At 43.4% G+C, this 144,179-nt stretch overlaps 1 protein-coding gene across 1 annotated transcript; it reads right to left on the bottom strand.

The window, feature by feature from the left end:
- Positions 1-31,432: 31,432 nt before the first annotated feature.
- On the bottom strand, positions 31,433-132,013 carry LOC126163194 (cytochrome P450 9e2-like). Its single transcript, XM_049920147.1, has 8 exons — positions 131,955-132,013; positions 106,704-107,091; positions 104,179-104,316; positions 74,357-74,565; positions 73,628-73,820; positions 64,921-65,142; positions 43,122-43,385; positions 31,433-32,035 (listed from the first exon to the last, which is right to left on the bottom strand). Exons 2-8 carry the CDS (start codon positions 107,086-107,088, stop codon positions 31,869-31,871), a joined length of 1,578 nt encoding a protein of 525 aa, XP_049776104.1. The 5' UTR covers positions 107,089-107,091; positions 131,955-132,013; the 3' UTR covers positions 31,433-31,868.
- Positions 132,014-144,179: the final 12,166 nt, after the last annotated feature.

The raw sequence follows: 144,179 nt of genomic DNA, 5'->3' as shown, positions 1-144,179 counted from the left end.
TATATGAAGCTTTCTGGATCTAGATCGTTCTTATTGTAGGACAACCAATCCTGAAACTAAGATTCTCAACAATAAATCACAAACAGGCCATACCCTCGCCAGAAATTTGAATCATAAGTATCACGCCACGTGGGAAATATCATTTGCAATTCCATCACTGTCGAAAAACCATCAAATGAACGCAACAGAAGGGGAAATGCACGACCTGATTAGTTGGCTTGACTCATGAAATCTTAATGATTGGTCATGCATATTACTGTAGAGCCCATACATCTAACTGAGAACTAAATGTAGAAAACTCTTTTGAAAAGTGATCAGTTGTGAATAATAAATTAATATGTGAAATGACTGATTAACTCCGATAGGACTGATAACGTTGAGTATTATACACTCCTAGAAATGGAAAAAAGAACACATTGACACCGGTGTGTCAGACCCACCATACTTGCTCCGGACACTGCGAGAGGGCTGTACAAGCAATGATCACACGCACGGCACAGCGGACACACCAGGAACCGCGGTGTTGGCCGTCGAATGGCGCTAGCTGCGCAGCATTTGTGCACCGCCGCCGTCAGTGTCAGCCAGTTTGCCGTGGCATACGGAGCTCCATCGCAGTCTTTAACACTGGTAGTATGCCGCGACAGCGTGGACGTGAACCGTATGTGCAGTTGACGGACTTTGAGCGAGGGCGTATAGTGGGCATGCGGGAGGCCGGGTGGACGTACCGCCGAATTGCGCAACACGTGGGGCGTGAGGTCTCCACAGTACATCGATGTTGTCGCCAGCGGTCGGCGGAAGGTGCACGTGCCCGTCGACCTGGGACCGGAGCGCAGCGATGCACGGATGCACGCCAAGACTGTAGGATCCTACGCAGTGCCGTAGGGGACCGCACCGCCACTTCCCAGCAAATTAGGGACACTGTTGCTCCTGGGGTATCGGCGAGGACCATTCGCAACCGTCTCCATGAAGCTGGGCTACGGTCCCGCACACCGTTAGGCCGTCTTCCGCTCACGCCCCAACATCGTGCAGCCCGCCTCCAGTGGTGTCGCGACAGGCGTGAATGGAGGGACGAATGGAGACGTGTCGTCTTCAGCGATGAGAGTCGCTTCTGCCTTGGTGCCAATGATGGTCGTATGCGTGTTTGGCGCCGTGCAGGTGAGCGCCACAATCAGGACTGCATACGACCGAGGCACACAGGGCCAACACCCGGCATCATGGTGTGGGGAGCGATCTCCTACACTGGCCGTACACCACTGGTGATCGTCGAGGGGACACTGAATAGTGCACGGTACATCCAAACCGTCATCGAACCCATCGTTCTACCATTCCTAGACCGGCAAGGGAACTTGCTGTTCCAACTGGACAATGCACGTCCGCATGTATCCCGTGCCACCCAACGTGCTCTAGAAGGTGTAAGTCAACTACCCTGGCCAGCAAGATCTCCGTATCTGTCCCCCATTGAGCATGTTTGGGACTGGATGAAGCGTCGTCTCACGCGGTCTGCACGTCCAGCACGAACGCTGGTCCAACTGAGGCGCCAGGTGGAAATGGCATGGCAAGCCGTTTCACAGGACTACATCCAGCATCTCTACGATCGTCTCCATGGGAGAATAGCAGCCTGCATTGCTGCGAAAGGTGGATATACACTGTACTAGTGCCGACATTGTGCATGCTCTGTTGCCTGTGTCTATGTGCCTGTGGTTCTGTCAGTGTGATCATGTGATGTATCAGACCCCAGGAATGTGTCAATAAAGTTTCCCCTTCCTGGGACAATGAATTCACGGTGTTCTTATTTCAATTTCCAGGAGTGTAGTTTAAACCAAATAAGTACTTGCAGAATATTATTCACTTGTGTGAATGATGCACATTCAAATAAAAACAGTTCAGCACTAATTACTATATACAATGCGAGCAGATCATCGAATACAAAAAAGGGTGCAAGTGTTCGATAGCCCTCCTTACGCTAACTTTGACGTCGTTTAGCTTTTCTTTGTCTGAGAGGTTTTGGCTGCGTATACATTTGCAGCGAAGCTCTCTTAGCTTTCGCAGTAATTTCCTAACTTTGTTCTTGAACAACGGTGGGTTTTTCCCGAACCTCACAGTTTTACTCGGCACGTACCTGTCTAAAACGCATTTTACGATTGCCTTGAAACTTTTCCATAAACGCTCAACATTGTCAGTATAGGAACAGAAATTTTCGTTGTGATCTGTTAGGTAGTCTGAAATCTGCCTCCTATTACCCTTGCTAAACAGATAAACCTTCCTCCCTTTTTTTATATTCCTATTTACTTCCACATTCAGGGATGCTGTAACGGCCTTATGATCACTGATTCCCTGTTCTGCGCTTACAGAGTCGAAAAGTTCGGGTCTGTTTGTTATCAGTAGGTCCAAGATGTTATCTCCACGACTCGGTTCTCTGTTTAATTGCTCGAGGTAATTTTCGGATAGTGCACTCAGTATAATGTCACTCGATGCCCTGTCCCTACCACCCGTCCTAAACGTCTGTGTCCCAGTCTATATCTGGTAAATTGAAATCTCCACCTAAGACTATAACATGCTGAGGAAATTTATCTGAAATGTATTCCGAATGTTCTCTCAGTTGTTCTGCCACTAATGCTGCTAGCTCGGTTGCTGAATATACCTCCACCCATATTAATATACAGGAACTATCCACTTGTATTTCACTACAGGATAAACTACTACTAACAGCGACAAACACGCCAGCACCAGTTGTATGCAATCTATTCTTTCTAAACACCGTCTGTGCTTTTCAAAAAATGTCGGCAGAATATATCTCTGGCTTCAGCCAGCTTTCCACACCTATAACGATTTCAGCTTCAGTGCTTTCTATCAGCGCTTGAAGTTCCGGTACTTTACCAACGCAGCTTCGACAGTTTACAATTACAATACCGATTGCTGCTTGGTCCCCGCATGTCCTGACTTTGCCCCGCACCCATTGAGGCTGCTGCGCTTTCTGTACTAGCCCGAGGCCATCTAACCTAAAAAAAACGCCCAGTCCACGACACACAACCCCTGCTACCCGTGTAGCCGCCTGCTGTGTGTAGTGGACTCCTGACCTATCCAGCGGAACCTGAAACCCCACCACTCTATGGCGCAAGTCGAGGAATCTGCAGCCCACACGGTCGCAGAACCATCTCAGCCTCTGATTCAGACCTTCCACTCGGCTCTGTATCAAAGGTCCGTAGTCAGTCCTGTCGACGATGCTGTAGATGGTGAGCTCTGCTTTCATCCCGCTAGCGAGACTGGCAGTCTTCACCAAATGAGATAGCCGCCGGAAGCCAGAGAGGATTTCCTCCGGTCCATAGCGACACACGTCATTGGTGCCGACATGAGCGACCACCTGCAGATGGGTGCACCCTGTACCCTTCATGGCATCCGGAAGGACCCTTTCCACATCTGGAATGACTCCCCCAGTATGCACACGGAGTGCACATTGGTCTTCTTCCCCTCCCTTGCAGCCATATTCCTAAGGGGCCCCATTACGCGCCTGACGCTGGAGCTCCAAACTACCAGTAAGCCCACCCTCTGTGACCGCCCAAATCTTGCAGACTGACGGGCAGCCTCTGGAACAGGACAAGCAGCCACGTCCAGCCGAAGATCAGTACCAGCTGGAGGCAGAGCCTGAAACCGGTTCGTGAGGCAAACTGCAGAGGCCTTCCGTTCAGCCCTCTGGAATGTCTTTCGCCCCTTGCCACACCTCGAGACGATCTCCCACTCACCACAGGTGAGGGGTCAGCCTCAATGTGGGCAGTTTCCCGGGCAGCCACAGCCGTAGTCCGATCGGCGCATGCGTGGGACGAGCTGGCCGTCCCCGACAAACCCCCATCCAGACAACCACAGTGATGCCCATTGGCAACAGCTTCAAGCTTTGTGACCGAAGCCAACACTGCCTGAAGCTGGGAGCGAAGGGATGCCAACTCAGCCCGCATCCGAACACAGCAGTCGCAGTCCCTATCCATGCTAAATACTGTTGTGCAAAGAATGTCTGATCTAATCTACAGAGAGCACAAACAATTCGACACCGTTATTAAAATTCAAGACTGCCTAGTAAATGCAGTAATGCTGCTACACGCGCACTGCTGACACACTGCTCGGCGACAGAAGGCTAACTGCACTGTCAGTAACGTACAAAGACTATTTGAAAGAAATAAACAAATGATAGACGACTACGCGACTTTACACGTCACAGATATTAAAATGCAAATCTGCCCCTGCTAATTGCGAAACTACACAATGATTTGACGGATTTAACTAAACAAGTGCGCCAAGGACACTCAAACAAATTTTCAACTCGACTACTACACTTATATGAACGCTAAATAAGCCACTTGCTGCTACTTGCGCGCTGCTGACACACTGCTCGGTGGTAGTAATAGTAATAGTAAACCACGTGGCTGCTGGGCAACAAAGCCCGCTCCACAAAAGGACAGTCAGTGACCTTTCACTCACCACCAAAAGACGACCAAAAGGTACAAATGCGCGGACTACAGCACACCATTTAAACTTTTCAGTGACCGCACATACTATTCAACCTATGTTAAGCACATGCATAATGAACACTATTGTGACTGTACAGCTGCTATGGGAACATATGAGTACATGTGGCGTAAATGACAAAATAAAATAAATCTCTCTTATCAACTCGCCGAAAATCAAAGTTATAAGCTGTTCACAAGTTCTACATCAGCTCGGACTGCACGGAAAGATTTACCCACACATTGCACAGTACAAACAGTTCAGTGGGCCGTATAAATGCCGTTTGGCTACGTTTCGTCTATAGAACGCAAGCTCACATTCGCCGCAATGTACCTAATGTTCCACAAAAGTATTTAATTAAATGTAGGCAGGATTTGCTATGCAAAAAATCACATACACACTCAGGTATTTTTTAAAGTTTCACAAATTAGTTTTATTTCCAATAAGAACACAGAAAAATCAAAAGTCGCAGTTCAAAATAAATTAGTCTCGCAGCCCGGGCGAGTTTCTTAAGATCTTGGAGGCGGCTGAACAAACCATGATTAAGTGCGTGAGTTATCTTTAGAAAATCGATAAAGTTCCACAGTATCCCAGACCATAAATTCCACATTGTCTAGAACAGAAACCTTCTATGTGTAGCTTGCATCACATGCGACCCGAAAAGTAACAAGTCCATCAGATGCCAAAATATTTCTATGTCTGAAAGTAGGAACTCTGAATAATTCACAAACCCAAACTAGCGGCTGTTTCGCCGCTCATCAGATAAAACTTTCTCGAAACACACACTAACAGAGCCTTACCGCTTCCAACGGCGTCCGAATACAAGCTCCCTTATAAAATGTCGCTGTTCACCATGGAACCTCGGTCAAGCACGACTGAAGTCAGTTAACTATTGAACATCAAAATTGCTGAAATCCTTAATTTTAACCTTTTATACACATATGATACATCAAATCATAGGGTAATTTTCCGCGAAATACTATGCTGTTACCAGTTTTCTTTTATCTTCCATAGTTTATTTACAAATAATAGTTTCTATGGTTTTCCTCCACTTTCGGATTTATAATTGTTAATATTAACAAACGATTTAAATTACACATTAAATAATTTCCTGTACACCTCAAGTTTACAGTACTGCCACTAGTTTTAATGTTTATCTATTTATTTAGTGAGAAAAGCTGGTTTTAATGCGCGAAATCTCCATTTCGACTTCTCATTTAAATATGTGAATAATTTCAGTAACTATACTATCAGAGTCCGATAAAGTTCTACGAGATGTATCCGTAGACACCTCATTCCTAGCAATCTCGTAATTCGTTGCCGAGATATACACTTTTCCAGTTCAGGAATTATTTATAGCATTTAACTTACAATAACTTATAAACTAATGTGGATATCGAACGCCTGTCTTCACGGTCGTAGTCATTTATCTGTTCCGCTTCAAATGAACCTACTGGCTCTTCAGTGACACGTATGTTTCAATATTTTGTTAATTTTGGGGTGATCTTTAATTTTGCACTGGACGCGAAAAGCGGCCACGAGAGAGGAGCAGCCATTCTGCTGCCTAACGGACGGGTTTCCCCGGTCACGCGGTCGCCTTAGCGGCCTGTGGAGCACGGTGTGAAGACGGCCCCCCACGTGATCCTCCTCTCAAGCTGACGTCAGCTGTCAACACGAATGTGAAACTATCGCAGTCGCTGCCTGTGCGTCCGCAGCAGCGTGTTTGTGATTGAATAAAATGCGTCTTCCCTTTACAATAGGCTCTCACATTACACCATTCATATCTAAAACTAATTACACATACACATAAATTACTACAATACAGTTACCATCATTGTGGTCAGTTTTCGACCTCTTGTTAAAGAAAGACTACAGCATCAGACAGATTATCAACAAAACCCAAGAAGCATGCCTGCATGGGATTTTAGAAAATGACTATAAATTACGACTGTAAATTATAGGACTTCTTTGAAGAACAAGTGTCCGGCTCTTTAGCTGGAATCTCTATTATTTTCATAACAGTTCACGCCTCCATAGTGGTTCTAATTTGTTTTGTTAATTGTTAGCTACATATCTAAACGATGAAAGCCTATCAAACAGTAAACTGTGCATTCGCATCCACTAGAAAGATTAGGTAGGTAACCTGAAAACTCACGAGGAACTCTGTGCCGCCTTCATACTATGTGTAACTGTTGTAATATTATAACTTTAGTTTGCTATGATGAAAGCGGTACTGATGGACAATAAAAACGGGTTAAAAGCTGTGAGCTGTCTGGGGAAGTTAACCTTGCATTACTGCGCAACTGTTTCACCAGGTATCCAGTCTAGCTTACCAAACTCCCAACCAGACTAACATTAATTATAATCTTTTAATAGTCGTACGACAACTGGTGATACATATATATAAAAGTGAATTTAAATAAAAAGAAATAAATCAGTTTATATTTGGAAATTTATTTTAACATTGATCATTGAAATTTCAGCATATTAAACGTGAGTTATAACTGAGCTGGTGCCTTATTTAGGACTGTGAAAATGTGAGTTTGCAATCTTACGGAACACATCAAATATGGAGGCAAGATCGGGAGACTGCATACAACACTGCATTCATAAAACAACACACAAAGAACGTTGAAACGTATGCAAGAGAAAGTTAACCACTACCAACAGATTCAAATTTTCACCCAAAGAAGATACGTTCGTAGCACAATCCTGTCCGTCATGTAATTACCACACACTGGTATACTAAATTCATATTAACTCTGTGAAATCTTCGCGAAAAGAATAGCTGAGGGCTACTGTGATGATTACACCACTTGCTTCACGTGGTCAACTTGGTTTACACAAAGAGTGTAACTTCACAATAATTTTGATAATTAAAATAAATTAGATCGAAAAGCAATTTACAAAAGAAAAACCTCGAACTGGTTACTAACGTCTTACTGTTAACCTGACGGGTCAAACAGTTATATAAGCACCTGGTACTGGTCTCGCAAAGTACACCCCACGTGGGTTGAACATAAAGAAAAGTTGCTATATTGAAAAATATTCTCAAGGCGAGACGTTATAATCACACAAGCATTCGCATTTAAGATTGATCTTAGTTAGAGTTACTGATCAACACGTGGTTCCACTTTACTCACAAAGTAGTGACAAAGCAACTACCGGAAAATAATCTGAACTTCACACGAGAATTACACTGCGTTGCAATTTAAGATAACATTAGATATTTTAGAGCAAAACCTGAAATAAAGGTGATTAAATTTTCAGTTAGGCTCAACTTAAGAAATCCATTGTCCTACGGACTTAGCAGACACGCGCTTAGCTGGAGATCTTACCACTTCAGACGCTCGCCACGGACCGACTGACCTGCGCTCCTACCGAGCGTGCTTCCCAAATACAAACGGAAGTGACCAGAGGGGCAGCTTCCTATACCAACATGACAACGGACGGACAGGACCATACTAAGAATAGAAACCTCCCTGTTTCTAGAAAGCGTAGCTACCTGTTCCGACGTTGGGCCTACTGTTCTCTAGCAGACAAGCTTGTCTGCTACCCTCAAGCATGCAACTACAAATACATTTGCTCATTCATCCTCTCACTCAGAAGGGAAGGGGGATGACAGTATCTTATCATACACAGTGTATAAAAGAAAGCGGATGTATGTTCCGTATGAGACTGTGTGACATGAATTACATATAAACTGTGTTTTAAAGTGTAGTAGTGTGACAGATCGTTCTTGTTTATGTGTAAAAGTAACACGTTCCACTACTCAGTCTCCTCCCAGATAGTCAGAAACGCCACAGTAAATTTAGAAGAGGAATTTATGCCGTAAATTACAACAGATTTAAGAAATTAAACATGAAAGGAATCCAACAGAGACCTTTCATAACCCCAACGCTCCGGGAAAAGACTGTGCAGGGAATTTTCTGGCCATGCTAGGACATTCCCAAGCAGGCTTCTCACACCCTACTTAAACCAAAAGTGTAAAGAAAAGGCAAAAGATCACCAGCTACTTGCTAAAACACAATAATTTCAACAAATCTTTAAAATCTACTTATTTCAAACAGAAAAAAACAACACAATCTGTGACACCTATTTAAAAGATAGTGTAGACCTAATTCGGTCAGCAATTAAAAACAATGGTTCCTGTGTCATTAATATGAAAACAATTTCTGGTTGTTCACCAGTATTTGCTCATTGCAAGAGCCAACTGATCACAGGAAAATTTATGACTGTTTATTAACAAGCAAAATTTATGAAAATAGCAAAGATGCCACAGCAATTAAAAAAGAACATGAAATAACATCAGTATTATAAAGCAGAACATTACAATGCACAATCCGCAAAAGCAAAAAATTGATAAGAAAAGTGGTTATCGCAAAAAAAATTCTATATCTTATAAAACTAATAATTTATAGAATTAAAATAACATTGTGGCACTAATTTAATCACTCTACTATATTTCAGTTAATTAGCAAACAATGATCACTGTGTCGTTATACTGAGACCACAATTAATTATGTGACTGTTACCCTTAAGGGGTTCCTCACAATAAATATGCCCCATGCAAAGGCTAATCGATCACAGTCCAATGAGAATGAATAGCAATCTGACTGATAAACGAAGCAATGCCACTTGAATGAATTTACGAAACAAAATAACACAAATCTAATATATCACACAAGAACAAACATTGATCAATAAAACAGTACAATAGTCAACATCTAAAAAAAACACCAATAAATAAAACACCTGCAAAATACAAGAGTCAAAGTCTAAAAAAAACAATTAATAGAACACCTGCAAAATACAAGAGTCAGTCTAATAAACACCAATAAATCGAACCCCTGAAAAACACACGAGTCAAAGTTTTTGTGACAGCAACACACGTATATGCATTGAACTAAGAACCGTATAATCACTGTTCACTGACACACTCAGTAGTTACACTGTTCCGAGGCACAATATAAGGGGAAGGGGGGGGGGTTCGTCGCCGCAGCTGTCAGTAGGGATTTTTGTCCATCTGTTGCGTGCGATCCCGCCGTCTCTGCCCTCTCATGAAGTTTCTCTTGGTGGCCCGTGTCACGTGCATCTCGATTTGGTTCCATGTTTGTGTCGTCAAATTCGTGCGGTATCCTCGTTTGACACGCCAGGTTGATATTCCTGGGCAAGGATGACACTTAATGGCTCTTCTTTTATGCCACCTTTAGCGACCAGAGAACATCGAACCATGATTTACTGTCGCTTGACAGTGGGCATCCGTCAGGAGATGTTGATAGGCGTCGTTGAAGTCTGCCAGTTTCTCTGGACAGTATGTGTCAAAAGGCTCCACGCCCTTTGTGTTGTTACATTCTTGAGTTATCCTCAATTGGCTCGCCGGTTTGATATTCCTGGGCAAGGATGACACTTAATGGCTCTTCTTTTGTGCCACCCTTAGCGACCAGAGAACATCGAACCATGATTTACTGTCGCTTGACAGTAGGCATCCGTCAGGAAATGTCGATAGGCGTCGTTGACGGCTGCAAGTTTCTCTGGACAGTACCTGTCAAAATGCTCCACGCCCCTTGTGTTGATTCACCGCGGCCGTCTCGTCACGGTCGCGTGCCGCGTGTGGTGCGTTGCCAGCAGATGGATTTCCGCGCGGTGGACCGCTCGCCCGCCTCAGGTCATCGCCTCCAGGAAGGGTCGCACGGGGCGGCCGCCCATTAGCTCCAGGTGCAAGGGAAAGTGTTTGCCGCATACCCTTCTTTTGTTGTTGGCCGCGCTCCCGAAGTGGCCCGGTTGACAGCGTGTCCTGCTGGGAAACCCGCTAGTTTACAACTAGCCCTCCTCCTCGCTGCTCCCGCTGTCTCGTAAGAGTTTAGCCGGTTCGCTTTCACGTTTTCAACTGCATTTAAAGACATTCTTCATCATAGTTACGTGATTACAAAATGTCATACATAATACCACTTAGTATTATCTTTCACAATTTTTAAGAACAAAAGTGAGACTTAATTTTTTTTTAAATAAAAGAAGTTAGATGAATCGACAATATAAAATTAAAAGTTAAATGACTTGACAATATAAAAATTAAAATTAAATGAACTGAGAATATAATATTTAAATCCACATCACTAATGTGGTTCACTTACGTTTTAATAAATCAAATGCCACTTATTAATTCACTAAAATGAATAGGGTTATGCCTTGCGCAAGTATAGGTCAGGAGAGCATAGGGTTCACATGTTATTTACACACACACATGTACACCTGTTGTCTATTCTACAAACTAACTACCCATAAACATGCATTACTCAAAATTTTACTTCAATCCACTACTAGTTAATCCAACAAGATACTTCAATGCTACTTCAACAAAGTGTTTACACCACTACAACATTGTTCTAATTCGTCCTCTTCTTGATGCTCGTGGCATATGTCTTGTCACATAATAAATATGGAGAACTTTCCTTAAACATACACAGTAAAAAGAACAATGGTTATTTACACACAAAAACATTTATACCAGTTGACACACCTGATAAGAGATTCGCAATTATACATCTATCATACTCATATGTTTATACATAAAACAGTAAGACAATTTCATCTAAAATTACGTTATCACAAGAATTAATCACGCAGATGACTCTGAGAAGGGTAAAAATATTTTAATTATACAGGTTATACTACATTTTCTTACCCATTTTGCTGCGATTTCGTTCCTTCTTTAAGTTACCCTTCGCTTCCAAATCAGTTTTTCGCCTGTGGTGGTTATTCTGGATTCATATCTCATGAATGGCAAAATTGTGGTCTCCTCTATTCTTCAACTAAGCTTTCCTTCGGTCCCATAATCAAAATTATTTAATCTTCCTCTACCTTCAAGAGGGAAAATTTCCTCAGTACACATCATATAGGCTCCAGTGCATCCCGCACCAGCAAAAACAGTAAGCTGTAATGCTCACAGCATCAGCAAAACACATAAACGTCGCTTTTCTGGGACAAGTATTAACGCAGAATAATTTTTCAGGCTTTGGCTCAACATCAATCAAGACTACCGAAAGGATCCATATTTCTGTTCCATTCTCCATTTGCTGAAAAAAAACTACTCGTATTTGACTACCACAATAATATTTCAGGGCCACATAAATTGCATAAACTACAATTCTTCTTTCACCTTGAAGGGAATCAATATACTGACGGAATCCACAGACAGCACTTTACACACTCATCTATAAAGAACAAAAAATACATATATCATCAATATTAACATATCATCGCATATTGGGAAGAAAATGGTTAAACAATCGTATTATCGCATCCTGTTTTCAAGATTCTGAACTTACTCATTCCTTTCTCAGAGTTCTCTTATTTTAAAATATTAATACAGCACGCATACTATAGTAAGAGATCCTCATTTATACTGACAGATATAGAATAGTAACAGTGTAACAACTACTACGGCTTCTGACATCAAATGTAACAGTTGTGTTACTAAATGTGACACTTCTGTCACTCAATGTAACTGGGTTTTCTCTTTTGATGCTGTCAATTGTCAGGATGAGCATTCTAAGGCATTCTGTCAGGGTGAAAATATTTAATAAATTAACTTTTCTCTCTTACAAAATGTGGGCAGGGTGGGTTCTTCCTTGGCTCGGGTATGAGGTCGAATGAAACATCATTTTTACATAAGATAACTTTTATTGGAAGTTTCGTACAATTGTATCTTACTGGGACGTTCTGGTTCGGAGAGCGGCAGCCGTGTCGTTTGCGTAGCCTTCTGCTGCGGCAGCGGCGGCGGCGGCGGCGGCGTCTGATTACGCGTAGCGGTGTGTATCTCGTGTCGCCGTCTCGCCCAGCTGACCGGAGACGCGCAGCGCGAGGTGGCCCGTATAATTATTGCGAGCGACGTCGTGCATCGGATGGTGATACCTTGAATGTGGCGTCCCAGTGTTTCTCTTCTCTAAGCGGCCGCGTGTGTTGTGCGTCGACCAGCGGAGCGGCGCGGCGGGGGAAGGCCAGTGTCCCGGACTCGAACCACGGACTCCCGCTTGCCAGTCTTCGGCTGTCAGGTCTTTATCCCAGCTCACAGGTGACTGCTGAAGTGAGGCCGTCTCCTTCCCGTCCTCACGAGTCACCCGGGTACGTAAAATCAGACTTCAAAATACCTTTTAACTTCTTCTTCTGGCACTGAGGCTGCTGCTTGCTATTCTATTACAGCGGCGGACTCGGTGCGTCTGTGCATGATGTAGTCTCTTCTTGCCTGACGATCTTCAGCACCGAAACTAACTTAAAACAACTGCTACGCTTCTTCTTCGTCTTCTTCGTCGCTCGTCTCCGTCTTCGTCTCCGTCTTCGCCTTCGTCTTCCTCTCGTCTTCATCTGTCGGGCCCACTGCGTCTCGCGTATTTATTCACTTCAGTTTACTGGAGGTGAACGACTTCACGGCCATTGCCTCTTCTGTCACGTTGAAAAGATTCTCGAAGATTCTTCTTAACGTCGGTCATTGGCTCTTGGAATGTAGGCGAGGGCCTTTGCTCACATACGACAACTGAGAAACACGTGAGCCGGTCATTGCCTCTTCTGTCACGTTGAAAAGCTCCTCGAAGAATCTTCTTAACGTCGGTCATTGGCTCTTGGGATGTAGGTGAGGGCCTTTGCTCACATGCGACAACTGAGAAACACGTGAGCCGGTCAGGCGATGCCCTGACGGCTGAATCGACAGCGCCCGCTTATGTGGAACTTGCTGACTTCACGGTCATTGTCTCTGCTGTTCGGCCCGCTGTGTGCCAGTATGTAACTCTCCAAACTAAACCAAGTTTTCCATTTATATTCTAATTTCTAGTTCACTTTGATTTCACTAATTTATTTACTTAAGTACCACTCAACATTCCTCCACCCTTCGGAGAAATTCGCCCTCGAATTTACCACTCAACATTCCTCCACTCTTCACGCGGCAAAAGCACTAACTCAAGCAATGAAAACTCTCGACTTAGAAGATCACACACGCTTCACATTAAGTATGTTGAAAATACTTCATCACTTTACAAAAGCACTGTACGCTCATGAATCACGTAGTTCACACATAAATCGTTGTAATAAGTGTAACAAATCTTGATGAGAATGAATAAACAGAAATAGATTTTTCACTTAGAAAATTACATAGCAACAGCTGTTTAATCTACCCTATACTAATGCAAGAATATCTATTCTACAGTATTGTTTATTTTAACAAGAGACTGTTTAATGAAGAATGAAGTACAATAAACAAAATTAATACACTAATGCTCAAAAGTAACTACTGAAGTACACCAGTTAAGAGTGTGGTATCCAGTTAACAGGGATTTGATGAAGTGGTATATTATTATTTGGCTTATTTTTTCGTCTTAAATAAAAGAGAACTGTACAAAGCAGAAACACCAACACAAAGGTTCCAGATATACCCGTTCCTAGCATTATAATTTTAGTTTTGTGTTCACCTTTTAATTTTAAGACATGTTGCATTATAACATTGGCATCAATTTTGCCTTGCTGCGAGTTTATGAACATATCTAATGACTTCAGAAGGGAACTGTCAAGGGAGCCATTGAGGTAGGATAGGTTTTGTGTAGGAAATGCTTTGCATGGCGTTTTCTGAAAAAAGCAAACAACACGGTTATGGACCTACGAACCTAGTAAAAACAAAAATAAAGAAAAGAAGGAATACATTGTTAACTACAAGATCTACCTGTTCAACTTTTTTTTTTCTTAAAAAAAATAAACCATTATCATTTATTAATTATTTACATATGTATACTATCGACAGTCTACTGAGATTCCACTAGGACATTCGCACTCTTGGTCGCAGATTGTACTCGTATGGTGCCATGTCTGTATGTTGTGCTGGCGTGGCCACTCTTTTTCCTCTTCGTGAACTTCCTCCACCCTTCGGCAAAGCAGACACTATTATTGAAGGAATTACATCTGGAGCGCCCTTAAAAGGTTTTAAACGACTGACATGCACAACAGTAGTTCTGGTGGGCAGTTGCAATTTAATGTTGACTGGTGACGTGATCTCAATAATTTGATAAGGACCTCTGTAGTTTGTTACAAATTTCTTTGTTTTTCCTTTCGCAACGTATGGAGTTAAAAGCATAACCCACTGACCGATTTTGTAATTTGGATATTTAGCTTGGGTATTACCTAATCTTTCCTGTCGTTCCAAAGCCTTTGTATTAGATTTTTGAACCTTTTTCCATACATCTTTCATCATTCGACTGAAATCTCTTACTGTTTCTCCGACTTTTCCGTTTTTCTGCCTGATTACATCAAAAGGGGACGGCATTTTTCTCCCACAAACCACTTCATAAGGTGACATGCCAGTTGCTTCATGCGTTTTGGCGTTGTATACCGACACGATTATTGGTAAATACGTATCCCAATTAGAATGTTGTTCGTTAATATAATAACTAAGCATCTTGCCAATTGACCGATGAACTCTTTCTGTGCGTCCGTTGCACTGAGGGTGTAACGGAGTTGTGTGTAATTTGCGTATTTTTAGTAAGTGGCATAGCTGTTTCATTAGTTCAGACATAAAATTAGATCCCTGATCTGTGATAATAGCTTCAGGTACGCCAAATTTAAGTATCCAATTGTTAACTAAAGCTTGGGCAACTGTATTTGCTTGCTGATCTGGGAGACTCACCATAGCTAGATAGCGTGAAAAGTGATCTATAATTGTAAGAACATACTTATTACCAGCAGGTGTTTTATGAAAGGGCCCGTAGAGATCCAGTCCACAGATTTGAAATGGACATGAAGCCTCGGGGAGCCTCTGTAAGGGTATTTTTGAACGAGAAAGTTCAGCTCGTTGTGCGCATGCAATGCAATTACGAACGTACTGCGCAACATCCTGCTTTCTCGTTTGCCACCAAAATCGCTCTGCTACACGTCTTTCGGTTGTCCGCTGTCCACCGTGTCCTGCAAGGATATGATCGTGGGCCTCTGCCATTATTTCTTGTCTAAGGTGTTGGGGAACAACAATTCGCGGTCCAAGTTTTGTTTTACGGCATAATACACCATCTTCAAAGCAAAATTGTTTTTGAGTTGCGTATTTTTTGCATTCTGTATCCTCATTTTGTGCCTTTCTCCAGTCCTCAGTATCTCGGCCTGTTGCTTCCAAAAGTGCTATTTTCCGACTTAGACAATCTGCATTCGTGTGTTTTTTGCCTGGTTTATGGATAACTTCGAAATCCATTTCGGAAAGACATAGGGACCAACGCGTGAGACGACTAGATGGATCCTTTAATCCAAGCAACCATTTTAAAGCTGCGTGGTCTGTAATAACCTTGAATTTCCTACCATACAAGTAGCATTTAAAGTATTTGATGCCATAAATAACACTTAACAATTCTTTCTCTGTTGTGGAATAATTTCTTTCTGCTGTTGTTAGTTGTCTCGAAGCGTAGGCTATGGGGTGTTCCGCGCCATTAATATTCTGACTCAAAACAACTCCTACTGAATGACCACTTGCGTCACAGGATAAAATAAATTCTTTATTATAATCTGGGTAGGCTAATACTGGACTGTGTGTTAATTTATCTTTAAGGGTTTGAAATGCTGATTCACAATCTTCAGACCAATGAAATTTTGCACCCTTTTTCAATAATTGGGTTAAGGGTCGGGCAATTTCAGCAAAATTTTGAACATATTTTCGGTAATACGATGCGAGACCAATGAAACTTTGTACCTCCTTAACGCGTTGTGGTGTTGGGAAGTCCTTAACTGCCGAAATTAATCGAGGATCTGTTCTAATTCCTTTTTCACTAATGACATGCCCTAGGTATGTAACCTCTGTCAATGCAAAACTACATTTTTCCATATTTAATGTTAATTTAGCTTTTCTAAGTCTCTGAAAAACATTACGCAGACGCACAGCATGTTCATTAATGTCTTTGGAGAATACAATAATATCGTCTAGATATACACAACATTGCTGAGTTTTTAGTCCTCGCAATACTCCATCGAGTAGTCTTTGAAAAGTTGCTGGTGCATTTTTCAAACCGAAAGGCATTCTTTTAAATTGCCAGTGGCCTCCAGGGGTAGAAAATGCTGTTTTATGCCTATCTTCAGGTGCAACTTCCAATTGATGATATCCGCTACGTAAATCGATTGTTGAAAAGTATTTACTGTTACCTAAACTGTCAATGATATCTGTAATGTTTGGAAGAGGATAAACATCTGAGATAGTTTGTTCGTTAAGGTGTCTGTAGTTACAACAAAATCTATATCGTTTCGTACCGTCGGGAGACTTCTTTGGAATAATTACAATATTTGAATTATAAGGCGAATCAGAATATTCTATGATTCCATCTTTTAGATGCTGTTCTAAAAATTCATCCAGTACTGGCTGTAAGTGATGCGCAACTCTATAAGGCTTTCTATAAACTGGGGGGCTATTTCCTGTTGGGATCCTATGCTGTGTGATATCTGTTGCTGGCAGTGGACCTTCTGCATTAAATAAATCTTGGAACTCAACTAAAACTGCTTCTATCGTGTCTCTATCCTTTCCTTTCAAATGCTCAATCTTCTGGCGCAATGCGGTTTTATAGGCGTCTGGTTTCTGACCATCATTAATATCTAACCAAATAAAATCTTCTTCTTCAAAAGTACTGACTGTAGCTACTAATATTCCCTTATGCAACTCTTTGTCCTCCACTCCGAAATTGTCAATATGTACCGGTACTTTTCTTTCTCCCTCAACGTCTTGAACCCGTACAACACTTCTACGTACAAAACAATGTGATACATCTAATTCCTCATTTTCCTCTAGTGGCTCTATTAGACATATTGTGTCTATAGGTACCTCGGGGTCAACGGTCATCCAGAGAAGTTTTCCTGAGCCAGATGGTATCTGATCCCGCGAATCAACCTTCAAGGACGTTGCACGCAGTGTAGTTGATTTCGCCTTCCGGTTAGGGAAATCTTGCGGCAGAGGGCCCTTTGCAGCGGTGTCACCTAGCTGAAACACTATTCCGCTAAGTTCTACAGTTTGCTGTCTGAGGTCGATTTTAGCGTGATGTTTATTCAGGAAATCCAACCCTAGGATCGCGTCGTACCCGTCAGTTATCTTTGTTACCACTTCTACATCTTCTTGAAATTGTACACCGTGAATATAGAAAATCAATGATGTACATCCTAATGACTTCACTGTACCTCCTCCTACTCCACTCAATCTACACCTTGGAGGGTTATATTTCTTTTCTCCAAAACATTCATTACTCACTATTGATACGTTTGCGCCTGTATCCACCAGTATCCTTGCCTCTTTATCCTGTATGGTAGCAGATAACCAGCATTCCGCCTTCACATTCGCCTTAATGGCATGAAATTTTATTGGGAATGCCTGGCGGCGGCTCCGACATTCCCGTTTGAGTTTAACTGATTGCTATTTCCAAAAACTTTCTTAGACCTGCATTCCTTGAATGTGTGACCCATTCTTTGACAATTAGTGCATTGAGGTTGTCTGCAGTTTTTTGCTATATGGCCCTGTCGATCGCACCTAAAACATCGTACTCCTGCTGAAAATACATTTCGCTTCTCCTTGTATCTGGTGGCAATGTCAATTTCTTCAAAAGCCGTCGCCACAGATACAGCTTCCGCTAAACTTTTAGGAAACTCTGCCCTGACACGACGGGACGTTTCAGGAGGTAACCCACGTAAAAATGTATCTAGAGCTCTATCTTCTGCCTCTTGTAAAATAACTTTATTTGCTTCATCACTAGTTGTCAACTGATAGGTGTTAATATTAACTTTTCTAATCCTATCTACAAAGCTTTCTAATGACTCGTTCTGCCTCTGAGTGATAGTGTGTAACTGTTCCCTACAAAATCTACAACTGTTCTGTTTTTGAAAACGTTTAAGCAATCCTTTCTTCAATTCCTCAAATGTTGGAGCATTCCGTAATTCTTCATGGTATAATACGTGTGCTTTAGCCTCTCCTAGCAATCTTAACTTTGTCATTTGTAAGAGCTGTTCATCTGACCATGATCCTAACTTTGCAGCTGCTACTAAATCATCAAAAAAAGGCTGTTATGTCTTCGCCAGGTTTACCTGAAAAAGGAGTTACCAAGGCTGCTGCTGAGGAATCTAGGGTGGGAGGGACTGAACTGGTTTGCCTAACCTCACACAACTGTTTAAATAATGCATTGTTATCATTTTTAAGCTGTGCTATCTGATTAACTAAGCTCTGAATAGCTTCCTCAGTAGAAACCGCTTGTGGTGCTGACTCTGACTTTGTACGATTTCGTGTCATCATTTTACAAACTGTTAGTTACACAATCTTACCACACTGAATGAAAAAGAAGTTTAAATATTTTCGCCAAACTCTTAAAATTATGAGAGAGAATACACTTCTAAATAAAGAAAATATTACGACTGCTATGCAAACCTCTATCCTTTCACACATTAAACAATACTAACTGTGGACCGTTAGTGACTGTCATTCACACCTCATATTGAGCCAAGGGTTTTTCTCTGACACCAAATGTAACAACTACTACGGCTTCTGACATCAAATGTAACAGTTGTGTTACTAAATGTGACACTTCTGTCACTCAATGTAACTGGGTTTTCTCTTTTGATGCTGTCAATTGTCAGGATGAGCATTCTAAGGCATTCTGTCAGGGTGAAAATATTTAATAAATTAACTTTTCTCTCTTACAAAATGTGGGCAGGGTGGGTTCTTCCTTGGCTCGGGTATGAGGTCGAATGAAACATCATTTTTACATAAGATAACTTTTATTGGAAGTTTCGTACAATTGTATCTTACTGGGACGTTCTGGTTCGGAGAGCGGCAGCCGTGTCGTTTGCGTAGCCTTCTGCTGCGGCAGCGGCGGCGGCGGCGGCGGCGTCTGATTACGCGTAGCGGTGTGTATCTCGTGTCGCCGTCTCGCCCAGCTGACCGGAGACGCGCAGCGCGAGGTGGCCCGTATAATTATTGCGAGCGACGTCGTGCATCGGATGGTGATACCTTGAATGTGGCGTCCCAGTGTTTCTCTTCTCTAAGCGGCCGCGTGTGTTGTGCGTCGACCAGCGGAGCGGCGCGGCGGGGGAAGGCCAGTGTCCCGGACTCGAACCACGGACTCCCGCTTGCCAGTCTTCGGCTGTCAGGTCTTTATCCCAGCTCACAGGTGACTGCTGAAGTGAGGCCGTCTCCTTCCCGTCCTCACGAGTCACCCGGGTACGTAAAATCAGACTTCAAAATACCTTTTAACTTCTTCTTCTGGCACTGAGGCTGCTGCTTGCTATTCTATTACAGCGGCGGACTCGGTGCGTCTGTGCATGATGTAGTCTCTTCTTGCCTGACGATCTTCAGCACCGAAACTAACTTAAAACAACTGCTACGCTTCTTCTTCGTCTTCTTCGTCGCTCGTCTCCGTCTTCGTCTCCGTCTTCGCCTTCGTCTTCCTCTCGTCTTCATCTGTCGGGCCCACTGCGTCTCGCGTATTTATTCACTTCAGTTTACTGGAGGTGAACGACTTCACGGCCATTGCCTCTTCTGTCACGTTGAAAAGATTCTCGAAGATTCTTCTTAACGTCGGTCATTGGCTCTTGGAATGTAGGCGAGGGCCTTTGCTCACATACGACAACTGAGAAACACGTGAGCCGGTCATTGCCTCTTCTGTCACGTTGAAAAGCTCCTCGAAGAATCTTCTTAACGTCGGTCATTGGCTCTTGGGATGTAGGTGAGGGCCTTTGCTCACATGCGACAACTGAGAAACACGTGAGCCGGTCAGGCGATGCCCTGACGGCTGAATCGACAGCGCCCGCTTATGTGGAACTTGCTGACTTCACGGTCATTGTCTCTGCTGTTCGGCCCGCTGTGTGCCAGTATGTAACTCTCCAAACTAAACCAAGTTTTCCATTTATATTCTAATTTCTAGTTCACTTTGATTTCACTAATTTATTTACTTAAGTACCACTCAACAATAGATAGATAGTAGCACTGAAAGCAGAAAATCGGAAACAAGGCTACTAACAGCTGAGGACCTGGGTTTGCCAGACCCATAATACCCACAGATCGGATATTCCCCTGAGTTTTGCAGTAATTCAACACAGATCTTGCTTCTCTCAGGAGCGACTCTTTTCAATTTACACAAAAAAAACAAAACATAAACAGCATTTCACTCGTTCACAAAGAAACCTTTTATCTTCACATTCGAACCAACCTAAATCCTAATTGCACAAGGAAAGAAGAAAAATTAAAAACATCATTTCAATCAATCACATAGAAACATCTTTATCATTATTTTTACCAACATATTATTCAAAATGCATTTATCACAAATGTAAACTAATCAATTGTTTCTCTTCACCATCCTCTCTACACCTCACTGTCCTTTCTACTCATTTGCCATGTCGCTCATTTGTTCCGATTGGGCGCCTTCTGCGCTGATCGTTTGTCATTGCCGGTTTTGTTCATTTCCATTTGCTGGATTATGTCTAGGGTTAGCCGGCCGAATTTCAACATCATGAGGTGCTCCGCCTACAGTCCTATTCCCACCGTATTCATCGTAGTATCGATTCTGGTTGCCATACCTGTAGCGTTCACGATCTTGTCCACGTCCTCGATCATTTCCATTGTTCCACCTGTGTTCGCGACTGTTACCCCAGTTTCTATACGGCCGGTCCCGATTATTGTTCCCTTCGCGTCGCGACGACCAGTCACGCCGTTGATTAGTACTACGGCCACGACTGCGATCGCGCTGCTGTGCCCCGTAATAACTTTGTGCCTGATGAGGCGGGCATTCTGCTGTATTATATTCCAACTCTTGGAGAAGTGTTTTAAACGTTTCCACGTCCTCTTTGCATCGTCCCGCCAGAATGACGTGCCGCAAGTGCATCGGCAATTTGGTGATGCATATCCTAATTAGTTCCGCAGGCCCGTATGGGTCGTATAGAAATTGATTTGCCTGCAGCATGTGGTCGAATAGGCGTGCTGGACTGCCGAAACCAGACTGGTTCAAATTTGGCAGCATAATTATGTCATGTTTGACCCTATCTTGTGCCGCTTCCGACCAATAGGCGGACAGAAAGGCTTGTCGAAACTGCCGAGTGGAGTTGCAGTGACGTGCTACCGACCTCATGCGAATCGCCGGTTCGCCTTCCAAATAGCCACACATATATTCTATCTTATGTGAACTTGCTCAGTCGGAGGGAAGACAAAACTCAAATTGCTTGAGCCATGCACGTGGATGTATTCCTTTTTGCGAATTTCGAAATATCTCAAACATTGTCACCGTAAGGAAATGTTTGAAATCAAATCCCCGCATTTGCTCCTGGCAAGGCCCTTGAATGTTTCTATTTTTCTCATGTCTGCCCCTCAAATTACATTCTTCCCTGTCGTCAAAATCTCCCTCGTGGCCGGAGTCCCTCTCTGCACTGTTCGTACAGCTATTTTTAGTGCTATTGACGAGTTCAGAATCACGCGCCATGCGGTTTTCCAGATGCGCCACACGTTCTTGTAATTCGCCTGTTACAGCTTTGTGCTGCCTGTTCACTTCGAACTGTCCCTTCTGAAATCTAAGAAGCGAACGCATTTCTTCGGTCTCTGCGGCCGCTACCGGTGTAGTATTGTTCTCGCTTTCCATCAGCTTCATCGTGCCTACAATGTCCGCTAATGCAGCAATCTTATCATGTATTTGTCTCTTGTCCTCCGCCCCAGTCTGCTTCAATTGTTCTACTTGCTGTTCCAGCGCGTGAATCGCTAGACTGTTGTCCGCTATTGTGTTGCTAACGGACGTGGGACAATGCGTTTCCGCCCCTTGGACCCTCGAGAGTACCTGCTGGTGTTCTCTTTGGCATTCTTCTCTCAGTGCTTGTAAATTCCTAAGTAGCTGTTCTTCGCTCTCTTTAGATTCGGCATCGCCACTCCGCTTGCCCTGTTCTAAGGCTTGCAGACGATCATCGATTTGTTCAAATGTACGGCCTAATTCTTTCATAATATCACTTTTTATTTCACTTGCCAGATTGTTTATTCTTTGTGAGATATCATCGGACACTCTCTGCATCGACTTGTCGACTTTATTTGTCTGCTGGATTAGTTTTTCGTCTATTTGTTCGCCTATCTCGCGGATCGATTTTTCGGATGATTCTTTTTGTTCTCGGAACGATTTTTCTGATTTCTGCGTCATTTGATCGCCTAGCTCTCGGATCGATTTTTCAGATTTCTGCGTCATTTCTTCGCCTAGCTCGCGGACCGATTTTTCAGATTTCTGCGTCATTTGTTCACCTAGCTCGTGGATCGATTTTTCACATGATTCTTTTTGTTCTCGGAACGATTTTTCTGATTTCTCTGCGTTTTCTTTATTTTGTTGCAATAAGGCATTCATGAGTTCTGCCAAATCAATTTTGTTAATAGGAGGCAAATTAATTTCTGGCTCTGCTGTGAGCCCGTTCGTCCTGTTTTGCATTTCGTCTGAAGTATTTCCCATTGTATTTTCGGAACTGTCCGACGCATTAATATTCGAAATCAAATTATCCCCTTGGTCCATGTTGCTTAAGTCGTCGGACCGCTTACATTTAGCTTGGTTACGTGTCTGCATTAGTGCAATTTATACCCGGTACACGACACATTAATCAGAATAAATGTATCCCGCAAAAATTACGACAGTCACACGAAAGATACCCAACCTAGTACGCACTTTTTCACACGCAAAACAAATTTTTATCTTTGATCGAAACAGTGGAATTTACAAGCGAGAAAAAAAAACACACACACATATAAAACACACAAATATAGAAAACAAAACAAGACAAACAACACAACGCCGATCAAAAACGCCGTGAATCTTTTGAAAGTCTGCTCGGAAACAACGCAAAAGTTGTTTGAGCGCTGTAGGGAAAAAAATTAAGATTATAACACGCTCGCAATCTAACGTTTCAGAGATTCCAGAGTCTAGCGGAATCACAGAACAGGGTTGCCATGTGTAATATTGTAACTTTAATTTGCTATGATGAAGGCGGTACTGATGGACAATAAAAGTGGGTTAAAAGCTGTGAGCTGTCTGGGGAAGTTAACCTTGCATTACTGCGCAACTGTTTCACCAGGTATCCAGTCTAGCTTACCAAACTCCCAACCAGACTAACATTAATTATAATCTTTTAATAGTCATACGACAACTGGTGATACATATATATAAAAGTGAATTTAAATAAAAAGAAATAAATCAGTTTATATTTGGAAATTTATTTTAACATTGATCATTGAAATTTCAGCATATTAAACGTGAGTTATAACTGAGCTGGTGCCTTATTTAGGACTGTGAAAATGTGAGTTTGCAATCTTACGGAACACATCAAATATGGAGGCAAGATCGGGAGACTGCATACAACACTGCATTCATAAAACAACACACAAAGAACGTTGAAACGTATGCAAGAGAAAGTTAACCACTACCAACAGATTCAAATTTTCACCCAAAGAAGATACGTTCGTAGCACAATCCTGTCCGTCATGTAATTACCACACACTGGTATACTAAATTCATATTAACTCTGTGAAATCTTCGCGAAAAGAATAGCTGAGGGCTACTGTGATGATTACACCACTTGCTTCACGTGGTCAACTTGGTTTACACAAAGAGTGTAACTTCACAATAATTTTGATAATTAAAATAAATTAGATCGAAAAGCAATTTACAAAAGAAAAACCTCGAACTGGTTACTAACGTCTTACTGTTAACGTGACGGGTCGAACAGTTATATAAGCACATGGTACTGGTCTCGCAAAGTACACCCCACGTGGGTTGAACATAAAGAAAAGTTGCTATATTGAAAAATATTCTCATGGCGAGACGTTATAATCACACAAGCATTCGCATTTAAGATTGATCTTAGTTAGAGTTGCTAATCAACACGTGGTTCCACTTTACTCACAAAGTAGTGACAAAGCAACTACCGGAAAATAATCTGAACTTCACACGAGAATTACACTGCGTTGCAATTTAAGATAACATTAGATATTTTAGAGCAAAACCTGAAATAAAGGTGATTAAATTTTCAGTTAGGCTCAACTTAAGAAATCCATTGTCCTACGGACTTAGCAGACACGCGCTTAGCCGGAGATCTTGCCACTTCAGATGCTCGCCACGGACCGACTGACCTGCGCTCCTACCGAGCGTGCTTCCCAAATACAAACGGAAGTGACCAGAGGGGCAGCTTCCTATACCAACATGACAACGGACGGACAGGACCATACTAAGGATAGAAACCTCTTTGCTTTTAGAAAGCGTAGCTACCTGTTCCGACGTTGGTCCTACTGTTCTCTAGCAGACAGGCTTGTCTGCTACCCTCAAGCATGCAACTACAAATACATTTGCTCATTCATCCTCCCAGACAGAAGGGAAGGGGGTTGACAGTATCTTATCATACACAGTGTATAAAAGAAAGCGGATGTATGTTCCGTATGAGACTGTGTGACATGAATTACATATAAACTGTGTTTTAAAGTGTAGTAGTGTGACAGATCGTTCTTGTTTATGTGTAAAAGTAACACGTTCCACTACTCAGTCTCCTCCCAGATAGTCAGAAACGCCGCAGTAAATTTAGAAGAGGAATTTATGCCGTAAATGACAACAGATTTAAGAAATTAAACATGAAAGGAATCCAACAGAGACCTTTCACTGTGTAGGATTTATAGTAGTGACACATTTGGTTGTATACTTTTAATAAACCCATCTTTAATTATGAACACGTATGTATGATTTCAAAAGCAATTTGTTGTAGCGTTGATCGACATTGTCAGTTTTCATTTGAAACTTCATTTAAACAGATCGCTCTAGTGGTCCAGTTGGATTATTTTTATAATCAATCATAGTTAAAACAGTTGTAATTTTCTTAATATTTGTCGTAGAATCATGCTTGAAGATGCCACCAACTCGTCCCATTGACGCGATTTTTATGGTGTACCTGGTGTTCGTGTGTCATATCTGTAGGTTCTGCAACGTAGTTTTTTAAAATATAATATTAATCTTTCATCTTAGCGGCCACTGAGCCCTCTCCATCCTTTAGTCAAACATGCACGCTTCCACCTCACTAAAAACACCGCACTCAGTCCCTAGGCACCAGCTCACCTGTGTTCCTCGCCTCGTCAACTAGCGGCCGCGAACTTTCAGAGCTCTCACCAGAGCATCTCTTTCTGCAGGCCAGATTCTGCTAGCGTAGCGTTTCACGTTGACGATAAGCTCTTCATATATTGAGATAAACTTGGAAATTTGCAATTGACTGCGTGGTCAGAGAAGATGTAGCACCTATCACCATTGATACCTATTCGATTGACTGTCGGTCTGAAGGAGGAGACAACAATCTTTGTCACTACAATAATGTGTGGGCACACTTACGCGTACTTTAATGACGTTTGCGCGTAGGTCTCTCAACTTCCTCTTGTGGCTCCTTCAGCTCAGCAACGAATGGCGTAGTAGCCAGCAGGCCGTTGTGCTACTTGGTGGAGGAATGGATTTTCCTTTCCGCCAGTATTCTGCACAATGTCAGTTTAATTTCCCATAACTTGGTAGGCAAATAACACTAGATAAACTGTACATTTCATGTACATAAGTCACTTTCTTAGAATTTCTGCATGTTGTCAGAGCTTTACATGCCGAAGCGATGTTTCCGAAGTGCTTTTAAAGATATTCAAGTATCTGGAATGTAAGACCGTAAGCACACACATAGTAACTCGGTTTTAATAAATTGTGGAAACTAATACGTGCTAAATATCGGAGTAAATGCTGCCACCAATTGCAATCTACTGTTGGTCACCAGTAAAACACTTTTGCTATGACCGGTATCTTTACTTCTGATTCTGCCTTAACGTCACATATTTTCGTAAGCCTGACATCTTTCTAACTAAAATTCATAAACTCCAAGGCGTTTGTTATTTGAAAACACTGCCGTCTGACGCTATATGGATGACTCTGCTTCTAGAGTCCGATTGCTGACGTAGGAAGTTTCAGTCTTGCAGCAGTTCACTATAAAGTTTATCGAAGAGCGAAAAACTTCAAAAACTTCTATCTTCACACTCGAGAACACATTCTGACACTTCGTGTTCCGTTGTCAATTCCCGGTGTCATTTCAGCTGGCATGTCTTCAGGAGAAATGAACGGAGAAGTTATCTTGTTTAATTGGATGTGATTCCAATCTGCCGAGCCAACAAAATTTCCGTGAGTGTGTTTTAGAGATCCTAGGATTCATTTTCTCCCAGTGAGAACCTGCTATGGACGTAATCAACATTCTAAACCAACTAGGTTTTCTGTAGAGATTTCAGGCTTCATTTTCATCTCTTGAGTACCTAGGAGGAAAATGGTCCACTATTTACTGAACTCGATATATCCTTATCCTGTCAGTCCAAAATGTTTTGTGACAGGATTAATAGAAAAAGAGAAAAGTTAAGATAGCGGTTTTAACGCCCCAGGTGTACTCCATATGTCCTGCATCCTCATAGTCCAAAAAGTTTCGTGGCTCGATTAACAAAAAAAAAAAAAAAAAAGAGAGAGAAAAGTTAAGTAGCGGTTTTAAAGCCTCAGGTGTTCTACATAGCGGAACGTACAGAACATTCATGCAATCGTATAAAACTGTTGTTTATGTCGCGTGAAACATTTGCTTGAATGTCGGTTATGTTGTCAACGCGTTGAGCCTTCATTGGATTTCTGCACTGTCGTTTTGTGGTAGTTTCGTACTGATAACACCAAATCTTGTCAGCTGTGATAACTTTTTCCAGAAAATAATTATCCTTGTTTTGCATTTCAGTCAAGTAGTGGCAACTGTCCACATGTCGTAGGTGTATGGGACGAACTTTGTGCATACTTTTCTCGTCTTTAAAACATTGCGAAAAATGGCTTCTTGCTTCATTACTATTTCTGACGACAACGTTCACATTACAAGCGCACGTCTACTGCTTAACACAGAACTAACTGGTCGAATGCACGTATGTTGTTTACAGTTACTACTTCAAGCTGCCACTGCTGTTTCTGCACTGACGTCGTTTGTACGCCAGGAATAAAATCACTCTCAATTCTTTGGACAGACGGTGTACGACTGGGCTGAGCAAGTGCCCTAGACGTTGATTGCTTGCGATGCAGATTGTTAAGGTTTACAATTCTCCAAAACACGCCACTTTTCGATGTCGCACTCAGTGATGGCTGCTGGTTACAGTACTGGACGACTGTGGTGCTGAACAGGCACAGCTTGGAAACCTCTGACTGGGCAGATCGCCATTTGGCACAACCGTCGGAGTACGTGGTAACTTATGAAACATTAAAAACGTGGAAAGCATTAGCCGACGTGTTACGCAGAAGTTTCCTATGATTTATATATCGATATCTTACGTGGGCTCTATTAATAAAGGTAAACAGTAATGAAGAATAGTGGTGTTAAATATAGCAAACTGCAATCTCTCCTCCTCATGTACTAAGCAACAGTATTGTCTTACACAGGAAATACATGGAATGGAACGAAGTCAAACGAAAAAGTAAGGAAAAAGTAATAGAGATGTAATTCAAGATTAAACACACTCTGTCGCCAAAATAAAATCTATTGCGACGCATCATTTGATTAGTTTGTGACGCGGTAGCTTGCAGAAATACGTGCAATGAAATACGGTTGCACTAAATTCATGCGGTGTTTTCAGAGACAATTAGTACTTTACCGAAGGTGTCATGTTTTTGTTCTTCCGAAGTGCCAACAAGTAGCACCGCATTTGGGAAACAAATATGCAGGTTTCAACGTTTTCAGTCCACTTAGCTCGGGGGAAGAATAGGCTGTGTCCTTCTTGAAGGAATCATCCACAGAAAATCTAAACCAGGGTAACGAGGATCTGAAACCTGCCCCTCACGAGCCGGCCGCGGTGGCCGAGCGGTTCTCGGCGCTACAGTCTGGAACCGCGTGACCGCTACGGTCGCAAGTTCGAATCCTGCCTCGGGCATGTATGTGTGTGATGTCCTTAGGTTAGTTAGGTTTAAGTAGTTCTAAGGTTTAGGGGACTGATGACCTCAGAAGCTAAGTCCCATAGTGCTCAGAGCCATTTGAACCATTTGAACCTGTTCCTCACGATTACAAACTTCACTGCTAATCCCACATCACACTTCTTTGATCTACGTGTGATTGAAATATGTAGGTTATTACAGGATGTCTTAAGCCGAAAGCCATTGACAAAATAAATATCCGAACTTCAACCGCACCACCTGAGATGCGACCTGTTTTCAAATACAGAATAATACTATATGGAACACAGTAAATAACAGCCTGTGAGCAGCTATCAACCACTCGCACAGTTTCTGAAGTCCGGAAGAAACTTCCTCAACAGTACAACTCCTGTAGACACCGTACTTGATCTAGACTCGAGATATGGCGAGCTAGGCTGAGCAACCTGCCTCAGTTGGTATTTCCTAGAGAAACTCTACCACCTAATGAAAAGCGGAGCTAAGTCCCTAAACAGATTAAGCAGCGCAGTGAGAAGAACAGAACTATTTCGGGCAACACGTAATCTTTCCAGGGTCCGAACCACTCTCTGTAACCGCAGAGAGCTACGAACTATACAGCACCAGTACTGCTGTCCATAGGTGTTCACTGAAAGCCCTTCTTCCTCCCAGAGAAGGGAGGAATTTCCGAGCTCAACCAATTTAGTAATTTTCAAAGGCTGAGGTGTTAGGTGTTCATTTTTTCTTTAACTTTTTTCTTGATACTGTTTACTTACTCTGGTGCATTTATAGATCGTATCAGTCTTCGTTCTCTTGTTTTATCATAAAAATATAATTTGTGTGGCTACTATATGCACATGTTTTGACACCAACTAAAAGGACACTTCTAGAATTTGACAGATAAGGGTTTCCATTCTTTGCTAACTGCGGTCTTTGTTTAAATATATTGTGGACGATGAACTAAGTTTTACGTTTCGTCGTCCACTCTAAAATCTTGGAGAATAGGCAGCAAATGTAGCTTAAGAATTTTCTTTTAGATTTCTGTGTTTGTAATCTTCGTTTATAAAAATTTTTTCTTATGCAGTATTAACCGCTAGAGATAAAACATATGATAATGGAGATGGGAAAATTAATAGACACATATATTTCTATAGAAACAAGCGATAATTTATTAACGAGATAACGATGCGAGAACACTTGAACAACTTTGGACAACAACTCGTAAGCACCTACAAGTTTTTTTATATGGAAAAATAATTTTTAAAATGCCTTTTATGCGATAATAGCTGAAAGGGGATTGTTGCTTACTTATCATAATATAGTACTAGAAGTAAGATAGTTTCTAAACAATATATATATATATATATATATATATATATATATATATATATATATATATATATATATCCACGTTTACTCATGTGTGATTGTATTATTTACTGCATGAAACGACTTCAGTGATCAATACCATTTACAAAAATCCTAAGACAATTTAATATGACTGAAGTTTTTATGGAGAAACCATATCCACGAAAAAAGCGTCGTGCATGTAGTGTATCATAATAGGCTGAAGACAAGCACTAAAAATGAGTAATCGTTTATCAAAGGTATGTTATATGTTACTAACATATCTGCCAACGTCATATCGAATTTACCAAATCGCGTTCGAAATATTCTATAATTCCCGTTGACTTCCATCGTCGCATTGCCTCCGTTGTATGTTCATCGCCGGCCGCTGTGGTCTAGCGGTTCTGGCGCTGCAGTCCGGAACCGCGGGACTGCTACGGTCGCAGTTTCGAATCCTGCCTCGGGCGTGGGTGTGTGTGATGTCCTTAGGTTGGTTAGGTTTAAGTAGTTCTAAGTTCTAGGGGACTGATGACCTAAGATTTTGAGTGCCATAGTGCTCAGAGCCATTTGAGCCATTTTTTGTATGTTCATCGACAACTAACCGTCTTCAACAATAGTTACTACGACATTCTGCACGACAATGCATGTGGGTGGATGAATATTAGCATCCATCCTCTGACAGACAACAGATAACTATTCGTGTCTGGAGTGGGTGATAACAGAATGCCAGATCAAACACCTTTCAGCCTTCTATTTCCCAAACTGTTGTTTTTTGTGGCTATCAGTTTAGAGGATTTACGACGCCAGCTTCTGACCCCTTGATAGACGTGTAGGAAGATTCCAACCTCGGTTCCGGTCAAAATAGGGGACAGACTAGTATCTGTAGATTTCTGCTTGACACAGTGTTCACGTCAACCATCATCACATTGGATGACGGTTAGAGTGATCGCTGTATCGAGCAGAATCTACAGGTATCAATGTGGCCCTATTTTGACAGGAACCGACGCTGTAATCTTCCCACACGTCGATAAAGGGGGCAGAAGCTGGCGTGGTAAATCCTCGAAACTGGTAGCCAAATAAAGTAACAGTTTGGGAATTAGGTGTTGGATTTGACATTCTGTGCTGCATAGCCGAGTCCTGCACCCATGGACATACACAGAGACTTGGTGATAATAGTCGCTCCTTCTTATCTCACTGACATTTATCCCAAAACTAGTGTGGCCGGCCGCGGTGGCCGAGCGGTCCTAGGCGGTTCAGTCCGGAAGCGCGCGGCCGCTACGGTCGCACGTTCGAATCCTGCCTCGGGCATGTATGTGTGTGATGTCCTTAGATTAGTTAGGTTTAAGTAGTTCTAAGTTCTAGGGGACTGATGAGCTCAGATGATAAGTCCCATAGTGCTGAGAGCAATTTTTGAACCAAAACTAGTGTGAAATTCACGTCACGGTACTTTTTCTTTGGAAACTCTGGAATATTCGCGCAACTCCATCATAATTCCGTTATTACAAAAAAAAAGATTGAAATGGCTCTGAGCACCATGGGACTTAACTGCTGAGGTCATAAGTCCCCTCGAACCTGTGACCGTAGCGGTCGCTCGGTTCCAGACTGTAGCGCCGAGAACCGCTCGGCAACTCCTCCATTATTACATACGGTGGTTTACGCCCTGAAGTAATATAAAAAAAGCGTATAGGTTCACTTTCTGGAGGGACGTCGAAGTGTCACGCATTACACTAGAAGCATGCTTAATCACTCGTACATCAATTTCTATCCGCTAAGAAAAACACTAAATACATTCGTTAAATCCTATAAAGTCTAGCTGAGATCTTGAATCACATCATATAATCTACTTAAATTGGTGGTATGGTATACAAGATAAACAGAGCAAGTGAACAAAAGTAACAGAATAATATTGTGGAGGCTACAGAGAAAAGCACAGTTAAAACGACACACTTACACTTAAAACAGTAGCATAGTTCTTTGTGACGTAGTAACCGTTTTGCTCTGACATGTATGATTTCACAGGCACAGCACGTTTTACAGGTGCGTGTAACGTCGTGTGGTGAGGAGCGGCTGGGGCGCTGGCTCAGACCCTCAGACCCTGCTTCGGATCCCGAGCCAGGCGCCGCCCCTGACGGAGAGCGTGGCGCTGTCCGGCTGGAGTCTGAGCGGCACCGGCGTCTCGGCGACCGCCTGGAGGCTGAACCTGGACAGCAGGTGGACCAGCACCGCCTTGGACTCCATCAGCGCGAACCTCTGGGCTGCAAAGGCGTAAGTCAGCAGTGAAATACACGGAGACTCTATAGGCGAGCAAAAAGAGGGCAGTGGTAGGAAACCAGTTTCGATGGAAAAGGTGAAACAGAAACACCATGAAGGAAGTAACGCAATGTGACAACAGCAAGGCCGCGAAAGATAGTACAACGTCTTTCACAGTCCTGGTTCGCTACTCGAGTACAGCGGTGCTGGGGCAATGTCAACAGATCGACGACGTCTGCTGGGAAAAAAATGTTCAAATGTGTGTGAATTCCTAATGGACGAAACTGCTTAGATCATCGGTCTCTAGACTTACACATTAGTTACACTAACTTACACTAAGGACAACACACACACCCGTGCCCGAGGGAGGACTCGAACCTCCGGCGGGAGGGGTCCCGCAGTCCGTGCCGTGACACGGCGCCTCAAACAACGCGGCTACTCCGCGCGGGCCCGTCTGCTGGACTGTTGCCACTGTGTTGCACTGTGTTTCTCAGAAACCACGTGGACGTTGTCGTTGGCTCGTGGAGTGGGGAAAAGGCAGTGTAATGGCGACTCCTCCAAGCGGTCGGGGAGGGACCTCAGCCTGTGATCCACCGACTTCGATGAGCTTTTAAGTGCTAGTCAGACGTCACTCGAATAAAGTAACTGTGAAAACTTCTAGGTCACTACGTTTCCGTTTGTGAAACAATAGAACTCAGAGGCCATGACGCAGAATTTGATCTTAACCAGGTGGAACCGTTACAATACACGAAAATAAGGAAATTATATTTATACGTTTCAGCCCTGCAACAAAGGTATTCGTGACAAATCGTGGAATTAGTGGTTAGCTCTGTTGCAGAGGTGTTCGAGGAAGAAAACCCCTACTAACACAGGTGGTGGCTACGTGAAATTAAAAAGAAAATGAAAAGTAATAGAAGGCTTGCATTCAGATCAGAGTCAAGGGTTTCGAGTCGCACTTCTCGCAAAGTTACACACTGCCTACCATCTGCGATGACAAGTGTTTGATACACGGTGCAGGCTTTATTTTTTGTACTTATTTTTTCTCACTACATACAATGACCAAAAGTATTACGCACTTAGTGCTGGAATCTTTCAGATTTTCTATTATATCCTTCCGTAATCCGATGGAACCGAAGACTGCCTGTTTGGCCCCCTCCCCCGCGAAATCAACCAACCAACTAATCTTTCTGTTTCTTGTAGGCTCACTTACTTTCACCTTATCGCGGTAAGATAAGTATCGTGTAATTACGAGAAGCACAGAAATCCTTTGCAAATGCACATTGCGTACTCTTGCTTCCAGCCGAGTACGCTTCGGGGGTATGCTTTGTTATCGTGTTATAAAGGCGTTTCTCTTGGATATTAATTTCACCACGTTCAAGACCAATACAGATAAAACTTCCTTAGTTTCGAGCTATCGAACGATACCATCTTGTCTGAAATGCATTCTTCATCGTAGAATTTGATATCGGTCAATTCGGCAACGAACATCGTAGTGACGTAAACCTTCCATAGGCGGTCCTTTCGAGGAGTCCCCGACCATTACCAGTAAGCCAAAGGTCGTCGAAATTGGCAGACCACACGATCCAGCCTCCCCTTTGGAACTGCAGAGACGGTCCTGTTCATACTGCACGCTGACTACAGTTGTGTGCAAGTAGGACGGCATCATTCGCAGAGAGGGACGGTCAATACTCAGCCGAGTCACCTCTGGCCTTCCTGACCCACGCCTCATACTCCAGCTGTTGCTTGCCCTGAGAACTGGTCATACAGCGGGTAAGCAATATCAAGTCCACCGTTTCTGTTTGTGACCACTCTACAAAAAGTTATATATTAAGAAGCCGTCACTCGATAACGTAACAAAAGAGAAAGGATTTGAGCAATTCAGGAAGGATCTGCGAAATTTCAGGGGAACATGTACAAAACACACCTGATGGAAATGAAAAATATCGTGTATTCTGTAGCATAGTTATAGGGCACTATGAAAACTGTTTTCCTTAGAAATTAACTGGTGGAACAAGATTATACGCAACGAAAGCCTCGATTACAAAAGGCGCGTGAATATTATGCCTAAAGAAAAGAAGACTCTACTTGCAATCAAGGAACACGTATGACATCAAGATAAAATCTCTTTACAAAGCGTACTTCAAAATTCTAAGCAAAGTCATCAAAGCATCAAAATGTGTGTGCTCTTCGCACTTTCAAGAAAAAAAATACTACTCCTGCCACAAAAAAAAAAAAAAACTATCTGGAACAAAGTAAAAGATGAGACAATAGACACAAATCAATAAAACGAAGACATTTCTTTAAAGGTATGTAATGAACTGATCACAAATAACCCTAACGTCATAGAAACATTCAATAACTCTTTCTGTCAGTAGCAGATAATTTAGGTTTGAACCTTCTTTAGGAGACAGCCTATAGTTCCTAAGAAAAACCTTCCAAAACAAACTTGAAAAAATTCAGCTTCATTCAGTATCTCTGAAATAAGATTTCAGTGTTATTAGCTGCATTAAAAATAAATGTTCAGTCGGGAATGAAGACATCACTAGCAAAACAATGAAATGTAGTTAAGCTGTGGTTCAGCAGTTACTTGCGTAATCAATCTTTCCACAACCATATTTCATAGAGACATATAAAAATGCTGTTTTCAAGCTATTTCACAGAAAAGGAGACAAAACGTTGGTACAGAATTACCGACTCATCTCATTACTACCAGTATTTTCAAAAACTTTCGAGAATATAATGTACAATAAACGTAACAGACACCTAGTACAAGAAAACATGCTCAGTACCGAACAGTTTGGACTTCAAAAAGTACTGCCAACTTAACACGATATATTTACATTGACAGCTGAATGAGCCGTGGCGGCTATCGATAACTTCTAGCTAGCCTCTCACCAGGCGGCGCGTATTACTATTGTGCGGTTATCTCTGCCCCAGATAGGCTTCAGAAGCGGCCGCTAGAGGCGTGTCGAGAAAGTCCTTGCAACAGCTCAGTGTAGGCAGTTTACGTGTAGACTTCGCGCAGTGTGGAGCTGGGACGAGCGGCAGTGTTTGGAGCAACGGACACGCGGCGCGGATCGGCAAGACGTCTTTTCCAGATCGTCGCTCACTCTTTTTTTCCAGGACTGGGTCGAAGGCAAAAGATTTGTTTCTCCTATATCGTGCGTATCTGGTTCTTGGGCTCTGGGCACCGATTTACCGCTCTGCAAGCTGTTTCGCAGACGTTCTTGTTCATATTCACTGAGTCGTTACGCATGCCTTTTTTTTTATTTTACTCTATGGGATTCTAGGATAAACTGACTAGATTTTGCCTACTCTGTGTGTGTTTGAAGTGACTTATGTTAGTCTGATGGGCAGGGTTCCTTCTAAAATTGTTAATGTTGTTATGGCGATTTTTATGTGCTCAGTTATCACGCACAATTATGTCAGGGACCTATGAATTATGTAGATTTTTAAAATTTCACGTTAGTTTTCAAATTGTTTTATCTGAGAGAACAAATTGTTTCTGAATTTTAATATTTGTTTTCACTATGTTTTAGGAGCTGGTGTGCTCTCTGGGATTACTACTGTCCAGCCCTTTAAGTTTTGTGTGTTATGACACCAAACTAATAGTAAGACCTTAGAGAGTCCTTCTTTATACTCTTTCCTGGAAGAATTTACGGCTCCATTTGAGTAGTTCTCTTTTACGTCTTACACGTTTAGCGAGGCTTATTTACTAGGGCGTATGACATTATTGGAGAGGTTCTATAAGTGGAATCGTGGTCAAACAGTAACTTTCATTTATAGTAAGATTCTGGGAGACATTTGTGTTCTTTGTTTGTTGACAGTACTAACTAAGTTGCCAGGAGAGTATTCCGTGTCTGTGGCTTCTTGGTGGCTTGCTATTTATTCGCGGTCGCGTTGCCTGCCAGTCTGTGCTCGAGTTGAGTACCTTATGTTTATCTGGCTTGCACCGTAAATGAAATTTTGCTGTCTGCCAAAGAAGGCCCTTTATCTGATTAACTGGCTTCGCACATGGAATTTTCCCTTTATATTTTAACACATATTTAGCCTCACTTTAAATTTTGTTTTAAATTATTTGCAGTAAACACTTTGGATAATGCGTAAAGGCGATCTGTTACGTCTTGTTGACTAGTTAATATCTGTCTTTTGGAGGCCTGCCTATCGTCATCGTTTTGAGATCGCTTGCAGAAATTTATCTAGAGCTCGGTTTCAATTGTTTGCTGGTTTATTTAATTTTCTTTTAATGTAAACGTTTCAAAGGACAATATTGTTAGCCTTATTTTTCTTGCATTTTGTTTAAAGACATCAAAAGGGCAATTGTATTATTCACCATTTTTAACGGTTTCAAGTGTATAAATTTAACAAGGCAAATTAACTTTTGATTTCCTTACCCGTTTTTCTTAAAGAAGACCTGTTGTTAATTTGAAAAATACACTGGTATCCAAACTTAAAGTAACAAACCGATTTTTGCCCGTCCTGTCGTCAACAGAAGAACGTACGACGGTGTTCTGCACGGCAGACGGCATTCCGGCCACCGAACAACCACGCCATCGATGACGACAGGGCGTCTGTCAGAGGGGACACAGTCTGCCGTGTAGCCCCACGTCCACAGTCGGTGTGTGCACAGTCACAGACGGTGCAGTACGGCACAGAGAAGACGCCCACCACACTCCCTGCGGTGGAGGGCCATAGGTAGAACGGAAGCAGTGCAGATTGGTGTGGCCCGATGGTTTAATGCGAGTCGTTTTGTTTCTTCTCCTATTGGCGACAGTTTGTAGAGGCTGAACTGTATCCCGAAGACCAGGGTGGGGCCGACCATATGTGACACACGAAAGAGAGGACCGTTATTTGGTTGTAAGGGCACGGCCGTACCGCCTCGGCACTACACAGCACCTGGCATCTGACCCCGAGGCATCCACAGGACGTGTTCTGTCGAGACAGGCGGTGTGCAGAAGGCTTCTAGTGAGTGGTCTGTATTGTCGGAGACCTGCTGTGTGTGTACCTCTGACGCTTCTTCAGAGAAGGGAACGTATAGAGTGGAGTCGTCGACATGCTACCTGGACGGTCAAATAATGAGCCAATGTTCTTTTCACAGATGAGTCCCGATTTGGTCTGGAGAGTGATTCTCGACGGATTCACATCTGGAGGGAACGTGCAACAGGATTTCCGAACCCAAACATTCTGGAAAGAGCCTGATATCGAGGAGTATCCCTAATGGTGTGGGCAGGGACCACCCGACCACTCAAATGCCTATTCATGAAATTGTCTGGGTGAATCGGGAAGGTTTAACTGCTGACAGGTATCGCGAAGACATCTTGGGATGTCATGTGCGGTCGTTGCGAAGTTCAGTGCGCCAGACTTCGCAACGATGGACAATAATGGTCCCCTCGTAGAACATGGGTGGTTGACGTTTCCCTGGAAAGGGAAGACATTGCACGAATGGCGTGTTCTGCTCGCTCACCCAATTTCAATCCCATACAACCTGCCTGGGATGCACTAGGGAGACGGGCTGCATCGCGTCAGCATTCACCAACCACCGTCCAAGATTTGCGAGCAGCTCTGCAGGAAGAATGGGAGTTATTGCCTCAACATGGGACTGGTGGTATTGTTCACAACATGTCCCATTGTTGTCAGGCCTGTATTGCTGCTGCCATTAACTAGTTGTCAGAATGTGTGCGCAAAGTTGGAAACATGAAGAACATTTTAGTCTACCGTTATGCACGTTGCAGTTGTACACGTTTTGTACTCTTTACATTTTTTCTACTTCACTATCATCTGTTTGTAAAACCAACCTTGCAAAATTTTCGTTTGTTGCTTTTATTTCGGACAACAGTGTAAATGTCTGTTGTCAAAAGGATTAATGACGATAGTTAACGGTGCCTAGTCCTTCCATGTCATTTCCATGATGCTGGGATTTCCTGATCAGTGATACACTATAATCAATAAATCAGAAATAATTACCATTGGGAGTACTTTATGACTTGGCTAAGGCTTTTGATTGTGATGATGATGATGTTTGGTTTGTGGGGCGCTCAACTGCGTGGTTATCAGCGCCCGTACAATTTCCCAACCATTGCTCAGTCAAATTTCGCCACTTTCCTGGATGATGATGAAATGATGAGGACAACACAAACACCCAGTCATCTCGAGGCAGGTGAAAATCCCTGACCCCGCTGGGAATCGAACCCGGGACCCCGTGCTCGGGAAGCGAGAACGCTACCGCGAGACCACGAGCGGCGGACAGGCTTTTGATTGTGTCATCCATGATACGCTTAGGTAAAAGTTAAGATATTCGGTTTAAAGAATATTAGGCATAGCAGATTCATGGTTTTTATCTTATCAAAATGACATAATGCAAAGTGTTTCGGCTCCGTGTCAATCACATAGCAATACTCACTCAGAATTTGAAAGAATGGTGTAAAACAAGATTCGTTTGTGGATCCTCTTATTTCTGATAAACCGAAATAATCTTACACATTTTTGACATCTTTTTCCACATCAAAGAAATGAAAATGCAATATTCAGCATGTTTGTTTTATGCCATCCATAAAGAGCACTCATCATAAGAAAACTAACACGAAAACCTATGTCAAATGTACCATGCTCACCCCAAAGTACACTCGACTGACAGACACATTTGAATGACGCTACTGGCTGGAGAATCATATGATATATTTCTACTGCACATTGACCCACCACCCGCCTTCTTACGTGCACAATATATGTGACTGCAAACTATCTCTTCCTTCAAGCAACTCTACACTCTTCAGCAGTGCGATAGCCACTTGAGGAGAACGACCAGCAAGATTTCTTTCGAAGAACGAGTTGTACCACTTCCTCAATGCCCTCCACATTCGTCTGACACGCCGCCTTTTGAACATGTTTGGATCAAGACTGTATGGTAAATCAAGATTGAAGGGCCACTTGCTTTCCATGGTCCTCCAGTCAACACTGCTGATTCTTCACTGACGTACTTAACAACCACGTGGAGAAGGATATCCAGATGGAAGAATACAGCAATCAGTGGTGAATGATCTGAATTTATTGCAGATCGATTACGACTATAGAAAAGCCATAATTAGTGCTAGAGGTAACAGAAACAAATAAGATACAAGATTTTACAAGATAGTGTAATGCAGTAAAAATACTAAGGGGAAAAATGTGTGCCACTCATCACCCAGTATGGTCACATCAAACTTGTGCTCAAGCACGTATATCTTTCAGATTCGAATGCATAGTCACATGTATAAGCATACTGAGAAAAAGAAGCAGCACATTTTACAGAATATGAATTTATAATTGAAGTTGTTCTTTACAGACTATTGTAGCACCAATGGTTTTGCCAATTTGACCAAGCGCACCATTTATGTGGGTAAATAGTCAAGTTCAATAATATTTTTCTAAAAACATCAAGATAGGTGACTGGCATACATATAGACATAACATAACTGTTAATAATAGAAGCTACAAAATAATTTATAAAAATTAAATGAACAATCTAAATACAGATATAGACATAACTATGTCAATACATTCTAAAACCAGTTAAAAAAGTGTAGGAAGTGTCATCTGTGGATGGCGAGAGCATACATTTTCATATATAAACATAAAATTTAGAAAACCATGGACGCAATGTTGTACAAATACAATGAAATTTAATAAAACGACAGTTTTGTGTAAAGCATAAAACGTGGTCATCTACAGAGGACTCAAGAAAACGTTTATAAGTTAGCCTGAACTTACAAAAACTAAGGGATGACACTGACAAACAAGCAGCATCAAAAATGACAAACTCTCAAATAACATTTTTACAAAGCTAAATGTAAAACTTTACAATAAGCACTTAAAAGCGTAAATGTTTCCTACCCCATCTTGACATAAAGTTAAAAAGGAATACATGATAATCTAGAGCCTATAAGAAATGCATTCAAACTAACATGTAAAGACCTGTATTATAAAGTAGGTGCAAATCTGCTCAAATATCGCACACATTATAGGCTGTGACACCTGACCCTATCTAACGGACGGTTTTTAGACAAGAGGACATTTTTAACTACCACGAGGTTAATGCCAGATATATCACATATAGTCGTCTTCTTAACTCCTCTATAGATGGTCGTGTTTCTCGCATCCCTTTCCTTTTCTGTGTCACGGTTTTATGTTTTAAATAAAGTTGTTATCCCATTAAATTTCTTATGACCTACCTTTTAAAAAAAAATTATGCCGTTGTATGCATTGTATCCTCTCGCCATTCATAATGGCACTATCTACATGTTTGTAACCGGTTTTTCGATGTACTGTATTCGTGTTGTTGTTGTTGTGGTCTTCAGTCCTGAGACTGGTTTGATGCTGCTCTCCATGGTACTCTATCCTGTGCAAGCTTCTTCATCTCCCAGTACCTACTGCAATCTTCATCCCTTTGGTCTCCCTCTATGATTTTTACCCCCCCCCCCCCCCGCTGCCCTCCAATACTAAATTGGTGATCCCTTTATGCCTCAGAACAAGTCCTACCGACCGATCCCTTCTTCTAGTCAAGTTGAGCCACAAAGTTCTCTTCTCCCCAATCCTATTCAATACTTCCTCATTAGTTATGTGATCTACCCATCTAATCTTCAGCATTCTTTTGTAGCACCACATTTCGAAAGCTTTTATTCTCTTCTTGTCCGAACTATTTATCATCCATGTTTCACTTCCGTACATGTCTACATTCCATACAAATACTTTCAGAAACGACTTCCTGACACTTAAATCTATACTCGATGCTAACAAATTTCTCTTATTCAGAAACGCTTTCCTTGCCATTGCCAGTCTACATTATATATCCTCTCTACTTCGAACACATCAGTTATTTTGCTCCCGAAATAGAAAAACTCCTTTACTACTTTAAGTGCCTCATTTCCTAATCTAATTCCCTCAGCATCACCCGAGTCAACTCGACTACATTCCATGATCCTCGTTTTGCTTTTGTTGATGTTCATCATATATCCTCCTTTCAAGACACTATCCATTCCGTTCAGCTGGTCTTCCAAGTCCTTTTCTGTCTCTGACAGAATTACAATGTCAGCGGCGAACCTCAACGTTTTTATTTCTTCTCCATGGATTTTAATACCTACTCCGAATTTTTCTTTTGTTTCCTACACTGCTTGCTCGATATACAGATTGAATAACATCGGGGAGAGGCTAGAACCCTGTCTCACTCCCTTCCCAACCACTGCTTCCCTTTCACGTCCCTCGATTCTTATAACTGCCATCTGGTTTCTGTACAAATTGTAAATAGCCTTTCGCTCCCTGTATTTCACCCCTGCCACGTTCAGAATTTGAAAGAGAGTATTCCAGTCAACATTGTCAAAAGCTTTCTCTAAGTCTACAAATGCTAGAAACGTAGGTTTGCCTTTTCTTAATCTAGCTTCTAAGATAAGTCGTAGGGTCAGTATTGCTTCACGTGCTCCGATATTTCTACGGAATCCTAACTGATCTTCCCCGAGGTCGGCTTCTACTAGTTTTTCCATTCGTCTGTAAAGAATTCGCGTTAGTATTTTGCAGCCGTGACTTATTAAACACCGACCACTGTGGCCGAGCGGTTCTAGGCGCTTCAGTCTGGAACCGCGCGACCGCTACGGTTGCAGGTTCGAATCCTGCCTCGGGCATGGATGTGTGTGATGTCCTTAGGTTAGTTAAGTTTAAGTAGTTCTAAGTTCTAGGGGACTGATGACCTCAAATGTTAAGTGCCATAGTGCTCAGAGCCATTTGAACCATTTGAACCATCTTCAGTAGTCCCCGCCCGGAGATCCGAATGGGGGACTCTTTTACCTCCGGAATATTTTACCCAAGAGAACGCCATTATCATTTAGGCATACATTAAAGCTGCGTGCCCTCGGGAAAAATTAGGGCTGTTATTTCCCCTTGCTTTCAGCCGTTCGCAGTACCAGCACAGCAAGGCCGTTTCGGCTAGTGTTACAGGGCCAGATGAGGTAATCGTCCAGACTGTTGCCCCTGCAACTACTGTAAAGGCTGCTGCCCCTCTTCAGGAACCACACGTTTGTCTGGCCTCTCAACAGATACCCCTCCGTTGTGGTTGCACCTACGGTACGGCTATCTGTATCGCTGAGGCACGCAAGCCTCCCCACCAACGGCAAGGTCATGGGGGAATTGGGGGGGGGGGGATTCGTGTTAACACTGTTAATTTACTTTTCATAAATTATTTGGTAGCTTCTAATATTAGCAATATGTGCTACATCTATGTGTACCAATTTGGAACTAATGAGATGTACCTGTCTTGATACCTTTACAAAAATAAACTTTAGCTTGACTATGTGCCCTCATAGAGAGGCGTCTTCATCGAGGTGACGAAACCTGTGGTTTTTCAGTAGCCTGTAAACAATAACTTCAATTCATGCTGGTATTCTGTAAGATACTCTGCTTCTTTTTGTCAGTATGCTTATGTGTGTGACTATGTGTTAAATATGTGAGTTGTTGTGTTGAAGCACAAGTTTGATGTGACCACGTTTAGTGACGTACGGACATATTTTCCTCGCTGGTATTTTTACTGCGTTACAGTGCCCTGTGTATGCTTGTATCTTACTTCTTGTTGTTCCTCTAGCATTGAAGATGGCTATTCTACAGTCGAGATCGATCTGCAATAAATTCAGGTTATTCACGACTGACCACTGCATTCTTCCATTTGTGTATCCAATGGCCGCTGCGCATGGGAGTCCTATGGATTTCAACATAAATAGAGTTCGCAAGACTTACCTCCAGGCCGATTCCTCGCCACAGCTCTTAGAGGTTCTGACTGTAGTAAGCAGAGGCCTTACACCATACTGATCTTTGAGAGAACAAATACACTTCGAGAATTCTAATCATGTCTGAATTTTCCTCTGACTAATGTGTGGTGGACCGTTCATTTCAGTCACATGTATTCTGCTGATGTTGCGTTTTCACAAACAGTACGTTTAGTAAATCTGTGAAAGAATTTCTTAAATACATCGTATTAACACGAAACAATATAGTATTAGAAATACGTTCTTCAGTTTGGGTAGCTAAACTTTCGAAGTTTTAAAAGATGTGAGACGTTACGGCGATGCTTACCAATGCAAATACGGGGTCCAGACCCGAACGGGAAGTAGGTGAACGGCTTGATGAGATGCTTCCTCTCCGGGCTGAAGCGCTCCGGGTCGAAACGTTCCGGGTCTGGGAAGTACTCGGGGTCGTAGTGGATGCCGAGCACCGGCATCCAGACGCCGTCGCCGGGTCGCAGCTCGAGGCCCGGGCAGCCCCCTGTGGGCGGCAGCCTGTAGGGGCGCACGCACGTGCGGTCCAGGGAGGCCAGCGGCGTGTACATGCGGAGCGTCTCTGAGGGCACAGGCAGCGGCGGCACCAGTGAAAGTACGCGCCCGTGAGCAGCCGAACTGAAGACGGCTGGTGGGTTGGATGGAGGGCGGTTCTGGCGCCACGGCGAATCGAATGCATCTAATCTACATCAATTTTTTATAAACCACTGTGAGGCGTATGGCACGGGATACTTTCCATGGTACCATGCACTGGGTTTTCTTCCAGTTACATTAACTAATGAGGAGATATTGAATAGGATTGGTGAGAAGAGAAGTTTGTGGCACAACTTGACCAGAAGAAGGGATCGGTTGGTAGGACATGTTCTGAGGCATCAAGGGATCACAAATTTAGCATTGGAGGGCAGCGTGGAGGGTAAAAATCGCAGAGGGAGACCAAGATATGAATACACTAAGGAGATGCAGAAGGATGTAGGTTGCAGTAAGTACTGGGAGATGAAGAAACTTGCACAGGATAGGGTAGCATGGAGAGCTGCATCAAACCAGTCTCAGGACTGAAGACCACAACAACAACACATTCGGAAATGGAGCACAAGGAGAATGAAAGGGTCACTGCTCCAGTGCATGTCGTAATTAGTTTAATCTTGTACCCGAGATCCCTTGAGAACTGTATGTAGGAGTCTGTAGCACTTTATAGTCCTCAGAGTCTTTCGTACCGGCATGACTCAATGAAATTTTGTCGACTTTCAAGCCGCACCAGTTTGAATAAAAGCTCGAGTTTTTGATGGAAATTTCCGGCATCGTCTTCAGGAGTAAAACCGCTGAGTTCCGGGGCTGGCACTGTTCCTCCACTTCTACAGCCACGACAGCGTCCTCTGGCACTAGTGGGAGAGGGCTGGAGCGACGCCTGCCTGGAAGCTGGTCGGGCAGGCCGCTCACCCCAGCTCCGGCACGCCACAGGGCAGGGTGACGTCAGGTGGAGCGGGAGCCCGGCGCCACATCTGAAACTGCAGCGCCCACCTCCCTACAAGCGTCAAGCAGTCTTCGTCGTGCGCGCCTCGTTTCGGCCTTCTCTGACTGGTTACAGACGCTGCAATCGTGGCTACATAAACAGAAAACTATGCCAGCCCCGGAATGTGGGGATCAGTGATAGTGGCCCAACCCCTGCGGCCAATGGTTTTATTCATGGCGATGGCGGCGTGGTTGACCATCGAAAGCTCGAGAATCTTATTCGAATCGGAAACCGAGAAGATTTTATTCACTTTACTGTATTACAGTACTAGAGTAAAGGTGTTTCTGTGCCACTTTTTATCTCATTTAAATTATGTAAATTAACAAATGGATCAGTTAGTCCTCTGATGACGTTATGGATTTTCCCCAGCCGGCACGAGTTACCTTCCCCACCATCACTCCTCTGGGAAATGACCTCCCCTCCTCCCACACAGCAAAAATGGCGGGAAATTCAAATTATCGCGGTAAATTGAATTTTGGCAGTAAATTAAAATGCTAATTACATTGTATTGCAGAGGACATTATAATAATACATTCATTATTTATATAAATTCAATTTGCGTATCATCTATGGAATACTGATGCAGCCTAATTATGACATCACAATCCAAGATCTCCAACATAGAACACGGGCGCACAGAATAGGAGTGCAGTCTACCTCCCTCTTCCTACTGGTGCAAAGTTCAAAAACCAGTGGGAAAATCCAGACTCTTTCCTCTGGCTGTGAAGCACGGGAGAGGTAGTTGCCACTGATCAACCACAAGACAGTAGCTTTACCCACTTCCGTCAAAAACTGTCGGATGGAGAGATGATATTTTCGCTATTACAGCAGCACTAGAGAATTGCTCCAATCACTCTAGCAAATACCCCTACAGAATATTGATTAGGAGTAAATCGAAGAACGACAAAACTAATGAGAAGTAGCAGAAATAAGAATAGCTAAAAGCTTAACATCAGGGTAGATGGTCTCGAAGTAGATAAAATTACGGAATTCTACTACCTATGCAGCAAAATAACCAATGACGGACGGAGCAAGGAGGATATCCAAAGCAGACTAGCACTCGCAAAAAGGGCATTCCTGGAAAAGAAAAGTCTACTGGTATCAGAAATAGGCCTTAATTTGAGGAAGAAATTTCTGGGAATCTACGTTTGGAGGACAGCATTGTATGGTAGAGAAACATGGACTGTGGGAAAACCGCAACAGAACAGAATCGAAGCATCTGAGATTGGGTGCTACAGACGAATGTTGAAAATTAGGTCGACTTATAATGTAAAGAATGAGGAGGTTCGCTGCAGAGTCGAAGAAGAAAGGAATATGTGGGAAACACTGATAAGGAGAAGGGACAGGGTGATAGGACATCAGTTAAGACATCATGGAATGACTTCCATGGTACTAGAGGGAGCTGTAGAGGGCAACAACTGTACAGGAATACAGAGATTGGAATACATCCAGCAAATACTTGAGGACGTAGGTTCCAAGTGCTACTCTGTGATGTAGAGGTTGGCACAGGAAAGGATATCGTGGCGGGCCGCATCAAAGCATATTTATGACTCAAAAAAAGAAAAAAAGAAAAAAAAAGGGATACGTAATGAAGAACCAATGTATGTCAGCCAGTTTGGTGGTATTTGTACTAAAATGGCACATTCTAGACGCCTTGCCTCTCAGTTTCAGCACATTTGGCAGTTTTCTCTTTTTGCGAATAGTTTCAATACCAACATTAATAAGCGTTGTGTCAAAGCACTCGCTCACTTAAGAGCTCTCAAATGCCGTTACAATGGTGTACTGATCCATTTAAAAAGTGTACATACTTATTGTTTCAGGTGATAGAAAAGAATATTATCATTATAGCAAAATTAAAAGATTAATTGGGGGATGGCATAAATTCCACAGAAAGACAGGTGAATTTGAACGAATAATGACAAAATTCCCTCTCGTTCAGTTTATCGTCTATCCATCGCAGGCTGTCAGTTTTATTCCCTTAAAATACCAACCATATAAATTACATTACTGATCAGTTTCGGGGTTAGGCCACTTCCAGATGTCTGCAGTACGACACCAAATGTACAACAAATAGTTAATACAAGTACAATAAACAGGTAAGACACGTTAGTGAACAACATACGTAGTCTTTCACATATGAATGTGCTTACAAGCACAAATTTTACAATACATCGTGCAGGCAAAAATCCTAACAGGTAATTTACCAGTTCTTGTACATTCATGCAACAGCACACCGTGCACTTTTCAGTAGTCATACATATGCTTAACTGTCACATATTGTGGGAAGCACGCTTCAACCAAAGAGCATGGGTAAGAGCTGGCACTTTGCTGAGATAAAGGTATCGCCAGAGGGAGATGCTGCCATGTGATCACAGCGTTACGCGCAAGTCAATTCTTTTTAAACTTTCTCCGTAATGGACTTTCACAAATTATTTATATTCGTTGTTACTGTATGAAAATCAGTGTCATTCTGGTAATATTTTTCTCTAAAGTGATCTCACCAGTTCGCTTTAAAAAAATAGTGCATAGAAGTGCTTTTGAAATTTTACTACTGACGAAAATGATTAATTTTAATATAACATTTTAGAAAAACGAAAGCGTGTTACTACTTCAGAAAAAAATATTACCAGAATGACACTTATTTTTCTGCAGTAACAACGAATGTAGATTACTTTAGTATTTAACGTAATTGTAAACAATTTTAATGGTACTGTAAACAATTCTAAAAGTTCCCAGATACGTATGACGTATGACTATAACCCTGTGGTGCATGAATTTGACTGCAATGGGCAACTTGTAATGGTCAATTGTCTGGCGGTTTCAACGAGCCATGAGGCTGCAAATGCATGCAGGACACAACACCAGCAGGGAGTGCCCACTCTAGTGAACTGTGTGCGTTTTCAGCCTCAGATCTGATTGAAAATGCAAAGAAGCGACCATTAACAGTTGTCCACTGTAGTGGACAGTATGCGCCACAGGGATAATCATATGTAGGGATGTTTTACTGTAGTGGCAAGGTTAATTTATGTTGTCACAGTATGAAGGCTTTCACGACCGGATGACATATCTTCTGGGAAACCTTCCGGGATGTAAGGTCGTGGTCCATGAAACTCTTCAGGAGTTATGTACTGTGCAGTGACAACAGGCACAGAGACTTTTTTCAGCAATGACTAATAAAACTGAGACCATTTTTCTTTTAAAGCTGGGATGAGACAATGTAGCATCATTACAGCCATAACGAAAGTTTCATTGTGTCTACAGTGGTTGTTGTTGTGGATTGGCGAGACAGCCAACCCACTATGGGGAAGCCGAAAGGCACGCGTTTAAGCTCACGCACGCTGGCGTGAGGTCTGCAACAGGACACGGAAATGAGACTAGTAAAAAACGTACGTATCTTCTGGAATACTTAACTTTAATCCATAATTGGTGAACATCGCTCTTGACGGTACATGTTTTACAGCATCAATAGTAACTGGTAATGGCGCCTTGCTTGGTCGTAGCAAATGACGTAGCTGAAGGCTATGCTAACTATCGTCTCGGCAAATGAGAGCGTAATTTGTCAGTGAACCATCGCTAGCAAAGTCGGCTGTGCAACTGGGGCGAGTGCTAGGAAGTCTCTCTAGACTAGACCTGCCGTGTGGCGGCGCTCGGTCTGCAATCACTGATAGTGGCGACACGCGGGTCCGACGTATACTAACGGACCGCGGCCGATTTAAAGGCTACCACCTAGCAAGTGTGGTGTCTGGCGGTGACACCACAGTTGTAAGTACTGTCAAAGTCCATTGTACACTGGAGATAGTACGTTCATATTCACAGCACATGTACGTTAGTATGTTCTGCCAAAATGATTAGCATTTGAACCATGTCGGCCTGCGGATTCAAGATCAACATCGATATCGCGGCGCAACGCCATCTGCGGTAAAATGTGCCTGCGGCTCTGGTTGTCACTATAAACCGAAGGTAGTTGATCAGTGTGACTGAGCAGACGCGCAGGATGCCTCGCAGAAGTATGCGCGAGCCGTACCGTCAAATCAGTGAGTTTGAAAGAGGGCACACTATTGGCAGGAGAGAAAGTGATGCCTCTCTCCAGGAAATTGCTACTCGTGCTGGACGAAGAGTTTGGGCAGTGCAACGGGTGTGTACAAAGTAGTTCACGGAAGACCGTAGAAGCCTACTAGATGGGTCAGATCGCACCATCCAGACCAACCCCCGAGTGGACCGACACCTCATCCGAATAGCACTGCAGGACAGATCTGCGCCGTCCTCGGCTGTTGCGCAACTGTGGAACAGTGTAACACGTCTCACAGTATCAGGACTGACAGTCCGTCGCCCACTTCTGCGCCTCCCTTTGACGAATGCTGGATGGCAATGGTGCATGGAGCGACGTCACTGGGAAAAGGAGTGGTATCGGGTAGCGTTTCCGTACATTTCCATATTCTGTTTGTATGACAATGGTGGCCGCATTTTGTTTCGCCGCAGACAGGGGGAGCATTTGCGCGAGACATACAGCGCCACACCAAGCGCTATGGTGAGGGGTGCTGTTGAGTACAGCCGCAAGTCACCGCTGGTGCGGGTCCAGGGCACTGTGACCAGTGTGGCTTACGTGAAGGACATCCTGCGACACGTAGCCACACCCTTTCTGCACAACGCCCCAGACGCCATTTTTCAGCAAGACAATGCACGACGACATGTTGCTGCACGAACAAGTGCCTTCTTGGTGTCACAGGTTGTCAGCCTTTTGCCCTGATCTGCCAGATGACCAGACCAGTCCCAAATCGAATATGTGTGGGGTATGGAGAGACGATGGGTGCACTGCTGTGGCCTAGTCCCAATCACCACAGATGAACTTTAGAACTAGGAGAATGCACCAAGAATGGCTAAACCACAGGACGCCCTCGCGTCTTATACGCGTCCGTGCCATCACGCGTGGAACAAGTTACCAGGGCCAATGACGGGCGCTGTGCCTACTAGGCAACAGGACACTTGCTGAACCAAGATGGCTGACATGATAATCATTTCTGCAGAACATACTAATGTACATGTCCTGTGAACATGAACGTTCCATCTCTAGTCGTTCAGGGTGTTCTGTTTTTTTTTTCTCAACATGAGTGCATAATAAGTTTAATCAGAATTAACGACGTACGCACAACGCTGTGATCACATGACAGCAGCCTCCTTTGGTGATAACTTCGTCTCTCTAACATGATACGTCATAGCGTACTCTTTAGTTTATGCATGTTTCCCATTTCTAACAGTTACGTGTGTGTATGAGTGCAGAATAGAATGCAGTACGTTATTAATCAAATGTGCAAGAACTATTAAGGTAGCCGTTAGTAAGGTTTTTGCCTACACAGCGTGCTGTGGAAATTGTACTTGTGCACCCATTCGTATGGGCAAGACTATATTTGCAACATTCTAACATGTGTATGCTTCCTCAACGTTTTCGATTGTTTATCGAAGTGTTCTTACCGAAGCGTACGTCGTAAGTCAGTTATCGTGTTTTCGTGTGCACGCGGACGTGTTCGCGGAAGTACCTACGCAATGGTCCTGTTTTTCACGAACAAATTCGCGGATATGTGAGGACGAAGATGTTTGGTTTGTGTGGCGCTCAACTGCGCGGCCACCGACACTCGTACCAAGTCCCAATTTTTACACAGCTCAATTTTTACACAATCCAATCTAGCCACTGTCACGAATGATGATGATGAAATGATACGGACAACACAAACATCCAGCTCCCTGGCAGAGAAAATCACCAACCCGTTCAGGAATCGAACCCGGGACCCCGGGATCCAGAGGCAGCAACACTACCCAGTAGACAACGAGCTGCGGACATGTGTGCGGGCGACTGCAGGTTTATAGGTTCCTGATCTGATAACGACATGGCCCCCGCCCCGGACGCAGAGATGGACGCAACACTGAGTCACAATATACAACAAGCACTGAACGACAATAACAAACAAAGCTTAAAGGCGAGGTCCACTCCAGACACCAAAATGAAACACCAGGAGGAGAAAGATGCAGAACAGAGACGTCAACAAGTACTGGAGGAAGTACAGTCTATTCAACGACAAATATTTGAAGACCCCGATGCATTTCTGAAGTTTCAACGTCGTCAGATATCTCTGCCGTCATTGTAGTCACAACTGGCAAAGGCACCAGGAAGACAACAGATCACCTTACGGAATCCCATGATGATGAGGGTTTCCAACCTGTACAAAAGTAGAAGGCTATCCGACGGAAGACAACGCAAACCTCGAAGCAAACCACCCAGCAACAATTGCAAATTGCCAATAGATATGATACTTAGACTGAAGATCCACCGCAGGAGTCTGCAACTGCCGAGGCACCGCGTCTACTGACGGCTGCGAAATTGCAAAAATTCCCGCCCATTGTAATTTTTAATTGCTAAAATAAAGTAAAAGTATGCAGAGAACTCAAGGCACTATTTAGTGGAAGCTTAAGAGCAACTTATACAGGATATGGAATGAAATTTTACGTCGATACATTTGAGAACTATCAGAAGGTGTCTTCTCTTTTCCGGGAACAAAAATTACCGTTCCATACGTATCAAGATATGAAGATCAGGGACCTAAAGGTGGTAGTCAAGGGTCTACCAGCGTCAGTCACAGAAAAGAAACTTCCACAATACTTGCAACAGCCCCGTGGTTTCACTATTAATGACGTGCACCAGTTCAAACGCTAGAAGCCCGGTAAACTCCGCCCACCACCCGTAGATGCTGTGACACTACCGCATGGAGAAAGGTCTTATACCATTTACTTGGTACGCTATGTAATTTCGACAAAAGTGCCAGTGAAAGATTATCGATCACGAAATGAACCTTCGCAGTGTAAGCGCTGCCAACCCTGGACTGAAAGAGCCAGTTACTGCTGGTTAGCTGCAAGGTGTGTTAAATGTGGAGATATGCGCCCAAGCGCCGAATGCAACCAAGCGCCTGACACACCCCTAAATTTGCTGGCTGCTAGGGCCAACATAAAGCTTCTTGGAAAGGATGTAACGAGTTCTATAAAGCTCTGAAAAAGTTCCGAGTAACTACATCTAATACCGCAAAACTATGCATTGAGTTTCAACCCACAGCTAACATCGTCAAACCGGTGATACCCGACAAGACAAGGTCGGGAGCTCAACTACCGCCACCACCAACCCACCGAAACACGCACTGAAACCCGATTCCAACAACGAGAGAAGCAAGTGGAGAACGTACGTTTACTTCAACACTTCAAGGAGAACAACAAACCAACACGGATGCTTCGAGATAAAGACTCAGATACAGCACTTAACGAAATTACTACGGTCTTAAAACTTCTAAGCAGTCAGAATTTTCTACTCAAACTGATCCTCCATGGGAAACGAATGCTGGCAGCAAAAGACAAGCTGTCAAAAATAGCTATCTTGGTAGAAACCCTAGAGCAAATCGAAGAGTCAGGATAACATGATGGACACACAAACACAGGACCTTCGAATCTGTATATGGAAGGCAACAGGTGTTCACCACAAAAAGAATCAATTACAGGATTTCATTACATTACAGGATTTCATTACACTATATAAAACTGGTATTGTTCTTCTGTTCGATACCTACCTCCGACTGACTGAAAGCTTTAAGCTTCAAGCCGGCCGGAGTGGCGGAGCGGTTCTAGGCGCTACAGTCTGCAACCGCACGACCGCTAGGGTCGCAGATTCGAATCCTGCCTCGGAATGGCTGTGTGTGATGTCATCAGGTTAGTTAGGTTTAAGTAGTTCTAAGTTCTAGGGGACTGATGACTTCAGATGTTAAGTCCTATAGTGTTCAGAGCCATTGAACCATTTTTTTAAGCTTCAAAATATGGTAGGATATCGTAGAGATGGACAACTACGATGAGGTGGCGGTACTGCTATCTGCCTCCACGGCGCCATAGCCCATCGAGAAGTGGACCCACCACAACTGAGAAAACTGGAGAAGTACCATTTGGACTGACCTAGGAGACATCGATCTAGTTGTGATATACCTCCGACCAGCACCCCAATTAATCAAACAGAACATAAGAAACTTCTTGGCCCCACATGGAATGACGTACATTGGAGGTGACTGGAACGCCAAGCACTTGGCTCTCAAGAGTAAACAACCCGAGAGGCCCTCGAACTTCTTCGCCTAGAACAGAATTAGACTTGATGATTTGAGGCCCACTCGAACCAACTCATACTCCACGTCATACCCACCATCATCCAGATATATTACATATTGTTATCACTGAAGAACTCGGAATCGACCCTCAGTTGGTAACTACAAACGATTTATCGTGGAACCACGACCCTGTTCTGGCAACAACAAAAAAATGGTTCAAATGGCTCTGAGCACTATGGGACTTAACTTCGGAGGTCATCAGTCCCCTAGAACTTAGAACTACTTAAACCTAACTAACCTGAGGACATCACACGCATCCATGCCCGAGGCAGGATTCGAACCTGCGACCGTAGCGGTTGCGCGGTTCCAGACTGTAGCGCCTACAACCTCTCGGCCACGTCGGCCGGCTTCTGGCAACACTTCCGAGGATAAACCACCCACAGTCCCGAAGAATACACCAAGAAAATAACTGGGCACAATTTAAAAGACACCTCAGAAACAACACTGGAGGTCCAGGCAACGGACCAGATCGAGTATGCGGTGGACTGTATAACACGAAAAATACGGAAGGCGCGTAAATTGTCCTCTGATGGAAGACAAGATGTTCACCTTCCTACTCCAGAAGAAAGATGAATGGAAACGAGTTAAAATTATACTAACCGACTCAGCTGCTGTGAAATCTATCCAAACCCCCGCAGGTACTAACTGCAGGCCCACTGACCAAAGCGGAAACATTTGCTACATCCTTCGAACAGCAGACAACATTACTGAGGGAACCATTAAACGTAACCGAGAACGAGTACGAATATACCACCAAGCAACTTGTGAAGCGGACTATGACAAAAGACGACACATCGCAACCAAGCCTCCCTGCACCAACAGAGGTAGGAAGAAACTCCAGGCGAGTAAGGCACCAGGCACTGATGGAATAAGCAACCTCCACTTCAGGAACTTGCTAAGATAACTTCTAGTTCTGTTAAACGGAATTTACAGCGGTTGCCTAACCCAAAGCCAGGGCTGGATGTAACAATAGCTACAAATTACAGACCTGTTAGCATCTATTCAGCGGGATGAGTAAAACCTTGTAAAGCGTTATCTACACCCGTTTCCTTGAATGTCTAGTGCCTGATGCTACAGTTTGGGTAGAACAATACAGTTTCCAAGGGAAAATGGAGCTGCAATTATTACGACTAGCAGAACATGTTACAAAGAACCTTAACACAACCAGTGCCTCCGCTACAATTTTCTAGACATAGGAGAATCATAGGACACGGTTTGGAGAGAACACCTGAACCGGAAACTGGAACAACAAACGCCAGTACCAGCTTGTTACAGCAAACTCATTGCTAATTACCCGAAAGTCAGAAAAATGATCGTAACAATCCGAGGACAACTATCTGACTGCCGCCCGGCAAGAGCGGGACTAACCCAAGAATCGGTTCTTTCACTCCTGTTATTCATTAATTACGTGAACGAGATACCAACAGCCGCTGGAGTGCAAGTAGCACAGTTTGCTCATAGTACGGCCTGCTTTACCAGCGGAAGACACATCCGGGTCGATATCAGACGACTGCCAGAATAACTCGAGCCGCGCGGGGTAGCGGCGCGGTATGAATGTGTGTGTCGTCCATAGCGTAAGTTAGATTAAGTAGTGTGTAAGCTCAGGGACCGATGACCTGAGCAGTTTGGTCCCATAAGACCTTACCACAAATTTACAAATTTACAACAACTCGACGCTACAGCGTCAGGGTGCAAGATTAACAAAGTACAGTTAAACCCGACCAAGACGACTGCCGTTTACTTCAGTAAAAAACACTCGCAGATGCCTATTGCACTGAGACTGAATGGACAAGACATTTCACGGAGTACTAAGGCGACATACTTAGGGACTACCCTACACAAACAATTCTTCTTCCTTACGCATATAGAATATCTTAGAAAGCAAAGCCATTAGAATGGATAGAAAACTCATCTACTTTTTTAAAAGCTCAGACCTAAGCACCACAGACAAATTACGACTGTATAAAGCAACAGTCCTTTCAAAAATGCTGTACGGCAGCTGTGTTTGGGGTATGGCTAGAGACAAAGCCATTGGAAGGGATAAGAAACTTTCTCCTTTTTTAAAAGCTCAGACCTAATCACCACAGTCAAATTACGAATGTATAAGCTACAGCCTTTTTAAAAATTCTGTACGGTAGCACTGTTTAGGGTATGGCTAGCTAAACACAGATCAATCGCCTTAAACTAGATCTAAATGTGATACTTCGATGGATACTTTGTAAGCGTATCGTCATATCGTTGGCTTAGTTGTGGAGTATCTTTGTGGGCAGCCACGTTTGTCGAGTCGAGAACGCGACGCGGAACTGTTATGTTGTGCAGTGTGTAGCCCTGCATGTGAGATGCATTGTTAGTATTGAAGTTGAAGTGTTGCTGCAAGTGTTATTACAGTAAATGATAAAATAAGTAAATGATTCAGAGGAATGTGGGTCAAGAAATAATTTAAAATGAGCAGTGCTGCTGATAACGTATTTGTGTATCCTCTCGTTGCGTGTCGTACCGTAAAGTATCAATCATCCGCGCCGTGTTCGGTCTCTCAGAATGAACTAAAGTGAATCAGCAAAAATTAGTTACCACAAAAGAGTACAGACAAGTGCGAGTGTCCTGTAGCGAGCGTGAGGACCGTGCGTTCAATCATCGCGTTTCCGCATCATCAAGAATCAGCCGCGCCGCGACGGTTACGCGCACGCTCGTACAAGTGAGAACTGAGAAGTGAAAAATTAACTTTACGAACAGTGTTACATCATTACTAGTGACAAGGAGGACTATTATCTCAGATATCTGTATGTTTGACGAGCGTAAGAACTGTCGTTCGATCATTCGGCTTCCGCATCGTCAACTATCACCCGCGTCGTGTCGGTTACGCGTACGCTCGTCCGAATGGTATTTTGGACTGTTAATCATCAAGATTGTTAATTGGGATAAACATTTACGATTTAGAGTGTAATCAGTGCAACCTGTGGTTTCCATATCGTCTGACAATATAGATGTTCATACCAGACATAGGACAGTGTTGTGTTTTAAAGTTCTGTGGCTCCCCTAAACCCGCTTGCATACTTCGACAGATAATTTCAGGCAAGCCAGCAGCAGTGTGGAGCAGAACAGTACGACCGCCGCGGGATATCAGGCACGTGGGTGGACAGGGCGCACGGTCAGGACACGAGAAGTCAGTATAAGGTACCCCACCCATTCGTACTCTCGGGCGTGTTACATGGCGACGTGTATTCACGACTCGCAATGGGTCAACAGAAGCGTCCGATCTTACCCGTCGGCTTTGACCCGTGACGTAAGCGTGTTGTGGTGTGTGACGTCATTACGGCGCGGAGTTTGATTTGCGATTGTGGCGTGTTTGTAGATGTCTTGTTTTTGTTTGTCGTGCTCTCTGGTGGTGTGTTCATGGTTTTCGTTTGTTTCGTTTGTTTCGTGTGGTGGGGTCAGTTTTCTGTTGCTCAGGTGTTGGATTTGAAGCGGAATTTCTATTAGTGAGTTAATGGTTAATTTAATGCTCATTGCTGTACGTCGGGTGAGTTTGTTATTGAGTGTATTTGGTTGTGGTTTTTTGTTCAGGAATGGATATGAAAGACCGCCTTAACAGTGTTCGGTTGAGGGCGATGATGGGGGAGACAGCTTTAGAGCTGATTAAATTTCTTCAGCTATTTGGCTTAATTGCCGAGGTCGTGAAGTGCGGTGTGTGCCGTGAACCTATGAAATTGGTTAAAGTTCCGGACTCTCGGACCAGGGACGGATACATGTGGTGTTGCCGGAAAGATGGCGTATGGCGTTCTGTAAGGCGTGGTACCTGGTTCGAGAAGTCTAGATTGGCCATGCGTGAGATTGTGCTTATTACGTATTATTTTTGTTATAGTTGCGGGCAGAGTTTTTGCGCGTTTGAGACTGGTGTGAGTGAGAGGACTGTTTTAGACTGGTATTCCTTTTGTCGTGAGGTGTGTTCCGAATTTATTAAGTACAGGGGTAAGTTGGGTGGGCATGGGGTGGTTGTGGAGGTGGATGAGTCGCAGTTTGGTAAAAGGAAGTATGGGAGGGGGAAGTCTGTGGCTGGTCTTTGGGTGTGGGGGGCTGTTGTTCAGGGGGGTGGGGGTACTGAATGTGTTTTTAGGGTTGTGGAGGGGAGGTCGAAGCCTGAATTAGTGGGGTTCATTGAGGAGTATGTAGAGCCGGGGTCCACAGTAGTTTCAGATGCGTTTTCTTCATATAGGGGGTTGGGTGAGAGGGGATTTAATCATTTAGTAGTGAACCACAGTCTAGAGTTTAAGAATTATGATACTGGGGCTTGCACTAACACAATTGAGGGGATGTGGGGAGCGGTTAAGTCAGTTCTTGGGAGGGGGAAGAGGCGCTCTTGCAACCTTCAGTCTCATTTAGATGAGTACTGTTGGCGGAAGAGTGTCCCAGAGGGCTATTGCATTCTTCGGGTTTTTTTAAGGGCTGTGGGTAAAATGTATAGACCGAAAGTGGTTAGTTAGGGTGGGCTGGGTAGGTGGGTGGGTGGTTTATTTTGTTGTATAGTGTTTGTGTGTTGTATTTTGGAGTTGTGGGGGAGGGGGTTGACGTTTGGGTGGGTTGGGTTTTTATTTTAGTTCAGTATTTTTTCGTTGGTGTGTGTGTGTGTGTGTTTTTGTGTGTGTGTGTGTGTGTGTGCGTGCGTGCGTGTGTGCATTTGTGTGTGATTGTGGTGGCCAATCTAGTTTGTGGAGCTGGAACTTTTTTGAGGTAAGTTCCGTTTTTTTTTTGGTTATTTATGTATGTTTTGTGTATTGGGTATAGGTTGGAAACATCCGATCTCACGCGTCGGCTTTGACCCGTGACGTAAGGGACCTACACATTGATCTGTAGCGTAGCCCTGAATACGAGGTTAGGTTGGGAGTTTTTTTTTGGAATGCGGCCGCGGCAGCGGCCGCCTATGATTCGAAAATATTGATTTGACACTAATGAACATGTATACGTAATATGAAGCAATTTGATGAACATATTGATCTGTAGCGTAGCCCACTTGAGGTTAGGTTGGGAGTTTTTTTTTTGGAATGCGGCCGCGGCAGCGGCCGCCTATGATTCGAAAATATTGATTTGACACTAATGAACATGTATACGTAATATGAAGCAATTTGATGAACATATTGATCTGTAGCGTAGCCCACTTGAGGTTAGGTTGGGAGTTTTTTTTTGGAATGCGGCCGCGGCAGCGGCCGCCTATGATTCGAAAATATTGATTTGACACTAATGAAGCCTGTGGGGGGATGGGGGGGCACTGCAGACTCCCCCCACCGCATAACGACACATGATGATCAAATTTTGAAAAAAAATGAAAAACTTTTTCCGTACCTGCTAAACTGCATAAGTGCCGATGTATGTAGGTGTAAGGGAAGCTTTCGTTTCTTAGTTTTCTATTGGGGGATGTGATCGGTAGGTTCTGTTGAGCTATATAGGTTAAGGGAAGTGTCCGATTATGGATAGGAATGTGTTTTTTGGTATTTGGTCAGTTTTGTGATGTTGATTTATTTCGTTGTTTTGCGTGGTTTTGAATGGCTACATTTCTGTATATTTAGTTTCTCCGCACCCAAAAACCCCTAATTTCCCACGCTTGTCCCGTTACAGTCATTAGGCTTTTTGTGAAACTTGTGTATTTCAGTGTTTACAATACGTATGCGATGTTTTTATATCCGCCATATTGGAATTGTTTATAGTCGTTTCCGCGGTATTTGTGACGTCATGGGTCAAAGCCGACGGGTAAGATCGGACGCTTCTGTATTTCCCTTGCAATTTCCGGATAAGAAGTGCCGTATAATTTATTAGGAGAGTCAACCATTTATGTACAAACATTGATTGTTAGTTTATATTATTGAGTGACGTTACGCGAGCTCTAGGATTTGTTCGTCAAAAAACTTGTGACACAGTGTATATACTCGTCCGATCCATGACGGAGCAAAGAACTAGTGCTACGAAGTAAACATACTCCACGGTGGTGCACTTTTGACGGCGCTAGCGGCATCTATGTGCGAAAGGGAACAGTTATTTGGCAGCCATTGCGGAAGACGACGATAGTGTCACCTATGGGCAAAAGTGAAAACTTTTTGGCAGCCATCACCGTATACGACGTGAGCGGCGCCTAGGAGCGACGCAGCAAATATTAGCACGCTTCGCAGAGAGGCTGCAGTGATGACAGCCGACGGCGTCAACTGAGCCGGCGCTACGCTACAGCCGCGACTACGGAGCCAGAAGACGACGCAAAGTAAGTCGCGCATCGCAACGTTACCTCACGCAACTGAAGCAACGAGAGTAATTAACTGGCAGTGCAGATTGCATTCTATAATTACGTAATTACAAACAGTGACAGTTTTAAATTCTATTTTTATAACCAAAATTACGAGACATTGCTTACTTGCCGACCGTATTGTAAAGTAAATGTCACTGTCAGACCCTGCTTGCTTAGTGGTCTAATTTTTAATAACAGTTAATACAATTGCAGAACTACATTTACACTAGCTTATATTTAATTCTTTTTTTTTTTTCTTTTACGTGATCTTGTTTGTTATGTGTGCTTCTGAGCACGAATTACAGCGTTGAATGTGTACGGCGTTGTAGTTTGCTTGTGGATATTGATATCGATTCTATGCTACGAGTGTTACCGTGATCTGTTTATTTTTTGCTTGGGTGACTTTACAGTGGTTCAGTATGGCAAGTAATGAGCTTGGTGCAACTGCAGTAGACAGGCATGTGAAGGCAATCTCTTTAGGTGAAAGTAATCAGGTGGAGACGAAAACAGAAGCAAGTAGTAGTGAAAAGTCGAAGGATTCCGGTATAGGTGACAGTAGTTTATTAGCGGAGATGGGAAGTCCTAATGCAGTGTCGTCACCAACCATGGAGACAACCAAACGAGATGATTGTATACTTTGGCCTGACTTGTCTATCGTTGACATGCTCAAAATATTATTGAATTGTAACAAACAAATAGAGGAAGACATTAAGCGCCAGAGGGAAGATATTATCCATCAGAGGGAAGATATTGTGTGCCAAAAGGAAGATATTAGGCGATCAGTAGACAACCAGAAGTTATAATTTCAAGAAAACAAACAATTAAGGGAAGATAATAAGCGATTGGTAGAGCACATAAACGAACGACTCAGTAAAAAGATAGACGAGACTAATGAGGCTCTAAGGAAACAGGATGAGTCAAGTCATCAGAGGATAGGTGAACTTACTGTTCCGGTAGAGGAGAATGTTGCAAGCAATACTAAACGTTTTGAAAAGGTAGAGTCAGATGTCAAAGAAGTGAAGGAAGAAATTACTAAAATTCGGTCTAGACTTCCGTTGAGCATTTTGAACAACTAGATGAGGAAGTGAAACACTGTAAACACAGGATATCAGCTGTTGCGCTAAACCAGGATGCTTACACATGGTGAGTAGAAGAGGTGTACAGTGAGATAGGAAAGACTAAAGAACAGGTCGGTCAGCAGGTGAAGAGTTAAGTGAAATCACTATTATTTGATGCAAGCATTGCTGGTGGTAGCTTAATTGGTATACAAAATGATAAGGTCTTCCTTGGCATAGGGAATTTTAAGAACTTTGAACCACATAGGAGATGGCATCCTAAAGATTTCTTAGATCAATTTAAGGGCATGTTACCTAAATTATGGGTCGAGCAAAGAAAGGTACGCTTCGTTGCAGCAAGAATGGATGGTGAAGCTCTTACCTGGGGTATGAGAATAGGCCATAAGTGTACAACCTTTGCTGAATTTGAAAAGAAGTTTTTGAAACAATATTGGTGGAGACGGAAGAAAAATGAAGTACATAACAGTCTATACCAGGGTAGAAGGTTTGAGAGAGGGCGTGACCAGAAATTCTTTCAAGATAATTATGAGAGGAACTTGTATTTAGATGAACCAGTGACGACAGAAGCAATAGTGTCTCTGACCATAAGTAAGCTACCAGCTGGAGTTCAGGATAAGTTGCTAGCTATCCCTAAAGATGACGTAGAGACAATGAAATTAGTCTCAGGGCAATTAAACCCATTGTATGAATCACAAGGAACAGGAAGAGGAAAAGATGATAGAAGAGTATCAGGGAACAATGAAACCAATATAAATACCCATTCAAACCATGACAATAGACATAGTGGACGACATTGGAATAATTATAATGACAGGAGACATTACGGTGGTTTCTGTGGCCATGGTGGTCACAGAGGCTTCCATGGCGGCTACGGATATCAGAACGCAAGGCACGATGCATCGGATGACCAGGTGCGAAATTGGAAACATAGCAAGTGGAAAGCGTATATAACATATTTTGAGGGTGTAATCAACAGCATACGTAATGCCACAAGGGCAAACACCAAGTGGAAAACATTAAACTATAGTGAGCAAGATTAATGACAGTGATACATTGTGATGTGTCTGAATCTGTACACATGTCAGCTGCTGTTATCCTTAAGTACAGACATTAATTTCTGATTATTATGAGGTTTCATGAGGACACTCGAATCGAGTGAGATTTAACTAGGATGTGTTACAGCCATATGCAAATTTTTTCTTTCTTTTCACCTTCTATCTGTGTAATCTAGATTATATGTATTACATTTCTTCTTGCCCACAAAGTGAGATGGTTTGAGTGATTACTAGTGTCTAGTGTACATAGGTTGTGCTATCCTAAAGTTTTTCATTTAAAAGTTTCTTACTACTCCTGCTTAATGATTGCTACTATTTTTTGCACCATTCACTTAGTAACTAAATTTAACTTAAAGGACATCCATATATTTTTTTTCTTCTTAATAGCCTATGTGTTTATTATGTCATATAGAACATCGTAATGTCTACCGTAGTAGTAACAGACTAAGGCTAAGTCGAATAGGCATTGCTAGGGCAACACTCAGAGCGCCATTAAACTGTTTCATGTATGACAATGGACGGATTACCACGAGGCGAGGGTGACGAGCTGACGACTATACTCCACTTCTGCCGGCTGGCACAGCATCGACGCTACAGTCACTCCCCACCCCTTTCATTGCAAAGAACGCTCCCTTGTGATGCAGTGTTGTGAGTAGTGAAATAATATTTTTTTCTTTTCCCTGGATTTTGACAGCCTAGTGCTGATGGAGGTTCTTCAGTGTTTGCCTAATAGTGTCACCAGTGATATTGTCTACCAAGAGTAGCAGTGAATGCATGTGTTTTTCTACTAAATTTTTTATCTTTCTTTCAGTCACCTATCTGTCATATCTAACCTATTGTATTTGTAAAAGTTTCTATTTCAGGGACTTAATATTTTGTGTCTTATTGTATTAGCTCCTTGTTTGTAAAATTTTGCATATTTGACAACTGTTCTTTATGTTTCCATGATTATGTGTAACTCATGTCTGGTCTATAATGTGGCAATGGTGTATAACTGTGGGATGGGGCAGTAAACATCCCCCCCCCCCCCACAAACACACACCATCTCTTTAACCGCCTGCAGTAGAGAATTATCTATATTTCGATAGTCTCTTCGACAATTCGAAAACTCTGAATGCATTGTTATTATGGAAGTTGAAGTGTTGCTACAAGTGTTACTACAGTAGAGTGATAAAATAAGTAAATGATTCAGAGGAATGTGCGTCAAGAAGTAATTTAAAATGAGCAGTGCTGCTGATAACGTATTTGTGTGTCCTCTCGTTGCGTGTCGTACCGTACAGTATCAATCACCTGTGCCATGTTCGGTCTCTCAGAATGAACTAAACTGAATCAGCAAAAATTAGTTACCACAAAAGAGTACAAACAAGTGCGAGTGTCTTGTAGCGAGCGTGAGAACATGCGTTCGATTATCGCGTTTCCGCATTATCAACAATCAGCCGCGCCACGATGGTTATGCGCACGTTCGTACAAGTGAGAACTGAGAAGTGAAAAATTAACTTTACGAACAGTGTTATATCATTACTAGTGACAAGGAGGACTATAACCAGGTATCTGTAGGTGTGACGAGCGTAAACACTGTCGTTCAATCATTGGGCTTCCACGTCATCAACAATCTCCCATGTCATGTCGGTTACGTGTACGTTTGTCCGAATGGTATTTTGGACTGTTAATCATCAAGATTGTTGATTGGGATAAACATTTACGATTTAGAGTGTAAACAGTGCAACCTGTGGTTTCCATATGGTCTCAGAATATAGATGTTCATACCAGACATAGGACAGTGTTGTGTTTTAACATTGAGTGGTTCCCCTAAACCCGCTTGCATATTTTGATAGATAATTTCAGGCAATCCAACAGCAGTGTGGAGCAGAACAATACGACCAACGCGGGATATCAGGTACGTGGTGTGGACAGGACGCATGGTCACGAAATGAGAAGTCAGTATAAAGTACCCCACCCATTTGTACTCCCAGGTGGGTTACAACGTGGTGCCAGCCATTACACCAGAAGAGTTGATCTACGTAACGAGCTCATCTACATCTACAGCTACATCTACATGGATACTCTGGAAATCACATTTAAGTGCTTGGCAGAGGGTTCATCGAACCACATTCACAATTCTCTATTATTCCAATCTCGTTTAGCGTGTGGAAAGAATGAACACCTATATCTTTCCATGCGAACTCTGATTTTCCTTATTTTAACTTGGTGATCGTTCCTCCCTATGTATGTCGGTGTCAATAAACTATTTTCGCATTCGGAGGAGAAAGTTGGTGATTGGAGATTCGTGAGAAGATTTCGTCGCAACGAAAAACGCCTTTCTTTTAATGATGTCCATCCCAAATCCTGTATCATTTCTGTGACAGTCTCTCCCATATTTCGCAATAATACAAAAGGTGCTGCATTTCTTTGAACTTTTTCTATGTACTCCGTCAGTCCTATCTGGTAAGGATCCCATACCGCACAGCAGTATTCTAAAAGAGGATGGACAAGCGTAGTGTAGGCAGTCTCCTTAGTAGGTCTGTTACATTTTCTAAGTGTCCTGCCAATAAAACACAGTCTTTGGTTAGCCTCCCCCACAACATTTTCTATGTGTTCCTTCCAATTTAAGTTGTTTGCACTTGTAATACCTACGTATTTAGTTGAATTTACGGCTTTTAGATTAGACTGATTTATCGTGTAACCGAAGTTTAACGAGTTCCTTTTAGCACTCTTATGGATGACCTCACACTTTTCGTTATTTAACGACAACTGCCACTTTTCGCACCATTCCGACATTTCTTCTAAATCGTTTTGCAGTTTGTTTTGATCTTCTGATGACTTTATTAGTCGATAAACGACAGCGTCATCTGCAATCAACCAAAGATGGCTGCTCAGATTGTCTCCCAAATCGCTTATACAGATAAGGAACAGCGAAGGGCCTATACCACTACCTTGGGGAACGCCAGAAATCACTTCTGTTTTACTCGATGACTTTCTGTCAATTATTACGAACTGTGACCTCCCTGACAGGAAATCGCAGATCCAGTCACATAACTGAGATGATATTCCATAAGCACGCAATTTCACTACGAGCCTCTTGTATTGTACAGTGTCAAATGCCTTCTGGAAATCCAGAAATACGGAATCGATCTGAAATCCCCTGTCAATAGCACTCAGCACTTCATGTGAATAAAGAACTATGTATGGACACAATAAATGAAGCGATCAGGAAGCGGTTGACGAAATTACATGATAAAGTAGGCCAGTTGAGAGTCTCAATGTTTCATAGACGAATATGAGGTCAGACACTGCTCATTCCCATAGCACCATTATAAAGTACCCCGATCATTAGTGCAGTGAAAATATGAGCTACTTCATTAGTGTCTTACGCACCAACACAAAGTTCCTGACAAGTTAACCCCAAATGTTCAAGAAATAAATAAAATAAACACTCATCCCCACTTGACGCCAAGAAACATGGATTAAAAAACAATAAAGGGTATGTATGGGTGCATGCCTGTCCCCACATGACAAGAAAAAAAATTGTTAAATGTGAGACACACACACACACACACACACACACACAAATATCATTTAAATAATATAAATAACAATTGTAATATGTATGCTTAATGTTGTTCACTAATGTGTCTTTGGTATTACTTTGCAGACTTTTGAAACTGGCCTTAGGGGGAAAGCTGGCAAATAAAATACTTTATATCCACGGTGCATTAAAGGAATGAAACTGACAGCCTACGGTGGTGAAAATGGTTCCATCACTTTGACAAATGACAATAAAACACACTGTATAGGACCGTTCTTCAGGATCTTTCTTTGCCCGAGCTTAAACTGTTCACGCCAGAGAATTATGTGAAACATAGCTACTCAGGAAACAGCCACTTCCTGACAATTGTTGGTATCGCACGTAACGGAAGTTTCTACTCGGTCTTTTACAATTAACAGCAGTAAGATGCGACCTTGTGCTGTAATCTGTATTAACTCCACTGATGTAGGACTCACCAGAGAGCACCATGTCGAGGTACTGGCAGCCCAGGACCTGCTCGTAGCTGGGCTGCCCCCCGCTCTTCTCCATCAGCTCGTCCACCTCCCTCTGCAGCCGCTGCTGTACGTCCTGGTGCGTGGCCAGCAGGTAGCTGCAGAACGTCAGCAGTGTCGACACGGTGTCGAAGCCGGCGATGAAAAATATGAGCGCCTGCGCCGTGATATCGTCATCAGTGAGGTCTGCAATAAGATGAAATGCAGAGTGCAGGATACTGTGTGCTGAAGAAAAAACGAAGTACATAAAATGACTCTGCTGCCTGTCTTGACATGTTATTGGTTTATACACATTGTCCGTCCAAGAGGGACTGTGTTCACGGTAGTTAATAAAACGCAATATGTCGGCGAGCCATATTTACCTTCCGAGTGACACTCTAGCGCAGTTTGGGTGATGTATGTTAGTTCCGTTGTAAAGTGCAGATCTTAAGAACCAATGGAATACCATGAAAGATAAGCCAAACACATAAACACGAGTTAGTAAATTACTCAGAACTTTCTAAATGTTTGGACTTATAAGCTGATTAGGATTTGAAACGGGATGTTTGTGTTCCTCTTCAGTACAGAACTGGAAACAGATAAATTAGTATGAACTCTGTTGTGTGTCTTTCTACGCATCAATGTTTGATGACATAATAATGCTAGGTAGCTTGTACTTTATGAACGAATAAATATTCTGATAAAGTGTCCAAATAATTAACCATTTTATTTGCATCTTAATTACAAATGTAGTCACCAAATGCATCCGAATTTGAAAATGTTAACAATGAGTCTAAGTACAACAACTGTTTCCCCAAATGTCTGTGTGACTTGTCTCACTCCAGCTGTGAGCCATTAATTCCTTAAACCATGAATATTCCATTTATGCGATACGTTTCTAGAACTGCACAACTTTATATACGTCAGTGTTAAGGAGATGTTGGGTGAAGTTTAGAATTCGTTTTTTATACAAGCTTTATTTTTATCGAAATTATCATACATGCATCCTTTTATAATTTTTTTATCTTATAACAAATTAGAAATGATAGCTGAACAGCCTGGTTCACGAGAAGCATTGTATAGACTCGAGGCTATTTTTGAAACCTATAAAATAGAAACTTCTTACATTAGAATGAATCTGCGGGGCCATCGCGATGGGATTGTAGCTATTTGAGAAACACATAAGTTTCTTGGCATGTTTTTTTTTTTTTTTTTTAATTGAAATGTATAAAAAATATTTAAAATTCGAATAGAAAATGCTCACGCCATAACTCCTAAATTTAATTATCTTTAGTTAAAGAAGTGAAATGAATCGATTAATGTGTTGGGGCTCTAGAATGCTTCGCATCAAGAAGTGTTGTTTCGAGAAAAATGCGTTTAAATTTGAGAGTAACAAAAAAAAGTTGTTTCAAAAATCATGGTGAATCTGCAATACCAAGGCCATAGAGTCATCTTCTTCGTCAAACATGCTCTGATGCTGAATTTGGTGCTGTATTCGTTTCAGTCCGAGCTATTTGAACAAAGTGAGGCATTCCTTGCTCCGCGACTGCCGCGCGTTTCCTCAGAGAACTCCGCGAAGTTTTTACACTCCGTCCCTATGAGATTCCTAAAACGTTCGTGGTCTTAAGCATAGGTGAATAACCATCGCTGAATATAGCTCCAGTTATATATGCTGCTATGTGAACAGCTTCTGCCCCATGGTAGAATGTTTCGGTACAAGTTTCCAAATGCACGCACTGAAGCTCTTGTTGACATATGGCGTACTGATACCGGTGCATCTTTTAAGGAAATATTCATTGGACAAAAATTGAACTAATTCATCGAACACTTGCAGCTGCCAATATTTTGCTCGGTGCGCGGTTTCGTTCAACTTCCTGTAACTTGTAGAATACTTTCACGACAAAAAATTTCTTTTGCAGGCATAATGTATACACTTCGACGCAAATTATGTAAAAACAGTTCCATGTTTTCATCGGTCTCGACCGGAATCTCCCCATGTCTCTCTTTGCACCAGGCAGATTTTCTTAGAGAACTACCTGGGTATTACTGGTTATGGTACAGCATGCAATTTCCTCATAGATAACTGCATCACATGTGAAAAGCCTGATTGCAACTGATACTGCCCGCAGAACCATCAGTGTGCAACATGAATATAAAATTTGGATACTACGTCAATGTCGAAGGATATCATGCTGCGTCCATCCAGTCACAAACCCGGTCAGATGTCCCACAGGAACTCTATTTATTTAGAAGTTGTTAATGTACTGGACCATGAAATTTTATGAAGGCAAGAAATATCGTTCAGTCATGTTTCCTTTGGTCATAGCACTGAGCTTACGATGTACGAACAGCACGACTAGAGTCTGGCATGATCAGTGTCTCCAGAACCCATGGCTGTCTTCATGAAAGCCTGATGCATCAGAATATTTGAACTCAGAACATATCCTACAATGATGCTAGGTTTACGTACGCTCTGTTACGAGTACCCATTACTAGTGTGTGAAGCATCTACGAGAACGTGCTATGAGAACTGTTACAGTTTCTAAATAAAACAAACGTTGTGTGATCTTAGGATTACCCGGCGAATTAACTGTTTGCACTGTTCTCGGGTCTCCAGCCGGGTGCAGTCGTTTTCAAACCACGATATTTCGACAGCGTACCTTGCCGTCATCTTCAGGTGATACCTGCAGACTGAGCGTCTCTGCTGAATCTCCTCCCCTTTATACTCTGATCGCTCCACACCCCATCCCCCGCGTCATGCCGCACGCGGCGCTGCGTGGAGTGGTGGTGGGTAGGGGCGGGCTGCTGGCTGCTGGATGCGAACTGTGGACCTTCAGATGTCCTGCGGCCTTCGTCGGGCGCGGAAGTCGCTTTGGGTCGGCGCTGTGCTTTTAGTTGGCCGAGTGCTGGGTCCCAGGCTTTGATGAGGTTGAACCCGGCGTCTCTGTTGATCAGCCCATCAGCTACAAGTATTTCAATCGCCTCCTTCAGAACACAGTCCCAAAAAAGACAAGGCCTGCCGTAAAACTTCCGTCTTCGCGTACTCCATAGTTCTCCAGTACCCATGTAATGCTCCGCAACCGCAGATTTTGTAGGCTGCTTCAGTTCAGTGTGCCTTCTGTGTTCCTGGCATCTTTCTTCGATTGTCGGTACAGTTTGCCCGATGTATGCCTTACCACATTTACACGGAATACGTTAAACACCCGGTTTGCGGAGCCCCATGTCATCCTTTACTGTACCTAGCAGGGCACGCGTTTTCGTAGGTGGGCGGAAGACACATTTGATGTTACACCGAGCCAGAATTCTGCCGATTTTGTTGGATACTTTGCAGGCATAAGGCAGGTACGCCATTATCTTCTCGTCCTCTTCGTTCTCTCTTTGCTGGGATTCTGCATTCTGCCTGGAAGCACATACAATTTGACTCTCGTTATATCCGTTCTTCTTGAAAACGTCCTTAAGGTGGTTAAATTCTCCTTGTAGGCTTTCCTCATCCGATATTTTCGCGGGCCCTGTGAACCAGTGTTCGCAGTACACCCTCAGGCTGTGAAGGATGATGGCAGCTGGTAGCGTGGAGATACAGACCAGTGTGGGTTTCTTTCCTGTATACACTGTGTCCCCAAGTGCTATCCGCCTTGCGCTTGACTAGGACGTCCAGAAAAGGGAGTTCACCATTCTCTTCCATCTCCATGGTGAATTTGATGTTAGGATGCAGAGAATTCAGATGTTGAAGAAACTCTTGAAGTTTTTCTCTTCCATGCAGCCATATCACAAATCTGTCATCAACATATCTGTAAAAGCTGAAGTTTCCAGTCCTTTCTCTTCGAAGTCCTGCATAAACAAGTTTGCTACCACTGGTGACAGGGGACACCACAGGGCAACAACGTCAACCCAAAGCGACTTCCAGGTCCGTCGAAGGCCACAGGACATCTGATGGTCCACAGTTCGCATCCATCAGCCAGCAGCCCGCCCCTCCCCACCGCCACTCCACGCAGCGCCGCGTGCGGCATGACGCGGGGAAAGGGGTGGGGAGAGATCAGAGTATAAAGGGGAGGAATTCAGCAGAGACGCTTAGTCTGCAGGTCTGAAGATGACGGCAAGGTACGCTGTCGAAGTATCGTGCTTTGAAAACGACTGCACCCAGCCGGAGACCCGAGAACAGTACAAACAAAACAAACGTTATTAACATTCCACATCTTCATTGTTAATGTCTACATATTTATGGCTCCAAATTGTAATGTATAACACGGCGGTGTATAAAGTAACTACACTCCTGGAAATTGAAATAAGAACACCGTGAATTCATTGTCCCAGGAAGGGGAAACTTTATTGACACATTCCTGGGGTCAGATACATCACATGATCACACTGACAGAACCACAGACACATAGACACAGGCAACAGAGCATGCACAATGTCGGCACTAGTACAGTGTATATCCACCTTTCGCAGCAATGCAGGCTGCTATTCTCCCATGGAGACGATCGTAGAGATGCTGGATGTAGTCCTGTGGAACGGCTTGCCATGCCATTTCCACCTGGCGCCTCAGTTGGACCAGCGTTCGTGCTGGACGTGCAGACCGCGTGAGACGACGCTTCATCCAGTCCCAAACATGCTCAATGGGGGACAGATCCGGAGATGTTGCTGGCCAGGGTAGTTGACTTACACCTTCTAGAGCACGTTGGGTGGCACGGGATACATGCGGACGTGCATTGTCCTGTTGGAACAGCAAGTTCCCTTGCCGGTCTAGGAATGGTAGAACGATGGGTTCGATGACGGTTTGGATGTACCGTGCACTATTCAGTGTCCCCTCGACGATGACCAGTGGTGTACGGCCAGTGTAGGAGATCGCTCCCCACACCATGAAGCCGGGTGTTGGCCCTGTGTGCCTCGGTCGTATGCAGTCCTGATTGTGGCGCTCACCTGCACGGCGCCAAACACGCATACGACCATCATTGGCACCAAGGCAGAAGCGACTCTCATCGCTGAAGACGACACGTCTCCATTCGTCCCTCCATTCACGCCTGTCGCGACACCACTGGAGGCGGGCTGCACGATGTTGGGGCGTGAGCGGAAGACGGCCTAACGGTGTGCGGGACCGTAGCCCAGCTTCATGGAGACGGTTGCGAATGGTCCTCGCCGATACCCCAGGAGCAACAGTGTCACTAATTTGCTGGGAAGTGGCGGTGCGGTCCCCTACGGCACTGCTTAGGATCCTACGGTCTTGGCGTGCATCCGTGCGTCGCTGCGGTCCGGTCCCAGGTCGACGGGCACGTGCACCTTCCGCCGACCACTGGCGACAACATCGATGTACTGTGGAGACCTCACGCCCCACGTGTTGAGCAATTCGGCGGTACGTCCACCCGGCCTCCCGCATGCCCACTATACGCCCTCGCTCAAAGTCCGTCAACTGCACATACGGTTCACGTCCACGCTGTCGCGGCATGCAACGAGTGTTAAAGACTGCGATGGAGCTCCGTATGCCACGGCAAACTGGCTGACACTGACGGCGGCGGTGCACAAATGCTGCGCAGCTAGCGCCATTCGACGGCCAACACCGCGGTTCCTGGTGTGTCCGCTGTGCCGTGCGTGTGATCATTGCTTGTACAGCCCTCTGGCAGTGTCTGGAGCAAGTATGGTGGGTCTGACACACTGGTGTCAATGTGTTCTTTTTTCCATTTCCAGGAGTGTATGTCAGTAAGTAGGAAACAGCATGTTGTAATCGAGTTTTGAATCTGAAGAGCTCGTCAACACAAGTAGCACGCCTCCTTCAGCATGACAATGCTGGACCACACACGAGCGCTGCGACATTTGCTACAATCCAGTGCGTTGAGGTCACGTGGGTTCACTTGTCATCGACCATCCCTCCTACAGCCCCGGCTTGGCCGCATCCGATTTTTATCTGTTTCCAAAACTTAAAGAACGCCTTCGAGAACTTCCTTCACTTCGATAGTAATCAAGTGGTACAAGCAGAAGACAGGTTGCGGCTCCGTCAACAAAGTCAGACATCCCACGGTGACGGTATCAACATACTGGTCCCGCTGGAAGAAATGTGTTCGTGGCCAAGGTGAGTGTGTTGAGAAATAAATATGTAGACATGAAGAATAAAGATATACGATGTTAATAACCATTGTTTTATTTAAAAAACCTTTCAAAGTTTCCACATTAAGAAATGCGGAGGGATTATTTTCCAGCCCGCCATCGTATATTACTAACCGATTAAATCGGTTCATGGTTCATGGTTCGCAGTTTATGGAGCTTGTTTCATGTTTCGCAGTCCCCCAGTTGCAGTTTGCATACGTGTAGATTCCAAGGACAAAATTTCGTACAATTATTGACCGAATTTAAAAATTTAAAATGTAGTCGTCATCTACTCATTAAGAAGTATAACATTATGTTGTAGGTTAGACAAAGTATACAAATATTACAGTTGGAAACTGTACGTCTGTCTCTAGGCAACGTAGCTCATAGGTGCAAATTACCCAAACTGTATTTATCAAGTATTTGAGGATGGGAAGACTTAGCGATTTTCAACAAACGCTAATCATAATTTCAAATCTTTTCTGAACCTATCCTCGCTTACATGCTTAATGTCAATTATTGAACACATCAACTTATTTGTAAAGCAATTAGAATTTTGAAGCTGTTTTATACGTAGAAGTTCACGTCTTTAAAGAATCGGAGGTTCTACTGGTAGGATATTGACATATTTAGTTCTTAGGTCAGCTTACAATTCTTCCTCTGATGGTACGATGGGCGATCATTTTTGTGATCGATTTTAGGCCATTATTATTATTATTATTATGTGTGATTAGATCCTGTTGGATAACGCAAAGCTTCTTGATTCTTTTTCCTTTTCTTCTACACTACTTTCATTTTTTCTGCATGGGCTCTCTTCCTTTCCTCTGTCCATTATGTTGCTGCTTTCTTTGGAGCTTCGTTCTCTGACTTAACTTCCCATCTGTCAGCTTTCTGCTTAAATACCTTTCTGTCCAAAATATCTGAATAATTTATCTGAGCTTTTTGTAGGTCCTTTTTGACCTCTTGTATCCAGGGTATAATTTTATATCCTTCTATGTATTTAAGAATTTTGTGCATAAGTCTTGTTTTCGGAAGCCTGGGGACGTGCCCATAAAATTTTAATCGCCTTTTTCTAATGTCTGCTGCAAGGTTGGACAATTTCTCAGTAGTTTGTCGAGATTGTAATCTATAGGTCTCTTCTGTTTGCTTTTTCCCTAGTATCTTAGTGTTTTTTCTTTTGTTACTTTGTTTTTTTGGGTAACCTTTTATGTGGACTATCTGTGTTTCTCTGGCATACAGGACTTCAGGTTTTAATACTGTATTATGGTGCCTAATTTTAGTGTTTTTGGACAAGCATTTTTCTATAGTACACCTTGAAGATTTTTCCATAGGCTCTCTTTAGTTATTGGAGGCGAATGTTTTGTGCTAAATTCTCTCGCCCCATAAGTTCAAGGACTTCACCTAAGCATTTAAAATATGAGACTCTATTGATATGACCATATTTTGTAGTCAAGTTTTGGGTGTCAGTTTTTGAGCTGATGGACTCAGATGTTAGGAAAAATATTTGCAGAGCAACTTTCTCTGCCCATTCCTGAAGGGTTTCAACCTGTTCAATTGCTATTAGCTCATAATCCACTAGTAAGCTAAGTTGTCAGCAAAAGCTAAACATGATATTCTTAAAAATGGTTTTTTTTTCAGTCTTTGATCACAGTATAAAGTCCTTTTGACGATGACCGGTTTCAGTCAGTAATGACCATCTTCAGATCTGTTCTTCACCATGTGCTAATGTGATAAAGCCGTAATGGCATCGTCAAAACTTATAAATACTCTCAGCAAAGCATCGTCACGTAGAACTGGCCAGCTGCAAAATTAAATTCTGATGTCATCCTTGACTCGCCCCATTTGTATAGGTTTCCAGCAGTTTTTATTCTTCAATTCCTTTTCCCATTCGCGGATGACCTTGTTCAAGGCAAGGCTGAATAAGAGAGGAGACACACCGTCACCTTGTCGGACGGCAGTTTCGATCAAGATGGGCTCGGATATTTCAACCGTGAATTTCACCTTGGAGGTAGTATCTGTCAGTGTTTCTTTGACGAGGTTAAGGGTGTTTGGATCTAACCCTTGTTCTTCTAGAATACCAAAAAGTGCATGTCTGTCAATTGGGTTGTATGCCTTTCTAAAGACAACAAACGTGCAAAGAATTGGGCTGTTTCTGACTGCTTTGTATTTCAGCACGGTCTTTAGGCCATTATGGATTTAGTAATCCTTATATGTCCAGAACGTAAAGAAACACCCAAACAAATCATTAAACATAATGCTTAAACGGACTTGTTTGATAGTTACGTGAGGCAACATGGAAGTGTTCCCTGAAACATGAAATTAAGATCTGTATGTATCACCTACACAAACGCCAACGAATGTCTGTCACAACATTCAGGTTCAAACTAATGTCTATGCACTTAGTACTAATCACTTACACAAAGACCACAGAATCTTAGTCGCAACGTTCAGGTTCAAACTAATGTCTATGCACTTAGTACTAATTTCTAACTAGCGCAAAATGGCTTTGTGTGCTTCGAACAAGCTTAAATTTCTTTCGAAGAGGTAACATCAATTCGTCGAGATCAGGCAGGTGTGTAAGGAAGTGACAAGGACGCTGGAACTCTCTACTCACGCCGTCTTTTGCCGTCGGTGGCGCCACTCGCCTCCCCTTCCTCTGGCGCCAGTTCTCCGCGGCGCGCCTGCATCATGAGGTGGACCATGTCGTGGCGCACGATCCCCTGCTGCTCTCGCGTTTTAATAGTCTCGGTCAACATGGTCCTGAAGAACTCCACTGCTTTCATGTTGACGAACTGTGCACCTATTAACTGTCCCACGCAAAAATAAGTAAATAGATCATATGAAACAATACCGTTCTAGAGACCTTTTCAAGTCTCAAACATTACATGCAGACTGAAACGAAGAATGAAAAACTTGTATCAAGGCTGGGATCTGATCTCCTGCTGGCTAGGCAGATGCGCTAACCACTACACCGCCCTGGCACAGTGGCTTCACAACACTGCACGGACAACTGCAGCACGTCTGTCTCCTCAGTCCAACTTCCCAGTCACGTCTCAGCCCACTTGGTATTCTCCACTAAGCTAGAAAACCATTGCAGAGACTCTCTAACAGTACAGGAATAACACCTTAACATCGGACAAGACCCAAGAACAGATGTAAGAGTGATGTAAAGGTTAGCGCATCTGTCTAGCCAACAGGGGCCCCGGGTATGAATACTGGCCTCGGTACAGATTCTTATTCGTCGCTTCAGTCTGCATATACAGAAAATAAATAAATACAACCACAAGGAATACAAGTAGTCACATACAATTAAATTAGTAACAACTTAATGTGCATAACATACCTGCATAAGCCTTGGCACTAGCATGTATCCAATTACCGTTCCCGATTTGATTGTTGTCAGCTCACGGCCCGTTGTGTAGAATGTGTTGTTTGGTTCTGCCAAGGAGTCCACCTTTACTCCAAATGCAGTCGTCGCAATGACATCATTGGTCACGCGTGTGAACAGGTCCTTCATCTCCAGTGTCAATACCCGATTTTCTCCAGAAGGAACTGCAACATAATTACATACCGAATCACTACCTTTCTTTCTTAATTTATGTAGTTAGCTGGATGCCGTAATTTGCGACTGAGTCCCAGGTCTGATTTGACAGTGTCGAATGAAATTATAGGTTAAGATAATACGAAAACTTATTATAGATAATTGAAGAAAAGGGGTAAGAATCGTTAAGTGTGAATTTTCCCGTCAAATGTTCCTGGTATTTCACAAGCGTCGAGACGTAGTGGAGGAGATCACGCGACCATGGCTGCCCTTTTATTGTCGAGGGAACAAAACACAGTAGGAAAAAGGTTAATCCCCTTTATATAATAAACAGATTATACCTCCAAGTGTGACAAAAATGTGTCGACTATTATGTCCTATTGCAAATAACATTTATACGTTGACGACCCTCCGTTATACCTAAGTGCAAAATCAACAAATCTGAGCACAGCTGTCCAGAACGTAAATGCTTACTTACTTGCTTCATAAGAAGGGGTGCAGAACATGAGTGTAACCATCTAAAACGCAAGCAGTCTTAGTCACTCAGAAAGACTCCAAGAATCTGTTCCACACTTAATCCGAAACAGCACAGAAATACGAGTTTCTTTTTCTGAAAAGAATTTGGGGATAATTCTGAACCATCACTTAGACAGGGCTGAACACACAACTGCAGTTGGAAAGAAGGTGTCAGCATCACTTCATTCCCTTCATAAATATAACAAAGTATTTGCTTTTCAGCTTAAAACAGAAACTTGTAAAGTCTCTAATACTCGGCATCCTTGATCATGATGATCCTATTCTCCAAGGACTTCCGTATGAGAGCTCATGTCGCTGCAATTGGCGATGAACGCTTGTGTGCGATATTTTTGTGATCTACACTATCTCGACCATATCACTCCTGCCTATGAACCGTTATTATTACTACTTACCGGTAAACGTAGATATTCTCACACGCTGCGTTTGCTATGTCGTCCACTCAATTATTGGGCTCCTTCCTATTTATCTTTACCCCTTACGTTACTGTCTGAACGACTTATTTGAAACACTCGCTGTCAACAAAATAATATCCTGTCTGTAACACTACACAACACTGCTATGTCCTCTAAAAATTTTCTGTCCCAGGAACCCGAATTTCGAACAATCGTCCTCATAATATGAGAGAAGTGGAAATCTTTCAAGACAGCTAATGACCCACCATGTATCACAATAGCTATCTCTTCTTGCAGCTCAATCAATGCTCCCATCCCCACCACTTTTCTCTCTGCTAGTCTACTGAGTTCTCTACTGAGATTATCTTACTTCCCAATAGTCATTGTCACTATCATTACAGTCATCCCTTTCACTTCTTCTAATACTAAACAAGGTTTCAAAAGTGCTAAAAAAAGCAGCATCGCTCTTAATGCCTACATTTTATCATAATAATAATAATATTACTACTGCTAATTATTATTATTTTTTCAGATTAGATTATATCAGATTTACTTTCACTCCAATTGATCCATAGTCAGGAGATCCTCCAGCATGTAGAACATGTCAGAAAAACAACGATACATGACAAATATTTACAACTCAAATAAATAAGCTGATGTACCATTCCACAGGTCCCAAGCGGAGTGATCGTCATTTTTAATGAACACTATATGAAAGAATCATTTTATAAATACTAAAGCACTGAATTTAAAATAAAAAAGTTTTATTTATTTATTTATAAGGTAATAAATGTGTAATACAACTACTATAATACTTATTTACAATGAACATATTACTGCACTGAAATGGTGCTGAAATTAGATTTTACTTACACACACACACACACACACACACACACACACACACACACACACACACACTTATTTGCAATGAACACAGTACTGCACTGAAATTGTGCAGAAGTTATGTTGTACTTATATACATACACACACAAATCAGTTGGTTCTACTGAGAAATTCATCAATGGAGTAGAAGGAGTTGGCCACCAATAAATCCTTTAGGCTTCTCTTAAACTTAATTTCGTTTCTTGTTAAGCTTTTCATGGCTGCTGGCAAGTTACTGAAAATGTGTGTTCCTGAATAATGCACACCTTTTTGTACAAAACTAAGTGACTTAATTCCTTGTAAATACTATTCTTATGTCTAGTATTGATTCCATGAATCGAGCTGTTGGGTTGAAAAAGTGATATATTTTTAATGACAAATTTCATTAAAGAATAAATATATTGGGAAGCAGTAGTTAGTATCCCTAGTCCCCTAAACAGGCTTCTGCAGGATGTTCTTGAGTTCACACCACATATAACTCTTGCTGCACGTTTTTGTGTCTGGAAAACTTTAGCTTGGCTTGATGAATTACCCCAAAAAATAGTCCCATATGACATTATGGAATGAAAGCAAGCATAGTATGCCAGCTTTTTCTTTTTTATATTCCCCATGTCTACAATTCGCATTTCAAATAGAGAATTGTTAAGACGCTGCAGCAGTTCTGGGGTGTGCTCCTCCCAGATGATTTTATTATCAAGCTGTAATCCCAAGAATTTAACACTGTGCTCTTCTTCTATCTGCTTGTCATCATATGTTAGGCATAAACTGGTGGGACACCCCTTACAAGTTCTGAACTGCATGTAGTGTGTTTTTTTCAAAGTTTAGTGACAAGGAATTGGCTAGGAACCAGTGATTAATGTCCATAAATATTTTATTACCTGATCTTTCTAAGACTACACTTGATTTGCTACTTATTGCAATGTTTTTATCACCAGCAAACAAAACGAACTTGGCATCTGGTAATGTTACTGGTAAAAGGTCATTGATATAAACAATAAAAAATAAGGGCCCTAAAATGGAACCTTGTGGGACCCCACACGTAATTAGTACCCAGTTGGATGATGCCAGATAGCTTGATACATGTCTCTTTCCTAATAACACCCTTTGTTTCCTGTCAGAGATATAAGATTTGAACCATTTTGCAGCATTTCCTGTTACACTATAACATTCTAATTTACTTAAAAGGATATTGTGATCTGCACAAGCAAATGCCTTTAACAGATCACAAAATATACCAGTTGCCTGCAATTTTTTATCTAATGAATTAATCACATTTTCACTGTAAGTGTAGATAGCCTTCTCAATATCAGAACCCTTTAGAAATCCGAATTGTGACTTTGACAATATGTTATTTGAGATAAGATGGTTATAAAGCGGATTGTACATTACTTTTTCTAAAATTTTTGAGAATGCTGGCAAAAGTGAAATTGGACGGAAATTTGATGCTATTTCTTTATCTCCCTTCTTAAGCAGTGGCTTAACATCAGCATATTTTAACCATTCAGGAAATATTCCACTGATTAACGACTGGTTACACAGATAGCTTAATATGTTACTTAACTCAGAATTACATTCTTTAATTAACTTTGTTGATATTTCATCATACCCACTAGATGTTTTTGATTTTAAAGATTTTATGATGGACATTATTTCTGCCGGGGTAGTGAGGGTCAAATTCATATTATGAAAGTTACTTGAAATGTCTAGCCTGAGGTATTCCATAGCAGCATCTACAGAATCTGACAACTCCATCTTTTCAGTAACAGTTATGAAATGTTTGTTAAAAAGTTCTGGAACACTATACACATCTGTCTCCAATGTATCATTTACTCTTAATGCTATTTGTCCCTCTTCACATCTGGTTTTCCTCCTTCACTATATCCCATATTGTCTTTATTTTATTATCTGATATGTCTATCTTTTCCTTGTAATATATTTGCTTTGATGTCCGTATTACAGTCTTTAATATTTTCGAGTATTTCTTGTAATGTGCTATAGCATCAACTTCGGAACTGTTTCGGATTGACAGATAAAGTTTTCTTTTTGTTTTAAAAGATACCTGTATTCCTTCAGAAATTCATGGCTTCTTTGTAGTCTTTCTTCTAACCTTGGTTAGTTTTTGGGGAAAACAGTGTTCGAATAAGGTAAGTACTTTATTAGCAAATGTGTTATATTTTTCATTCATGCCATGAGCACTGTAAACATCAGTCCAGTCAATGTCTCTGAGGAGTGTCCTAAAATAATCAATTTTTGGTTTATTGATTACCCTCGTAAGCTCAGATTTAACAGATTTTATATCCTGTTCAGTGTTAACATTTAACAGAAGGAACTGCATGTCATGATCTGAGAGGCCATTGACTATTAGTTCTGTAATATAATTTTGTTCATTGGATTTTTCTATAAAGATATTATCAGTGGCTGTTTGTGAGCAATTGGCTACCCTAATGGGGAACTTTATTTAGGGAATTAAGTTGAATGATAGTGTTACTAATTCAAATAAGTTCTTATTGGGAGAGTCTTTAAGGAAATCTACACTGAAATCACCAGCAACCACTATTTCTTCGTTTTTGGTTGTTAAATGGGCCAGTACAGCTTCAAGGTGGTTTACAAACAGATTAAAGTTACCTGCAGGTGCTCGATATACACTTAATATTATGAAGGATTTTTTGTGAAATTCTACTTCTGTTGCTCATGCTTCCATATGCTGTTCTAGGCAAAATTTATGAATGTCTATGTTCTTAAATTTATTACACTTCCTGATGAACGTGGCAACTCCTCCTTTCTCCATTTCTGATGTACAAAAGTAAGATGCTAACCTAAACACTGTAACACTTAAAAGTTGTATACTAGTGGTCACATGATGTTCAGAGAGGCAGATTATGTCAACTGGGTTTGAACACTCTAATTCATCTATGCAGACAATTCATTAATTAATTTTATTTCTCAGTCCTCGAATATTTTGATGCAATAAAGGTAGCTGACATTTCACATTGACTGGGTTAAATTTGGGTAGAGTTAAAAATCTGATGACTGTTGAAAATTCTTAACCAATGGCTGTTTATGCTGATGTAATAAGCTATAATTGTTTTTTTCGTTTCTTTCTCGAACTGAAGGTTTGTCTCAGTCCTAACCTCTCTTAAAATTTGGTTTCTTTCTGTCCTCACTACCCTAAAAAAGGGTCTTTTCTGAACCCTATAACCTCTGGTATTTTATCACTCGTGACAGTCATAATGCAAATTATTATTGTTGTGACTGTTGTGTAACGTTTCCTGATGTGTTGTCCCTGGTCAGCGGTAAGAGGCGACCTTAAGGTCTCAGTCTGGTCAGGCTAAGCAAACAGTGACTAAATAAATAAATAAATAAAACAACATACACATCATTCCAGCAAAAGCAATGTTTATTTATCTATATAATCTCTGCGGAATATGTTTGAACCAGTATCGTTTTGCTAATGGTGTTGTACTGATTGCATCTAACGCAGATAAATTTCGACAACGAATGGAAGAGAGAAAAGGAAAGTAAGCTTTGAAGGCGGTCTGAAAGTCAGTTTAAGTAAATTAATGTGTAAGCAACGCATCGAAAAGAAAATCGTATAGGAAACGAAGTCATAATACTAGTTGATGACAACGACAGATAGGTAAGAAACAGAAAGAAACAGAATAGTAAAAACCAAATAGAGTTTTAAGATTCCTGTGTGTATTACCATGGAATTGTAGCATTGAGATTTGGACGTTTAATGTGAAAAGCATACGAAAATCGAAGACTGACAAATTGAACATGGAGATATTATTGTTAAGATTTACCAGGAGATACATGAAAACAAATATGTGATCCAGGGAAAAGACAGGAGCTTGTGTTCCATCTCTAATAACCTTGCTTTCGATGATTCGTCAAACTCTTATCTTCGTTTACTTCTTCAAATACGAGGAACTTGACAGTCTTTCTGAAGCATATAATTCTCGCGTAGTTCAGTCAGCAGGAAACGAGCGTTCTTAGCGAAATAGAAATACGGAGGATTAATGTTAGAAAGGCGCTTTCGTTCCTCGTATTTGAAGATGTAAACGAAGATAAGAGTTCGACGAATCATCGACAGCAAGGTTATTAGAGATGGAACACAAGCTCAGATTACGAATACATCTCGAGGAATTCGTCTGTGCCGCTTTTTCAAAAGAACCATCCCACCAATTACTTCGAACGATTTACGGCGATCATGGGAAACCAAAATCTGGATTACCGGACGCGTATGTGAACCTTCGTCCTCCCGAGTCCAGGTCCAGTGTCGTAACCATTGCACCGCCTTGCTCGATCCCTTTTTTTTTTTTTTAAACAAAAACACTAGTTACAAGTTCTGTTTGTGGCAAAACTTTAGCTTTTGGCTGGAAGCGGTTATGCAGTACCGTGATATACTGCAATGCCTTGAATAAAGAGCTAAGTCCGTTGTAGCCCAGCAAAAGGCAAAAACCAGACATTGTCCAAGTCCGCAGCGTAGGTCGCAACAAATGGGTAACCAGCGCGTATGTTGTAAGCGTGTAGACTGAATACGACAGCCACTTGTTGTCGCAGACAGGGAAGTAGGTATGCTTGTTTGAGTCGGGACAGTAAATCCAAAACGAGCTTATCGTAATATAAACTCTGGGGCTTAGCCAACTGTAGTCTTTATATGTGATACACGGTATCGTCATGCGTGCATGTCTTATCTGAGGTTAACTGAGCTCGGTGGGCGCTGCTTACCGACGGAGTAGCGCCAATGGCAGCATGCAGTGCTCGTGGTTGTCGTTAAGCCGCTCGTGTTGACGAATAAGTGGATTCTGGGGAAGTCGGGTCTCGGAGTAGACTCTTCTCGCCGCGTGTTGGCATCCAACAAGGGCCCGGGGTTCGCCAGCCAACTCTAGCAGGTAGTGTGCCGGAGAGTCGTAGGGAATATGGAATATGTGCCGTCCGTCCAAACCTTCTGCAAGGTTTGGTTTTTACCTCTGTGGCGGAATCGCTAGTTGTGCAGAATCTCTTTGCGAGACAGGCTTGTGGTGCATGTGTGGTCGGCGAGGCGGCGTGTGGTGAGCAGCGAAAAGTCCTAAGTCAGCAGCGGCACCAGCAAGGTGGCGGGCTGTGTCCTGTACTGAGAGCAGCCAGAAGACGGCCTGGCCGCACCTGCAGTGATGGCGAGTCCCAGTTATAGCTGGGAACCGTTGTTTACGAAGCTGTAATTTGCAAAGGGGCTCCCCTTTTGCATGCAAGAACGTTTCAGTTGCACAATCCCCCTGTTGCCCGAAAGAGATCGGCGGGTAAAGCAACGGTTGGAGGTCTGTACAGCCCTCACTATACTGTCACTGCGCCCTGATTGCATCGACACACGAGTACTGGATAACTCCACATGAAGCTGAGTAACCTTATTATCGAGTACTTGTCCATCTGTGTGTTTTAGTTGTTCATCTTGCAAAATTGTAACTGAGTCTGCTCTTGTGGGGCGCTATTAGCTCTACTATTTCGTGACTTGTCATTTGTTTGGTTTTACTACTCATGTTACAAAGCTGCCATTGAGTCTGCCCTGGTGGGGCCAATTATTTGTATCCACATGTGGGCCAGTAGTAACTGATTTCTAATTCAGGTCTTACCACGCCAATTGAGTTATGTGTGTAATCTATAGCCAGGAAGTGCGCGAAAGACTGACGTGTTAAATGAAACAAGATAGCAAGATTACGGCTCTCTGAACCCACTGAGGTAGCAGCGGATGAATTCTAATGCTGCAGATTTGTTCTTGAGTTAAGTAATTACCTTCTGTAATTGAACTATCCACGCGTCTTAATTTGGTGTTCATCTGAAGAAGTTTGCACCTAAACTAGTTTGAAATGCTTTGGTAGTCATGTACAGTAAATGAGCAAATTTTAAACTGAAGCACGAGAAAAACTGGCGTGATAAAACTTGTGATAACGTGGTCGCACTGTAATTTATTACGTATTTCAAGTGCTTTATTAGCTCTATTTACCTGAAAACTGTTTTTAGGTTTGAATTGATGATAGTTTCTTATTATAAATTTGTTTAACGGTTACTACATGCATTTTGGAAATAGCGTCAGGCATTATAAACTTTTTATCACAAATAGTTACTGAGCTTGAGTTGAAACATTTAACTGATGTTATAATTGCTTTGGGCTCAAATTTGGCACTACTGTATCACCAGTATTTTAGCCGTGATGTTGGATCAGTGTAAATATTATTAATTAAGAGTAAGCCTTGTAATAGGTATCCTTTAAAAATAAAGGCTCAGGCAATGTTTTTTAATAACTGTTGAGTAAGAATCGTTCGTTAATAAATTTGTTTAAAAGGATGTCTGAATTCATGTTAGCTCGACACCTTACCACTCCTTAATAGCTCCTCCCCTACCAGAACACTTGGCGCAGGATTTTGTTCCGGATGTGAGGTAACGGGCGAGTTGTGGCGCCCTGAAAGTATTCCGAGTTCGGAGTTGGCGTGGCCGCACAGGCCGCTCGGCAAGCCGGGGCCCGGCAGCAACCACGTGGTGGTGAACGTTAGCCGGAGCAAGAGGGGTAGGCAGCCCCAGCGCGTGGTCCAGGCCGAGCACGTGGCTGCGAGTTCCACGGTGACGCTGTGTCGATGAAGGAGACGTACCGGGAGTGCCAAGGATGGGGGACTTTGTGGAACTTTAATGGCAGACATTTCACAGTTCGTGAAGAAATTAATAGTAGCCAGATGAATCATGATACCTCAAAAAGAAACATGTACATTACCATTATCTGCACGATTATTCTGATGGTGTAATCAGATTTTCGATATCTTTATTAGTTTAAAGTTTAGTATCTGACGATAAATTATACAAGTAACACTGAGCAACGAATTTCCAAAATCTAAACAGTTCATCCGATTTCATCGATCGACATGCCTTTAGAAAGCTATTAGTGTAAACATAAATTAGTATAAATTACAGGCATGTAACTTGAACAGTACTTGAGTTATTGGAGGTCAAAGTGGCCGATTACTATCAATTGTGTCAGGCCATAAGTACTCCACAGTTACACGAAAAAACGGTGCTTATAAATATATTTATTCATCTATGTCTTTGTTTATATCCGATATATACTATTCATGAAGAAATTGGTTAAATATTTACTGTGTTTTAGAAAGCAGAGAGACATTAAGCTAGTGGCCTACCTTTTCTTTCTATTCCTTTGATATATGTTTATTTGATTTTTTCTTTATTTAATAATGTGTAGTAGAGCATGTTTATGATCCCGCCATAGGAATATTTATTTAATTTCAAGTTATTTAAAAGCAAGTCCGGTATTTCGAATGTGTTTCATTGTGTTTGTGAGCGTGCGTTGGCTTGGAGACAGGGCGGGAGCGCTCTAGCCAATCACAGCGATCGTTCCAGAAAGGACACGTGGAGAGACTGTATGGAAGTGGGGGAGTAGGATGGTTTCTGCAGAGGACACGAGGCAGTTCTGAACTGAGTGGCGTGGAAGAGACTTGCACAGGATATAGAGAGTGCTGGACTGGAAGGCGCAACGGAGGTGCGGGTAAGACTTGGAGAGTGGAGCAGTTTTGCACCGTGGTAGCGGGAGACAGCAATATTTCGTAGTGCCGACTTGGGCACTTGTGAGATTTCCGTGGCTTCTGCAGTGAAGACGTAGTATGTGTTTAGAAGTGAATATCTCACGAGCTATGTTGTTGTTCATAACTAATTACGTAAACTCAGAATCTATTGTTTCCCTGTAATTCAACTTATATTTTATTTAAGTGCTGGACCATCGACGCCAATAAGTGTTTTGCAGTAATAAACGGCATTCTAAAAGGTACTTCTGCTATAGTACTCATCATGTAAAGTCGTTAAGATAGTACATGCAGATTTTATTCAATTGCAGTCTTTCATTTATAAATTACTATGTTTCATTAGAAATTCGCAATTGTCGAGTGATGGGAACCTTCGACCGTTCGATTCATGTGTATATTCATATTGTATACTGCAGACTCAGCAGTATTTGCCTCATAATGCGGCAACTACATATCCCATCCACTAGACAACGAAACCAGCCAAAACTTTTAATATTTCAGCTCTGAGTCACAGGGTACGTAGTTGGAGGACCATCACTTCATTTCGTTTTTATTTTAGAAAGCCTGCACGGATAATTTGTAGCGGCTTGATGTGGCTAGGAGCTGCATTCCCTCACACTTCACTGGCGTGGTTCATTACTGGCCGAATGCTTTTTCTGTAGATGTAGACCCCACAACTAACTGACGGTGAAAACCTCTCATTGAGCAGTGGATGAGGCGCGCCGACCCGCTGCGTCCTTTGCTTGTCCATGTGACTGATTTACTCCTGCCTTGTGATCTCCTGCTCTAAGAAGATCACTAGGTACTTCAAGAATTTGGTCCGTTCATTCGGATGACCGCTGGCAGACAACACTTGGTGAGGAGCATGGCTCGGTTTTTGGCGACACTGAAACTGACCCTCCGGTTCCCAGCTCATTCTTCAACATGGTGGAAAGTATCTTGCAGTTGGCGACACACAACAATCGGCCACCTGCTGTGCGTGGGAGTGTGTCGTCAGTGTACATGGCGTTCATGACTCTCAGTGAATCTGGGAAGTCTGTTGTGTAAGCTACTCACGTCACCGCACCTAAAAACGGAGCTATGTGGTACCCCAGTCTTAACGTCCCATTCGGTAGACATCATTTCTCCATTAAGAACGATGAAGGTACAGTGCTCAAGATAACTGTGGACGAGTTGGACAAACACTGGTGAGAGGCTTATACAGCAGGTCACGGTGCCAGACGCTGTCAGACAACTTTGGCACATCCAAAAACACTTTATTTTTAAAAGCTAGAGTAGCCTCCTCAATTACGGATAACATCTACTGAGTAGTTGAGTGCTGCTGGCGGCAGCCAAATTGCTCATCAGGTAATACGCCGCCTTGCTCCATATGCAGGGTGTCTTGCAAGGGAGATATGCTGCCCCGCCATAAGCGCGTGTTTCCAGGCTTGAGGGTAATTCTTCTGGGTGAAGATGACATAGAACAACTTCATGACGTAGGTAATCGCCGCCGCTGAATGTAAATTGAGAGCTCGGTCCGCGATGTTATCATACCCAAGAGGTTTGATAGTAGGAAGACGTCGCAGATGACCTCCTTCTCAGTTGCTGGCCCAATAGCGTCTTCGGAAAAGTCATCGACAAAGAAGATTTGAAACCTGTCTTCAACAAGCTGCACGTGCGAAAGGCCGATTGATCGCTCAAGAGGCTGAAAATGACTTTAGAGAACATCAGCCAGTGCTATGGCTTTGGCACACGGCATATTTGCCCTGCGGTGTACCTAAAGGAGGAAATCGAGGACGTTCGTTGGTGAAGCGACGATCCATTTCCCTAGGCTGGGCATGGGGTTTCATCATGCCCTATTTACCCTCCCAACGCTCGCTGCGAAGCTTTATTGGGGCGGCTTTCACTTGTCGATGCAGCAGATTGAACCGACTCTTCGCGGCCAGGTATCTGGTTATGTGACTCTTCCGACTGAGCCTGTTACGTTCACGTGTGACTTGTGGTATCTCCGAAAGCAGCAGTCGCGGAGCGCGCCCAGTACAACGTCGAGTCGGTGTTGCTGTCTGCACCGCGACAGAGACCACTTGTTAGAAGAGCGGTGCAGCATCATCGACACTGACTTGGGCGTATAGCTGGGTATCCTCGAGGCGACGTGCAACACTCTGTTGATATAGGTGCCAATCTGTATTTCTCATACTGAAGTCCGCTCATGTTGAAATTGACGCAATTACTAGGCGGAAGGAAACTAGCCGGTGATCGGAGAGTATATATGACGTGCAGAGCAACGAACCACTTTCATCTTTCAGCTATCCCAATCTTGATGACGTCAGGAACATCTCTCGAGTTCGGATATACTATCAGCTCTGCTGGTCCACAGACTTCTCTCCGAATTCTTCCCACGGCTCGGAGGACGCATCGGCCTCTGATATTCGCGATGCGCGAGTTCCACGTTCGACTCTTCGCACTAACACCGCCAGTTACAATCAGCTTTATTTGTGACTGCAGCATCGCCGTCGCACCTTCAACGCAGTTACGTCCCTTGGTGGCCGATGGACTGCTGTAAAGGTGACAACTCCTTGGAAAATTGCCACCGCCATAGCAGTAGTCTCTATGTTGGTGAGTCCTGGAGTGGGGATTTCGTAACTGTCAGCAGAGGTGTTGATATACAGGGTGGGGCGGTTAAAACCGTTTTGGAACATATATGGGAAACCACTCATCGGACTACAAAAAGGGTTGTAACAACTGTACTTCATCTAGAGGGGGGATGTGCAATGACACTACACTCTACGCCTCCCCCTTCCTTCCCACCGTACCGCTAGGGGGATGGAAGGGTAATCAACTCTGAACTCTACATTAGGAAGCCCCAATTTTTATTGCGGATTCTAACTATCCGAAAAAATACATAACTTTTGTATTCAACAATTTCATCATTGCGAGATGTTGGCACTGCATCTCACAAATTTTCATGTTTTACTGAAGCAAATGTTCGAAATGGTGCCCTTTTGCTGCAATACACACTGCAACCCTATTTCTGAAAAACAATTCCTTCGTCTTTAACTGTCTCTTCGCTAACGTTTGCACATTCAGTCATAATTCGCTGCCGCATATTTGTAAGGGTTGTTGGTACGTTCACGTAACATTTCTCTTTTAGCTTTCTGCGCAGGTAAAAATCGGGAGGTGTCAAACCGGGTGAATGTGCAGGCCCCTCATGACGACATCCTTGTCCAGTCCATCCACCGGGATACTGTAGATTCAGTACTTTACGTGGTATCCATGAATACTGTGCAGGTCAGCCATTGTGTGAAACCACATATCCGTTCTTGTTTAAAGTGAGACATCTTCCATGTACCATTCACATTAGCATCTACGAAGTACGGGCCAATTATTCGGCTACCTAACACACCGCAACAAACACTGACACTCCAGGGCCCTTGAAGCTTGACTTGTCTTCACCGGTGGGAATTCTGCACGGTCCAATTATGCATATTATGTTGATTCAGGTGACCACTATTCGTGAACGTTATTTGGTAAGAGAAAATTACCCGTGAATGAAGGTCATAATTGGCTGCTAGTTTCTGTTGTATCCAATTGCAAAAGGCGCTCCGTGTTCGGCTTGATGCAACGACACGTGATAAGGAGAGGCATTTGTGTTCGTGCAGTACGCGCAGAACACTTCGCGAAATTCGCACGATCCGTGCGATTTGCCGCGAACTAACGTCAGGATATCCAGCAGTTACACCTAAAACATCCACTGCGGCATTTTCGTTTTGCAGGCCGTGGTTGGATTCTTCGTGTGGGCTGAACACTTCCAGTTGCAGTAAACAGTTGGATAATTCTGTGAAATGTCGTTGCAGAAGAAACTTCCTTCTCAGAGAACACGTTCGCATACCATCGACGAGCTTCTCCAGCACGCCCATTTGAAGCAAATGATATCTACCCGCTCACTCCAGACATCAACATCGCTGCATACGTAGCAAGAGATGTTTGCAGTACGAATGTCTGGAGTGAAGTGAATGGCACCCCGCTTCCCGAAGCCGTTCGCGGTACGGTGGCAGCCGCGGTCTGGAGAATGGAACTACGTCCGTGCACCAGGAGGTGTCGCACCTGCAGCCAGAGTCTGGCGACGGACTCATATTCGCCGTCCGTCCAGCACGTACGCTTGTCTAAATCGTGCACACTGTATCGCAGACAATGGGTGACATATCGAACATTCCCATATTACTTTTCAACGGTTTGTAATCCATTTTGATGTGTGTCGACTCCAGTGCCATACATCATGCAACGACAAAATTGTTCCACACAAAAGTTACGTAATTTTTCCCGGATAATCAGAATCCGCAGTAAAAATAGCAGGTTTTTTTTTTTAATTTTTTTTTTTATAGAAGTTGTCAAAGTTGACCCGCTCCAATAACGTGAGAGTGAGCCGAGGGGGACGAGTTTAGCGTCATTCGACGCCTGTTTAGAGACGAAAATATTATATTACAACCTTTTTTTCGCCTATTGACCGTGCAAATGTTGTTAGGTGGCTATAATTTCGCAGCTTACAAGCACTCATCTACATACTTTACCGGGATTTATAATCGGAATTAGGTATCATTTGATAGGTTGTACATCGTATATATGAATATTTAAAGAAGACTGACATTGTCACGAACACCCAGTAAATAGTTGTTACGCTTATTGCATGAAAGGTGATGGAGTGCAAAACGGCGTAATGAATGATTGCCTATTCTACATCTGCATCTACATCTACATTCATTCTCCGCAAGCCACCTGACGGTGTGTGTCGGAGGGTACCTTGAGTATCTCTATCGGTTCTCCCTTCTATTCCAGTCTCGTATTGTTCGTGGAAAGAAGGTTTGTCGGTACGCTTCTATGTGGGCTCTAATCTCTCTGATTTTATCCTCATGGTCTCTTCGCGATGTATACGTAGGAGGGAGCAATATACTGCTTGACTCCTCGGTGAAGGTATGTTCTCGAAACTTCAACAGAAGTCCATACCGAGCTACTGAGCGTCTCTCTTGCAGAGTCTTCTACTGGAGTTTATCTATCATCTGCGTAACGCTTTCGCGATTACTAAATGATCCTGTAACGAAGCGTGCTGCTCTCCGTTGGATCTCTTCTATCAACCCTATCGGGTACGGATCCCACACTGCTGAGCAGTATTCAAGCAGTGGGCGAACAAGCGTACTGTAACCAACTTCCTTTGTTTTCGGATTGCATTTCCTTAGGATTCTTCCAATGAATCTCAGTCTGGCATCTGGTTTCCCGATGATCAACTTTATATGATCATTCCATTTTAAATCACTCTTAATGCCTACTCGCAGATAACTTATGGAACTAACTGCTTCCAGTTGCTGACCTGCTATATTGTAGCTAAATGATAAAGGATCTTTCTTTCTATGTGTTCGCAGCACATTACACTTGTCTACATTGAGATTCAATTGCCATTCCCTGTATCATGCGTCAATTCGCTGCAGATCCTCCTGCATTTCAGTACAATTTTCCATTGTTACAACCTCTCGATACACCACAGCATCATCTGCAAAAAGCCTCAGTGAACTTCCGATGTCATCCACAAGGTCATTTATGTATATTGTGAATAGCAACGGTCCTATGACACTGCGGCACACCTGAAATCACTCTTACTTCGGAAGACTTCTCTCCATTGAGAATGACATGCTGCGTTCTGTTACCTAGGAACTCTTCAATCCAATCACACAATTGGTCTGATAGTCCATATGCTCTTACTTTGTTCATTAAACGACTGTGGGGAACTGTATCGAACGCCTTGGGGAAGTCAAGAAACACGGCATCTACCTGTGAACCCGTGTCTATGGCCCTCTGAGTCTCGTGGACGAATAGCGCGAGCTGGGTTTCACACGACAGTCTTTTTTGAAACCCATGCTGATTCCTACAGAGTAGATTTCTAGTCTCCAGAAAAGTCATTATACTCGAACATAATACGTGTTCCAAAATTCTACAACTGTTCAACGTTAGAGATATAGGTCTATAGTTCCGCACATCTGTTCGACGTCCCCTCTTGAAAACGGGGATGACCTGTGCCCTTTACCAATCTTTTGGAACGCTACGCTCTTCTAGAGACCTACGGTACACCGCTGCAAGAAGGGGGGCGAGTTCCTTCGCGTACTCTGTGTAAAATCGAACTGGTATCCTAGGTCCAGCGGCCTTTCCTCTTTTGAGCGATTTAAATGGTTTCTCTATCCCTCTGACCTCTATTTCAATATCTACCATTTTGTCATCTGTGCGACAATCTAGAGAAGGAACTACAGTGCAGCCTTCCTCTGTGAAACAGCTTTGGAAAAAGACATTTAGTATTTCGGCTTTTAGTCTGTCATCCTCTGTTTCAGTATCATTTTGGTCACAGAGTGTCTGGACATTGTTCTAGTAGAGGTTAGAATGCCAGTGGAAATGAAACGGCTGTCGTAATTCAAGCCCTGGGTGGAAAAGCCCGCACCGGTGTGTTGGTCCTGCTTCACGGAGGAAGTGCCAAGATGGACGATCGGGGCACCTGAGTGCTGAAGCACACACAATACAGCGGCGGCCGACCGGATTTGTACAGAGGCCGGAAGGATAACCGGATAATACTTCGGAAGCTCTGAAAATCTTCGATGCAGCAGAGAGGAACGAGGAGTCGTCACCTTGGAAATCACGCACTATGTGTTATTTTCGAGGATTTTTTCTCCGAGAAGCGTACCATTGTATGAATATAGGTATTTCCTCGCAAACCTTCCACGCTGCAGGAGAAAAGACTGAATATGGTTCGTCGGCGTTCGGAAGAATCTGTAGAGAGCGAGAATATGCCGTTGTTTCGAGAATATGATTTTCTCTCTATAGTTACGAGGGAAGGGAGCCGAATTTTGCTGGGAAGCCAGTGGTGGAGAGAAGAGGTCTTCTGTTCTGAGCGCCTGAGTGTGACAGTCGCTCAGTATCAACTTTTGTTGGTACAGCCGGACCTGCTGTCTTTGCTCTCAGGAGATTTTGTAGTTAGAACGGTTAGGCACTGTACTGCTGCGAACTTACACGGTTCTGGACTTCGCCTCCGGGTAGGGCGTCGTCGTTGAGTACGCAGCGTTCAGTGATTGAGAGCACGTCCTCTGTCTACACTCACGTAGAGGCGTTATCTGAACCCCGTCCTTGTGGCTGGGAGTTCACGTTTGTCGTCCGTAGAACACAGAGAGGATAAGACAGTATTAGAGTACATTAGTCAGAGGACCGCCTTCTGCCGTCCTAGGGTTTGAAAGAGTTTATTTTGTGGCTTAAGTTCTTCCATCGTCACAGACGTATACGAGAACCGTCACTCCGACGCACCGGACGCAGTACATACGGTGATATTGCTAATTGCTTCGGCTTGTTAGGGCTGCAGGGCTAAACAGCAGTGATCACGTAAGTTTTATTTCCACTGAGGTTGCACACTACTCTAGATCATCTTCTAGTGTTTGGTATGTAGATGATGTCAGTCATTCCGCGTTATTTACATTCAATCGCGTAGCCATAAAAAGGGGCAGATTTGGGCAAGTGATCACTGATATTAGTTAGGAAATTAATTTGTCTCTCTTTATGTCCATTGGACATTGATCTATAAACATTTGTAATATGTAAAAGAGTTTTAATCTACGATAAATGTACAAGCAGAAACAGTATTTATCATTTTATAGTTACTAGTTCCCTTAATCATTCATTAATGTTTATGTTGTAATTTATATGTAAGGGGAAAGAAGGAGGAGATATCATCATTAAGGGTCCTAAGATCTTCTTTGGCGGGTAGTTAGACAGGGCCAAATATTCATTTAGCGTTCAGTATTTTGCGTTGCGGCAACGGCCTTGCCGCAATGGATACACCGGTTCCCGTGAGATCACCGAAGTTAAGCGCTGTTGGGCGTGGCCGGCACTTGTAAGGGTGACCATCCAGCCGCCATGCGCTGTTGCCATTTTGCGGGGTGCACTCAGCCTCGTGATGCCAATTGAGGAGCTACTCGACCGAATAGTAGCGGCTTCGGTCAAGAATACCGTCATAACGACCGGGAGAGCGGTGTGCTCACCCCACGCCCCTCCTATCCACATCCTCCTCTGAGGATGACACGGCGGTCGGATGGTCGCGGTACGCCACTCATGGCCTGAAGACGGAGTGCATTTTGCGTTGCGCACATTTATTTTACACCCGCCTGGATTAGCATCCTGGAATGTCTACGCTTGTCTCGTCGAGAAATTGCACTAAGTCCGACAGAAATGGTAAAATACCGTTTGCATTCAACGTAGCAGCACTGAGTTCACGGATTTTTCTAGGCCAGTCCATTAACAGACGGTAGTGGCTCTGGGTGGATCGTGATACCACGTATGAAGGCTGCAGCGACTGTGGCAGAGATGGCGGGCAGAAGCTGCCTCGGTGCCTCGTCGACGGTGGTGACCGTTTCCACCGTTGCGCAGGGTGAGACCGTGATGTCGACCATCTGAGGGGCAAGTGGGAGAGTAGGGCGTGCTGGCTGCAGCTTCGAAGGCACTGGCGCTGGGCGACGGTGCCTCTGCGGCAGCAGGCCCGCAGCTGTGGCTGCGTCCGACCGCCGTGCCGCCAGCAACTCCAGAGGGCTGTACGGCAGGTGACCCGTGGCGAGGAGTGCGGGCGCGTTGCTGCGCGGGCTGTCGCATAGGAGCAGCACCAGGGACTGCTGAAACGCGTTCCAGTCCACCACAAGCTGTCGCAAGGCCTCCAGTAGCCGTAGGTTTGTCGGCAAGCAGCGAGAGGTGTCGCTGGTGGCGGCTTACATTTTTGTGATACACACAGGCTCTTAGCTCGCTGGGTGAGCCTGCCCACAGAGAGCACAGGTATCAGGTTTGTCCCGCGCAATTTCGCGTCTTCTGCTATATTGATTGCCCCCACAGACCTTGGGAGCGGATTACAGTACCTAGATGCTAAAACTGGGTGTGTGGAAGCTAATAAATCTTGGTAGGCTTTTAAAAAGGTAAGCGCGTGACGGTTACACATTAAACATATGTAGTAGTTCGTGGTTGTACCAAGAAGACATCGTCAGAATGGAAAATTCAATGTTACATAAACACCGTTAGTAAAGATAAAATAAAATTACTTTAAAATCTGTGAGCAATCCAGCTTCAACTGTGTAATGGGATACAACGTAAGTTGGACATGAAGAAGGTCGGTGTAAGTCATTTTACAGAGAAGCTATACAATCAAACAACAATCTATTTTTCAATGCGAGTTAATCTTTCAGGAAATCTTTAGCGTTAATGTGGGAATGTTTATAAATTTCAATGCCTTCTAAAAGATTAACTTTGCACCGTTTGTCGACCAAATGCAAAACTTCTATATCGAGCAAAGACAGCGGGGAGTAAGCGTGTTTTCACTTTTAAGATGTTCTGCGAAAGCTGACTTGCAAGAAATCTCACCATTTTGTTGAGTAAGTGCTCGCGAAAACGAAGTTTAAAAGCCCTTCCTACTTGTCCTATGTAAAAGCTTGAGGACGCACTGAATTAAATTTCGTATATCTCAGACTTGAAATATTTGTCGGTTGTACGTCTCTCGTTACGCATACACAGGAACTTAGTGATATTATTAGTCGAAAACACCACATTGACGTCACACTTTCTTAACAACTTGGCAATCAGATACAACACGTCCTCCAGCAAAGGAATTGTAAAATATGTTTCCCCAGTGACGCTATCTCTTTACATCACTTGATATCACAAACCTGTACACCAGCATTCCGACAAATGAAACGATTCTCATTATTAGAGAAAACCTAACAAAGTACAAGATATTGACTTCTGACGAAATTAACAATATGATAACATTTTTGGGTATTATTCTCAAGTATAATAATTTCAGCTTCAATGATCTGATATTTCAACAAGATGAAGGCCTGGCTATGGGGAACTGCCTCGCAGGTTTTAAAACTGACGCTTTTATTAATCATTTCGGGCTAAGCCTTTTCAAATCTTACCCTAGTTTGGCTAGTAATATTTCATTTTACAGACGATATGTGGATGATACCATCTCCATATTTAAAGGTAATGTGAATTATTTCATATCTCTTAGTGACTCTCTCAACAGCTACCACCCGGAAACCAAATTTACGTACGAAACAGAAAGTCAGTTCCATGAACTTAGTTTCCTCGACTTGAAATTGCGGCTGGTAGACGGAAAAATTTGTACATTCATAGGAAATCTAATACGACAGATAGCATCATCCATGCTTCTTCCTGTCATTGACCGCGTATTTGAATTTCCTCTTACTCCCTCTGCTGTTGCGACAGAGCTTAATAACCTCAAGTACAGTGATATCAACAACGGGTACCCGGCTGGTCTTGTGCAAATAATTTATAAGGTTAAAACTAGTAACATGTCCATTATAATTATCCGGGCTGTTATGCCGTGGTCGGTTGATGAATGCTGTGGTGATTCCCAACGTTTCGTCTCCGACTGCGGGAGACATCTTCAAGGGGGTCCGTAGCTTGATGGAAGGTCCAACACACACACTGGCTCGCTACTGACTGCCGCTAAATTCCGTGTCCGCGCGCCCCCGCGCTGCGGCGTGACGTCACGTGTTTTGAAAACGTCAGTGCAATTGGCCGCTGTCCGTCGCCGTCGATCGCCGTTGCCATCACCCAGTAGTGGACGAGTGGTACATATCTTCTTTAACACCGGCATCCATATACCGTTTAATCTGACGCCCTCCTCCTTTCGGTTGAAATTATTTGGGTGTTTAGCGATTTCGATCGCCTCCCTGTAGAGCCTTTCGTAATATCCGCTCGTGGCCGCTAGTACTTGCGTCTCCTCGAAACGAATATTGTGGTTCCCTGGCTGGAAAGCATGCTCTGCAACAGCTGATCGTTCCGTTTCTCCTCTTCTACAATTTCCCTTGTGCTCTTCCAAACGTTTAGAAACAGTTCTTTTAGTGGTACCCACATAAACATCACCACAGCTGCATGGGATCCTATACACTCCAGATTTTTCCAATGGTTTGCGAGCGTCCTTGGCAGGCCTAAGGTATTCCTGTATCTTCCTGGTGGGCTTGTAAATTACGGTAATATTCCGCTTCGTCAAGATCCTCCCTATTCTTTCCGTCACATTTTTAACAAACGGCAGGAAAACCTTAGATTTTGCAGTAGTCTGTACGTCAGTATGATTTCTGCGTGGCTGCCTCAACGCACGTTTTATTTCGGCGGACGAATATCCGTTCTTCGTTAGTGCATTGTGGAGATGTTCCATCTCAGCGTCGAGCAACTCAGGTTCACAAATATTTCTAGCTCTGTCCGCTAACGTCTTGATAACACCCCGCTTCTGTTGTGGGTGGTGGTTCGAATCCCGGTGCAAATAACGGTCCGTGTGCGTGGGTTTGCGGTACACTGAGTGACCCAAACTACCATTTTCGTTTCTAAACACAAGCACATCGAGGAAATGTAGTTTGCCGTCTGCCTCCTCCTCCATTGTAAACTGAATTCTTGAGTTCATACCGTTCAGATGTTCGTGGAACCGGCTTAGTTCCTCCCTACCATGTCTCCACAACACAAACGTGTCATCCACGTATCGGAACCATGCATTTGGTTTCTTGCTGGCAGTACCTAAGGCCTGTTCTTCGAATTTCTCCATAAAGAAGTTTGCAATTACGGGACTTAGGGGGCTTCCCATAGCCACGCCATCCGTTTGCTCATAAAACTGTTCATTCCACTTGAAGTATGTGGTCGTCAAACAACACTTAAACAGCTCTAAAATATCGGCAGGAAAAATTCGATCCAGCTGTTCCAATACATCATTAAGTGGAACCATGGTAAACAGCGATACCACATCGAAGCTGACCAATATGTCATCCGGCTGGACCACTATGCCATTCAATCTGCTAATGAAATGTGTCGAATTCTTTATATAAGAGTCCGAACGGCCCACATGTGGTTTTAACAGCGTAGTCAAAAACTTGGCTAACGAGTAGGTGGGCGAACCAATGGCACTTAGTATCGGTCTTAACGGAACATTTTCTTTATGAATTTTGGGCAATCCATAAAGCCTCGGTGGTAGCGCAACCGAATTGCAGAGACCTTTCTGTACACTCTCTTCAATGGAGGACTTTTTTATTAACCGCGACACAGTTCTGAGAACGTTGTTAGTGGGGTCCTTATTCAGCTTCCTATATGCTTGCGGATCCAGTAGATCCGTAATTTTTCTCTGATAGTCGGCCACATCCATAACCACCGTTGCGCTTCCTTTGTCAGCTGGGAGAACCAAAATACTCTCGTCGTCATTCAGGAGTTTTAAAGCTCTTCTCTCACCCACAGTTATATTACTTTTCGGCGGTTTTGCATTGGCTAATATTCTCACTGTTTCTATACGGATTTCTTCAGCTGTTACAGAATCTACACTGCGAATTCCTGCTTTTACATTGGCTATAATTTCTTCCGTGGGTACCACTAAAAGAACTGTTTCTAAACGTTTGGAAGAGCACAAGGGAAATTGTAGAAGAGGAGAAACGGAACGATCAGCTGTTGCAGAGCATGCTTTCCAGCCAGGGAACCACAATATTCGTTTCGAGGAGACGCAAGTACTAGCGGCCACGAGCGGATATTACGAAAGGCTCTACAGGGAGGCGATCGAAATCGCTAAACACCCAAATAATTTCAACCGAAAGGAGGAGGGCGTCAGATTAAACGGTATATGGATGCCGGTGTTAAAGAAGATATGTACCACTCGTCCACTACTGGGTGATGGCAACGGCGATCGACGGCGACGGACAGCGGCCAATTGCACTGACGTCTTCAAAACACGTGACGTCACGCCGCAGCGCGGGGGCGCGCGGACACGGAATTTAGCGGCAGTCAGTAGCGAGCCAGTGTGTGTGTTGGACCTTCCATCAAGCTACGGACCCCCTTGAAGATGTCTCCCGCAGTCGGAGACGAAACGTTGGGAATCACCACAGCATTCATCAACCGACCACGGCATAACAGCCCGGATAATTATAATGGACATGATATTTCCGGCCGTGAAAGTTTACATTTTAGTATCAGACGCCTCTACGGGGAGGAGTTGTCAAGAGAAGTGCGACGCCTGGAAGGACTCCAGAAGAAGAGAGTGCAGCTTTTGTGTTCCCTCACATTCCTGTCTCGTTGCAGAGCTGTCGGCGTTATACCGAAGTTTCTGAAGATGAAGCGACTGTTCTATTCGGGAAAGGCACAACGCATTTTCAAACGGACTGAGGAGGCCTTACTACGAGAGCGCATTCAGCAGACCCGACGGGACTTGGCAAGCACAAACTGTAAGTTAATGTCTCTCCATATTACGATCAGTAATAAACTGTGCAGCGGTGACTGGGATAAAATTGATAGACTACTGCATGATACCATGGGGAAGCGTATGTTGACGACGTCTAGTAGACAGAAGAAGAAGTTTGATAATTTGCTACCTAATCAGACTGTTCGGCATTTAGACGTTTCCCGGACCGTTATCAATTTGTCCAAACGTTCGTTATCTGACGATGAGACATCTGAGCTTGCCAAGGGAGGAAATTTTGCTGTTAGTCCGCGTTTTGTGCCCACGGAAGAAATTATAGCCAATGTAGAAGCAGGAATTCGCAGTGTAGATTCTGTAACAGCTGAAGAAATCCGTATAGAAACAGTGAGAATATTAGCCAATGCAAAACCGCCGAAAAGTAATATAACTGTGGGTGAGAGAAGAGCTTTAAAACTCCTGAATGACGACGAGAGTATTTTGGTTCTCCCAGCTGACAAAGGAAGCGCAACGGTGGTTATGGATGTGGCCGACTATCAGAGAAAAATTACGGATCTACTGGATCCGCAAGCATATAGGAAGCTGAATAAGGACCCCACTAACAACGTTCTCAGAACTGTGTCGCGGTTAATAAAAAAGTCCTCCATTGAAGAGAGTGTACAGAAAGGTCTCTGCAATTCGGTTGCGCTACCACCGAGGCTTTATGGATTGCCCAAAATTCATAAAGAAAATGTTCCGTTAAGACCGATACTAAGTGCCATTGGTTCGCCCACCTACTCGTTAGCCAAGTTTTTGACTACGCTGTTAAAACCACATGTGGGCCGTTCGGACTCTTATATAAAGAATTCGACACATTTCATTAGCAGATTGAATGGCATAGTGGTCCAGCCGGATGACATATTGGTCAGCTTCGATGTGGTATCGCTGTTTACCATGGTTCCACTTAATGATGTATTGGAACAGCTGGATCGAATTTTTCCTGCCGATATTTTAGAGCTGTTTAAGTGTTGTTTGACGACCACATACTTCAAGTGGAATGAACAGTTTTATGAGCAAACGGATGGCGTGGCTATGGGAAGCCCCCTAAGTCCCGTAATTGCAAACTTCTTTATGGAGAAATTCGAAGAACAGGCCTTAGGTACTGCCAGCAAGAAACCAAATGCATGGTTCCGATACGTGGATGACACGTTTGTGTTGTGGAGACATGGTAGGGAGGAACTAAGCCGGTTCCACGAACATCTGAACGGTATGAACTCAAGAATTCAGTTTACAATGGAGGAGGAGGCAGACGGCAAACTACATTTCCTCGATGTGCTTGTGTTTAGAAACGAAAATGGTAGTTTGGGTCACTCAGTGTACCGCAAACCCACGCACACGGACCGTTATTTGCACCGGGATTCGAACCACCACCCACAACAGAAGCGGGGTGTTATCAAGACGTTAGCGGACAGAGCTAGAAATATTTGTGAACCTGAGTTGCTCGACGCTGAGATGGAACATCTCCACAATGCACTAACGAAGAACGGATATTCGTCCGCCGAAATAAAACGTGCGTTGAGGCAGCCACGCAGAAATCATACTGACGTACAGACTACTGCAAAATCTAAGGTTTTCCTGCCGTTTGTTAAAAATGTGACGGAAAGAATAGGGAGGATCTTGACGAAGCGGAATATTACCGTAATTTACAAGCCCACCAGGAAGATACAGGAATACCTTAGGCCTGCCAAGGACGCTCGCAAACCATTGGAAAAATCTGGAGTGTATAGGATCCCATGCAGCTGTGGTGATGTTTATGTGGGTACCACTAAAAGAACTGTTTCTAAACGTTTGGAAGAGCACAAGGGAAATTGTAGAAGAGGAGAAACGGAACGATCAGCTGTTGCAGAGCATGCTTTCCAGCCAGGGAACCACAATATTCGTTTCGAGGAGACGCAAGTACTAGCGGCCACGAGCGGATATTACGAAAGGCTCTACAGGGAGGCGATCGAAATCGCTAAACACCCAAATAATTTCAACCGAAAGGAGGAGGGCGTCAGATTAAACGGTATATGGATGCCGGTGTTAAAGAAGATATGTACCACTCGTCCACTACTGGGTGATGGCAACGGCGATCGACGGCGACGGACAGCGGCCAATTGCACTGACGTTTTCAAAACACGTGACGTCACGCCGCAGCGCGGGGGCGCGCGGACACGGAATTTAGCGGCAGTCAGTAGCGAGCCAGTGTGTGTGTTGGACCTTCCATCAAGCTACGGACCCCCTTGAAGATGTCTCCCGCAGTCGGAGACGAAACGTTGGGAATCACCACAGCATTCATCAACCGACCACGGCATAACAGCCCGGATAATTATAATGGACATGATATTTCCGGCCGTGAAAGTTTACATTTTAGTATAAAACTAGTAAGCACACCAATTCTTCTTTACTTAACACAGTGGAAAGAAATATTTTACAGTTCCTTTCCTAGGTGACATGTCGTATCGGACTACCAAGTTGTTAAGAAAGTGTGACCTCAATGGGGCGTTTTCCACTAATAATGTCACAAAGTTCTTGTTTATAAGTATAACGAGAGAACTACGACCGACAAATCTGGGATATACAAAATTCAGTGCAGTGTGTGCTCGAGCTTTTACATAGGGCAAGCATGGAGGGCTTTTAAAATCCGTATTCGCGAGCACTTACTCAACAAAAAAGGTGAGCATTCTTACAAGTTAACTTTCGGAAAACATCTTAAAACTGAAAAACACCCTTTCCCTAATATGGAAATTTTGCTTGTAGGCGACAAACGGTGAAAAATAAATCTTTCAGAAGAAATTGAAATTTATAAACATTCCCACCTTAACGCTAGAGATTTGCTGCATGATTATCTCGCATTGAAAAATAGAATGTTTTTGACTGTGTAGCTTTTCTGTTAAATGACTTACACTGACCTCCTTCATGTCCAACTTTTGTTATACCTGATTACACAGTGGAAGCCGGCTTGCTTACAGAGTTTAAAGTAATTTTATTTTATCTTCACTGTCTAATATGTACTAATGGCGTTTATGTGACACAGATTTTTCTGTTCTGACGCTGTCTTCTTGGTATAACCAGGAACTAATACTTATTTTTAGTGTAGAACCGTCAGGCGCTTAACTTCTTAAACGCCTACCGAGGTTTATGAACTTCCAGACACCTCCAACATGCCTCGACTCGGCGGCGCCCACACCCTGCTCTCGATGTCAGGACTGCAGTTCACTTACAGAATTTATTACAGTTTGCATGTACGATAGCGCTCCCACCCTGTAGGTGTCTTCGACGCCGTTGATGTCATGAGTCTGGCGGTTGATTTCTGTCACACGTACTAGGTACGATGTGGAATTTGGTAGTTACTTGTTTCCCATTAATCGCACGTAACATATATCTTTAGCGATGTCACTCTGTTTTTTTGGTCCTGTAGCACAGGCGTGACGTGGCTCTTAAGCTAACTGTTTTGCAGCTGTTTTAACAAACCTGTTTTACTTCTACTGTTCAATCTTTGTACATTAGCTTTTATTATACTAGCTTTATATATGTATTTTTGGCTAATCCTTTGCAGAACACTACCGTCCAATTCTTCTTCTTCTTCTTCTTCTTCTTCTTCTCTCTCTCTCTCTCTCTTTTTAATTGGGACCAAACTGCTGAGGTCATCGGTCCCTAGGCTTACACACTACTTAGACTAACGTACGCTAAAGACAACACACACACCCATGCCCGAGTGAGGACTCGAACCTCCGAGGCGCCATAGACCACGCAGCTACGCCGCGCGGCGTCCAATTCTTATTTTGACGTTGGTTCACTAATAGTTTGAGCCTATTTTACTTCTGAAGATGACAGTTTAAACTGTCGAAGTCGGTAACGTGAACGAAACAAATGTTTTCTTGTTCGGCTGACGACTGATTTTTTATCTTTATTGGAATGAGGAAAGTAAAAGACTGTCTCGATTTGAGAGCTGTGTGTCACGTACAGAAAATCAGGACAAGTAGAAGTAGTTACTTAAATTAATAAGAACTGAGTCAAACACTTAACGATATGCTCTGAGCACTATGGGACTTACCTTCTGAGCTCATCAGTCCTCTAGAACTTAGAACTACTTAAACATAACTAACCTAAGGACATCACAGACATCCATGCCCGAGGCAGAATTCAAACCTGCGACCGTAACGGTCGCGCGGTTCCAGACTGTAGTGCCTAGAACCGCTCAGGCTTAACGATATGGGAAATCTACTAGCTGAAGGCTGTAAAATGCACACAAACACAAGTAAAATTTTGTAGACGTATGGGCAGGAGGTCCACAACCAGAAGGGATAAGTGTTAAACTTGGACACGATGCTTTGGAAGAGGTGTGCGGCTTTTGCTGTCTCGGATGTAGAACAAGTAAAGAAGGAAAAAGCAAAGATTGCATAAGACAAAACAGCTTTCTCTAATAAGAAAAAGCTACAATCATACCCAAAATGTAAGACCTGAAACCAGAAAAATTTAAAGAAACGCTGTGTTTTGTTACGGCAGCAACCTCAGGCAGAACCTCGCAGCCAGCCAAGGAGTATGAGGGCCACCCACCGACGTAAACCCCCAGCTGTTCACAACAACAGTGCTTGTACAGTAACCTTCAATATGGCGTTTTGTCATCACTGAGTGGTTGGGTTGCTATTAGCTGCAACACAACGTGGCGTTTCCACAGCCGACTACATGGTTGCAACCTAGTACCTGTCATAACACGTGTAGATGTAGGGAGTATGTATGCTCTCAGGTCAGCGGTTGCACGATTCCAGCAAAGCTGTGCATTCGACTGGCACGTTCTTCACGCCAGTCATCAGTTGAATGTTGGCTAACCTGCTAGCTTAGCATTTCGGCCGCAGCTCTCGGCCTTCTGTGTGGAAGCACCCAATAATAAGAGGGTTTCGTCGTTGAGTAAGCATTCTTGACTCTTGTGTTCTCCACGGCACTGTCACCCTATATCACAGCTTCCTTCGCATCCAGCTTTGGACTGGAAGTGGTGATCCTGCAACACTGACGCTCCGCCAACTGTAATGTTTTGCAGTACAGTTCTGTGTGGCTGCAAAACATGGGCAGTGGAGATGACAGAAATTACATGATTTGAGGTCTTTGAAATTTGATGTTAGAGGTGCCTGTAGATTGAAGGGTTGACCGAGTAAGAATGAAGACGTCCTACGAAGAATCGACGAGAAAAAAACGTGTAATGAAGAACGCTATGAAACGAAGAGATACTGGGTACAAATTACATATCATTGCTGAAAAACAATAATTGAAAATAGCGGAAGAATCACTGCTGCAGCTCTAGATATGAGTATACATGGCGAATCGTCGACGGTAGAAGATACACCAGTTACGCTGAACTGGATAACTGGCAAGCAATAGCAAACGGTAACCACGCCAAAGCAATTTTCAGGTTAATGAGCAAATGCCAACAGCGAATTCTGTGCATGGAGAGATGTCCAGTCCAGGAGGTACAGGCCACTGAACGATATTGTACCGATGAACATCGGCTCTCCACTGTCATAGACTTCCTCAATGGACTTAGTGCGTACTACCAACACAACGACTTCTCGACTCTTCCCGTTTCACTTATCATGAAATTACTGAAATAATGATTACGTAGAACGAGTGAACGAGAGAGACAACAACATGAACCCTTCTTCAAAATAGCAACACGGATTTCCTTCGGTTACTTTTGCCTGAGGTCCGTGTGCATATCTGTTTGTCTACGAGAAAACATTTAAATTTTTGGAATAGATGTACACCAGATCATGGGCTATCAGCGACGCACAACATCTTTTTTGTAGCGTCCCCCAGTCCCATCTGTAATTAGCTGAGTATGCCCCTGATATTCTTAGATATATTGATAAATACGTACAATTTTCATTCCGTAGATCAAGAGTGATTCCCGAAAACCTATTACATGTCAGAAAACAAAAATATGACACATATTTTCAATAGAATAGTTGTCTAGGCGAATTCGCGGTAGCGCGTGCAGCTGTTCTTTGTATCTTCTACACGCCTCTCATTAGTCAGTACTGGTTAAGTTTCTCATTCTGACGAACAGACCTCTGCTATAGATCGGACGAGATTTTGGTAGGAGACTTAACTTCACTGATGAAGTACAGTTCACTCGAATTGTTTCACTGACTCTCTGTGTGATATCTGCTGCCGCAGAACTGCCGGTGATTGATCAGTAGTGCTGTAGTGAAAACAATCGGATCTTTCCCTCTGATTATGGATATTGTTGTAAACTGGCGTCACGTGAGCACTATTTAATAGTGTACCAATAACTGAACACCTATAGATACTTTTGCACTTTTAACGAACCTTTAATGATGCTTAATTATTGTAAATGTATAATAGTTGACCAGAGGTGATTTACATTATTCATTAACTTCTTGTAGACAACTGTGGTGTTTTGCTAAGAGTGGCCACGATGCAGTAACATTACCAGTTACTTTCAGTTTCACAACCACAATGAATTTTTGATTCTACTCAGGCTGTAGGCTAGTTGGACTGACCAGATGCACAAATAAATTTTAATTTTTGAGGAAACATAGTTTTAACATTTAACAAGTATCGTTATTTCTTCTTTATGTATTTATTGAATAATAACGATCGTATCACATAACCAGTTCGTTTCTATTTGAGTTTTTCTTCCAGCACCAAATCTGTGACCATATTCAAATACTGACTGACGATTATGTTGACGTGGTACCAGCTTACACGCAAAACATTAACTCAGTTGCCTATTAGTGGTTTAGACCTAATTCAAATAACCTCTACACAAAAGCAAGTTTCATTACATTTCCATTACCCGTTTTGGGAGAATAACATTCCTTTATTGTCATTAGCTTCCTTTCTCTCAGAATTAGTATCAGTAGCAACAGAAAACACAAATGTTGCCAAAACACGAACAGGGCTTATGGTGGTTGAAGATGACAGTAACTATAGAGATAAATTTGACAAAATGTGGATGCTGCGACAGGTACTCACCTTCGACCTTGGCACATTCCTTTGTTATGTATTCGACCACCTGCTGGCCTATCTCTGCTATCAGCAGGAACATGTTTCTCATTTTCTTCGACGTGAATGCAGGACTTAGTGTCGCCCGCATGTCGTGCCATTCTTTTCCTGCAAGAATAAAACAGTGTGAACAATGTGCCCTTCCTGTCAAGCACCCCTCACTACTTTATAAATCTGTGTACCCAATCTATTTGTTTGTTTAGTATGATTTGTTAGTTCGTGTTATAAGTATGAATGCGAAAAAGTATACTTTACTCGTTACGGACAACTATGTTCTTAAGGAAGGGAAAAGTGTGATTTTTAATTAGAAATTCAGGACCACGGACGTTTTGTTCATGAGATAACTGGTATATTCGGGAATTTAGTGTTTAGCCCCAAAATAAAGGAGATAGGCTGGCTCTGAATGGTATATGGCTATAAAATTCGTATTTATGACATCCTTATACTGATGCGAACGTAGACTAAGTAAGTCATCCAAATTTAGGAACACTAAACAAAAAAAAAAAAATCAGCTCGGAGTTTTTCGACCAACCAGTTGTCACCGACAACGCTGTATCTTGCGTCTCTAAAAATATAAAAAAATTAGTTGTGCTGTTCTCCATGCAACTTAGCTACAAGAATGCTGTTAGAAAGCGAATCTGTGCTATGTTGTGCTATAGTTTCGACTTCATTATTTTCTCATATTCTTCAGTCAACGTTAATTGATTAATTTCCTCTTAGCCAGTTATAATATTTGTGATTAAAGTATACACTCGTATTTGTGGAAAAAGTTACTTAAACGTAAAAACTAAACTACCTCAAACTAGGCGATACGCAACATTACATTTACATTTACATTAGATACTCCGCAGGCCATGGCGGAGGGTACGCGGGTCATTATCTTTCTTGTTCCACTTGCAAATAGAACAAGCGAAAAGCGACTGTCCGTACGCCTCCATATGAGCCGTAATTTCTCGCATCTTAGCTTCGTGATCCTTACACGCAATGTATGTTGGCGGCAGCAGAATCCTTCCGCAGTAAGCTTCAAATGCCGGTTCTGTAAATTTCTGCAACTGTATTTCTCGGAGAGAATGTCGACTTCCCTCCAGAGATTCCCATTAGAGTTCTCAGACCATCTTCGAAACACTTGCTTGTTGTTCGAACCTACCTAGCAGCCCGCCTTTGAATTGCATAGGTGTCTTTCTTTAGTCAGACCTGGTACGGATCCCAAACACTCTAGCAGTACTCAAGAACTGGTCGGACTAGCGTCCTATATGGGGTCTCTTTCACAGACGAACCACTCTTTCCTAAAATTCTCCCAATAAACCGAAGTCGACCATTCGCCCTCCCTACCACTGTTCCATTTCATATCGCTTTGCAAACTTACGCCCAGATAGTCAAACGACGTAAGTGTGACAAGCAGGCCACTACTAATGCTGTATCCGAACATTATAGATTTCTTTTTCTGTTCATCGGCATTAACTTACATTTGTCTACATTTAGAGGCAGATGCCATTTCACCACACCAACTACAAACTTTGTCTAAGTCGTCTTGAACCCTCGTAGAGTCACTCAACTTCGACGCGTTACCGTACACGACAGCATTATCAGCAAACAACCGCAGATTTCTGCCCACTCTATCCGCTAAATCATTCACGTACACAGGGAGCAACAGCTGCGGTCCTGCCACACTCCCCTGGGGCACTCCTGACGTCACCGCTGTTCCTGATGAACACCCGCCGTCGAGGACATCACGCTGGGTTCTAAAACCCAAGAAGTCTTCTAGCCAGTCACATGTCAGTGAAAGTATTCCGTGTGCTGGTATCTTCGTTAACAGCCTGACATGGGGCACCGTGTCAAATGCTTTTCGGAAATCTAGAAATGTGGAATCTCTCTGTTGCCTTCCTCCATAATTCGCAGTATATTATTGGAGAAAAAGGCAAGTTAGGTCTCGCACGAGCGGTGCTTGCCAAAACCGCGCTGATCAGAATGTAGTTCAAAGCGTAACTTTTATATTTAATTTGTAGTGCGCGGGAAACAATCCGACACGACTTTTCATTTTACAGCCACGTACCAAATCACTGAAACAGAGGCGCAGCTCAGAATATAGGTTTCTAATAAAGTCTGTCACAAGGCTGCTTGAAAATAAACATCGTACAATGGTATGAAGCAATGGAAACAAGAGTCTTACCTTTCATGAAAATCAGTATCTGCTGTTGCACTGGATGACCCTTATCGTTAAGTTGATGTGGTCAACGAAGAGTTCAAAACCCTTGACTTTGAGGGATCTGATAAGATTGGGATCCCTCACCAAGTACAGGGCCTTAACCAATGGATACAAAAGTCTCACCTATCATGAAAATCAGCATCCGCTGTTGGACTGGATGACCCTTGTCGGTGTTCAGAAAGTTGATGTGGTCAACGAAGAGTTCAAAACCCTTGACTTTGAGGGATCTGATAAGATCGGGATCCCTCACCAAGTACAGGACCTTAAGCAATGGAAACAAAAGTCTCACCTTTCATGAAAATCAGCATCCGCTGTTGGACTGGATGACCCTTGTCAGTGTTCAGAAAGTCGACGTGGTCAGTGAAGTGGTCAAAGTCCTTGACAGTGATGGACCTGATGAGATCTGGATCCCTCACCAAGACCAGAGACTTTGCGAACGTGTAGAACCCAGCGTAGGGGTGTTTCTGGAAGTGCCTGTACATGTCCACCACGACCTCGGGCATGGCCTTCCTGCTGAGCACCACGTCCAGCATGTTCCCCACCACGGGCAGCGGCGGCAGGGACGGCACGCCGGCCCTGGAGAACTTGGTGGCGTAGCGGCGCCACCACAGCAGCACCAGCGTCAGCGCCACCAGCGCCGCCGACGCCGACAGCTTCCACCAGTCAGAAGCCATTGTCTGCAAAAACATTTGCGTTTAATTTCACTGCTAGACCAGTCGAAAAAGTGTTATCGAGCTAAGTCTAGACTAGTGGTTTGATTGTAACTCAAATACGTCTATTTGACGTGTCATGTCTTGTAAATCCTCTTTTCTTTTTCATTGATTATACTTCCGATCAAACAACCAATGGTTGTTTTATATTGTATTTCAACTATCTCACACTTGTATTTATTTCAGAGCCCGTAGAAAATGGCTGTACACACCCGAAACCATGCAGCAGTGGCCAATCCAAAATGAAAGGATATTTTATTACAACTGACGGCAGCCAATGCAGCAGATTGCTGTAATTCAGAAATTTTGGTTTGGCTGCTGAAGCTCGTTCAATTAAAACACTTCGTGGTCACCAAAAATGGGGCACTTACATAGTCTGAAAGGACATGGGTCATATTCAAAGGAACTGACCCGTAATCAGCAATAAACGATTCACGGAACCCATGTAAAATGTAATTAAGGTGGCCGGAGGGGATGTTGAAAACCAGTCTGCAAGACACAGTGCATCATACTCTATATACTGTATGTTTACAACCAGTGTTTATGCGTGTATGTATTTACGTTTGAAAGTGTATTTAAAGGCTATTAGTGTGTTCGTGCGCGTATATTTAACGGGCTGATTAGTCGGTTTTATACGAAAGACATTAAAACTTCTGTTTATTTACTGTCCTCTTCCGACTACACGTATGGCAGGGGGACTGTTGAAAGACTGCGTCTAGATGAATGTATGGTTCGGCTGCATCCCGACAAGGCTATCGCTGGTTAATACGCTGGGAATGTCAGCGAAGTCACAAACGTTCACCCTCTTAACAACCGTACTGAGGGCTCCTACTACGATGTGACTAGTTTCGACAATTTGTATCATCATCTGGCAGTTGTCATCCTCAGAAGCAGAAATTTTTTTACTTACTTCGTCTTTTATATTTATGTTCTTGCATCGATTTTCAACAGATAGGTAAAAAGGAGAAAAACATGCAACGTCTTTCTAGAACAAGCTAACTGCAGCCGTAACTGGCGAAATAACAAGCCGCGCACGATTTAGTCGTACCAGAGAACCACCTGTCGTGCTTGGGTTGCTCAGATGGTAGAGCACTTGCCTGCGAAAGGCAAAGGTCCCGAGTTCGAGTCTCGGTCCGGCACACAGATTTAATCTGCCAGGAAGATTCATATCAGTGCACACTCCGCTGCAGAGTTAAAATCTCATTCTGGAAACATCCCCCAGGATGTGGCCGAGTTCCGGCGAGATCGTGCACCAGCACTCTCACCTTAAGATGGCGGTCAGGTGGCCCGCTGAAATATTGTGTCAAGATGACGTTATGATCCGACTGCACGCCCGAGAAGAATATTATCAACTATTACGCCGGGAAAGCCTTCGTAGCTACATTTAGATTGACCAACAGTGTGTGGGAAGTGAAAATTGTGGTACGTATGCTGGATGAGACATTCGCTGGACGTAATCTCGAGGCTAAAAGGAAGGGAATAGCAGGAAGAGATACGAGAAGAGTACCAGGTGTTAGCCTGTCCTATGAATGGTTATGAGAACAGTTTCGCCAAGTAACGGATCCAGCACCTTACAATTTGTGGTGTCCAGAAAGCGAATGGGTATTCGCAGATGGAAAATGATTGAAAACAGAATTTGGGAAGGCAGATACTGAAGATATCCAGGATCTAAAAAACAAGTTGGGGCAGGTGCAGGAAATAGCGGATAACAACAGACCAGCTGTAAGGTGTCAGGAAAATCCAACACCTTCCATGAAAACCCTGACATGTTAGCAAATCCGGCAGTATGTCACATAGCTCAGAATAAATCCTGACATTAAATTAACCAAAGTAATACGAGTAACGAGTGAGCAAATGGAATACCGCAGACTAACACAAGAACGCCTAAATGCATGTCACACCTTCCCACCGTGAAACAGACGCAGTTCCGAGGGGAGAAACGAGAACAAGAGCCGAGAGCAGAGTCGTGTAAGCGAGAAGGCCCTACGATAAGGGACGGACACCCACGTCGCTAGCTGACCGCCAAGATCACCCCCACACCATGTTAAAAGATAGAGCCCCCCAGCCCATGTTAATAGATAGAGCCCTCCACAAGAACAGTATAGATCTTACGATAACACTAAAAGGGCCACACCAGCTGCAAGTTTTAGCGTGAGACTATACGCGTCTCTGTTACGTTGCAAACATTAAAAACATTGCCCCACCACGAAAAGTATAACGTTTCCCATTGGACAGACAGAATTTTTGTAGGCAGAGCTCAAAGTTAACGTTGAGACGCTGATTGGTCAGTTGAAAACACAGCCAGATACCTTTTTTTAAAACCAACTTCGGTACATTGTAGTAAGGAGAAGTTAGGGGGGAGTTGCTTCCGAGACAGCGAGATGCATGGAGCTGTGCCACCCGCCACCCCCTGACGCTGCCTAAACACCGACAAGGTAATGAACGCACGCGATGCCGCATTTTTGAGCGCATAAGGCTTCACTCAGAACTGCAGAAGACTCATCTGTTACATCCCCTTTTTACGTAATACTAGTGTCGATCGTCAATTAAATCTCATGGTGTTCACATTTGGTGCTTGAAGTAAAAATCTGAAATGCAATGATTGTTTTGTTATATAATTATTGAGAAGCCACATCAGCCACTGTAATTTACGACAAGTTAGATAAGTAATTAAAGATAACTGAGGGTCACTGTGGACCATTTTGATAGTTTTCTCTTTTATGAAACTTAACTTAAATCTAGATTATAGATGTGATATGGAATAGGTCATCCTTCGATCTATTGCAGAACTTGGAAACCCATTCAGGGAATATTCGTTCACATTTTTGTTGAATGCAGTTGGTTTTTATCATCCTGTATTAAAATATTTCCTTTTATCAATAGTGCAATTTATAAACAATGTTTTGTGAGTAGAATAAAATTTCCAATGGTAAACTTAACTGCTTTTTCGACGTTATTTTACCAGCTAACTAAAAATAGGAAAGCCTTGAACCCCTTCCACTAAATTTAGTTAGTATTAAGATTCTTTTACAGGGAGTGCAGTGGAGCTGACGCTGAAATCATTAAGTGTTTGGTTATATCATCGCTAGTCTCACTGAACTCTTCTGAACTCTACATGTCATGTGTGATCTGACGTCTCGTTACCAGCAGCAGGTTCCAGGTTCAAACTAGTCATTTCCCTAAAAAACACGCTCAGAGCGTCGCTGCGCGAAAGTGGTAGGGAGACACGACTTTGAACAGACACCACGCAGAATGTTAGACAGCTGCAGATTGTCATACCACGCAACTGACGAACAACAAGGAGTGTTAAATAATACTCGGGCAGTACGGGAAATGACCACAGAACTAACAGAATACCTGAAAACAATCGTGGGTGCAGTGAATCGTGGTTAAAACGTTATATAAATCCCACTGAATTTGTTGGGTGTTAGAGTAGCAGCAGCGATAACGGATGGCATAGGAGATGCAAGATTGAAGTTGACAGCTTCACAGGAAGCTAACTGGCCGTACATATACGGACACTTATGTAATGCACTGCTATCACCAGGATAGTCCCTAGCTGGATAATAGAAGGTCCAGCAAGAGCTAACAGACGAACTATGGCATACGGTCAAACTGAGGAGTAGATATCGAATGACAGTGGTAGAAATCGGCACCGATACAGCCTAACTCCAGATACCCGTCCAATTCCCGGTAACGAGCAACGATGCACATTACTAGTGTTTTACAGTCCACCCCTATCTGGTGAGACAGAAAGCTCTGGGCAAATATGTGCAAGTGAGAACGTGAGAGGTGTTGTTGGCTTCCTATAACAGGGAATCCGTCAATACCAAAGGGCAAGAGTTACTACACGCCCATGCGGGATGGTGGAGACTGACACTAAATCGTGCGAGATACACCTGTTTTTAGGTGAAATCAATGCAGAAGGACGTCAAAGCAACGTTCTGGCGCTGAACCCGTACTTCCAAAGTGTCGGTAGGCACTGGATGCACTCTGTGTTCACAAGAGAAGTAGTAATTTAAATTCTTAGGAGCACGATCATCCCAAAGGAATGACGAGGATAGAACGCGGAAGGCGGTGGATTACTGGTTAATGGTGCTGCCTGTGATATACGAGGAACTGTCTTCTGCCTCTGAGCCACCATCACTATAATGAATATGACACAGCCCTCGCTGTATTGGCCTGCAAAACTAATTAGACGTGTTGCTAACCCAGAACCTGACCTACCTAAAAACAGGCATGCTTCATACGTTGGACGAACGCATTGCCAGACGAAAAGGTCGTATCACCGCTGTGTAAGTGTTCCATCATGTACGGCAGTGCCATGATATACAGCATGATAGAATCATGACCACGAGCGTCTCGATTTCTGATACCATTGTGGTTCCTATCTTACTTTGTGCAATATATATCTACTTCAGAAGGAAAACTGCTTGACCAGTTCAGCTTACATTCACCATCTCCTCACGGATCATGTTAACTTTAAGAAGCGGTCAATCTTTATCCGGCTCTAAACTAAAGGGAATAAGTGGCACTACTCATGAATAGCTTGTATGTAGAAGCACGGTACGTAGTTACTGTGTGTGTATAGAGAATGTGTTTTATGGGAAATTGCAAGGGTAGCTTTTCTGGCAAAGACAAAATTCCGGATGTTGTACGAAAACAGCGAGGTAAGAAACTACCTGATAAAAAGTGAAGAATACCTAGCATGAGAAATTAGTTGTGTGGAATCATCTGCTGTTGGATGATTGATAAGAAATTTATTAAGAACAGTGAAACTCATAATTTTATTTCACTAGTCTGTTGTGTGATGATTCAAATTAGCCTTTATATTAATATGCAGCCATTGAACCGTGTGGCTTACGTTAAATTAGAGTAAGGAAACGTGGAGAATGTGGTATCTCTTATCTCAACCTGTGGAACATGTATTGAGATCCTTTTGTCGTAAAATGTAAACAGTACACAATGCAGGGACCACATTCTTTAAAGAAGGAAGGAATGTTGCTCCATGGCCTGTCCTGTATCAATCAGCAGAATGACGTCATTGAAGAGGAAGAAGTCGTCAGCCTAAAGCCGGTCCAAACGCTGTTATGGAGGAAGGCGAATTTAGAGTGCAGGAGTACTCATTGAGGATGGTGACAACACAGAAGGCGCATATCAGTGCTTCCGAAAGGCAGAGCTGGGAAATCTTGCAGTTCGAGCAACGCTCTGGAGGAGATGGCCAAACAAGAAAACCAGAGCAAATGAAGGCATCACCGCCAATTTTGGACATCCTGCTGCGCCAGTCTGCTAGAATCTCTGGGTTGGGAGTGATGCCATTGGAGAAATACTGACCATCCAGCACATGTGTAAAACCTCCACCTCTGTCATGGGTTCTTTATTCCGAGCAGTATCCAAGTGCATGTGGTATGCCAACCATTATGAGATGTAGACTACCTGTGGCACAGGATAACGCAGACATCTGCTGTCCATGGACTCTGCTGCCAGCAGCTGCACCCACTCTCCTGCTTCACTAGTTGGGAGACTACCTGCCATTGTTGGCCACCACTCTGGTAAGCTGCCTGTTCGAGCGTGGGCCTGCTTACTTGCCGTCCTCTCCGTCACTGCCATCCAGGCTGTAGAGGTCTGGACTAACGCTGCTCAAGCCTTAGGGCATGTGCACGCCATCATCTCTGATTGTGTCGGGTGCATCAGGACTGCATGTCAGTGTGGACGCCAATAATGATGGCTTCCCAGAGGTATTGCCAATTCGGTCAGTGCCTCCTAAGTACATGCTTGATCTACCCATCTAATCTTCGACATCCTTCTGTAGAACGACACTTCATAAGCATCTACTCATTTTTTTCTCTGAATGCTTTCCGTCAACGTTTTACTTCCTTGCATGGATACACTCAAGCAAAAACATCCAGAAAAGACATCCTAAAAATTAACTTAGATTTCCAACAATTCCTCTTTTCTGAAAAGTTTTTCGTGCTATTAACCAGTCTACATTTTATATCTTGTTTACTCTGGACATCATCAGTTATTTGCTATTATTTTTAGTGTCTCATTTCCGATTCCAATTCCTCCAAAATAATCTGATTTGGTTCGATTGCATTCCATTACCCTTGTTCTACTTTTGTTGATGTTAATTTTATAATCTCTGTTGAAGACATCCGCAGTGTTCTGCTCCAGTTCCTGAAGACTACGAGCGTTGTTGCGGTACACCTTAGACTTGAGGGCTCCCCACGCGAATTAAACGCACATTGATAGAACAGGTGTCCTGGGAGGCCAGCTAGGGCTCCTTCCGGACTGACGTCTGCTAACAACTCCGTCAGGCCAGAAGATTGTGTAAATGTGCTCCAAGGTCCGGACGACTGTATGGGCTGTTATTCAGTCCTGCTGCGCCGGCCGGTGTGGCCAAGCGGTTAAAGGCGCTACAGTCTGGAATCGCGTGACCGCTACGGTCGCAGGTTCGAATCCTGCCTCGGGCATGGATGTGTGTGATGTCCTTAGGTTAGTTAGGTTTAAGTAGTTCTAAGTTCTAGGGGACTGATGACCTTAGAAGTTAAGTCCCATACTGCTCAGAGCCATTTGAGTCCTGCTGCAAATAAATGCAGGTCCTTTCCTCCTTCGTTAAAGCTGCCACAGAAGGTCTGGGCCACTTTCATTTGCCTCATCCTGTATATTTATCGCTTTCCTTAGTTACAAAATGAATTACATACATCAAAAAAGTTTTTCCATCACCTCCGTTCCGAGAGTTCCGGAACCTGTACAGAAAATTGGAATAGAGATCAACATAAACGTCATTTCCGCCCTTTTTATTACTCATGAAAACCACACATTCCTTGTTCTACCGCCATACAGCGAGACCTTCAGAGGTGGTGGTTCAGATCGCTGTAGACATCGACACCTCTAATACCCAATAGCACGTCCTCTTGCAATGATGTATGCCTGTATTCGTCGTGGCATACTATCCACAAATTCATCAAGGCACTGTTGGTCCAGATTGTCCCACTCCTGAACGACGATTCGGCGTAGATCCCTCGGAGTGGTTGGTGGGTCACGTCGTCCATAAACATCCCTTTTCAGTCCATCACAGGCCTGTTCGTGTCTGGAGAACATGCTGCCACTCTAGTCGAGCGATGTCGTTATCCTGAAGGAAGTCATTCTACAAGATGTGCACGATGGGGGAGCGAATTGTAGTCCATGAAGACGAATGCCTCGCCAGTATGCTGCTGATATGGTTGTACCATCAGTTGGAGGATGGCATTCACGTATTGCACAGACGTTACGGCACCTTCCGTGAGCACCAGCGGCGTATATTGGCCCCACATAATGCCACCCCAAAACAGCACGGAACCTTCACCTTGCTGCACTCGCTGGACAGTGTGTCTAAGGCGTTCAGCCTGACCGGGTTGCCTCCAAAACCGTCTACGACAATTGTCTGGTTGATGGAATATGCGACACTCATCGGTGAAGAGAACGTGATACCAATCCTGAGCGGTCCATTTGGCACGTTGTTGGGCCCATCTGTACCGCGCTGTATGGTGTCGTGATTGCAAAGATGGACCTCACCATGGACGTCGGGAGTGACGTTGCGAATCATGCAGCCTATTGCACACAGTTTGAGTTTAACAGGACGTCCTGTGGCTGCACAAAAATCATTATTCAGCATGGTGGCGTTGCTGTCAGGGTTCCTCCGTAGCAGTCATCCAATGCAGTAGTCGGCCTTGCGCGACCTGAGGGAGGCATGTCATCGACAGTTCCTGTCCCTCTGTGTCTCCTCTATCCCCGAACAACATCAGTTTGGTTCACCTCGAGACGCCTGTAAACTTGCTCAGTCGAGATCCCGTCGTGGCACAAAGTAACAATGCGAACGCGGTCGAACCGCGATACTGACCGTCTAGACATAGTTGAACCACAGACAACAAGAGCCGTGTACCTCCTTCCTGGTGGAATGAATGGAACTGATCGGCTGTTGGATCCCCTCCGTCTAATAGGCGCTGCTCATGCATGTTTGTTTACATCGTTGTCTCGGTTTAGTGACATCTGTGAACAGTGAAAGGGACTGTGTCTGTGATACAATATCCACAGTCAACGTCTACCTTCAGGAGTTCTGGGAACCAGATGTGTGTAATACATAAAATAATACTGTGATAACAACATTATTGTTTAAAAGGATAGTTAGTTGTGTACTGCGATAAATAATTCTAAATTTCTTTCTTATCTGAATTTTTAAGAATTTGTATTCCAGTTCGGTCAGTTTTCAACAAATGCAATTGTCTTGGCCCGAAAGAAAACTCGAAGACAATAGTAACGTTCACAAGACACCTCTGCACAGCCAAAGTGTCAGGCCAGTGGTCGCCAAACAGTGGTCCGCAGGCCGCGTGCATCCCGAATCAGTTGTAAGTTCGTCCCACGGTTCTCAGCCATATGTAAGAAGGCACGTTGGAACAATTGGATGAATTATCGCCGAAAATAGGGGAACAAAACTTACAAACAAAATATCTTTAATCGCCTTGAACGTAATCACTATTAGCTACCATACACTTCTTACGCCGATTGTAAATCAATTGGAAACTTGCCACGTCGAGCGGTGTGTGAGGCTGTGAGACCTATCATGGGTGTACTCAGACTCCACCACAGTCCACTTAAGAATCGATGTTAAGTGTAAATTGCGTAACGAAATCGCTATCTTGACAAGCCGTAGCGTAGAGTCTTAAGGTGGGAAATTGAAATAATCCTACCACATAACTACTTGTTTAATTAATAGAATATATCAGTGAATTGAAGGGAACTACATGCTCCTTCAAATAAAAGTGCGCATGAAACATATACCGATTATTTATTGTGTTAAACAATCACAAAGCATTGGCATCAACATTCTGCGAAAAACAAAGTTAATTGCTGCTGGCAGTTAACAAGACATGCATGTGGAGGGATGGGTACACTATGCTAGCTGCACGTCAAGACATTAAGCCAATACAACCCAACGATTAGTTTAGTAACACATCTGGTCGACTGAATACAACACCAAACGATGCTGAGGCACGAATCGGGTTTAGTGGAGCTGTGGCATCGGTATGCTCCATGTGTAAATATTAGCGCCCGTGTAACGGGCCGTGGTGCTGTATAATCGCTACGAATCTGCTGTAGCGGTAAGTTGGAAGGCAGTGGTCGCAGTGGAGAATCAGAATCTCTCTCACCAGGACTTGGACACCTCCAAGCGCCAGGACGTCTCGAACGAACGACACGTCTCCATCCACAATCGAACCACGAGTGTCCCTTTCTCTTCCATCAGCTCCAGATTAGGCACCAGTCTTGCCGCAAACACCAGTCAGGAAATACGTTACTGTTTTCCGGCGATAGCGTGTCAATGCCACGTTTTACAGATTCCAACCCCGGAATGTCGTCAGTAAGGGGCCGATCAGATCACATCGTTCTCGCTAGTTTGTCCCAGAAATTTTCGTCTCAGTCAGCGATGTCCGAATCTGAGCGTTGTTTAACACTTGTGACTTTTCAGAGGTCTCTGTCCTCACCGTGATTTGCGTCAACAATCCAAGACTTGCACATATCTGACACAAACTGCGATGTCCCAGCTGGAAGCTGCTGTCCTCGGACATCTCAAGAGACGGGTGGTGCCGCAGTTCGCTCGCCCCGACTCGGTGGACAGAACTGGTGGGTTCCACGAGCTGGCAGTCGGTGGACGCTCGACACGCGCAGCGCACGCACGCACGCGTCGTGACACGACTCCGCTGCTCGGCTCGCCGCGGCTCACTCCGCTACCGTCACTCGCGCAAGCCGACGCCACTAGCCCGACGCCACGTCGGGACGCGGAGAGGGAGGCAAGCGCTGTCTGAAGGTCGGAAGGGCGGGCACGGCGCCAGGACGTGTAAGGATGCAGTCGCGTGTCTGAAGTGCGCCGAGGCGCACGAAACGCGTGACTGCAATAAACCGCAACGCGTCACGCCCACGTGCGTGAATTGCGGTGGCGCGCACGCTGCAAACACGTGCAGCTGCGCGTACTTAAAGAAGAGGACACAGGCCGCCGCGAGAAACGCGGCACAGGAGGAAGAGGGCGCGGCCCCACAGTCCCCCCCCCCCCCCTACAGGGGGAAAAGGACGGCGCCGACCAGAAGTCGGCGAGGCTGGAGTCACGCCCAGCGCCGCCACCGACGACGCAGTGGCCGCTCTCAAAGCCGCAATGGAGGCAGAGGGAGCTCGTCGCCGTTCACCGGCAGCTGCAACAGCTGCGAGAGGAACTGAGGATGGCGACGAAGAAGACAGCCGCCCCCGACGCCGCCTCCACGTTGGGTCGGCAAGCAGGGGTGAATGCGGCGACCCAGAGGGTGTTCCGTCGCGGACGGACGCGGCGACTCAAACGGATGTCGCCGCGGAACCTGCAGCAGTGCAGGAGACCGGGGAGGCGTGGCACCGTCCTGCCCTTCCCCAACTCCCGACGGGGAGGCAAAACACCAGGGGAAACACGAAGGAGAGGCTGGGAAACCGCGCACCAGTGTCATCTCATTCCCCAACAGCAGCAACGCGCCGGCAGTGCTGAAGAAGATCGCCATCGTGCTGCGGTGCTTCGTCGACCACAAAAACCCACTCCTCTTGGCCCGGGTCGAAGGGGAGCAGGAGCCTCCGCTGCCACACAGGCCGCTACACGTCCGTGCTGAACACCGGGCAATAATGCTCGAATTCGCCACAAGGAAGGATCTGAACGTCATGAGTGCCAACCCCGCCCTCACGCCGTGCGACTGGGACAACATCCTGGAAGACGCAGTCGTGCGGCTGTGGAAGGAGGTTCGCGACGGCGAGAGGCAGCCGACAGCAGAGCTCGAGGCAGCAGTTCGACAAGCCACGCGCGAGGGGAAGAAAACCCAAAGCAACAAAGTCCATCGCTAGCATGCCCGCATGCCAGCAGCCAGTAGTAATCGACGGACCGCGCTAGGACAGACTTGAAGACAGGAATCACCTTCACACACCCTGCAAGGAACAGGAGGCGAGGCTCTGACAAGCTAGAACTCAACCAGCCTCGGGCCGAGGATGAGGCCTGTCAGTACAGCGTCACGCGCAGGCCACCACAAAACTCGGAGTGCCCACGACACACCTGCCACATTCAGAACAGTGTGCAGCCTGTGCACTTCTCACGTGCTCACAGACTGGAACTAATAGCTCCTACAGCGGCGACCACCGAAATTTCATAAAATACATTTCTCCGTAATAAACCAACGTAACGACACTTTAAGTAGACGCAACTACAGAGTCCTGCCTCGTGCCAGTCGTGGAAAGGGGCGGACAAGTTCAGTACAAATGGAAGGAGGCGAGCAAGACGGCTTCTAACCTTGCAAGCTGTCATCCTTCTCTTCTTACGGAATAGCTCGCAGCACCCTGGTCAAACGCGAAGTCTGCGAAGGGGTCAGTATTTCAGAGATAATTTAAGGCGGGGAAACTAAAGGAGATTAGCCGGCACCAAATCTATAGAATAAGAAACATGTACATGATCAGACACCTTGCGTTATACATGCACACGTTGCGGGTATCCAACAGCGCTTGACCACGCTGCTTCGAGCGATCTACATCTACATCGTTACTGTCCCATTCACACTTAAGTGTCTCGCAGAGGGTCCATCAAACCATTTTCAAAAAAATGGTTCAAATGGCTCTGAGCACTATCGGACTTAACTTCTGAGGTCATCAGTCCCCTAGAACTACTTAAACCTAATTAACCTACGGACATTACACACATCCATGCCCGAGGCAGGATTCGAACCTGCGACCGTAGAGGTCGCGCGGTTCCACACTGTAGCGCCTAGAACCTCTCGGCCACCTCGGCCGGCTCAAACCATTTTCATACTACTTCTCTACCATTCCACTCTCGAATGACGAATGGGAAAAAGGAATACGTAAATCTTTCCTTTCGATCTCTGATTTCTCTTATTTTATTGTGATGATCATTTCTCCCTACGTAGGTGGGTGACAACAAAATATTTACGCATTCGGAAGAAAGTTGGTGATTGAAATTTCGTAAATAGATCTCGCCGCAATGAAAACCGCCTTGGTTTCAGTGACTGCCACCCCAATTCGCGTATCACATAAGTGACACTCTCACCCCTATTGCGTGATAACACGAAACGAGCTGCCCTTCTTTGCACTTCTTCGATGTCCTCCGTCAATCCTACCTGGTAAGGATCCCATACCGCGCAGCAATATTCCAGCAGAGGACACACAACTGTTATGTAGGCTGTCTCTGTAGTGGGTTTGTCGCATCTTCTAAGTATTCTGCCCACAAAGCGCAGTCTTTGTTTCGCCTTCCCCACAATATTATCTATGTGGTCTTTCCAGTTTAAGTTGCTCGTAATTGTAGTTCCCCGATATTTAGTCGAATTGACTGCCCTTAGATTTGTGCGATTTATCGTATACCCAAAATTTTTCTGATTTCTTTTAGTACCCATGTGGATGATTTCGCACTTTTCTTTCTTTAGTGTTAGTTGCCACTTTTCACACCATACAGAATTTCTCTCTAGATCATATTGTAATTGGAATTGATCGTCTGATGATTTTACTAGACTGTTGACTGGAATACTCTCTTTCAAATTCTGAAGGTGGTAGGGGTAAAATACAGGGAGCGAAGGGCTATTTAAAATTTGTACAGAAACAAGATGGCAGTTATAAGAGTCGAGGGACATGAAAGGGAAGCAGTGGTTGGGAAGGGAGTGAGACAGGGTTGTAGCCTCTCCCCGATGCTATTCAATCTGTACATTGTGCAAGCAGTAAGGGAAACAAAAGAAAAATTCGGAGTACGTATTAAAATCCATGGAGAAGAAATAAAAACTTTGAGGTTTGCCGATGACATTGTAATTCTGTCAGAGACAGCAAAGGACTTGGATGAGCAGTTGAACGGAATGGACAGTGTCTTGAAAGGAGGATATAAGATGAACATCAACAAAAGCAAAACGCGGATAATGGAATGTAGTCGAATTAAGTCGGGTGACGCTGAGGGGATTAGATTAGGAAATGAGACACTTAAAGTAGTAAAGGAGTTTTGCTATTTAGGGAGTAAAATAACTGATGATGGTCGAAGTAGAGAGGATATAAAATGTAGACTGGCAATGGCAAGGAAAGCGTTTCTGAAGAAGAGAAATTTGTTAACATCGAGTACAGATTTAAGTGTCAGGAAGTGGTTTCTGAAAGTATTTGGATGGAGTGTAGCCATGTATGGAAGTGGAACATGGACGACAAATAGTTTGGACAAGAAGAGAATAGAAGCTTGCGAAATGTGGTGCTACAGAAGAATGCTGAAGATAAGGTGGGTAGATCACATAACTAATGAGGAGGTATTGAACAGAATTGGCGAGAAGAGAAATTTGTGGCACAACTTGACTAGAAGAAGAGACTTATTCTGAGGCATCAAGGGATCACCAGTTTAGTATTGGAGGGCAGCGTGGAGGGTAAAAATCGTAGAGGGAGACCAAGAGATCAATACACTAAACAGATTCAGAAGGATGTAGGCTGCAGTAGCTGATGTGAGATTGTAACGCCGGAAATGCATATCCTCCTATTTCCATCTATTGTACTATTTTTTTTCCTTGCTTTGTTACCTCAAGATATGACATTTCTGTCTCTTTGTATATTGTAATTGTTTTACTATTTGTATATTTATGCATTTATGTCGATGTATAATTGGTTTGTTTCGTAAATATTATTTGTATTTTTACGCTGGGTCTTGCCTAGGGAAAACTGCTATCGAACGATTACGTCGATAGGTCGTGTGAAGAATCAAAGTGTGTAGGATCTTTGGTAGTGTTAACTCTGCCGCGTGGAGCGCGGGCTGAGGGAAGGAGTGTGGCGGGAGTAGCGAGTGGAGCAGGTGTGTTGTGTGACGCTCCCGCGAGTTGCCGCGCTTTCGGGGTTTGGCAGCATGTAATTGCGCTCGACTTGTGATGATAGTTTCTGACATGATGTCGCGGACGGGAAGCATTAGCTGGCGCACATCAAGAGCCCGTTTCGCCTGGTGACCGTGTCGAGAAGAAGGCGCGCCAACATACAGCTTCTGCAACAGCGACAGCCGACAATGAGTGACTGTCGCCACCTCCTCGATCGACGGCTTCAAACCTTCAATCAACTAACAAGGAAGACTGGAAGCAAGTAAAGTTTTAGAAGTGTATGGCAGACCTCAGCTTTTCAAACTGTACCATTCTCGTAACTATAATTACAGAAACTTAGCATGAACCTTTGTTGCTCATTGTCCCAATTGCATTGCCAAGCAGGGTCCCTTCCTATTCCGAAATGAACACGAGTGTCGTTGAAATTTAAACGCCAGCACTAAAGTAATATAGCTAATTCTATTTCATTGCTTTAATTTCAAAGTTCAGTTAGCTGGCTACAATATTCAGATTACACAAGCACAAATTAAGAGTGCGAGTTTTGTTATCGTATTTTAGCTTACCTGTGACTGCAGCTCAGCTTGGTACGTACTAAATTTTACTATTGTTAATTGTTCAGAATCATTTAATTCAAGTTCAAAGTTAAATCTCTTATTTCCAAATTGCGTAGATTCAAGTAGTTTTTTGAAATGATTGTTGAGGTAGTCCAAGACTAACCGTATTTTACTGAATTTCGATGTGCTTCAGAAAGAAAGCTCACTTTTAACTTCAGTCACTAAATTAACTTTCGATTTTCCGGTTTTATTAATTCTTTGCTAAATTAAGTCAGGGTGTAGCGAAATTTATTACTTCTGACAAACTTTCAGTTTTCACACTACACGTGTCAACCTTCAGTTGCCACGCTTCTAGTGCTAATTATATGTGTAATAACCTTTCTTTTTTTCAGTTACTATAGTAATTGTCCTTAGGACTGGCGACCATGATTTCCCCCAAATCTCAAATACCTAATTACCGCTAGTTAATTGTTAACGTAACGGCTGCACATTTACTGTCTTTATTAACTTTACCCCTTTTCAAAATTAATTTCCACCAGTTTCATTAGCACATTTCCTTTCATTTAGATGTAACCCTTTCCTCCCTCTTTACCGACAGGTTAACTTCGGTGACGATTGCTTTTCCAAAACTCCCATTAGGTACACGCGGTTTCATTTTTCACTGTCATTAAGGTCGGTAAGTGAGGGGGAGGTTACACGTGGCGACCTGGTGACAGGACAATCTTCAGATTTGAGGTTGTTCTGGACACGAATTTTGCATTGTGCAAATCTCGTAACAAAGTATTGGTTACGTACAGGCTGTTACGTCAGCGAGAATAAGTAGTGGGAGTAATCCTAATTATATTTGAGATTTGGCATTTATATTGAAAATTATTAAAATGAGTGAAGGCAACAATTGCCAAAATTAGGTAGACTTGGATACGGAACAATCGGTCGAACAGTGGGAAACGCGCACCGCGGTACCCATTGTTCAGGGGCAGGCGGCTAGCATGAAAGACGCGACCGCCGAAACGCAACAAAGAGCAGAAATGGAATTCCAAACTTTAGAAAATGTTTCGGAATCGGAAGTGAAAATCAAACCTGAATCCCTTTATGACGAATACGGGGGGACAATTAAAGAGGAAGCCGCTACGGAAGTGGAACCGGTAGTTTCCGGGAATTTAACTGATTTATTGAATGTTTTGATTAACGAAATCAAGAGTCAATCGGCCAAGCTAGACAATCAGAACAAAGCTATTAACGTTGTTAACAACAATGTTGGAGTTGTTAATACAAAAGTTGATAAAATCAAAGAAGATATTGTTGTAATTAATACCGAAATCGGTAATCTTAAACAGGAAATGATGGGCGTTCAGGCGGAAATTGCGAGCATAAATACTCGTTTTGATTCCGAAATTAGCAGAATCGAGAAAAGTGTAGGAGAAGCAGTTGCTCCGATCATCGAGAATAAGGTGACGGAAGAAATTCAATTAGTGAAAAAAGAGGATCAACAGAAGGTGGAAACTTTAAAGGCTTTAGTGTCCGAAGTAGACACTAAAGTGAGGGAGCAGGCTAATACCTGCAAAGAGAAAAAGAGGGAAGTGGAAACGCTTGCGACAACCACTTGCCAAGTAATTACGAGAGTGTCGGAATTAGAAAAGAAACTTGACGAAAAACAGAGCTATGTGCCAATCTGTGCACATAGTTCGGAATTGTTGACGAAAGAGGAACGGTTCGACCCCTTGAAAAAAGGCGGTATACACGCGACGGATTTCATTAAAAATTGTGAAAGAGTTTTACCCAGATCATGGACTAATGAGAGAAAAATCAATGCGGTTATTGATGTGCTGGCTGGTGATGCCAAGCGTTGGGGCTTAAACCTCAACATTACGAACCTGACTTTTGACGAGTTTAAAAATTTGTTTCTGGCTGAATACTGGTCAGAGCAAAAACAGCAAAGTGTCTGGCGCGAATTTGTCGTATCGAGGCCTTTTGATGCGAATTTGCGCGGCTCGATGAAGGAGTTTTGTGAGGGCTGGATCCGCAAGTTGGAATATTTGCGTGATCGCCGCACGGAATCCGAAATAGTCTGGGAACTCTACAGGAAGCTTCCAGATGACACAAAACGCTACGTAGGAAGCAATCACAGGACAATCAATGATTTCCTGGACAGAGTTGAGGACGAGGACAATTGGCACAAAAATCGCGACAGTGGTAGAGGCCGTGGTAACAACGGGTACCACAGCAACCACAACAATGATAACTATGGGAATAATGCATACCGCAATCTTGGCAGCAATAACAATAGTGGTTGGGGCCGTAATGACAATCGGTACAATGCAAATAATGACAGGAATGACGGAAACCAGTATCACACTAACGTGATACGGGCTTCACAGAATAGTAATAACGCCAGAGGGTGTGATCAGCCGCCTCAGCAGCATCCGAGGAGCGTATCTGCTGGGACGAGACAGGGAAACCATTAGCCGCGCCGGTGAGGGGCCGAGCGGGCGTGGAGAAATTTTGGCGGCCCAATAACAGGAGAAAACCCAGGTATCGTCATTATGAAAATTCCGTATGGAATAATCAACGGCGGGAGAGTGTGCCAGTGTTAAGAGAAAAGAGTGCGCCCACAAGTAGTAGATCAGCTGTATACACGGCAGTAGAAAATACATTCGCTGTCAGTGAGAACAATTTAAGTAGTGTTCCGGAAATCGATCATAAAGTGGCAGCTGTAATACCCACAGCGGAACTGGAGATTGAGTTTAATAATGATTCACAAGTGTTGAGAGAAGATCAGATGTCGGATAACACGTCCGTCATCGAGCGAGGGGATGCAGAGAGGGATGAGGTCTGGTTAAGGCAGTTCGGTCGCTTATACGACGAACTAAGAGATTATAGGGGTCTGTATGGGAGAAGTGTTTATGGGGAGCGCGTGCAGGATTTGCCGCGTCTCGTCCCGCAGGAAGATAGTGTTTGTGAAATGATAGAAAGTTCTGGCCCTAATCGGCAGACTTTACTAGAAATAGTTGATGTTAAGGGGGAGCACGAGCAAGATTCGTCGTGTTTCGTCCCGCAGGAGTTAGATGTTGAAGTAGTAACGGAAAGTTCTGGCCCTAACCGGCAGACCTTACCGAAAGTTTCAGTGGTAGAAGTAACCGACCCATCCGACGCTAACCTCCAGTTTAAACATTGCGAGAGTATTAAGGAGAAAGATTGCGAAAATTTTAGTGATAGCCGGACACGATTGGTAGAAAAGCACATAGATTACAACGTGTATGAGGTTAGAGCTGACATTATACGGTCAGACGATAGCATTGTGGGTTGCGCAGATCTAGCGGAAGTAATTGCAGAAACTACTGGACACATTCCTCCAGGTAGATTGGCGGATGAGATTAATCTGACCAAAGTGGAATCAACGAAGGTGACGATTAATGAATTGATAGCAAAGCAACACTCACTAGTTGACGAGTTACAGGAAAAGGTTTCGGTATTGGAGGCGAAGCTACAGGCTAAGCCTCAGGACAAACGTGTTGAAATTAAAACTGTATGTGAACAGAGGCTGAAAAAGCCGCCAGATAAGCCGGATTTAGGGTCAAAGCCGGATGGTTTTTTCTGGAATGACCTGGATATAGACGAGGATTTACTGTGGGAAAATAAAGAGACAGCCGAGGACAAGTGTAGACAGATAGTAGTGTCTGTTAATATGCATGACCTACAACTAAACGTGTTGATTGACACCGGTGCAGAATTGAGTGCTGTATCTGGGAAAATATTTGAGTTACTGAAAGACAGACCTGGCATCGTAGTTATGCCAGTAGCAGGAGTGAAAATTATCGGTGCTACTGGGAAGGCCAGTAAACCGGTCACAAAACAGATTTTTGTCAACTTCGAAATATGTGGGGCACGATTTGAACAAGAGTTTGTCGTCGTGCCAGACTTGACTACGGAAGTAATTATCAGGTTAGATTGGCTATTAAAGTACCGTGCAGTGATTAATTGCGAAAGTAAAACTTTGACATGTACGTCACAAAATAAAACAATAGTAGTTAGTTTTGACGGGGCAGGAGACGGTGTGCATAGGCAATACCAGCCTATACACATTGTTAACTGGCCGGATGCTATTGACGTAGGTATGAATTTGAACTACTGTAATGTGAGGAATCTCGGAATTGACAATAGTGTAGAAAGTGAATTGGAAAGTATTGTAGACGGTGTGTCAAACGTAACACACGAACAAAGACGAGGCCTGTATGAAGTAATAATGAGGAATAAGAGTGTGTTTTCAGACAAACCGGGACTTGTGGAAGGATATAAATGCAAGTTGCATGTAATTCCGCACGAACCATTCTTCGTGAGACCGTATGCTATACCGCTGGCCAAAAAGGAAGCAGTGCAACGAGAGATAGATAAGATGATCGAATGGGGAGTGATTGAAAGAAGTACGAGTCCATACAATAACGGTTTGGTCATTGTAGCAAAACGGGATGGTAGTGTGCGTATTGTGATTGACGCACGCACGTTGAATAGGGTCGTTCAACGTGAAACAGACAGACCAGAGAGTATGGAGGAGGTTTTGCAACGTTTTCATGACGTTAAGTTCATGACTAGCCTCGATCTGACGGCTAGTTACTGGCAAATAGAACTCGAAGAAGAATCTAGGCCATACACCGCCTTCTTGTTTGCGGGCAGGTGTTATCAGTATAGAGTACTGCCGTTTGGACTTAATATATCTGTGTCCGTATTCATCAGGGCCCTAGATAAGGTGCTAGGACCGGCTTTGAGTTCAAGATTAACTGTATATGTTGACGACCTATTGTTGGCCAATGCCACGTGGCATGACCATTGTGACCTGTTAGATGAAGTTTTTAGAGCATTGCACCGTGGCGGAATGACTCTAAAGCTAAAGAAATGCGAATTTGTGAAGCAGGAACTGAAATTTTTAGGGCATGTAATTACCACTGCTGGTATTACGAAGGACCCAGAGAAACTAGAGGCAATAAGGAATTGTCCTCCACCCAAGTCTAGGAAACAGTTAAAAAGTTTTCCTTTGTAAAAGGACAAGTGTTTAATGATGAAAATTTGAATAACCTCTTACGCAAAAACGTTCCGTTTGTGTGGACTGACGGGTGTCAGGCCGCTTTCGAGAGATTAAAAGACGAGTTGTTAAGATCTAACATACTATTTCATCCTGATTTATCGCTACCCTTCCATCTGGGAACGGATTCGTCCAATTACGGGGTGGGGGTAGAACTGTTCCAAGAAGTTGGTGAAGGAGAGGATAAGGAACACCGGACGATAGCGTTCGCGAGTCGAACTTTATCAAAAAGTGAGCGAAACTACACGATTTCTGAGAAAGAGTGTCTCGCTATCGTGTGGGGATTCAAGAAGTTCAAGGGTTACCTATGGGACCGTAAGGTGATTATTCATACGGACCATAAGGCGCTCACTTATCTGAAGGATTGTAAACTACTTCACGAAAGACTGACTAGGTGGTCGCTGTATTTACAGCAATTTAACTATGACATCTGTTACGTAAAAGGGACCGACAATTGCGTAGCGGATGCGCTGTCGCGGTTGCCCGAGTCTAATCAAGATGTATTGAAAGATGAGTCAGATGGAGTGGTCAAATTGTACTATTTTAAAGAAGTTGAGGGACGTAAATTAGTAGTGAACATCTGTAAGAATCTACGTCGTCATCAGAACGAGGACGGTTGTTTAAATATGGTGAAAACCCGATATGACGAAAGGAGTCCAGAAGGAGAGAAATTAAGAAAGTATTACAAGATATACGATCATACCTTGTACATATGTAAGGGTGAAGATAGTAATATTTGGCGGGTATGCTGGCCTACCAAATACGTCACGGAAATAATAGACTACTACCATTTGGCGTATGGTCACTGTGGACCAAAGAAATGTACGGAAAAGCTGAGTGAAGTAGTGCATTTTAACAACATGTTAAAACGCGTTACTGACAGAGTGAAAACTTGCGATTTATGTCAGAAGGTGAAGGTTACCAACTGTACGAGTCGTGGTCCTATGCAAAGTATAAGGCCTAACGACACCTTTGAGTTACTGTGCGTGGACTTGTCCGGACCTTTGCCCAAGTCATCAGGAAACTTTGCCTACATTTTACTAGTGCTAGAAGCTTTTTCCAAGTTCATCAAGCTATACCCGATTAGGAAAGCTACAGCCAAAGCGGTCTATAGCAAGCTTGTGAACGATTATTTTGTTCATATTGGCAAGCCCAAGGCGATTCTATCAGATAATGGGGCACAATTTACTTCTAAGTTGTGGAATGAAGGCATGGAAAGTAATGGGGTCGAGGTGATCCATATTTCAGCTTACTGTCCGGCTGGGAATCCCGCTGAGAGGTATATGCGCGAGCTAGGCCGACTTTGCCGTACCTATTGCCATCACAATCATAGAGCATGGGGCAAATATGTAGCAGTATTTGAGAGAATTATGAACACCTTGAGACATGAATCGACGGGATTTTCTCCAGAGGAAATCCTGTTGAATGACAGAAGTAAAAGTTTAGTGGAAGAGATAATCAAATTCCCTCCACGGATTGACATCAGTATTGGTGTGAAAAAAGATCGTTTGCGAGAAGTAATGAAGCTAAAAGCCGATGCTCGCATACGTCGTCATGACGCTAAAACGCGTTTTGCTAAGTTTGCAATCGGAGACTTAGTACTTGTAAAAGCTCATGAGAAATCGAGCGAGATAGACAATGAAATCTCTAAATTTAAGTTTGTTTATAATGGACCATATAAAGTCATTGGTATACCTCACACAAATGCTTATTGCTTAGAGTATCCAAGCTCTGGAAAACGATTAGGTATACGGAATATTGTAGACTTGAAGTTGTACCAACCTAGGATCGATTAATACCACACAATGGGTAATTTGTACAGTATGTAAATATAGAGTGTAAGATTTAAGGATGTGCCATGTTACGATGCTTTTGCCTGACCTAGAGGTCATTAAAGAAGTTGTAATTAATAAGTAATAAATTTTGACTAAATGATTTAAGAGTAACTGATTAGTAATCATCTGAAAAATCCAAGCTGCTAGTTTAAGTTTTCAGCTGAGTCACAGTAGATTAAGGAAAGTAAATATGCTTTCGTAACTAGCTGTCAGATTTCATGAATGTGTGTTTCATTAGTCATTGCCGATGTACTTAGACGCTGTTTTAAGTTTCAGGCTAGTACACGCGTGTCATGATGGACAGTGTTGAGTTATCCACTGTGATAGTGTTTATGGACTCCTTGAGATTACTCGGGAGTGAGTTTTTCCGGAAGAATTCAGTCAAACGGACGTTCTGGAAACGCCGTTACAAGGGGGAGTGAGATCAAGCGTGCCGCACCGGCGGGCGCAACAATAATGGAAAGACCGAGCCGCTGTCGGCTCTTGTGTCGCTGTCGGCTCTTGTTCCGCTGTCGGCATTCTTTGTACTCGCGAGTACGGAATGTGGAATTGTTTTTCTTCCCGGACAGCTGATGTGAAAGGATTCTGCTGTCAATATTTATGTTTTATTTTATCTGCTGTACATTATTTTCTTGTTTAGCGTTAATTGGACATGACGAGAATATTAGTTGTGAAAAGGTTACATAAAATTGTGTATTCTATGTAATTAATTATTAGTTTGCGTATTTTGATATACCTGTTTTTTATGACCATGTACTCTGATCAATTTTGCAAATAGTATTCCATTTTTTATAGTGTTACGAATTTTAATGATTTTGGAATAGCTAAACCATTTTCTATGTTTTCTATGAATTTTGATATGTTGTCAACCTGTTTTATTTTGTGCAAGGTGACAGAGTGGAATAAGATTAGGAGTGTCTCCACTCAATTATTATTGTCTAAAAATTGGTTTATGATTAATTAGACGAATGCTAAATTTTTTTGATGTTTTGAGCATATGCATTTCCGCTGTTTCTTTTTTGGGACATTTTCTGAGTCTGTTTACGTTACACGAACATCCTCAGACAATGTGGGGCACGTGTAACGCCGGAAATGCATATCCTCCTATTTCCATCTATTGTACTATTTTTTTTCCTTGCTTTGTTACCTCAAGATATGACATTTCTGTCTCTTTGTATATTGTAATTGTTTTACTATTTGTATATTTATGCATTTATGTCGATGTATAATTGGTTTGTTTCGTAAATATTATTTGTATTTTTACGCTGGGTCTCGCCTAGGGAAAACTGCTATCGAACGATTACGTCGATAGGTCGTGTGAAGAATCAAAGTGTGTAGGATCTTTGGTAGTGTTAACTCTGCCGCGTGGAGCGCGGGCTGAGGGAAGGAGTGTGGCGGGAGTAGCGAGTGGAGCAGGTGTGTTGTGTGACGCTCCCGCGAGTTGCCGCGCTTTCGGGGTTTGGCAGCATGTAATTGCGCTCGACTTGTGATGATAGTTTCTGACATGATGTCGCGGACGGGAAGCATTAGCTGGCGCACATCAAGAGCCCGTTTCGCCTGGTGACCGTGTCGAGAAGAAGGCGCGCCAACATACAGCTTCTGCAACAGCGACAGCCGACAATGAGTGACTGTCGCCACCTCCTCGATCGACGGCTTCAAACCTTCAATCAACTAACAAGGAAGACTGGAAGCAAGTAAAGTTTTAGAAGTGTATGGCAGACCTCAGCTTTTCAAACTGTACCATTCTCGTAACTATAATTACAGAAACTTAGCATGAACCTTTGTTGCTCATTGTCCCAATTGCATTGCCAAGCAGGGTCCCTTCCTATTCCGAAATGAACCCGAGTGTCGTTGAAATTTAAACGCCAGCACTAAAGTAATATAGCTAATTCTATTTCATTGCTTTAATTTCAAAGTTCAGTTAGCTGGCTACAATATTCAGATTACACAAGCACAAATTAAGAGTGCGAGTTTTGTTATCGTATTTTAGCTTACCTGTGACTGCAGCTCAGCTTGGTACGTACTAAATTTTACTATTGTTAATTGTTCAGAATCATTTAATTCAAGTTCAAAGTTAAATCTCTTATTTCCAAATTGCGTAGATTCAAGTAGTTTTTTGAAATGATTGTTGAGGTAGTCCAAGACTAACCGTATTTTACTGAATTTCGATGTGCTTCAGAAAGAAAGCTCACTATTAACTTCAGTCACTAAATTAACTTTCGATTTTCCGGTTTTATTAATTCTTTGCTAAATTAAGTCAGGGTGTTGCGAAATTTATTACTTCTGACAAACTTTCAGTTTTCACACTACACGTGTCAACCTTCAGTTGCCACGCTTCTAGTGCTAATTATATGTGTAATAACCTTTCTTTTTTTCAGTTACTATAGTAATTGTCCTTAGGACTGGCGACCGTGATTTCCCCCAAATCTCAAATACCTAATTACCGCTAGTTAATTGTTAACGTAACGGCTGCACATTTACTGTCTTTATTAACTTTACCCCTTTTCAAAATTAATTTCCACCAGTTTCATTAGCACATTTCCTTTCATTTAGATGTAACCCTTTCCTCCCTCTTTACCGACAGGTTAACTTCGGTGACGATTGCTTTTCCAAAACTCCCATTAGGTACACGCGGTTTCATTTTTCACTGTCATTAAGGTCGGTAAGTGAGGGGGAGGTTACAAGATGAAGAAGCTTGCACAGGATAGAGTAGCATGGAGAGCTGCATCAAACCAGTCTCTGGACTGAAGACCACAACAGCAACAACAACATACATATTAGTTGTAAGAAACATGAAATTACATTAAGGCTGTCTTAATAGAACACAATGAGGAGAATAAAACTGAAATTCAACTGATCTTGTGTCATGTACATAAGGAATTTAAACGAAGTACGACTACTGTTATTAATCAATCATCTGCTCATACAAACGACCACACAACACCTCGTCAGACAATAATTATAGCGTTACAATTTTGGGTTCGCCGAGGGTGACTGCAGACATAGAACAAACAGCTGATTCCGAATGCTACGGACTTCTAACGATCGGTACTTGTGGACTGGCGGCCAACTTATCGCACCCTTCCTATAGCTTGTCTGTTAGGACCTCATAACATGCCGATTTACCTAGTTACCAATCAATTATAAGACTGGTATACATGCGGCCCGAGATGCCGCCTCAAAATGTCAGTAATGACTCTGAGCAGAAAGTTTGGCGCTCACTGCTTTAGGCCTCTCTTCGCATACTTAACTTTTAACGACAGGAAACTTTTATGTATGGCAAAGGTTTCACGACATCCAATGACCGACAGACGTTCAAATGGCAGCTTACAAATGCCACTGTGATTTCTTCAGATTACGCGTATTTAATATGTTTGTATGAGCACGTTTCTTAGCTTTGAGATTCCTCTGAAGCAGTCGTTCACTGAACAACTAATAACCAGCAGCTTTGTAGTAGCACCGCGCCCCGTTTCACAGAGGAGCCATCACTCACCTCTGGCAGCACTCGGAACAGCAGACTGCGCGTGGCGCTGCGGGATGCCAGCGCCTCTAGCGGACTCGCGTTGATATACCGACAGCCACGGCGCAGGCGGTTTCGTGGTGGTGGCCCGAGGCAGGGGAAGAGAGAACGCCGCTACGTCATCGTCCCGGATCCCCGCAGAAAAGTGCATCGCAGTACCGACCAGCTTATCTGGCGGCTCCCTTCCGATTTTCGAGAGATCTGGGCAGAATGAAGTGTCAGCTTTCCACTGCCCTCCTTTCATTATCTGCCCCCGCATCAGACACACTTAATGTAAGATTATATCGATGACAAAAAAACCTAGTATTTACATCTGTCTGTGAAAACTCTTAATTCCAGTAGCCAATAACTCCATAACCAAAGATCGATTTGTAAGTGAACTGAAGCCACCCTTAAACGGCAGTAAGCCATTTCAAAAGAATAAGTAGTGTTTAAAGAACATCTAGGCGTAAGAAGTTATAGTCACGTTAGCTGTTGCTTTGAACGGGTCTATATATAGTCGAGACAATAGTGTCTCGCTTTCATTTTATCATTTGATCTCGGTTCATCTTCACTCACCTTGTTAGTATTGTGTTAGCTCGTGTGAGTGCTTTTTAATTTCAGAAGTACCTTCCACTTCATCTGAAAGTAATTATCTTTGTGAGAGCGAAAAGTTCTACTATTAAAAAGAGATGACAATTAATTTTTCTAAGTGAATTCACGGAAGTGAGATTGGGAATATCACTGCACAGAAGTTAATTGAAAGCTTTAACTGTGAGAACTTTAATTATTTTCGATGACTACATTACCCAACACAGCACAGCGGTTGTCATTTTTTTCATCAAATCGAACGAAAGTTGACATAGGCATAGGATCTTTGACTGCCAACGTTAATGAATATTGACTTTATAATAACTCACAAAAAAACTTCTGACGTGAATTTAACGTACTTGCAAAGGGTCTAAAATTAATTTGGACATGACTTGCGTAAAGATTATCGTCTTTATTCATTGATTCATCCATCAAAGCTAAAGATATAAAGATGTAATATCTGGCAGAATTGAACATTTATTTCCACACAAAACACGTCTATACAGGATAGCTTGCAAGCGCGGAAGGCTGAACAGTTAACTGTTAAGAGAGGCATGGAATCGTCTATATCACTCACGTCAAAGAGTAACTATAATAACAGACACTAGCCACATGGAGTGTTTATATACCACTGTACACTCGCGTTTGCGGGAACAGAATGCTATGCCACATGACTCCCTCCTATCGGAGATTAAATGTCACACACCGCCCTGCATGGGTTGCCACTGCTTTCTTGAAACCTGGCATCGAACCACTGGAGGCAGTAGTTCCAGGAGGCTGTGAGGTGCCGGTCTTCAGCGTCGTTTTCTTCTCCGAGGCGCCTGGCATCTGTAGCGTCGTGTGCTGGCTGTGGGGTACGGGGACGTTTTCTGGTGCTACATTTCTATCTTCTCGTTCACCTTCTGCAGTCCTTACTGTGTCCAGTGCGTCGAAAAATGTAGGCTCGAGTCGGTTTAGTACGACAGTGGTGGGCACACCATTTACTCTAATCTGGAATGTGTGGCCACCTCTGCTAATCACCGCATGTGGTCCGTTGTACGGTGGCTGCATTGACTTAACGAATCCGCCACAGGCCGTACATTATTAACAGGTGCTCGATCGTGTTGAAAGCTGCAATCGCCATCCCAGAATTGCTCTTTAACAGTGGGAAGCAAGAACGTGCTTAAAACATTAATGTATGCTTGTGATGTGATAGTGCCACGCAAAACAACAAGGGGTGCAAGCCACCTCCATGAAAAACACGACCACACCATAAGACCACCGTCTTCGAATGTTACTGTTGGCACTATACACGCTGGCAGATGAAGTTCACCGGGCATTTGCTATACCCACACCCTCCCATCGGATCGCCACGTTGTGTACCGTGATTCGTCACTCCACACAACGTTTTTCCACTATTGAGTCGTCCAATGTTTACGCTCCTTACACCAAGCGAGGAGTCGTTTGGCATTTACCGGCGTGATGTGTGGCTTATGAGCAGCCGCTTGACCATTAATTCCAAGTATTCTCACCTCCCGCCGAACTGTCATAGAACTTGCAGTGGATTGTGGTGCAGTTTGGAATTCCTGTGTGATGGTCTGGATACATGTCTGCCTATTACACATTACGACACTCTTCAACTGTCGGCAAAACTCTGAATGTGCCCATTGACAGCATGCTGTGGAATTCCTGCTTCACCACTCTCAGAATCTCTGGCGACAAACGTCTGGACCTGGCGTGAGTTGGCGGGCCTGGTGTGGTCAAAATGTGATGCACCGTTGTGTATTTATCCTGCGGGAGAGCAGGCGACAGATGCATGATTTCGGGAAATTCTTTTTGTAATTGTGTGTACGGTGTATCTCCTGCTACCGAACGTAACGTCATCGGAGCGATGCAACACACGTTCCCTGGAATATTGGAGTCGATCAGGTGCTCGTGTCGGAGGTCAGGTATCAGATCATAAAAGGATACACAAAAATCAGCTCCTACGATAGACTGAGATATATCCGGTGCTGTGAAGCGCCACTCAAATGTACGGCGTAGTCCTGGGTTAAGCGACAATGTGACCTGAGACCATGTGTTTTAACCTTAAGAGTTGTCAGTCGCCAACAGACAAGAATCGTCGCAACTCAGGCGTGGTACACGAGTTACCGAGTACGCGGGCTGTTCTGTCCCTGTGTCCACTGGGTATTGTACTTTCATGTTGCCGTCTGTGACAAAACTTCGACATGCATTACCGGTGTGAATAGTTGTTGCTTCTACGTTTTCCGCTTCGTGTTTCTACTTGCATGGTGGTGTACACTTTCGAGCGTCGTTGCCGAATTACTTGTGGTACCAACACAAATTCTGTGCCGATTGCGAGCGGTGACGACTTCTTGACGACCTGTGGCGCGGTCTGTGACGCGTGCGTGTCGTTTGCAATGCGGCTACTTGCGTGGTAAGCTCCTCTGATTCGGACTGGACAGACGCTGGTGTCACTGCAGACGTATTCTCTGTCCGCTTTTCGTGCTAGAGGATTTAAATCACCCGCGCACACTGTCAGAAATTTTTTAGTGTCAGAGGGTAATCGGCAACAACCAAAGATTCCTGCGTTGCTTGCCAGTGTGCGCAAACGGCGTGAAAGTTGTGACGGGGTTCGGTCGGCGAGCTCCTCAGACCGTGAAAGCTTCTCTAGTCGCTTCGCTTCTGATCGTGAGAGGCGCGTCACAAGTGCGTTCTTAGTTGACGCATACCGTTCGCGTTGGGTGGTGCAGCAAGGATATCTCGTACCTCGGCAGCTAAGTCTTCTGTTAGCGCAGCGCCTACATACCTGCACTTCGTTTCGACCACGATGTCTGTGCAAGGACGAAATGGATTTCAAGCTGCGCAAACCACAACACCAGATTATGTTGCTAGAACGGGGGGGGGGGGGGGGGGGTTTCAGTGTAACCCTGTCAACTGTGCTGCCCACAGTTTGGCTCTGTGCTGGCTGGCGGTTTGTGCAATATCGTGGGAGAGCGAGCGCGGCGCGGCTGACACGGAAGTAAGGGGCGTCCACTTTACGATGCGGTGCAGAACGCTGAGGACGACGCGGTGGTCTTGTTGTGTTATCGTCGGGGTCAGCAAATATGTGGTGTCTGGTAGAACTGAACATTTATTTCCATAAGAAACACGTCTACACAGGATATCTTGCAGGCGTGGAAGGCTGAACAATTAACTGTTAAGAGAGGAATGGAGTCGTCTATATCACTTGTAAGTAGGCTGTTTATGTTTTCTTTATGTAAGTAGGCTGTTTATGTTTTCTTATTGGCAACGTTACGTAGCGCTCTATATGAAAATCACTGGCTGTGCTGTGTGCAGTCTGTGGCTAGTTTGCATTGTTGTCTGCCATTGTAGTGTTGGGCAGCGGCATCTGGATGTGAACAGCGCGTAGCGTTGCGCAGTTGGAGGTGAGCCGCCAGCAGTGGTGGATGTGAGGAGAGAGATGACGGAGTTTTGAAATTACATATATTATGACTTTTGATGATATTAAGGTAAATACATTGTTTGTTCTCTATTAATATCTTTCATTTGCTAACTATCCCTATCAGTAGTTAGTGCCTTCCGTAGTTTGAATCTTTTATTTAGCTGGCAATAGTGGCGCTCGCTGTATTGCAGTAGTTCGAATAACGAAGATTTTTGTGAGGTAAGTGATTTGTGAAGCGCTAAAAATATTGTGTGTCAGTTTCAGCTCAGTCATGTATAAATTGTTCTAAGGGGACGTTTCACACTCAAGTCAAAGAGTAAATATAGTAACAAAAATAACCATATGGAATGTTTATATACTACTGTATACTCGCGTTCACGGGGACAGAATGCGATGCTACAAAGATACTACGAAGTATTCAGTTCCAATACGAACCCTTTTTGACGACCAATTTTAAAGACAGTAAATTGTGGCGTCTACTCGCAAACAAAATGAACAATTACCACGCCCTGAGATCAGAAAGAAACTAATGTTGATAACGACTAACCAATACCAACTACTCCAAAAATATCAAGATTAATAGAGCCGCTACGTCATAGATTTCTCTTATATGTCAATAAGTAGGCTTCTACTACACATGCATCTACTTTCTGTATCACTTTATATTAATTTTTAAGAAACCATTTTTGCTTGACCTGCAAGATTTAACAAAATGGGATTACTGGTTTTCGTTACCTACTATCGATGTATGACTTGCGTACGAACCCTGCTTCCACTCATGATTTTTCCTGAAAGGGCTGCTGGAAAGTCGTGCACTTAGCCTCCTGAGGACGTCTTGGCAGCTGTGTGAAGCAGTGGCCGCTCGGGTTCGAGAAACCGACATCAGCAGCCGTGGAGCACGGTGCTGTCCGCCGCACCTGTAACTAGGGTTGCCAGAGGTTTCGATTTCCAGGGACAGTATCGGTTTCAGGTTAAAGAATTCGGAATCCGGAAAAATACTTCAGCGTCGGCAATTTGTCTCGGATTTCGGATTTGAGAAAAGTTTTCTCGTACCGACTATTTTTTCTCCTAATTCTTAAGTGTACCTACATTTCAACTCCAGCTGTTCAGGTAAATAACGGAAGTTACTGTTCTCGCACCTGACTGAGTCTTAAGGAGAAGTATCGCCTGGTAACATTGCTGAGTTTCCATTATTGTCCTCTAGTTCACTTTAGGCTTTGCAGCAAGCGGTTTTCTATTTTTCTGAGTCGCATCGCGGATAATTTGCATAATCATAAAACGATGGAGAAGTGTCTATGAAGCAGAATACGTAACCTGTGTTATGTTTCCATTGCACATGGGGAAATAACAGGTAGTAAGGATCACTTAGGTAGTGTAAAGCATAAATCAAACACGTACCCTGCAAGCAGTTAAAAAAGACACTTGTTTTGTTTCAGATTCATTTCAACATGGCAAACTATAACGGCAGGGCTATCATACCGTTAAATCTCATATGTCTTGGAAATCAGTGGACCGAATATCTAGTCTAAGCTCCAAACTTTCTAATTATTCCAAAGCAGCAAAAAATGTGACGTTGGGCAGAACAAAATCAATAGCATTTGCCACATCAGTGTCAGCGCGCGACGGTATCAATCAAATACGTGATGATTTTCTAAGGTTGTTATTTTGGTATAGCTACAGACGGCAGTAATCACAAAACGGAGAAAACACGAGGGTTGGAACTTTAATAGTGGCAACTATTTATTTACAGCTCGTACAAAATAGGCACGTCTTTCAAAGTTTTACTGACCTTCAAAGTAGTCACCAGCATTGTGTATAACCCGTTGCCAGCCATGTGGAAGTCGTAGGATGCTCTTAGCAGTACCAGTTTTGTTGACAGCTGGAGCTGTGCGGTCTATTGTCCGACAAATTTGTAACAGTTCTGAAGCGAATGCCGTGAACTGTTTCCTTGAGTTTAGAAATCGAGTTGAACACACGGGGGCTTAAGTCAGGGGTGGTATAGCACTTAGCAGCCCCATCAGTCAAACAAATCAGTAACAGCTTGCACTGTACATGCCTGAACATTGTCCTGCAAAATGATGGTCAGGTCCTGCAGAAAGTTTTATCACTTCTGTCTTTAAGCTGATCGTAGGATGTGTTCCAAAGATGAACTTCACGGCATTCGCTTCAGAACTGCTAGAAATTCGTCGGGCAATAGACCGCGCCTTTTGAACTGTCAACACAACTGGCACTGCTAAGAGTATCCTACGACTTCCACATCGCTGTAAACGGGTTATACAGAATGCTGGTGACTACTTTGAAGGTCAGTAAAACTTTGAATCGCGTATCTATTTTGTACGAGCTGTATTTCATTAATTATTGCACTTGTTTTAAGTTTAAGAGAAGTGTCCCGGTTTGCCCCGGTTAGTAAGACAGAAATTACGTCAACCCTAGCTGCAGCGGCATCATAACCTGTCTCTAAAGTCTGCATTAGTCAATGCTTCAACAATATTTATTTATTGACTACACCGGTGTCGACTTCTCAATCTTTATTTGAGATCTCATGACACGCTCGACAGCTACAATTTTCACTAGTCACACGATGTTGTTACTTGTGAGTACCTATGCAAAACAACACAGCGGGACAATGGATGTTACCTTACATCCATAACAAAAAGCAAATGCCGTGCGGCATAGTTGGCCGAAGTATCCCACTGGGTGACAGTAGCCGACTGTTGGAAAGGGTGTCATTCCTCCTGACACACTGGTCCCATTCCTTGCGGATATGTGAGAGTGAGTCACATTTGTATTTTTAGAGAGTAGATGATTGTAATGGATGCGTGCGTAATACATTATTATGTTTGTGTTGTATGATGATGATGATGATGATGATGATGATGAGAGAAGGCAGAGTTAATCTCTGTTCCTGCATACATATTCGCATAATTCATCACCCTTCCAGTTGGTACTTGGAAGCTAACTTGGGCAAAATATTTTCTTCCATCAGCTAGGGGAGCCGATTGTTCATAGACTAATGTTATTCACGACAAAGATCTTTAATTCTTTTCAGGATGTGTTAAGACACTGGAATCCCCTTCTGCAGGACAGAGGATTAAATCCCCGACGGCCGTCCTGGTGTAGGTTTTCCGCGGTTTCCCTGACTCAATTAAGGCAAATTCCGGGATGGTTCTTTGAAAACAATACGGCTGATTTTCTTCCCAATCATTATTCCACGAGTTCATGATTCGTCTCATCTTTTCTTTTTCACACAGTTTCATTTCACATCTCCATTAATTTCTTAGTACTGGACGCAATGCTCCATTTTACCACTATAACAGCAGGCGTTACAAAAAAGCTTTTAGGAGAGCTGTTTTTAGCGTTATAGATTGTATGCTTCTCGTTTATCTGGTTTCAGGACGTCATCAAACTGCATGGGAATAGGGAAGCATCTTTTTTTTTTGTGCTCGGTTCGCTCGCTCTCTGCCACAACGTCAAACGTAAGGGAAATATCAAACATCTTTAGTGCTCATATCGAACCGCCACAAACGAGCTAGAAAAAGCAAAATTACGATAAAGTCTTATGTCTGCGCCAAATACCATGCGAAGAGTCAGATTTGCTAGGTAAGTAGCTCGAAGTGTATTCCAAGTTACCCTTCTCCACACTATTTTATTTATAATATGATATCAGAGTCTGGTTACGTCAGATATCTGTAGAATAAAGAGCATGACCTCTAAAGTACAATGTGACATTGTATAAACAAAGGGTTGGAGGTGATGATATTTACCTCGTTTCACTAATCTACAGTATAACGCATTCGTAACTTAGCACTCTGGGACGACAGATGGGAAGAAATACTACTACAAGCGATAAATTACGAACTCAAAGCTGAAATTCATAGAACGTTGCGCATAGAGGTAGAGATCCGGGTCCAGTTATTGCTTCAGGAAACAATTGTAATGTTCTCGGGAATCATAAAAACATCTTACAGGGTAATGTATTACTTCTCTGAAGTATTTGTCAGACGTGAGACGTCCTCTATTACAGATTAGTGATAACCTGATAAACTGGAGGCCAGCACCCGGATCCTGATATCGTGAAGTGAACTAATCCGGCGTGATACATCTCCAGTTTTAATTCTTCGTTATCAGTCACGTTCAAGGCAAATGTCAATGTTTTTACGTGAATCCACTCAACAGAATGCACCGACTCGGATTCCCAATCAGTTAGGTGTTTCCTTTTTGTATGAGGCTAAGCAACGTCTTTTTTCATTTTTTTAACTGCCTCATTAGCTTTCACATCTAGGTATACACATCACAAGCCATCTTACAGAGTGTGGCCAAGGGTATTTCTTGCAACTTTAAATTCCAAAGTTTTCTGTTCTAAAGGCGAATGGTGCGTGGGAAAAAAGATTATCGTAAGCCTCCTATTATTCTCCGTAACACATGACTACTGCTTTTAATTTGTTTCTTTTCTGTCTCCCAAGGGTTCACTATTCACCGCCGTAGCTTAAATCATTCCAGATAAATGGCTTGGTAAATTGTTTCTTTGTTCACGTAAAGAGGTAGCTGCTCATCAAAAATTTTTTGAAGAGGTAGCAAAAAATCAGCCAACCGGTTGCGAAATCTCTTCAGATTTACAGTTTCTGATCCGCAGCCACATTAAAGATTTTCGAAAATTTAATTTTATTCCTGATGATTTATTTTGCCGTTACGATTATTCTTTTTATATCCGTTTTGTTTTTTTGGTGGTCATCAGTCTTCTTATTTTTCTCGTGAGGCCCACCACGAATTCCTCTCCTCTGCCAGCCTCTTCATCTCAGAGTAGCACTTAACCGACGTCCTCAACTATTTGCTGGATGTATTCCAATCTTTGTCTTCCGCTATACTTTTACACTCTACAGTTGCCTCTGCACCGTGGAATCTATTCCCTGTTGTCTAAATAGATGTCCTACCATCTTGTCTATTGTTATTGTCAATATTATCCACAAATTTCTTTCCTCGTCGATTCTGCTGAGCACCTCATCGTTCCTTACCTTATCAGTCCACCTAATTTTCAACATTCTTCTGTAGCTCGACATGTCAAACGCTTCGATTCTCTTCTGCTCCGGTTTCCCAACAGTCCATGTTTCACAATTTCACAACCATACAATGCTGCGCACTAAAAACGTACATTCTGAGACATTTCTTCCTCAAACCACGGCCTATGATTTGATATTGCTAGAGTTCTCTTGGCCAGGATTGCCCTTTTTGTCCTCTTTGCTCCGTCCGTCACGGGTTGGTTTGCTGCCTAGGTAGAGGAGTTCCTTGACATCATCTACTTCGTGATCAACAGTCCTGATGTTAAGTTTCCCGTTGTTCTCATTGCTGCTACTTCTTATTACTTTCGTCTTTCTTCGATTTACTCTCAGCCAAATTCTCTACTCATTAGACTGTTCATTCCGTTCAGCAGTTCATGCAGTCCACCCCCGGTAGCTGAGTAGTCAGTGTGACAGAACGTCGATTCTCAAGGCCCGGGTTCGATTCCCGGCTCGATCTTAGATTTTCTCCGCTCAGGGAGAGGGTGTTTCGTTGTCCTAATCACCATCATTGCATACCCATCGACGCGCAAGACGCCGAAGTGGCGTCAAATCGAAAGACGTGCCTCCGGCAAACGGTGTACCCGACGGGAGGCCCTAATCACACGACTTTTACATTTAGCAGATCCTGTAATTCTTCTTCACTTTCACTGAGGACAGCAATCCGTTATCATCTCACAGTAAAAGATAGTTGTTGTTATACAGTTTTGATTTGCAAGATGACTGTCTAATCACTTGATTCAGCTAAAAGTAACAGATCAGACTGAACGAGTGGTGTAATTACTGATTAAATCCTAAAGATCAGTTGAAAATATCTCCAGCAGCAGGTGACACTCTTAGTTGGTCAATAAATGGTCTATGTGTAATGCGTAGAGGATAAGCTTGTATCATTCCAGTTTTCAAAAAGGAACCTGTACTTAATATGAAAAATCAATAGTCCTGCACATACAGGGTGTTTCAAAAATGACCGGTATATTGGAAACGGCAATAAAAACTAAACGAGCAGCAATAGAAATACACCGTTTGTTGCAATATGCTTGGGACAACAGTACATTTTCAGGCAGTCAAACTTTCGAAATTACAGTAGTTACAATTTTCAACAACAGATGGCGCTGCGGTCTGGGAAACTCTATAGTACGATATTTTCCACATATCCACCATGCGTAGCAATAATATGGCGTAGTCTCTGAATGAAATTACCCGAAACCTTTGACAACGTGTCTGGCGGAATGGCTTCACATGCAGATGAGATGTACTGCTTCAGCTGTTCAACTGTTTCTGGATTATGGCGGTACACCTGGTCTTTCAAGTGTCCCCACAGAAAGAAGTCACAGGGGTTCATGTCTGGCGAATAGGGAGGCCAATCCACGCCGCCTCCTGTATGTTTCGGATAGCCAAAAGCAATCACACGATCATCGAAATATTCATTCAGGAAAGTAAAGACGTCGGCCGTGCGATGTGGCCGGGCACCATCTTGCATAAACCACGAGGTGTTCGCAGTGTCGTCTAAGGCAGTTTGTACCGCCACAAATTCACGAAGAATGTCCAGATAGCGTGATGCAGTAATCGTTTCGGATCTGAAAAATGGGCCAATGATTCCTTTGGAAGAAATGGCGGCCCAGACCAGTACTTTTTGAGGATGCAGGGACAATGGGACTGCAACATGGGGCTTTTCGGTTCCCCATATGCGCCAGTTCTGTTTATTGACGAAGCCGTCCAGGTAAAAATAAGCTTCGTCAGTAAACCAAATGCTGCCCACATGCATATCGCCGTCATCAATCCTGTGCACTATATCGTTAGCGAATGTCTCTCGTGCAGCAATGGTAGCGGCGCTGAGGGGTTGCCGCGTTTGAATTTTGTACGGATAGAGGTGTAAACTCTGGCGCATGAGACGATACGTGGACGTTGGCGTCATTTGGACCGCAGCTGCAACACGGCGAACGGAAACCCTAGGCCGCTGTTGGATCACCTGCTGCACTAGCTGCGCATTGCCCTCTGTGGTTGCCGTACGCGGTCGCCCTACCTTTCCGGCACGTTCCTCCGTCACGTTCCCAGTCCGTTGAAATTTTTCAAACAGATCCTTTATTGTATCGCTTTTCGGTCCTTTGGTTACATTAAACCTCCGTTGAAAACTTCGTCTTGTTGCAACAACACTGTGTTCTAGGCGGTGGAATTCCAACACCAGAAAAATCCTCTGTTCTAAGGAATAAACCATGTTGTCTACAGCACACTTGCACGTTGTGAACAGCACACGCTTACAGCAGAAAGACGACATACAGAATGGCGCACCCACAGACTGCGTTGTCTTCTATATCTTTCACATCACTTGCAGCGCCATCTGTTGTTGAAAATTGTAACTACTGTAATTTCGAAAGTTTGTCCGCCTGAAAATGTACTGTTGTCCCAAGCATATTGCAACAAACGGTGTATTTCTATCGCTGCTCGTTTAGTTTTTATTGCCGTTTCAAATATACCGGTCATTTTTGAAACACCATGTATTTACGAAAGGGAAAGCGCTGTAGGATGTACGCTAAGAAATAGCTATTGGAATGTTTGGGATAAACTGTTAGGTGAAATTCAATTAAAATTGGACTGAACATTTATTGCGTGTAGAAATTTAGTTAGAAAAACACTAAACATATACACTGGGACACAGAATTTACCGGAGTCTGGTTTTCAAGCAACTGAACACAAAAATTAACCACCTACCTTGCCTCTTGGGCTTATGAAACATCGATAATTCGTGAAATACGGATACTTTGATGGGCAGGTCTCACACCCGAGCTTCATACGCACTCTACCACCACACAGAGAAAGAAAGCACAGCTGAAGAATTACAACACGCACCACAAAAACTTATAATAGGCAAAAAGGTATGTTCCCGCCAGTATAAGGCACATATCGTGAACACAGAAAATTCGTGCCATAGAATTGAATGAAATGTTAAGGTAAGAAATTTATTTTAGATCACGAATAGTGACTCAACAATACCAGTAGTACGGGTTTATCCAAATGGATCAGAAAAGAACCACCTGGACGAACAAGTTATCACGCAGGATAAACCGTGAAAGTTTAGTAATTTCGAAAGTAATAAAAAGAATATGCAAGAAAATAATAAACATAGGCTAAAACTACACTACCGAAACAATC

This window comes from Schistocerca cancellata, chromosome 2 (assembly GCF_023864275.1).
Source record: "Schistocerca cancellata isolate TAMUIC-IGC-003103 chromosome 2, iqSchCanc2.1, whole genome shotgun sequence".
Classification (NCBI taxonomy): Eukaryota; Metazoa; Arthropoda; class Insecta; order Orthoptera; family Acrididae; genus Schistocerca; species Schistocerca cancellata.
Note: the sequence above shows the minus strand (reverse complement) of the source record. Positions and strands in the feature narration are given on the sequence as shown.

Bases quoted from the DNA above. Each gene is read 5' to 3' on its own strand.
- LOC126163194 (XM_049920147.1), bottom strand. From the start codon at position 107,088: ATGGCTTCTGACTGGTGGAAGCTGTCGGCGTCGGCGGCGCTGGTGGCG. The intron at 65,143-73,627 runs GTGAGTAGAGAG...ATCTTATTGCAG, and splicing joins CACCGACGGCAAAAGACGGC to ACCTCACTGATGACGATATC. The intron at 32,036-43,121 runs GTAAGCATCGCC...ACGCCTTTGCAG, and splicing joins TGGACCCCGTATTTGCATTG to CCCAGAGGTTCGCGCTGATG.